This window comes from Pistacia vera, unplaced genomic scaffold (assembly GCF_008641045.1).
Source record: "Pistacia vera cultivar Batoury unplaced genomic scaffold, PisVer_v2 Contig1126, whole genome shotgun sequence".
Taxonomy (NCBI): Eukaryota; Viridiplantae; Streptophyta; class Magnoliopsida; order Sapindales; family Anacardiaceae; genus Pistacia; species Pistacia vera.
This window is the reverse complement of record NW_022195167.1, coordinates 128,348-245,419: the sequence shown is the minus strand read 5'-3', so window position 1 is coordinate 245,419 and position 117,072 is coordinate 128,348. Positions and strand designations below refer to the sequence as shown.

The 117,072-nt window shown below is 37.6% G+C and overlaps 7 protein-coding genes and 1 long non-coding RNA gene across 12 annotated transcripts; 7 read left to right on the top strand and 1 right to left on the bottom strand.

Moving 5' to 3' along the window:
• Window positions 1–30,775: 30,775 nt before the first annotated feature.
• On the top strand, window positions 30,776–35,029 carry LOC116142262 (histone deacetylase 6-like). Its single transcript, XM_031427705.1, has 6 exons — window positions 30,776–31,357; window positions 32,179–32,619; window positions 32,717–32,859; window positions 34,257–34,347; window positions 34,452–34,567; window positions 34,896–35,029. Exons 1-6 carry the CDS (start codon window positions 30,827–30,829, stop codon window positions 34,948–34,950), a joined length of 1,377 nt encoding a protein of 458 aa, XP_031283565.1. The 5' UTR covers window positions 30,776–30,826; the 3' UTR covers window positions 34,951–35,029.
• Window positions 35,030–35,429: 400 nt separating this feature from the next.
• Window positions 35,430–38,663, top strand: LOC116142283. Of its 3 annotated transcripts, none has more exons than XM_031427730.1 (3): window positions 35,430–36,565; window positions 38,089–38,155; window positions 38,330–38,663. In XM_031427730.1, exon 1 carries the CDS (start codon window positions 35,605–35,607, stop codon window positions 36,559–36,561), a length of 957 nt encoding a protein of 318 aa, XP_031283590.1. In that variant the 5' UTR covers window positions 35,430–35,604; the 3' UTR covers window positions 36,562–36,565; window positions 38,089–38,155; window positions 38,330–38,663. The 3 variants fall into 3 exon arrangements, with proteins under 3 accessions (XP_031283590.1, XP_031283585.1, XP_031283581.1); XM_031427725.1 differs by having other exon boundaries at window positions 38,028–38,155; XM_031427721.1 differs by having other exon boundaries at window positions 37,989–38,155.
• Window positions 38,664–40,718: 2,055 nt separating this feature from the next.
• On the top strand, window positions 40,719–41,835 carry LOC116142200. The gene is made up of 2 exons (XR_004129967.1): window positions 40,719–41,327; window positions 41,502–41,835. It is a non-coding gene; the product is annotated as an uncharacterized LOC116142200 (long non-coding RNA).
• An 18,500-nt stretch (window positions 41,836–60,335) lies between these two features.
• On the top strand, window positions 60,336–62,951 carry LOC116142222 (putative pentatricopeptide repeat-containing protein At1g64310). Of its 2 annotated transcripts, none has more exons than XM_031427666.1 (2): window positions 60,336–62,057; window positions 62,834–62,951. In XM_031427666.1, the coding sequence occupies exon 1, from the start codon at window positions 60,336–60,338 to the stop codon at window positions 61,992–61,994; it is 1,659 nt and encodes a 552-aa protein (XP_031283526.1). In that variant the 3' UTR covers window positions 61,995–62,057; window positions 62,834–62,951. The 2 variants fall into 2 exon arrangements, with proteins under 2 accessions (XP_031283526.1, XP_031283520.1); XM_031427660.1 differs by having other exon boundaries at window positions 62,788–62,918.
• Window positions 62,365–64,832, bottom strand: LOC116142208 (disease resistance protein RPM1-like). The gene has a single exon (XM_031427652.1). The coding sequence runs from the start codon at window positions 64,811–64,813 to the stop codon at window positions 62,657–62,659; it is 2,157 nt and encodes a 718-aa protein (XP_031283512.1). The 5' UTR covers window positions 64,814–64,832; the 3' UTR covers window positions 62,365–62,656.
• Window positions 64,833–72,111: 7,279 nt separating this feature from the next.
• On the top strand, window positions 72,112–74,358 carry LOC116142270 (protein LATERAL ORGAN BOUNDARIES-like). Of its 2 annotated transcripts, none has more exons than XM_031427716.1 (2): window positions 72,112–72,323; window positions 73,364–74,358. In XM_031427716.1, the coding sequence occupies exon 2, from the start codon at window positions 73,369–73,371 to the stop codon at window positions 73,927–73,929; it is 561 nt and encodes a 186-aa protein (XP_031283576.1). In that variant the 5' UTR covers window positions 72,112–72,323; window positions 73,364–73,368; the 3' UTR covers window positions 73,930–74,358. The 2 variants fall into 2 exon arrangements, with proteins under 2 accessions (XP_031283576.1, XP_031283573.1); XM_031427713.1 differs by having other exon boundaries at window positions 72,112–72,381.
• A 25,149-nt stretch (window positions 74,359–99,507) lies between these two features.
• Window positions 99,508–100,328, top strand: LOC116142309 (oleosin 16.4 kDa-like). Its single transcript, XM_031427741.1, has one exon. The coding sequence runs from the start codon at window positions 99,574–99,576 to the stop codon at window positions 100,114–100,116; it is 543 nt and encodes a 180-aa protein (XP_031283601.1). The 5' UTR covers window positions 99,508–99,573; the 3' UTR covers window positions 100,117–100,328.
• Window positions 100,329–101,362: 1,034 nt separating this feature from the next.
• LOC116142242 (lysM domain receptor-like kinase 3) lies at window positions 101,363–104,612 on the top strand. Its single transcript, XM_031427687.1, is given in 12 exon segments — window positions 101,363–102,020; window positions 102,169–102,366; window positions 102,420–102,425; window positions 102,654–102,792; window positions 102,888–102,978; window positions 103,058–103,163; window positions 103,370–103,480; window positions 103,483–103,517; window positions 103,668–103,765; window positions 103,911–104,049; window positions 104,276–104,374; window positions 104,448–104,612. Coding segments are annotated over 12 exon segments (1,845 nt in total).
• The last annotated feature ends 12,460 nt before the right edge of the window (window positions 104,613–117,072 follow it).

Sequence of the window (117,072 nt, the reverse complement as noted above, 5' to 3'; positions counted from 1 at the left end):
TTTCTCCAAAAAAAAGTACAAATTCTTATAACACGATACACCAAAATACCAAATCAATTTCAATTCCCAATCTCACTTGCCCTAAATCCCAAATCGCAAACAAAGCAAGCATGAGATGAGTCATGAGTGGATCATCTAACTGTTAGAGTTTGCGAAATCAGACGAGGAGTATCATTCAACAACTTTCAATCAACCTGAAGCACCTTCAAGCCATGGGAATAAAATAAACCAGGAATCGCGGCCAAGCGTCAGCAAGACTTCAATGGGTTTGACGGCGACAGATCTGCGACGCAAATCCGATGAAGAAGACGTGGTTCACGGCGAAGAGTTGATGGCGACAACTCTGCAACACAAATCCAATGAAGAAGACGTGGTTCACAACGAAGAGTTGACAGCGACTGGGAGGTGTGTTGGTGCTACCGACAAACTGTGGTGGAGATCGATGAAATTTTGGGGATTACGGCGAAGAGTTACGGCAAATGAGAAAGTGTTGTGGTTTACTGGTTTTAGGGATTAAAAAATCGGGGGGGTGTTTTGCCATTTTTTAAAATTTAGGGATTACGGCTCGCGAGCTGGCTTGAGCTCGACTTGAACTCGACTGAGCTGGAGTTCGAGTCTCAATTCTGAGGCTCGCCAAGCTCGAGCTCGAGCTCGAGGTCGACACTGTTGTAAACGAGCCGAGCTCGATAAGCCAGAAGCTCGGCTCGTTTACGGTCCTACTTGCTATTTTTCTCACATCCCTAAGGAATGAAAGTTTGAAGCTAGCTTATTTCCATCTATTCAATAAAATCTAGTTTATCAAAAATTATTTTTCCTGCACTTAGCTAATATGTTACCATTTATATGATGATGATTTGTTTGCAAACTTTGTTGTTTGAATAGTAATTTTTTCCTCACATGAATCATGAACATTTTAGTTATTGCATTTTTTGCTGTTGAGCATGAATTATGATAGGGGATGTTTTCTTTATGCTCTTCCTTTGTATTTGGTGTTAGGAAGGATGTAGATCAGTTGTGTTTTAAGGATGTCTGATACATACGGAATATGTCCCTTGTGCTTGAAAGCCACACTCAGTAGTTCATATTCATCCGTCAAAATTTTTATTTGTCTCACTAAGTTTAGATATTTGGTACATGAATCCATAGATGATGCTGCTGTTGTATTTGAAATATGTTTTAACTTTTTATTATGTTATTGGTAATCCCTTATCTATGGTTGATTTCTTGTGTGCTAACTTCTACTAATCTACCTTTTTGCTTTTCTTCCTGCAATTTTCTTNTTTACCATTGAAACACTAACTTATCATTTGTAATATTAATTAGAAGACAATATCATATAATGATAGTAAGTAATTAGAAATTTTCTAAGTTTTATGTATAGTGATACCCTATATAGGAATAAACTTTAAATAGTCAAAAAAAATTACAGTCCTAATTTGGGATAGTTATAAATATGAATAAACTTCATATTGTAATAAGTTATAATTTTACTAATTCCCACCTTAAGGAAAGTTGCCTCTACATAGTAATAATTATCTGTATATTACAAAAAAAAAAAAAAAAAATGTTATGTTACATTAAAGGTTTAAGATCGAAATGAAATAAAATATTTATCTAAAGTTGTTTGGGACAATGATTTATGCTTTAAAATTATTATCACATCTTTTACCTTGTGAGTATGTAATAACTTGCTAGCATGAACACCTTTTCGTTGAAGCCAAAATATTTTTAGCTTCTTAAGCATGTTTAAAGCTTCATGATACGAAACTTTTTGTATTTTCGTACTATCATCCTATGGATTATGTCATTTCTCTTGTCTAATTACAGCAATGATTTCTTCTTTGATTAAAGTGTACACGATTTGTTGCTCATTTGGATGATTGAGGAAGACATTAATATCCATTTGATTAGTGTATTGAAGTTGTCGAATCTAATCACTCAATTCTGCAATGACTTTTTTATTCTTCTCATCCACTTCATTTGTAACTTGCAGTTCATCGAAAATTAGGGGTCCTAGCTGTGTAGTGCGTAAAACCATTGGCAATTGTCTGTGGCTTTACATCAATTAACCATGCCTTTACAGTTCCATCAATAACACTTATCTTTGCTGGTTCCAAGACACGATCTTCTATCCGTTTTAAAAGTAGTCAATTGAAGCGCCGAATTGAAATCCTAATACTACTAAAATATGAATTATAAAATAAGAAATCAAAATCATAATTTTTGTAACTACACCTCCATTAAGTTATAACCTCCTCATAGTAATAAAATTATTTAATCTCACTATTATGACTATAGAGAAGTTTTACTGTATAATAATAACTATATAAAATTTGCTAAATTATATTTATTAATATTAGAAATTTAAGTGTTTAAACTTTGACCATTAATATAATAAACTACCTAAAAAATAAGAGTTAATGACTTTTTCCCACCCACAGATTTTTAAAATACCACTACCAAAATTTATATTTAAGCGATGCACAAAAAAAAACTTGGTCCAGACTGTTGGTGCTTTTAAAGAGGGGAGACCGATGAGTCTTTTAATGGTAGAGGTTGGATTTTGGTAATTGAGAATGATTAGAATTTGACTTAGGAGAGGTGGCTGCGTAAACCCTAATCGCTCGATTGCTGACGATTGGCAGGATCAGCAGGAGTAGGGTTTGAGGGGTTTTGATGTGTAATGATCAAGGAAGAGAATGGTGATAGTGTGGACTCGCAATGATGCTGAAATTGGAAACGAAATATAAATTTAGGTAGTAAGGTATTTTAAAAGTCTGTTGGTGGGAAAGTGTCATCAAACAATTATTTGGGTTGAAAAAAGTCGTTTACTCTAAAAGATAAACAATAACACTGTGAAAATGTTGCTTATATTCCCTTTTAGTTTCTGTTACGCCTAGAAAATTTGGGCTGACGCGAGCTTGCGTTAGCAAGCGCCAATCAGAGTTCATGAAGACTTTGTGCTGTCCAGGAGTTGCCACGTCGCCCAAAGACAAAAAGAATATAATTGTCATCAACTTAGCAGATTCGGGTTTTGTCTATGGGTGAATAAGGGCCGCACACCTATCCAAGCCCCATGCGATTTAAGGATATCTCCTATGTAACCAGCCAATGGGAAGTAAGGTAGGAATTACACAGTATCTGCCCACTTGCAAACTTGTAATCATTATCTTGAATCCCTCGACTATAAATAGAGAACTCCTTCTCTCATTATGGGGATTCTGATAGCAAAAACTATACTCCAATTGTATCTCAGCTCGCTATACGCGACCTGATTGTAATCTCTTATATATACAAAAACACTAGACGTAGGATTCGCTTTGAGCATCCGAACCACTTTGAAAATCATCTTCCATTTATTTACTGCATTAATCATTCACGTGTAATTTCTAAGAGCATCTTAGCATTTTGCACGTGCGAGTCGTTGGCGTCAAAATCAAGCATTAACAGTTTGGTGCTAAAAGGAGGGTCGATTTAGTATCCGCTCTTCATCAAGAATCTCTAATAAATCATTTCTACTCACTAACGAATGGCTCATGGTTTTGAAACCGAGCGAACTAGCACCAACACTGAGGAGATCCCCCGAGGGGAGAATGATCATACTCCCGAAATGCCTCACATTCTGCAGAATACCGCCACGGATTTTCCCTCGAGCTCACAACTCGATCCAGTTGTGATGAGTTACCTAGAGAGGTTCAACAATACTCTCCAAACGATTAGCCGAAGGCTAGATCGTTTGGATTAGGTCATACCACCCGAGTCCGACAAGGCGGTGCCAATGCCAAAGATGCTTGTAGGTTGCGCTAAAGCACAAAAACGGGCAAAGGCCCATGCCGCACACACTACAGCGCGTAAAGACAAGGGAAATCAGGTGGCAAATAATGGGCCAAAGGGCTCTAAGGGACCAAAGAATACCAGTTGTGAAGTAGTTAGAATACTTGCGACTTTACGACTTGGAGATATGTAACATCATGAATCGTCCATGCCACATCACATGGGCACCTCCATAAGAGTGCAAGGCAAGAGATTCCTTTTATCATCGGCGTGATGGTTCCGATCATCACCGCGAGGGAAATGCCCACCATACACGGGTCGGTTCTAACCACTGTGGAGGTTGGGATAACTCTCCTGGCCATTCAGTGCCTGCACATGGCTCCAGCCAATGTGTGTCAAGCCATGCCGAAGGCTCTGGCCGAGGTGAGAAAGAGTCTGACATGCGGTCTTTCCTCAACCGCAATCATGAGGGTCGAACCCACGTTGTGGAAAGTGATCCCTAAGAAGCCCCGCTTCCTCAGATTGAGGAGTTACAGCGTGCTTTGGATCAACTTAAAGCTCAACAAAATGAGCGCGGGCAAGTCGCTGAAGCGTCTTCCTTTTCTGCAGCAGCGTTAATTGCTTCTCTCCCATTAAGATTTAGAATGCCCAATATGCGAGCGTTCAATGAGAATTCTGATCCGCAAGATCACATTTATGAATTTAACGACCTCATAGAGCTCCACCAAGTTTCTAGTTTAGCTAAATGTCACTGTTTAGCAGTGACTCTAACTACCCATGCCAAACACTGGTTTAGATCACTTCTGCCAGGATGTATTAACTCATGGCAGCAGATAAGTTCATTATTCTTGAGACAGTTCCAGGCTAATAAAAAGTTCTCAATGCCGTTGAGCTATCTGAGCAACATACGGTAAAAAGGGAATGAGTCCCTTCAGTCCTATATTGACAAGTTCCACAGGGAGCTGCATAAGGTGGCCAATACGCCCGAGGAGTCAGTTCAGACTCTCATTATTGCAAGAGTTCGTCTGTAAACCGACTTGTGAAAAAAGCTACAATCTGAGGATGATATTTCCCTCGCTCGCTTCTATAATCTTACCGAGTAGTACTTCCGAATCGAGAATTTTGTGGTTGCTCTAAATCACCATGATCCTGTTCCTTCGCCCAATGCCCCCAGTCGGGGGGGAGGAAAGTCGAGGGGGGAGAGTAGTAAAAGAGTCGATCGCAGATGGGCCAATGACGATCAGCGAAAATGAAAGAAACAATAGTTTGAGCCCAAGAAATCTTATGTCTAGGTTCCTCATCGTGATCGCAGCAAGAATCAGTATACTCCACTGAATGCATCAGTGTCAGCTATATTCTAGATAAATCAGAAGAAGCTAATCTGCTCAAAGAGCTAGAGCCTATGAATAATCCCCCTTTAGTAAGGAATAGCAAGAAATATTGCCGTTATCATTGGGATAATAGGTACCATATCAATGAATGTGGGGCTCTCAAGTAGACAATTGAAGACCTCATTAAAAAGGAGCACTTCAAGAAGTACGTTGATGGTCCAACTCCTATTCGGGAGAAGGATCAAGGGAACAAGGGAAAGAAGCATCGTGGTCGCAAAGGTCTCCACCTTGTTGGGATCTTATTTGGAGAACCACATCTCTCGGAAAATTCTCGAGGTGCTTAAGAAAGGTACGCTCGAGAAGCTCGGCATGACCCTGTGAGTGTAATGAGCATAGCGTCGCGTCTTACTAAGGTGCGTAGAGAAGAAGAGATTACTTTCTTAGAGAAAAAACGCGATACGATTGCATCACTCCCATGAGGATGTGCTCATTATTGCGCCTGAAAATAGGTCAGTGTGAAGTCCACATGATGCTGGTGGACAAAGGTAATGCTATGAATATCCTATTTCAGCGAGTTTTTAAGGAAATGCAACTGGATGAGGCAGATCTGAAGCATGTCTCTATCTCTCTCTATGGTTTTACTTGGGAATCATCTGATTCCCAAGGGAATGATTGCACTTCCTATCAGTTTGGGTGAGACCTACGAAGTGACCAAGATGACAGAGTTTTTAGTGGTAAACTGTCCTTCCGGTTTCAAAGACATTTTGGGACGACCTCTACTATGGAACTTCAAAGCTGTCACCTCTATCTATCATCTGAAGATGAAATTTCCCATTCCGACGGGGTGTGGGGAAGTCAAAGGGTCTCATAACGAATCTTGCGACTACTATGTAAGAGTAGTGCAGATGGCATGCAGAAGGAAAGGGAGGCCAGTGGGCATTCTCGAACAGGCCATGGCGATCAGCAGGATCAAACCATAGTCGAGTCCAATGGAAGACAACATAGATCCTCATGTTTGGAAGGCGTCTTCCCACAGTGGGCCTGTTGAGACTTTATTTGAGGTATCAGGCGACCAGAGTGAACCGACTCGAATATTGAGAATCGGAAGCAATCTCAGCCCCCAGTTCGTTACAAATCTAACGAGCTTCCTTAGACAAAATATTGATATTTTTGCATAGACTCATGCTGCCATAGTCGGGATCAGCCCGAATGTAATATGTCATGCACTCAACATTGACAACGCGATCAAGCCAGTTTGCTGTAAGAGAAGAGCCATGGACCAAGAGCGTTATGCTGATCTCAATGAAGCCTGTCCGAATGACAGTTTCCCTCTACCCAGAATCGTTCAACTAGTTGATGCCACTTTTGGGCATGAGTTGTTAAGCTTCATGGATGCCTACTCGGGGTTTAATTAGATCCTGATGTATGCGTCTGACGAGGAGTAAACCTCGTTCATTTTAAATCGAGGATTGTACTGTTATAAGGTCATGCCCTTCGATCTGAAAAATGCTAGGGCAACCTACTAGCGTTTGGTTAACCGTATATTTTCCAAGCAGATCGAGAAATCAATGAAAGTCTATGTCGATGACATACTAGTCAAGTCGCATGTCACTTCAGATCACATAGCCAATCTCGCGAAAATGTTTGATGTACTCCGGAGATATAGAATGAAACTTAATTCTCTTAAGTGTTCATTTGGAGCATCCTCAGGGAAATTCCTAGGGCATATGGTTAACAATCGGGGAATTGAAGTCAACCCTAAAAAGATTCAAGCTCTCTTAGATATGAAAAGTCCTGCCAATTGAAAGCAAGTTCAGAGCTTGAATGGGAGAATTGCAGTTCTTAGTCTCTTCATATTGAGAGCAACAAATCATTGCTTGTTGTTCTTTAATGTGGTTAGGGCCAACAAGAAGTTTGAATGGACTTCAGAATGTGAGCAAGCCTTCTAAAGTATAAAAGAGCACCTTAGAAAGCCACATTTTCTGTCCAAGCCTCTGCCCAAGGAAATCTTATTTCTCTACCTGTCCGTTTCTCAGAATGCGATCAGCGCAGCTCTCATACATGAAAAAGGCAAAGTTCAGTGGCTAGTATATTATACAAGCAAGTGACTACTAGACCCCGAGATGCAGTATCCAAAGATAGAACGATTGGCTTATACCCTGCTGATCACTTCCAGGAAGCTGCGACCTTATTTCCATGCTCACACCATCCATGTTTTGACCAACTACCCACTCAAACAAGTTCTTCAGAAGTCGGAGTCTTCGGGTAAGTTGCTCAAGTGGGCTATGGAATTGAGTTAGTTCGATCTGCATTATGGATCAAAGACAACAATCAAAGGGCAGCTTGTCCTTGATTTTATTTTGGAGTTCTCTTATCAGCCAGATCGGGAACCCAAACAGTCAGCCAGCGAAGTTGTCTAGGAAACTATTTGAAACTTGTCAACCTGGAGCCTTTAAGAGTTGGAGACAGTCTGCTGCTCCTCAGTCCCGAAGGGACTCGCATTCATGGAATCCTTAGGTTTGGGTTCAAAGTTACGAATAATGAGGCTGAATATGAAACGCTACTTGCTAGTTTGTGACTAACAAAAGAAATGAGATCAGATGTGATCGACGTTAATAGTGACTCCCAACTGGTTGTCAATCAGATTTTGGGAGAATATCAAGCCAAAGAAGAGAACATGATCAGTTATTTGAAAAAAGCCAAGGCAGCGCTCAAGCCTTTCAAACATTATATGATCAAGCAAATCCCAAGAGACAGTAACTCTGTCATGGATGCTTTGGAAAAGATAGCCTTATCATTGGATTCAAATGCTTCGGACAGTATTCTAGTTCAGTACATCGAGGTTCCCAACATGAACTCGCTTGATCAGATTGTAGCTACGATCGAATCTACTTCCTAGATGACTCCGATTATTCTGTATCTCCAAAATGGGAATCTGCCCAACAGTAAGACTGAGGTAAGACTCCTACGAACTAGAGCTACTTGTTACACACTTATTGGGGATCAGTTGTAGAAGCGAGGGTTTAGCACTCCCCTCCTCCTATGTATAACCAATGATGAAGCAGACTATATCATGAGAGAGATACATGAAGGGATCTGTGGTAATCACACTGTTGCATGATCTCTCACCAATATAATTGTTCGTCAAGGATATTATCGGCCCCTACTTCACGAAGATACCTTCAACTTTGTGAAGAAGTGTGACAAGTGCCAGAGGTTTGCGAACATCCCACGAGCTCCTTCCCACTAGCTAATGACAATGACCGATCCTTGACCATTCTCTATGTGGGGAATCGATCTCATTGGGCCCATGCCAACCGGTAAAGGAGGCGTCAAGTATGTAGTGGTCGCAGTGAATTATTTCACTAAGTGGATAAAAGCAGAGCCTTTGGCCATGATCACTATAAAGAAACTCAAAGACTTTATCTTCAAGAATGTAGTATGCCGCTATGGGATTCCTCATACACTCATCTTTGATAATGCGAAACAGTTCGACAATGAGGAATTCAAGCAGTTTTGCGACGAACTAGGGATTCATAAGAAATTTGCCTCAGTAGTAAGACCGCAAGCCAATGGTCAAGTTGAAGCTATCAATAAGAGTGTTAAGCACACATTGAAGGCCAAGCTTGGCACAGCTAAGAGCAATTGGGCCGATGATCTCCTAGAAGTTCTATGGGCATAAAGAACAACTTCGAGAACCTCTACTTTAGAAACACCTTTCTCGCTAGCATATGGCTGCGAGGCAATGGTTCTAGTGGAAGTAGGGACCGGTTCACTTCGAAGATAATTTTTCAATGAAACAGACAACGAGACACTCTTACGTGCGACTTTGGACTCAGTTGAAGAACACCGCGACAAGGCTCGGTTAAAGATAGCTTCCTACCAGTAGCTGACAAAAAGATTCTTCGACTCTAAAGTAAGGAGAAAAGATTTCTAGGTTGATGACCTGGTTTTAAAAGAAGTCCTTCTCGGCACAAGGGAACCAAGTGCGGGGGTATTGGGACCTAACTGGGAAGGACCATACTGCATCACTAAGGTAATACGACCTGGAGCGTATCACTTCAAAAGGCTTAATGGTTCTGAAGTGTCGCGAGCTTGGAATGCTGAACATCTTCTCCCATATTATCAGTAATTCCAAACTTGCTTATAGTTTTGATCATTTTTACTTGTAAAGTTTTCACTGTAGTAAATATCATGAATAAGATTGTTCCAATTCTCTTCGAAGAATCACTTGTGTCATAATTTCAAGTTTTTAATCTTATTATTTATAACTTTCTATGAGTTTGATGATCAGATATGCCATATTTGTTTTATGAAGTGCTTAAGTATAAAAGTACTATCACAAGTGATAAAAAAAAGTTTCTTATATATATTCGATGAATGCAACCAAAAAAAAAAAAAAAAAATGATTAGCAGAAAAGACTATTAAAGCAAAAAGGAGCAATCATTGGTCTTTGTTCCCGGGACCCCTGGCTGCAACCCCATGATCCTCTGGCTGATCGCCAGCCTCCAGATCATCTATTCGATCTACAGGAATACCTATGTCTGGTTGATCATTCTCCGTGGGAGGTTTTTGTTCCTCTTGCTGTTTGGCCTCTTCAACTTGGAGCATATCAACAAGAATGGCTTGGTAATCGTCAGAGAGGTTAAAGATGTCCATTTCTGGATTCCTTGCCGCAAGCTATAAATAGCTTGAATTGTCCAGTGAGCAACATTCCTCTCAAACTCAAGGTTTTGCCACTTCATCTATTCAGTCAACGAAATGACTTGCCCCTAAAGTAGCTTGAGGTCTGTCTGCAGTGCCCTCTTTTGCTTTTTTATGTTTTCCCATAACCGAGCTCAATTCTCCTTTACTGTCTTTGCGTGATCAGTGCTCGCTTTCAACTCCTTTTCTCTCTCACTTAACTCTTTGGTGAGCCTTGCCACTGTTTGTTGGAGCCCTTTATTATCGTCATCTTTCTTTTCGAGCTCGCCCTTTTGAAAGTCTGCTGCTTGGATAGCAGAATCTGTTTCAATCAGGTACTGATCCGCCTAAGTGCGAGCCGTTTTGGCCTCTACATCTAAAGCTGCGAGATCTTGCTTCAGCTTGGCATTCTCCTCCTTCAATTCGTGAAGTTTGTTAGCAGAGTCCATATCTATCTTCTGCTAGGCCACAGTTAAGGCGAGCAAAAACTGCATGGGAAAGGAAATAAAAGTTAGTTTTTTAAGATCTTAAAAAACTAAGGAATCGATTGGTATTGAAAAGTTCTCGAAAAGAACAGGCTGTTTTACCTGACTTTGCAGCTGGAGTGTAGTGGCCACTAGGTCAGCAGGCCGAGAAGCAACGAACTCATCGAAGGTTGTGGTGAGTTGGCATTCCAGGAGAGTGTAAACCATCAGCTGCAAATAGTTCGGAAGTTGCCCTAGTGAATCCAGCACATACGGGTCTAGCCTCATGGAGGCAGGCACCCCTCTGGCCCGTTGTTCATCCGCTCTCTTTTGGGCAGTTGTGGTCACTCCCTTTCTCCTTCGCCAACTCTCAGGGGTAGCTGAAGTGCCAAGGGCATCCCTTGAGGGCATCCCCGAGCGAAAGGCATGGTAGGGCTGAAGTCTTTCTAGCAACACCTCGAAGCCCTTTGGTTTAGATTCGGATTCCTCTTCGGCGGGTAGTTGCTTTCTCTTCTTGGTCTTTTGGCCCACAGTCTTCTTTTTCAAAGCTCGAGCGATGTCAGGCTAGGGAGCTCCTTCGTGTCGCTCCGCGAGTTGTTGTCTTTAGGCACCAATTCGTATTCCCTATGGGATATTATTGGTGGTCGCTGCGGCTGGTTCAGTCAGGTCAATCTTGGGGAATGTGAATCCCCTAGTTCTCTTCGATGTCTTCAAGACCCTTGGTGGCATGGTTGCTGTACGATATGAAAATGTATCAAGAGAGAAAGTCTTCTTTTGTTAATAAAAGACGTAAAGTTCTCTTACATGGGAAGATACTTGCAAGCTGGAGCTTCCAAGGACGCCTCGGGATTGAAAAAGCCATACTTTAGTAGATTCGCAGTGGTCACGAGCAGCCTCGCGTCGTAACTTTTGTTGAGTAATCGACCAAATGCCTCGATACGGCTAAAACCTTCTAGAGTCGATAACCTGGTCGTTTTGTTTTCTGCAAGAAAGCAAATGATGTGTAAGCCTTATTTGTTAAGGAAGAGTTAAAGATAAAGGATAAGCAGTCTATAAATTAAGGGGAAAACCTACTCAACTCTCTAAAATTACAAACTCCGTCATACTCGAAGAAGAAATATTTGGTTTTGTAAGCCCCAATGTTGCTAAGGTAACCGAATATCTTTCCTTTGATCGTTGATCGTTTTGAGAGGTAGTATGAATCCTTATCTTTACTTCTCTTTAAATAGTAGGTGTAGCTGAGCTCCACTGCTATTAGCTCGCCAAGTATGTGTTTGCCACATGCGATATACATAGCGACTGCTATCATATACGCGTTGGGTGTCAGCTGGAATGGTGCGACGTCGAAGTCGTCAAGGATCGACCTGATGAAGGGGTGAAAAGGTATCATCAACCCACACTTGAAAATTGCTTCTAAGACCGCAACCATTCCCTCGGGAGGGTCCTGAGCAGTGTGCGACCTGTGTTGATAGACATTTACGTTGATCGCAAATTGATCTATCGCTTTTTGTATTTCATTCGCTGTGACCGTTGTTTGTACCGCATGTCTAAGACTTGCTGAGGTGCCTAGTGGCTACGAGCCTGCTCCTTCGACCGTTCTTACTTCATGAGTGTCCATTGCTTTTAAAGTTTGAAAATGTGCGACATGCAAAGATGACTCAGTCTCCATACACATTGTCTCGTACGACGACTTAAAAGAATAAAAGAAACCCTAGTTTCTCTCCCATAACCTTAAAAAACCCTAAAAATTCTTAAGGACGATTTTTCGAATATCTGTGCCCTAGGTTTTAACTCTTAAAAGTGTTCCATTTCGATTGAACGCTACCTGAGAATGTGCATTGTATGATCCTAGCAGATATCTACTCCCGCCATTACAGTGAAAACTGAGTTTTTTAGCAAAAATAAAAAAGAGAAAAAGAGAAGAGATTTTCTTTACCTTTGGATCGTTGGGAGTGGACGTTCTATTGTAGCAATGAGTGCACATCAATTGGGAAGAAGATGAACTGATTTCTTGAGAGTAAAAACACTGTTTTTCTCTTTGAAAGTGCAAGTTCTGTGAAAAATGTGGAATGGGCTAAGGGTTTTATAGGGAAGAAGGCAATGTTTGGCTTCTTTTATAAGCGACATTTGGGCAGGACATGTTTCTAGCCATTGATTGCAATCACGTGTCGTTAATCCTCATGAAGAGTAACCTTCAAGCTTCATGGAGATCAATCGACATTTCTCCCCATTAGAGTCGCTAAACGTTGGCGTGGTTATCTCCTCCACATTAAATCTGCCCTTATCCGCATTTAAGACTTTAACAAAGAATGTTGTTTCAGCATGGCTTGTATTTAATGCTTTTTGCGCAAAGTCACGTCTGTTAGATAAAGCTTATTTTATTGACCAGGACAACTGTCAAGCGCAATGGATAACATCTGAAGAGGTCGTTCGAATAAAACACTCTTTCCCATATGTCGAGCTCAGAGCGAAGTGATTCCCAGCTTTTGACAGCAAAATATCCTAAGTATTTTCAGGTCGTGGATGACAGATAAAGTTCGAAATGCATCGGAATAGCACTGAGCAGGGTTCGACATAGGTCGCGGAACCTTTTTGGGACAATCACCTCAGGTCGCTTGTGTAACTCTTGAAGATCCATGTCGCAACCTCTGCTCGTTTCGCTGATCAAGTTGAGTCATTGACCTCATGTTGTTTTGGCTGTTCTCAACTGTTAGTCTGAGCAGATGCTCCTCGAGACAAGTTAGATCGCGGCATAATCATGAAGTTCTCAAGATTCAATTCTTGAACCTTAAGAAGTGGGGAGCTTCTGTTATGCCTAAAAAATCAAGGCTGAGCGAGCTTGCGTTAGCAAGCGCCAATTAGAGTTTAGGAATGTTTTGTGTAGTCCAGGAGCTGCCACGTCGCCCGAAGATAGAAATAATATAGTTGTCATCAACTTAGTAGATTCAGGTTTTGTCTATAGGTGAATAAAGGCCGCAAACCTGTCTAAGCCCCACGTGATTTAAGGATATCTCCTATGTAATCAGCCAATGGGAAGTAAGGTAGGAATGATACAGTACCTGCCCACTTGCAGATTTGTAACCATTACCTTGAATCCCTCGACTATAAATAGAGAACTCCCCCTTTTATTTTGGAGATTTTGATAGCAAAAACTATATTCCAGTTGTATCTCAGCTCGCTATACGCGACTTGATTGTAATCTCTTATATATACAAAAATAGTAGACATATGATTCGCTTTGAGCATCCGAACCACTTTAAAAATCATCTTTCATTTATTTAATGCATTAATCATTCACGTGTAATTTTTAAGAGTATCTTAACACTTTGCACGTGTGAGTCGTTGATGTCAAAATCAAATAACAACAATTTTTAATCTCTTTAATTAAGAGTTTATTAAATTATAATAAACTCTTTATTATAAGATAATATTTACATAATATCCTTTTTAATATTTTGCAAGATCATGTAAACATATTGCATGGGTGTTTAAAAGATGTGCCACAATCGTGAAGGTATAGATGCATTCAAGCATCGCCAGTCGTGAAGCGTCAAAATTGTCATTATAGATTTAAAGTGTTGGCGAGGAGAATTGATCACGTACATCACAGTCCTTGTATACTATATACTATATTTATATAATAAGATCTCGTCACGTCCAAGTTGATACATCAGACTCAAACATTTGTTAATGTTTGTTTTTTTCTCGGCGGCCCATACCATGAACTGTGATGCCACGTGAGTGTTGGTATGGCCACGTCGACATTATATGTCTCCGACAAAACCCATCCCCAACGTGGTCTACTACAGGTCAACCTGTTCTTTTTGTGTCTGTGTTATTGTTTTGTTCATAATCTTTGAATTAGCATCAACTCTCTTATAGGTACTTTGTATTTTCTTTACGATTACATGTTTTGGGTATTTTTAATATTTGAAATTTTTTTATATATAAATACTAAGAATTTTAATATCATATTTTCTATGAATCATATAATATGAACCCGAGAAGAAGATTATATATGTTACCCGTTATTCACCGTTATATTGAAATATACAAAAATATTATATATTAGATGTATAGATCCTTATCTAACATATTATACAAAATGAATTATGTTCAAAGAGAGAGAGAATTAATTTAAAGATAAATATTTTGTGGTGCGCTTTTGCTGGTATGACATGATCAGGAGACAAATAATTAAACGAAAGGTTATAATTAAGTCAACTCAATTATATTTGTAAAGTTGTTATTACAGCAAACAGAAACAAACTTTTATAGCATAATATATACTTATATATATTTATAATTTCTGCAACATAATTATTAATGTTTATATGAGTTTAACTTCACTAATACATTTATTAAGAAGAAAAGGAGAAAATTAATTATAAAATTATTGAAGAAAGTTAGAGAATTAGATGAATTATTTCTGGATGACCGAATGATTTAATAAAGACTGTTGGATGTATTATTTAAGAAGTTGTGAGTTCAAGTCTCTCATTGGATGCTAATACTGATAGTCATTGGAGTTTTTACTTGACCGATGATAGTTTTAAAATCCTAGATTAATTGAGGTACACCTAGTCATCAAAACAACTAAAAAAGAAAAAAAAAAAAAAGAGTTAGATGAAAAGTCATATTTTGTGTTGATTAAAAGTAGTAGAGCTGAAAGAGTGAAGAATAGAAAGCACCGGTAATTTTACTATAAAAGCATAGGCCCCTTTTTCAATTTGTAATTTCAAATTTCTATTTTATTCTATTACACCCTGTCTCAATCAATCAACCAACAATAAAGCTTCCTTTTCAAGACATGATGATCACAAAATGATAGTGAAAGTAAAGCTTTAGAAACCCCATTTCTTTCCCTTCATCCTTCTCCCAAATCATTACCTCCTTTGCCTCCTTCTTAACTTTTCCTTGTCTCCATTACAAAACAATTCCATCTTTTCTTGTCTCTCAAAACACTGTTTCATTCACCATCCATACTGCCGGCCAATCTCCTTTATCATGTCTATGATTGTCAAGTAACAAAACATTATCATACATATCAAATCTTATATCTGATTCACCCATCTCTTTTATTATTTCCATTAATGTTAAGTAAAGAAATTTGATATGTAATTTGATGATTGATGTTGTTCGCTTTAGGTTTAGTTTCATATGGGTTTATTTTCAGGCTTCACTCAAACATCCTTCACCCAAATTGTGTTCAATAAGTTAAGAGAACTTAAACCTTATAAAACTACATCACAGACTCAGATGTGAGATGAACAAACTCTCCATCTCATGAATCTTACATCCTTGTGAAATTGTTTCATCCGTCTTATTAGGTAAGGAGCCCATTATGACATTAATTGTCAAATCTTAGGTCCAATTAAATAGATATTTTTTGTTTAGGGTGTACATATTTGTTTTCATATTTACACAGATGTCCTGACCCAAAACAAGTTTATTAAGTTAGGAGGAATCAAACATTATAAATTGAATCTTAAGCACATTTTCTAACAATGTGGGACATAAACAATAGATATTAGAGGTTTTTTAATTTTTTTTTGTTAATAAATAATACCCTTGATATAAACTGTTTAACCTAATTAATAGTATGGAAATTGACAACGGGAGCAATTCTGCCAGGTTGTTTAAATGGGAAATATCAGTCATCACATAATTGCAGTGGTTAACTTGAGTTTTGGGTTATTAAGGCTTATTTATTTATTTATTTAGGTGTGAAAATTGAGGATTCCCCGGCCCCCATGACTCCATCCATGTACCCAATCCACTAAGGTTTCAGGTCAAAAGTAGCAATTAGAGTGCCTTGAGAAGAAAAACCCTTCTTCCATTGTCTAATCATAAAGCTAAAGAGATAACCCTGATTAAAGGTTCTTGTCTCCAATTGATAACAAATTCATGATTTGACACCGTTAAACTCCGATTAACATCTATACTATTTTCTCACTTTCTGACCCATTTTACCTTTGAATCTCATGAATTTTAGGACCACAACCCAAGCCGACACTTGATAGTTTTACAAGAAGAGCCCTTTGAAATTTCCAAGAGTTTCAACGTAATCGAAAGCTGACCCAAATCCTCGTGTAATCTTAGGATGGGAGCATTGCAATCGATGTTATTTACACGCCGACACCACTTTAGTGCAAGATTTTCTTTATTAATTTAAAGCTTTAACATTAATCCGAATATTTTCTTGTCTGCAAAAAAAATTGTTTATTGCTCGAAGTCGTAGTCTAGTCTACTGTCATCATGTCTCCATCTTACGCAAAGATTTCTTGTATCTTTGAACGCCGTTAACTATGAATTATGTGCTTCTTTATTGACTAACAAAGAGAAGAACAATTATCATAGTTCATTTGACAGAGAAAGTTCAGTTGTGAATGTGAGTTGGCTTGAGAAAAACGTTTATGTATCATTGTACTTCATTTGTAGAATTAGCAGGAGGCGGCAAACAAGTGGTCTACTTTACCTTTTTTTTTTTTTAATGGTAAGAGTGTCCGGATTAATTTATATACACCTCAACTAATTCTTCGGAACCGTAAAACTATTGACCGGATAAGAGCTCCAATGGTCAACCCTATTAGTAATGATGAGAATTCAAACTTGGAAGACCATGTTAGATCATCATCTTGCTCTTGTACTATCAAGGGGACTTCAACTTAGGAGACTATATTAAATTTTCTTTTGCTCTTTTACTATCAGGCTACTAGTGGTTATTTTGTTCTACTTTACTTGCTTGGTTATTTGTCTAGTGAATTGCACGACTGTGTGCATTTGTGATCACAATCCATTTACGAAATAGCTTCCAAACCTACCTCAAATATTTGGTCTTTGTTGTTTTGCCTGCTCAAGGTAAAGAGAAAATAAAACTTTCGCTGATTCAGCATAGGCTTGTTATTCGCACTCCGTGAAGACCCAGATAACAAGTGTATTTTGGACATGTATTTATGGTCCTGAATAATAATCAAATTTGATTGAGGGCTTTTAGAGAAGACGTAGCTTGGGCTGATATGTGGTTTTTAAAGACTTAAAACCCATTGGGACTTAGGACTTAGAAGGTTGAAGCCCTATTACCAAACGTTTGAGGGCTTTTCACAGTATACCATATCAATATGGTTCCATTTCTTGAGTGGCAATGATAGAAAAACCCGTCAAGTTTGGATACCCAAAAGAACCCGATCCTGTTGGATAGAGAATCCTTAGAAAAGTCCAAGATTAGGGAGTGGGGAAAGGTGGGAACACACAAAACCTGTCCCTGAAAGAAATATATAATATATTAAATAAATATAATTAATATTTCATTTTAAAGTTAAATATTTTTTTTTTTTTGTGGGGTTTTGTAAGCACTAGTCTACTAGATACTGCATTCCTCTCGCAGGGTCAGGGATACTCGCCGCATCCCTACTCCCAAAAATCTAGGTTCGAACTTGGAATTTGGGCTAAAGGTGAAGTATTCTTGGTGAGGACAGCGCTTTTCTTTAGCCCATCCTTGAAAACTATGAACCCTATTCTTTAGCCCTAGCCTGTTTACTTGAAAATTGACATAAACATAAGGACAGTGCTATTTGGATATCCAGATCAAAAACTCTTTTGGGAAAGTAAATTTACAAATGTACCCTTCAATAAAATAAATTTATTTTTGTCTCCTAAACCCTACCTTTGGAAGGAAAACAATTCCCTCAATTGACATTATGGAAAGATGAGAGAGAAGTAATCATTACTTCAATATTTCCAAGAATAGAAATTGAAAAGTTAGAATTAATTTATTGTAATAATTAAATTTCTTTTTTTTTTAGAAAAAAAAAAAAAAAAAGCAAAACATGTAAACTCTTTCCTTGAGATTTTATCATTTCCATAGTTGCTACATTTGCGACGATGGATGGCATCAATACCTGTCTCCAATAGATAATGCAAACCCTAATTTCATATTAGAATACTATCGTTAATAGTTATAAAATATAATATTATCGTTAATGGTCTTAAAAGATAATGCGAACCCTAATCTCATATTAGAATACTATGTAACTCATATACTGCTATACTATTAATGCAAGTAAGACGATTTTTTAAAATGACATATATATATTCTATTAAAAAAAATTTATGATTCACAAAATCGTAGAAATTAAAAAAAAAAAAAAAAGTTATATTACTATGTAAAATTTGTGACAAACATGTTATTTCAATAATATATATGTATGATTTTATTTGGTAATTCATTTCATTTACCAAACTACATGTTAACTTACATGTTGCATATATATATTGCCATATATACTCAATACTACATATAGTATACTATATATATGGTATACTATATACAAAATCACATAGTATATGCAACATGTAAGTATACTCAATTCTAAATGTGAAACACAACATGTAAAGATAAAGATATTTATATATGGTATACTATATAAAAAATCACATAGTAAGTCAGCACTATATGCTATATTTATCACATAAATATATGGCATGTAAAGATATATAGTACGTCAATCCTTTCAATGCATTTATCACATATTTATGCACATATTTATGCCATATATATATATGGTACATGATATATACAGTACATTATATATATGACATATATATGTATGGTACACTATGTATATATATATATATATACAAGGCCGTCTTAAGGAAAGTAGAGGCTTAAGGCGAAAATTTCTAATTTAGGCCTTCTCTCGTGCTTAATTAAAAAAATCATTGAAATTTTATATGCAAATTTATAATATACTAACATTTTATTATTAAGAGAAAAGTATCCATCAAAATTTGATTAAAACAGTAGGCAAATAAATATCTATATTAGTTTTTATATTTCAAATACTTTAGATTTTGAAACTAATATGTATACATATGACTGGTGGCCTTTCTGGTTGTATGAGCTTGGCTCTTTTCTTCTTCTGACGGAATAATTTATTTTATGTGGCAAGGTTTATGAAACCAGGTATAGAAATTGGAGATGGTTCAGGGTCTAGAGACCATCATATGCTTCGAGTGAGAAATCCAAGGGGTTATTCCGGAAAAAGCTTTCAGTCATCGGATGAAATGGAGACGGTAGGTGAGGAAGTTAATGTGGAAGTTGATGGCGGTGGGCAAGACTCATCTTGCGCAAAAGTAGAGGTGTTGATTCCTTCGACTTCTTCAGTAAGGGAGATGATTATGGATGGTAGTGTCTCTGTGAAGTGTTTGATAGAGGAGTCTAATCTGAAGTCGGCCAGCAATGCTGTTGATTTGATTAGGAATAACGCTAAAATTGTTGTTGTTTCGTCGAAGCCGAATTGTGTGGCTAGGTATGGTATGGCTCTGGTTGGCAGTGGTTCTTGGGTGTCCCTTGATGACGAAAGTGGTCGTGATCGCTCGATGAGTCCCTCTCTGAGACTTGTCAGGCAGTATGATGTGCTGAGCTCATGGTCGACGACTGGTGTGGGTGTCATTAATGAAGACAAAGATAATCTTAGGGCTCCTAAGAAGGAGGGCTAAGATCAGTTACAGGTTAATGGGTCTGGGCTAGGAGACAAGAGTAAATGTGAGCCTGAGGGGATTTTGGTGCATGGGCTTAATGAGATTCCTAATGGGTTAAAAGGAGCTGGGCTGTGTGAGAAATGAGGGGTTAATAGGAACCCTTTAATTGTGGGCTCTTCTAATTTTGTTCTAAGTGGGAATGGGCTGGATGGTGTGACTCATAATGTAGATGATAAGGAGAGTTACCCGAATACGAGCAATGGGTTAGGAAACGATGTTGATAAGATTGATGTTCCTAGCATTCCAATCAAGGCAACTAAAACCTCTCGCCAGGAAGTGGGAAATCCAGTTAATAAGATAACTTCATGTGCAAAAATTTCTAAGGAGAGTCCCCAGCGAAAAAAAAATTAAGCTAAAGTTCTTTGAACTTACTATTGAACAAGATGGAGTTGCAACCTCCTACCTTCCTCTCTCAGTGGCTGCGGCAAGTCGGAAAAAATGGGAAACTTGTCTTGTTGGGTCGTTTATTGAAAAAAAACCCCCATTCCATGTTGTCCAATTTTTTGCAATGAAAATGTGGCAAAAGTATGGGCTCAAAGAGGTGATGTTGAATGACAAGGGATTTTTCTTTTTTAGATTTGAGGATGAAGGAGACATGGTTCAGTGCTTGGAGGATGGGCCTTGGATGTTCTAAAACAAACCAATGCTGCTACAAAATGGCATTCTGATTTGGAACTAAACAAAATATCTCCTAGATTCATTCCAGTGTGGGTAAAACTTTATGACATGTCATTGGAAATATGGAGCCTAGATGGTCTTAGTTATGTTGCAAGCATAGTAGGTAAGCCATTGGTGTTAGACAAGATTACTGAAGATTCATGTAGAGAAAAATTGGGCCGTACTGCATTTGCCAGAATTCTTATAAAAGTGGACGTTGCTAAGAAACTTTCGGAAGTGACCAGGGTTAGAATGCCTTCTGAGTCTAATGATGAGTTAAAACCCATGAGTATTAGAGCTCCAAAAATGGCACTCTGATTTGGAACTAAACAAAATATCTCCTAGATTCATTCCAGTGTGGGTAAAATTTTATGACATGTCATTGGAAATATGGAGCCTAGATGGTCTTAGTTATGTTGCAAGCATAGTAGGTAAGCCATTGGTGTTAGACAAGATTACTGAAGATTCATGTAAAGAAAAATTGGGTCGTACTGCATTTGCCAGAATTCTTATAAAAGTGGACGTTGCTAGGAAACTTTCGGAAGTGACCAGGGTTAGAATGCCTTCTGAGTCTAATGATGAGTTAAAACCCATGAGTATTAGAGTTGAATTTCAATGGAAACTCTCTCAGTGTGGGATGTGCAGGGTGTTTGGTCATTCAGATGGATCCTGTCCTCTTCAACCTAAGGCCACAGAGCAAAGTTTGTCATTGGAAGCAAGGAAAGTAGTTGACAGGGATAACAATGGGTTCAAAAAAGTCACCAAAAACGATAATGGAAAAAAAGTGGCTAGACCCTTAATTGCCTTAGTTTCCGCTTCTAAGGGCAAAATATATGCAAGGAGGAAGTCGAGATTTCCCCAAAGTACTCCCCCAAAGAAGTTACCCACTCCCCCAACGTCTAAGAAAGCGGAGAATATTAATAAAGATGGTTCTATTAGACTCAGTAAATGGAAACAAAGTATCAGAATGGGTAACTCATTCCAATGCCTTGTCACGAATTCAGATATGGTTATGGATGATCCTATTGAGGATGTTGTCAACTAGAGTATAAAGAGCGAGGTTGATAAAAGTGTGGAAGCTGATAGTGAAGAAGATAAAGATGACTCAGATTTAGAATCAGATTATTCCTCGATGGCCCAATTCCTTAATTTGGGAAGTAAAGTTGATGTTGATGTTAGAGTGAACGGTCAGGGAGGGGACTTTGCCATCCTTCCCACCCCCACCTTTTCTAATGTTTAATCTCGCTTGCTAGAATAGAAGGGCCTCAATCAGCCTATTAAGCAGAGGGAAGTTAGAGCTTTTATTAAGGAGAAAAAGCTTTCCTTATGTTCTATATTAGAGACCCATGTTGAGGGTCATAATATTAGTCGCATTTTTTATGGTATTTTTAAGGGTGGAATTGGATCTCTAATGCTACTCATGGCTCTAGGGGTTGTGGAGTTGTTGTTGGTTGGGATCCATTGATTTATAGCATTGATGTTGCAGGAATGACTGATCAAGTTATTCACTGCAGGATTTAAGAGATTTGTGGTGATAATTGGTTTTATGCTAAAAGCGACATCTTGGGTAGGAGAGAGTTTGGGATAATCTGAGGCAGCATAACTCTGGGATTGGGGAAAATGCTTGGCTTGTTCTGGGGGATTTTAAAGCCACACTATTTCTAAGTGAGACTTTAAGGGTATTAATTCTGTAACAACAAGTATGTCTGATTTCAAAGAGTGTATTGATGAGATTGAAGTTGAAGATATTAGCTATTCAGGTATTATGTATACCTGGAATAGTAAACTGCATGGGGACAACAGAGTTTTGAAAAAGATTGACGGGGTAATGTGCCATTTGTTTCTAGATTCCCCTAAGCGAGTTCATTCTTCTGGCCTCCTAGGATAAGTGACCACAACCCCTCTATTACGTCTTTCCCTCATCTCTCAGTTGGTAAGCCTCGACCTTTTAAATTCCTTAACTACCTTGCCTTTAAGGGGTTCCCTGGTATTGTTTCTAAGGTGTGGGAGAACGAGGTTTGTGGGGTCCCTATGTTTTCTATTGTCAGTAAACTTAAAACTATCAAACCCTTTCTGAGAGATCTTAATAGAAAGCAAGGTAATTTGAGTAGGAGAGTTGAGATTCTTAAGAGTGAGGTCGAGATGATCTAGGGTGCTCTTGATCAAGACCCTAGTAATTCTAAGCTTCATGGTCTGATGCCATGAGGCTGTTTTTTCAGGAGCTTTTAGAACTACTCTTATTGATGAGGAGAGATTCTTGAAACCGAAATCGAAAGTTCTATGGTTAAGTGTGGGAGACCAAAATTCAGTGTTCTTCCACAAATCTCTTCTATCCAATTAGAATACTCGTCGTATTGATGGTATTATATTTGATTCTAAAGGTGTGTTGGAGTCTCGGGACATGGGAGTGCTTTCGTGTCATTCTACAAGCAATTGTTGGATACGGCTTCTCTTTTCTCTTGTATTGGGGGTGGCCAGATTTATTTAATAGGCAGGTTTCAGATTCTAATTGCTCAAGAATGGTTAGGCCAATCACCGATGAGGAGGTTAGGAGAGTTATCTTTTCTATGGGGGATGAAAAAGCTCCGGGCTGGGATGGCTATTCTGCTAAATTTTTTAAGGTGGCTTGGAATATAGTGGGCAAAGATGTTTGTTCTGCTGTGATTGATTTCTTTAGAAACAGGAGGATGCTCAAGGAAGTCAATGCCGCTATCATTGCCCTGGTTTCCAAAATGGAAATACCGTCTCTTGTGAGTGACTTTCAGCCTATCTCCTATTGTAATGTGTTGTACAAGTGTATCTCCAAAATTGTGGCCAACTGGATTAAAGACAGTCTTGAGGATATTATTGATCAGATGCAGTCAATGTTTATCCCAGTGAGAAGAATTAGTGACAATATTATGCTTACTCAAGAGATTTTTTGAAATTATCACAAAGATATTGGGGATGCTCGTTGTGTATTCAAGGTGGATATTCAAAAAGCTTCCGATAGTGTTGACTGGGAGCTTCTCATGGAAACCATTTGCTGTTTTGGGTTCCCTAGGCTGATCATTCATTGGATACATGAATGTCCGACAACAACATCTTTCTTAGTGTCGGTTAATGGTGAGCTCCATGGTTTTTTCCTTAGTAAAAGGGGCCTTTGACAAGGAGACCCCTTATCCCTGTATCTCTTTACCCTTGTTTTGCAAGTCTTACCCTTGATCATTAATCGAAAGATCAGGGAGAACGAAGGGTTTAAGTTCCATTTTAGATGTACAAATCAAAGGATAAGCCATTTATGCTTCGTGGATGACCTCTTTTTGTTTTGTCATGGGGACCCTCTCTTTGCTAAGGTCCTCAGGGATGCTTTGACAGAGTTTGCTCTTGTATTGGATCTACATCCAAATCATTTGAAAAGTGTTGTGTTCATGTGCAATGTCAATGAGGAGTTTCATCTCCGTATTAGAGACATAATGGGTTTTTGGGTTGGTTAGCTTCCTGTGAAGTACCTTACGGTCCCCCTGATCTTTTCCAAACTTCGCCATATTGATTGCATGCCTCTTATTGAAAAAAGTGAAAAAAAAAAGCTGAAATCTTGGAAGAATAAGTACCTTTCCTACGCAGGTCTACTGTAGTTAGTTATTTCAGTGCTTTCCTCTATGCAAGTTTACTAGGCTTCGATGTTTAGCTTTTCTATGCTCAGGTAACGAGCTTGTGAATGGCAAGGTTAGTGGCTTGGAAAGACTTATGCATCCCTAAAGCTGGTGGGGGATTAGGCATTCGCCCTTTGAAGTCTTGAAATTTTTTCTTATGACTTACCACCTTTGGAGTGTCGTCACAAGTAAGGACTCTCTTTGGGTGAAATGGATTCACTCATTTAGATTGCGTGGAAAGAGTTTCTGGAATCTCAAAATCCATTAGGGCGATAGCTAGGGATGGAGGAAACTTCTTAATATAAGGGATAAAGTCTGAAAACACATTGTTTATGTTTTAGGCAATGGTGAGTTGACTTCTTTATGGCATGACTCTTGGCATCCGTTAGGTCCTCTAGATGAATTTATTTCAACCAAAACAGTGTATGAGTTGAGAATAGGCCAAAGATCCATGGTTAGCAAGATTTTATCGAATGGTCAATGGACATGGTCAGATGTTATTAGAGAGCGCTTCCCTTAAGTTATCAATCAAGCCCCTTGCATTCCTTCATCCCTCCAGTAATAGGAATATGGTGGTCTAGAAGACCGTCGAAGGTAAATAAGTTAAGTTCTCGGTCAATCAAGCTTGGTATGATCTTTCTCCATACTCATCCATTGTTTCTTGGTATCAGCTTATTTGGTTCAGCCAGAGTATTCCTCGCCGCTTGTTTATCATGTGGTTAGTCATTAAGGGTAAATTACTCACCCAAGACTGGATGAGTGCTTGGGTGGAGCCAATGAGTCCAAATTGTGTATTGTGTAATGATCTTTTGGACTTGCACAACCATCTCTTTTTTTAGTGCCCTTTCTCCTCTATTGTTTGGCAGATTGTCCAAGCCAAGGGTAACTTTCAAGTTCCAGTGGGAGGGTGGGATAATGTAATATCTTGGTGCGCTAGTAATTTCAAGGGGAAAGGGGTTAGATCAATCATTAATCGTCTTCTTCTTATGGCTGTTGTGTATGGGATTTGGCAGGAGAGAAATCATAGGCTGTTTAAAAATGTTAGGAAGAATTGTCATTAGGTTGTGAATCGCATTCATAGTGTTGTGAGGCTTAAGCTTATTAGCCTTCGGTTTAAGGATTCGATTAAAGTCCGTAGAGTGTTTGAGGAATGGGACATTCCTAGCTACTGTATTGATGATGGTGGTGATGGAAATGGATACGGTTGATTTGGGCCAGGTCCTTAAGGGTGGAGGGGAGTGAAAGCAAGGATTGGTTGGGGTGCTTGTTAGGGGACATGGTTTTGATTGTGGTGTGGGGAAAATGCCTATAAGATCTTTCTTTTTTTTGCTTTGTTTTGTGCTATGTGAATTTTGTTTGTTTTTTTCCGTCTATTGGGTTTAATGGCTATTTGGGGCGGTTTTATATGTTGAGAAGCGGGCCAATTGCTTTGGTTATTTGTTATATGGAGATTGGAATGTGGCTGTGTTTTGGATTTGGAGGAAGTGGACAGGATGAGGGCGTTGGATTAAGCTTCTATCCAAGTTTTGGAGGTGGACTGTTAGCTTGAACCATTTGTTTGGTGCTGCTGGCTCTTTGTGTTTGGTTGCTGCAAGATGGAGCATTTGGTTTCATTTTTTTTTTTTGCTGCGAAGGTGCAATGTCTTGTGTGAAGGATTTTGCTTGATTACCTCACTGGTTTCCTTGTCCTAGAAATAGGATCTCTTGTAAAGGATTGTTTATCCTAGTTGCTTTTGTTTTCGATTCCCCTTGTTCTTTTTAAGGGTCGATTTGTTTAGGTGTTCCCCCGTTTAGTTGTTATTCTTTATTCTTTATAAAATTACCGGTTACCAAAAAAAAAAAAAAAAAAAAATTATTAAATATGGACGCCTTGAAATTTTTAACTTTCACACTAGATAAGAACTATATTAATCCAATGTCTATAGCATTAAAATGATATTTTAAATAAAAAACTAAAAAGAAGAGAATGTAATTGTTTCTTCTATTATTTTTCATAAAAGACTAATCTTTTTTTTTTTAATGATCGGTGATGTCTGGGCCAACTCACATGCACCTCAACTAATCCTTCGGATACTGGAACTACCGACCAGGTAAGAGCTCCAGTTGCTACCCCTATTAGCAATTGAGGAAGGACTTGAACTCATGACCTCTTGAGTAATACACCCAAGAGTCTATATTGAACCACTTAGCCACTCATAGGTAGTTTAAAAAAAAAATGACTGAAATGTTAATGTCACATATAATGATACATCACTTGGGAAGTAAAATTTGGGATAAAATTTTGAAAAAAATAGTATTATTGATGTTATAATTAAACTTATAATTGTTGGCATGAGTCACGTGCATAATATCTCTTATCATATAATTAAATTGACATTAACTTTTGAATTTACAGTAAAGCCTAGACCACAGACTATGCATTTTCGAAGAGCAAGTGCTTTTCCTGTAATGGAATATAGATTTTGTTTGAAATTGAATTTTTATCATAAATGTCTTGATTATAATTAAACTTATAATTGTTGGCATGAGTCACGTGTATAATAACTCTTATCATATAATCAAATTAAAATATTGGATTTGTTCTTGATAACAAATCCAATATTTTACAACAAATCCAAGATTTTGAAAATACACCATTTGGAATTTGATTTCCAGACTTAAAATTTCATTTAATTCTCTCTCTCACTATTAAATCACCTTTTTACTTCTTAATTCATCAAGGGCAAATAGGTCTTTTTATACATGGATTACCCTATGAAAAGTTAAATATATACCTATTTTATTTGGATCAATTGATCCAACAAGCATTTTTGTAAACATAATGCAACATAAAAGGTATTAGATATTGAATAATGGTAGTCCATGTTCTTGACGTGCCCTTAATTTATTAATGATTCATGAATTATATGGTTATGGGGTTATTTGAATCAGGTTATTATTAGATAACTGGGGTAATATTTATTAAATTGAGCATTTGGTCCAAATTAATCTTATATTTGCTAATATTTACAAAACACGCAATCACTCATGCAGACACTTTTGTCCTCGCTTTTTAAATTTTTCGGACGACATTGCCCTTGTCATTATCATTATTCACATAAATGCCTTTATACCCAGAACTGGCCACCATCGACAGCCACCGTTGATCGCCATCGGAGGTTGCCAAAAGTCGCCATAATGGCATACGACTGGCCGTATATGGCTGATCGTGCGTCGATGAGGCTTTTTCTGACCATGGATCTTCATAGCCAGATCTATGGCTATGAAACGGTGACTGATCTGGCCATGAAACAGCCAAGTTTTTGGTCGTGAAACTGTCGGCGTTTCAGAGCCAAAGACCTGGCCATTTCACGGCTAGATCTGTGGTACTGCCAGCGTCATGGCTAGATTTGTGGCACTGCCCACGGCCGGCAGTGGCTTGGGGTGCGTAGGGGTGTTTTTGTAAAGTTTAAAACGTTTTTGGTTGTTAGGGTGTTTTTGCTAAATCTGAAAAGTAGGGGGTTAAAAGAATTATTCAAAAAATAATAATAAAAAAATATTGTTAAATTAATATTTAAAAAGGAGGGCAATTTAGTAATCTATATAACATACCCATCCATTTATCCCTCCAACCAAACATATTATTCACCAATATATTCGAACCAACCAAACACATTTTCTAAACATTCTCAGTAATCCTCAAGGTGATCTTTTATTCTGTTAATATAATATCCCCTTATAATAAAATATTATATGATCCAAACGGCCCATAAAGGGTAAAATTGTAACAAAAATAAGATTACCAAGTAATCTTAAAATACCTAAGAAAGTTGAGATTCTCATATTACCTTTTATATTATTAACAATAATAACTATAGGGGCGTTTGGATCATATAATGTTTTATTAGAAGGGGATATTATATTAACGGGAAGAAATATCACCTTGAAGATTGCTGGGAATGTTTAGAAAATGTGTTTGGTTGGTTTGAATAAATTAGTGAATAATATGTTTGGTTGGGAGAATAAATGGTTGGGTATGTTATATAGATGACTAAATTGCCCTCCTTTTTAAATATTAATATAATGGTATTTTTTATTATTAATTTTTGAATAATTTCTTTTAACCCCTTACTTTTCAGATTTAGCAAAAACACCCTAGTAACCAAAAACGTTTTAAACTTAACAAAAGCACCCCCACCCATCCCAAGCCACTACCGGTAGTCAGCCACCATCGCCGACGTCCGTCGGCAGTGCCATAGATCTGGCCTTTTTCGACTATGGATCTGTGATCCATAGCTGAAAAAGGCCTCATCGGCGCATGACTAGCCATATCCGACTGGTTGTACGCCATTATGGTGACTTTCGGCAGCTGTCAACGACAGTTGGCGGTGGTGGCCAGTTCTAGGTACAACAGCAATTCGTGATATTTCTGTAAATAATGACAATAACAAAGACAATATCGTTTGGAAAATTCAAAAAATGAGGCCAAAAGGGTTTGTATAAGTGAATTTGGTGTTTTGTAAATCTTAACAAATATAAAGCTAATTTGGATCAAATGCTCAATTGTTTAGGGGAAACATGGGACACAAAATTAAATTACTTGGGGTAAGTTTTAATAACAACACCCCTCCCCCCCCCCCCCCCCCCCCCCCCCAAAACACACCACAAAAGTATTAATATGCACAACTTACCCCCCAAATGCCACTATTTGAAATATTTTATTCTCGGAATAATTTTTTACAAATCAACCAAACATCGTCATCTACTCAATTTAAAAAATATTACCCTAGTTATCTAATATTACCCCCATCCAAACGGGCCCTATTAGTTTTAGAAGATTATTAGAATCTTATATTACTTGACAACCAAACGTGGTAATCAAGTAATATCAAGTAATATAAGATGACATTACCTTAATAATCCCCTATTACCCCTAACCAAACACACCCTAAGGAAAAAAAAAAATGTTTATGTGAAAGAAATAAAAAAATAAAAAATATGTATTCTAAATAAGGATGAAAATCCTGGACTCGAGCTGAGCTAACTTGGGCTAGTCCTAGGTTATTATAATTCATATTTGAGTAAATGACATGTTCCCACCCAAGGTTCAGTGAAATCCTAGGTTGGTACGCTTGGTTTCATAAATTCCAGATTCCCACCCTTAAATGGACATTGTTAGTGACGATATAGGGGTAGATGGTTCTTTTACCAAATTACCCTTGGACCTTCTCCTCCTTTATCTCCCCTTCTCTTCTTCATAGCCCATTCCAAACCCACCCCATCCCAAACCACCACCACAGCCGGCCAAACTACCCCATCCCAAACCACCACCACAACCGACCCTTTTTCTTTCCTAATACCAGTTGGCCAAACCACTACCACAATCGACCCTTCTTATTTCCCAACACCAGCCAACCAAACCACCACCACCATAGTCGACCCTTCTTCTTTCCTAATACTAGCCGGCCAAACCACCACCACATTCGACCCTTCTTCTTTCCCAACACAATCACCGCAACACACAACAATCAAATTAAAACATCAAACATCAAATAAAATACAAAACAAAAAACTAAATCAAAAATCAATTCCACAACCCAATCAAACTCCCATTTCAACTGATTTTGGAAAACCCAAAGTTAAGTGGCGGCGGTGAATGGCGGGCAATCATGGTCGAGAAGATTGGGGATTTTGAAGGGGAGATGCTTGTGAGTGCAAGGGTGGTGTCGTTTGGGGTTGAGGCTACCAGAATCAACTAGAATTCGGTGGTGGGGATGACTAGTTTCAGTTGAGGTAAGGTTGGGGTTTTGGTGTGGGAGGTTAAGGGTGGTAGATGCTGGTGGTTTTGGGTGAAAAAAAGCCGGAAAAGTGGCAAAAAGGCTGACGGTTGGACTGATTTCAAAATATGACCAAGGGGTGATTTGCAGGATCTGCGTGGTGGGGGATAGAGGGGTTTCGGTGGGGTGGGGTTGGGAGATCGGATGGTGCTGGTGGGGCGTCAAGACATTGCTGTAATCAAATGGGTGGGCTTGAAACGATAGTCGTTTTGAGATGAGGGAAAAAGAAGAAGATGGGAGGAGGAGGCAGAGATGAAGAAGAAATGGGAACGAAAGAGAGAAAAAGACCATTTTAGCTTTTAACGGTTAAAATAAAGGAAACGATGTCTATTTAAGAGTAGGAATCTAGAATTTATGAAACCAGATGTACCAATCGACGGTTTCACTAAAGCTTGTGTGAGAACATGTCGTTTACTCTTCATATTTTTTGAGATTAGTTTCTATGGTTGTTTTGCAAGTCACCATAAGTTCTCCTATTTATGATGTCACCTGCCACTATGAAAAACGGGAGGGTAGCCCCCATTCCGTTAGTGAAACTGCTCAATTATGAAATATCAATTTTACCCTAATTTTGATTAGATAATTTTCAAATTTCTTTTTTCTAAATTTTTCTTATCTAAGTCACTTATTGACATGGGGATAATATTATATGGTTCAAATTTATATATAATGTTTATAAGATTGTAAATTTCCTGTCAAAATACAAACTTGAGACATTAATTATCATATATTATTTGGCTTGCGAGTGCAAATACACATTCACTTGTTTTACTGAAAGTCTGAAACTAGACTACTAGAGGGAGAGGCGGGTTCAAGCGTTGAACACATAAATATTAAATACAATAACATAATAGCCCAAGCCCTTAAAATTAAAAATTAAAAAATAAAAGAGTATAGTTTGAGTAAGTGAAAGCACGGAGATATGGAGGAGGGTGCGTCGCTGCCATCAGGTCCCGACGGCAAGAAGCGTCGTGTCAGCTACTTCTATGAACCTACGATCGGCGACTATTACTACGGCCAGGGCCACCCAATGAAGCCACACAGAATTCGCATGGCCCACAATCTCATCGTCCACTACGCTCTCCACCGTCGGATGGAGGTCAACCGTCCTTTCCCTGCCGGACCCTCTGACATCCGCAGATTCCACAGTGACGAATATGTTGAATTCTTGGCCTCCGTCTCACCCGAATCTTCCGGTGACCCGTCGTTTTCGAGACACTTGAAACGGTTCAATGTTGGAGAAGATTGTCCCGTGTTTGATGGCCTTTTTGGGTTCTGCCAGGCCTCTTCGGGCGGCTCCATTGGAGCTGCTGTCAAGTTGAATAGAGGTGATGCTGATATTGCTTTGAATTGGGCCGGTGGCCTTCATCATGCTAAGAAGAGTGAAGCCTCTGGGTTTTGTTATGTTAATGATATTGTTCTTGGCATTCTCGAGATGCTTAAGGTTCACAAGGTAGTGTTTTTCTTTCTTTCTTTTGGGTTTTGTTTTGTTTAAGTTTGCTGTCAGTTTAGTTTTTATTTAATGTTGTATTTGTTAGTTTGTCTTGAGGAGTTGGTAAAATCATAGGCCACTTATGATTTGTTTTTTTTTTTTTTTCTGGCTTCCGGAATGATATAAATTTCTGCTTTGATTGTTGTGTTATGTTTGTTATGATTGTTGCTTGATTGTGTAGTTCAGATGATTGAAGCTGCTTTGTTTCCTCAAAAAATTAACAAAAAGATGCCTTTTCTTATTTACTGGTAGATTTGTTGTTAGTTTGGGTTTCATTCAAAACAAATTGTTTATTTACTGATAATATTTTACTCAACATAAAAGAATTGATGAGACGAAAGACACTGTTTGCTGCTGATATTTTGCTTACAAATGCTCATAATTTTTTTTTTTCTTTTTCAATGAATTTTCTGGCCTCCAATTCTCTCTATCAAAAAAAATTAAATTCTGGAGGATAGCTGAAATAGCAGTTGTCGATTAATATGATATTTACTTTAGTTTTTGCTCAGATTTATGTGTAGATTCGAATACTTAATATTACATCACATCTTGTTGACTGATTGCATTATTTTATATCTTATTGTAGAAATTCGTTATTAGAACTTGCCACCATCCTTTGTGGTCTAGATTAGGGTTGTAATAGGATCAGCAGAACATTCTTATCTTACATATTAGAAAAGATTTTACAATGTGTTTATTAAACCTTTGTTTTTCCTTTTCTGTGTTTTTCATGGAGTTACTGTATATTTTTCTGAAGACTCTGTTTCAATGGCATTGGGCAGCGTGTGTTATATGTTGATATTGATGTTCACCATGGAGACGGAGTTGAGGAGGCATTTTACACCACTGACAGAGTGATGACAGTTTCTTTCCATAAATTTGGGGATTTCTTTCCTGGGACTGGGCATATCAAGGATGTTGGGGCGGGGCAAGGTAAAAATTATGCCCTGAATGTCCCACTGAATGATGGCTTGGATGATGAAAGTTTCCGTGGTCTGTTTCGGCCTATCATCCAAAAGGTCATGGAAGTGTATCAACCTGATGCAGTTGTTCTTCAGTGTGGGGCAGATTCACTGTCTGGTGATAGGTTGGGCTGCTTTAACTTGTCAGTAAAAGGCCATGCTGATTGCCTTCACTTCCTTAGATCCTTCAATGTTCCTCTGATGGTCTTGGGTGGAGGAGGATATACTATCCGGAATGTTGCTCGATGTTGGTGCTATGAGGTCTTCCCTTTACCTTTTTATAGAGATTCTTAAAAAAATTGATGTTGACAAATAAGGAATGTTGTCCTTATGAATTTTTTCAGTCTCTTTGTTGCAGACAGCAGTTGCAGTTGGTGTTGAACCTGATAATAAATTGCCTTACAATGAATATTATGAGTATTTTGGACCAGATTACACTCTTCACGTTGAACCGTGCAACATGGAGAACCTAAACACAGCCAAAGACATGGAGAGAATAAGGTGATTTTGTGCGTTTTATTACTTTCTAGTTTTTATATTAAATTTTCGATTAGCTCTGATACTGCACTTTCCTAATTATTGTCATGTACACTGAATTATTGGTACTGTTACTCGGTCAGTGTTAAGGTGGGGGTGTATGATACATTATGCATGTACGTCTTTTTAGCTAATATTAATTCGGCAGCCATGCCAGCTAGCTGAAAGTTTTAGTTTGTTGTTTGAGGGCTATCGTTCAAGCACTCTACCGTCATTTTTTCAACTCCATGGAGGGATTTTGTTATTTGTGGTTCTCAAGTCCCGGTGGAACTAGGCTAACTCATCTTCTATTTCTTCAAATCAGTGTACTAAATGCATTGTATTGGAAAATGGAACCAAGGAGCCTCCCTTTTGTTATCTTATGTCCTTGGTTTTATGCATTTACCTTGACAATTGTAGTTTATAGTTACAGTAGAATCTTTCTATAATAATACTCTATATGGGAATAACCTCTATTTAGTCATAAAAAAATTTGGTCCCAATTTGAGCCTGTTATAAATAAGAATAAATTTCACATTGTAATAAGTTATAATTTTTCTAGATCCTGTCTTAAGGAACTTGCCTCTACATAGCAATAATTATATGTATATTGTAAAAAATATATGTTATGTTATATTAAAGGTTTAAGATGAAATAAATTATTTATCTAAAGTTGTTTGGGACAATGATTTATGTTTTAGAGTTGTTACCACATCTTTTATCGTGCGGGTACGTAATAAGTCACCAGTACGGACACTTTCTTGTTGAAGCCAAAATATTTCTAGATCTCAAGCATGTTTAGAGCTTCTTGGCTCAAAATTTTTGGTATTTCTGTATTATTATCCTCAGGATTATCTCCTTTCTCTTCTTGTTTAATTCCAGTAATGATTTCTTCTTTAGTAATTAAAGCATACACAACTTGTTGCTCATTTGGATGATTGAGGAAGACATTAATATTCATTTAATTAGTGTAGTGAAGTTGTCGAATCTGATCATACAATTTTACAATGACTCTTTGATATCCATTTTCGTACTATCTAATGTTACTAAAACAATGAATTAAAATCCTAATACTACTAAAATATGAAGTATAAAATAATAAATCAGAACAATAATTTTTTAATGAAAACAATAATTTTTGTAGCTAAACCTCTATTAAATTATAACCTCCTCATAATAATAAATTTAGTTGGTCCCAACATTATGACTATAAAAAAGTTCTACTGTATTTGCTTTTGGCTTCAAATGCTCTATATTTCTTTCGCCTTTGTGCAACATGCAATTTAATCATTTGCATTGGTTGCTCAATCTGCCCCAATCATATGCTCACTTGCATGGCTCATTTTTGTTTTAAAGTTTCTGACAAAGACATTTTCTTCCAGGGCCACACTACTTGAGCAACTTTCTAGGTTATCTCATGCTCCCAGTGTACCTTTTCAGACAACACCACCCATTACAGAAGTTCCAGAAGAGGTTGATTGCCAGTGTCTAATTTTTCATATACTTCCCTTAGACATTGTCTCTTGGCCATATCTACTTTAATTTTGACAGAATGAGATTTATTTTTTTGATGTCAGCCCGAAGAGGACATGGAGCAAAGACCAAAACCTCGCATTTGGAGTGGTGAGGATTATGCGTCGGATCATGAGGAGGATGAGAAGCCTCCACAAAAAATGGTAAAAGTTGAGATGAGGTAAGTCATAAGATTTCTTAACGGTATATACACAAAATGGTCTTGTCTTCTCTCTTAAAATTTATCACCATTTTTGAAGGGGATGACAGTTTAGTTATGGTCTGATGAGTTCTTGGGACCTGTGTGCTGAGGGTAAGATACGGAGAAATTAATGGATTGGGAAATAGTCTTGCTAATAAATTTGTTAATTTTGATTTGAGTCTGCACTCATTAAAATTGTATCTCCCTTTTTTCTAATAATTTGATTATTTGAGAATTGTATAGACAAAACTCTTAAGTTATGCTCATTAGCATAATAAAATAAGTTCTTTGTTTTTTCTTTTGACAGGGATGGTCCGGATGACATGGAAGAAGATAAATCGGGACATCATCCATCATGTTGACATCAGTGTAACAATGTGGCATCTAATCTCCAGTATTTCTGTATCATGTAGACATGAGATCTATCATCATCTCAGAGCTATTTACAGTAGATTTTTCAAGGAGGCATATTGTTAGATTCTTTTGATGGAGGCATTAGAGTAGGAAATACAGACAAGATTAAGGCATTTGTTGCCCGTCTGTTTTGAATTTAAGATGTGTTAAAATTAATCTTACATTCAGTATTCAAACATAGTATCAATGTATGATACATACACTGTGCAGGAAAACATACATGGTGATGTTATGATCTGGAATTGAATTTTGTTTTATATCTATTTTGTTAATGGCTCTTTCTACAACAATACATCACTCTTCATGATACCTGTATCTTTATCAGCTTCGTTGTTTGAACTTATCTTAATTTATCCTTGTATCTATTTATCGTAACACAATTTCATCATTTGCAAATGCCTCCAATTTTAAGAGTCGAATAATTCCCATTAAGAACATTTGAACGTAAAAATTATTCTCGACTGCCGTCACTGGATATTATGGGCCGCCAAATGTTCTAATCCCGTGCGCCGAAGTTAGCGTTAGTTCCCCACCCGCCACCGTATAAATTTACATGTCCTTCACCAAACTACCCTGATTGAAGAGAAACAAAGTGAAACATAATGTCAATAGGGCTTTCAACTCACCAAATTAGACCATTTATTTCTAATCCACTTAAAATCTCCCGCCATTCTCTCCACCACACCCCACCGAAACAACTCCGCCTCCGCCCATCGCCACTCAAATCCCAACCCTCTCACCAGACCAAGACTCAAGACGATGGCGTTCCCGCCGATGACGTCAAAATAATAGCCAAATTCAGGTCAAGACACAATTATATCCGTGTTCTAGAAGTTTCCAGAAAAACCGACCACCCTTTTGCAGGCTCTAGACTTCTCCTTCTTGACGGCCCTGGGAACATCCAGAGCGTTTCCTTTCTCTTCAAGTCACTCACCAACACGTACTTTGATGTTTTTGCCACTTTACCTCCCATCCTCCCACCTGGACCAATAGGTATTTTGGGTTTCGGGGCGGGCTCCGCGGCCCGTTTGATATTAGAATTGTATCCAGAAGTTGTTATTCATGGGTGGGAGCTTGACCCATCTGTGATAAAAGTAGCAAAAGAGTTCTTTGGACTTGTAAAACTGGAAAAAAAATACCCAGGTAGACTTTTCATTTATGTAGGCAATGCGTTGAATGCTAGTATTCGAGAAGGGTTTTCTGGGATTTTAGTTGATTTGTTTAGTAAAGGTAGTTTGTTACCGGAACTCGAGGATCCCAACACGTGGGAGAAGCTGAGGAAATGTTTGAGAAAAGGTGGGAGGGTTATGGTTAATGTTGGAGGTAGTTGTGTGGAGGCAGAGGATTCAAGAAGAGATGGGAAGGTTGTTATGGAGGATACTTTGAAGGCAATGCAAAGAGTTTTTGGTGAAAATCTTTTTGTTCTGCATCTTGGAAATAGGAAGGATGATAGCTCAATTGCGCTTACCGGTGAATTGCCTGATCTTGTTGCATGGAAAAAGGCACTACCGCACTCTTTGAAGTACTATGTTGATATGTGGATCCCATTTAGCGAATAGTATGGTATGTTCGGGTTTTTTTATGGGTTCATTGGTGTTTGTATGTCTAAATGAAATGGTGGAAGTTGGTGATATATTATTGCGCATCTTCGATTCGTGTTTATGTCTATATGAATCCACATTTGATATTTGATTGTTCATCTCTTCTCTATTATATACCTGACATATGATACCTTATAATGTTTTATCCTTTACATATTTTACTGTGGGAACATAATGGATTAGATTCATTAGAACGGTGTTTTAGCTTGCTTTTCCATTGTGGATACATGGGTACAACTTAAGTTGATGTAGCAATATAATCATCCACCTCGACTGATAACTATGGCTTCCATGATTCTTTATAGCTTCCTTTTTGTCAACTGATATCTATCCATAGTCCATTGAGTGCACTTTGTAACTGATGAATCCTGTGAATGCCGTTTTCTTAGCCATTTTCTAAAAGATGAAACTTCAACTCAGACAAGCGACCCACTTTTAGCTCATTTGTGTGAAGTTGAACCATTAGAAGCACCATAAACACACGTGGGAAATCTGGTAACTTAGTTCTGGGTGGTCCAAATTAGTTTTTAACAGGTTGAATTTAAAGTGGATTCTGTTTATGATTTTGCTCTTATGCCGGTTATCAAAACTGGGCCTTGCTGATGAGAAATCTCAGCGATTCTAGTTATCCTTTTTGTAATGTGAAGCTCGTGTAAATGCCACATGTGTGTACTTGCGAGAAAGAAGTACCACGTTATCTGGGTGTTAAGGTTCTATCCTTGGACTTCTTTAAATGCATTTTGGACGGATGTGTTTAACAGTGACCCTCAATTTAAGGAAGAACTGCTGGCTGCGTCATCCCACTTCGTGCTCAAGAGGATTTGAGTTGGTAAGCTGGTTTATTGGTAGTAGTAAACTCGTTATCATAAGCTAAAAAAATTCATCAAGTTGCCTTTTGGTAGCTTCTTAGAATAGTCATCTTCATCACTTATAGTTCCAGCTGTACAAATTAATATTCAAATGGCATATTGGATGTTGATTGCGTAGCTAAGAATTTCATAAGCTTGAGTATTAAACTGTGGAATTTACTGACGGTGACTCCTATTTTTAGTTTGGTTCTCTTTTGTCCTTCATTTGCAACCTAATCTTTCTGTAGTCCATGAGTCACTAGCCCTCGTCTGAGTCGTTCACAAACCAATGAGCTAAAGAGGGCGCCCTCTTTCTGACTTTTGTAAGTCTTCGAGAGATCTGTACATATATTTGATTATAAAACTAGGAGTTGAAACCTCAAAATCCAGGTAAACTGTTGAAAATTTGTACCTAAGCACATGTTATAATGGTTTTATTAATAGTCTATCCAAACCTAACTAAAATTGTTTATCTACAAAACAAATAGATTAAGACAAGTTGGCTTAACATTAGAGTAAAATCTTTAAATCCTGCAGTTTCCTGCTTCTTTGAAGTGTTTTGTGTTCATAATAAAGGTTAACTGACGGTCTGCTACTGCTACGTATCTCCTTCCCTCCCATGATGAGTGGTTTTCAGGCTAAGTTGGCAGCAGCAATCCTGGTGGTATTTCTGGTGGTGAATACTAGTGCATTACTGCTAAATGGTATTCTTCTAATTCTTATTCTGAAAATCCATTTGCTCCACAGACTTTGATAATCTGATGTTATGGTGTTCATGTTGTTTTACTATATATTATTTTTGCAATTATATAATTGCATGTTATGTGGTCTTTTAAAGTCTAATCTACCATTGATTTCTCTCTTGCTATGCCCGAAAGGTTGTGAGAAGAGCTTGTCCTGTCATGGAATCATCTCAAGGAAGACATTTCCAGGAAAAGAAGGTAGCTTAGGAAGTGAAAATGTGGGATTTCTGTGGACAAAGAAAGTGGGCTTTCGGGAATTGAGAGCCATCATCCGACAGTCTCCACCTCCTCCTGCTATAGGCAGACGATCGGCATTTAATTCACGTGCACCTCCTCCACAAACATTGTAGTGCTTTCCTATTCATGCTGATTCCAGCAGTGTTCAATAATTCAACTCGGTAGTTGCAACAAAGAAATTAGTGTAATAACAGGATGTTTAGCTTATGGACATGCTCATCTTTTGATCGTATTTGAATCATGTCTCTACTGGTGTGTAAAGTAATATTTCTTATTCATAACTCCAATGGGTTGACCTGACAATCAAGAAGGTTTACTCCCTTTATTGACTTCTTGGGTTCAAATTACATTGGGGTTATCTATCACATTTGTGTCTTATCCTGAAACATTAGATTGGTAGAGTGTTCAATAGGCCCCCACAATAGATCCTCTGAGATTAGTTGAGATATGCGTAAGTTGGTTCGGATACTCTGATCATTGGAACAAATATTTCTTATTCATCTCTTTTTAATGGGTTTTGGATCATCACAAATTGTCTTATCCACCTCATTTGATGGGGATTGGATTTGTTTTTTTTTTAACTATTTTAATTTCAATCTAAATATGAGACTTATAAACCTTATGTTGATACAAGATTTTGCATCAATTAGAGCGATCCGATTGACCTTGACGGAATCAAAATGGATGTGTGCGTGATTACAGATAATCAACAATGTAATGAATTAAGAATAGTAAAGTAGATGACAAAAAAAGTTTTTAAAGTGGTTACACGAATTACACTCTTGAGCTTACGTCCACTGTCTTTGTATTTGTTGTGAGAGCTTACAATAATGATTCTAGAGCAATTTGTTAACCATTTTCTCATCGTTGGAGGGGGTTTATATACAGATTTTGCACAAAGGAAAGAGCGAATATAAAAGAATTACAATTAAGATTGAAATGCGACTTCGATATTCTCGCGATTAAGCGCTAAGATTGCTGTCGATATGATCCCTTCCAAGATATTTGGGATTTGAAGTTATCTGTGAGCTAGTAGAACAACTGTCGAGATTGGTCACGACTAGCTTATGCTGGGGTCGAGCTACACCTCAACGAGCTTATGCTGGGTCGAACAATCGATTGAGTCGAACTGATTCTGAATCGGACTATAGCCTTGTTGACCTTTGACTTCTTCAAGCTTGATGGAAAAATCACACACAACATCTGCCCCCTAATGTTCGGTGCTCATTTCGAGCTTTGAAGACTATTGCTCGATTTAATTTCAAGCCTAGACTTCGTCGATTGTGCGTTGAATGCAGATTTGATTGGGCTTCCTAAGTTGGACTCATCTCTGGTCGACGTCTCTACACTTGGCGTTTCTTCTGCTATGATATTCTTGACAAACTTGGAATTTGAAATGAAGGGCATATGTGTAATTTCTATGCGGTTATGGCGCATTAAATGTAGCAGCCTTTGGCAGTTACTTTTCGTCATGCATAAGGCAATGTAATCCTTTACATATTTTACTGTGGGAACATAATGGATTAGATTCATTAGAACGGTGTTTTAGCTTGCTTTTCCATTGTGGATACATGGGTACAACTTAAGTTGATGTAGCCATATAATCCTCCACCTCAACTGATAACTATGCCTTCCATGATTCTTTATAACTTCCTTTTTGTCAACTGATATCTATCCATAGTCCATTGAGTGCACTTTGTAACTGATGAATCCTGTGAATGCCGTTTTCTTAGCCATTTTCTAAAAGATGAAACTTCAACTCAGACAAGCGACCCACTTTTAGCTCATTTGTGTGAAGTTGAACCATTAGAAGCACCACAAACACACGTGGGAAATCTGGTAACTTAGTTCTGGGTGGTCCAAATTAGTTTTTAACAGGTTGAATTTAAAGTGGATTCTGTTTATGATTTTGCTCTTATGCCGGTTATCAAAACTGGGCCTTGCTGATGAGAAATCTCAGCGATTCTAGTTATCCTTTTTGTAATGTGAAGCTCGTGTAAATGCCACATGTGTGTACTTGCGAGAAAGAAGTACCACGTTATCTGGGTGTTAAGGTTCTATCCTTGGACTTCTTTAAATGCATTTTGGACGGATGTGTTTAACAGTGACCCTCAATTTAAGGAAGAACTGCTGGCTGCGTCATCCCACTTCGTGCTCAAGAGGATTTGAGTTGGTAAGCTGGTTTATTGGTAGTAGTAAACTCGTTATCATAAGCTAAAAAAATTCATCAAGTTGCCTTTTGGTAGCTTCTTAGAATAGTCATCTTCATCACTTATAGTTCCAGCTGTACAAATTAATATTCAAATGGCATATTGGATGTTGATTGCGTAGCTAAGAATTTCATAAGCTTGAGTATTAAACTGTGGAATTTACTGACGGTGACTCCTATTTTTAGTTTGGTTCTCTTTTGTCCTTCATTTGCAACCTAATCTTTCTGTAGTCCATGAGTCACTAGCCCTCGTCTGAGTCGTTCACAAACCAATGAGCTAAAGAGGGCGCCCTCTTTCTGACTTTTGTAAGTCTTCGAGAGATCTGTACATATATTTGATTATAAAACTAGGAGTTGAAACCTCAAAATCCAGGTAAACTGTTGAAAATTTGTACCTAAGCACATGTTATAATGGTTTTATTAATAGTCTATCCAAACCTAACTAAAATTGTTTATCTACAAAACAAATAGATTAAGACAAGTTGGCTTAACATTAGAGTAAAATCTTTAAATCCTGCAGTTTCCTGCTTCTTTGAAGTGTTTTGTGTTCATAATAAAGGTTAACTGACGGTCTGCTACTGCTACGTATCTCCTTCCCTCCCATGATGAGTGGTTTTCAGGCTAAGTTGGCAGCAGCAATCCTGGTGGTATTTCTGGTGGTGAATACTAGTGCATTACTGCTAAATGGTATTCTTCTAATTCTTATTCTGAAAATCCATTTGCTCCACAGACTTTGATAATCTGATGTTATGGTGTTCATGTTGTTTTACTATATATTATTTTTGCAATTATATAATTGCATGTTATGTGGTCTTTTAAAGTCTAATCTACCATTGATTTCTCTCTTGCTATGCCCGAAAGGTTGTGAGAAGAGCTTGTCCTGTCATGGAATCATCTCAAGGAAGACATTTCCAGGAAAAGAAGGTAGCTTAGGAAGTGAAAATGTGGGATTTCTGTGGACAAAGAAAGTGGGCTTTCGGGAATTGAGAGCCATCATCCGACAGTCTCCACCTCCTCCTGCTATAGGCAGACGATCGGCATTTAATTCACGTGCACCTCCTCCACAAACATTGTAGTGCTTTCCTATTCATGCTGATTCCAGCAGTGTTCAATAATTCAACTCGGTAGTTGCAACAAAGAAATTAGTGTAATAACAGGATGTTTAGCTTATGGACATGCTCATCTTTTGATCGTATTTGAATCATGTCTCTACTGGTGTGTAAAGTAATATTTCTTATTCATAACTCCAATGGGTTGACCTGACAATCAAGAAGGTTTACTCCCTTTATTGACTTCTTGGGTTCAAATTACATTGGGGTTATCTATCACATTTGTGTCTTATCCTGAAACATTAGATTGGTAGAGTGTTCAATAGGCCCCCACAATAGATCCTCTGAGATTAGTTGAGATATGCGTAAGTTGGTTCGGATACTCTGATCATTGGAACAAATATTTCTTATTCATCTCTTTTTAATGGGTTTTGGATCATCACAAATTGTCTTATCCACCTCATTTGATGGGGATTGGATTTGTTTTTTTTTTAACTATTTTAATTTCAATCTAAATATGAGACTTATAAACCTTATGTTGATACAAGATTTTGCATCAATTAGAGCGATCCGATTGACCTTGACGGAATCAAAATGGATGTGTGCGTGATTACAGATAATCAACAATGTAATGAATTAAGAATAGTAAAGTAGATGACAAAAAAAGTTTTTAAAGTGGTTACACGAATTACACTCTTGAGCTTACGTCCACTGTCTTTGTATTTGTTGTGAGAGCTTACAATAATGATTCTAGAGCAATTTGTTAACCATTTTCTCATCGTTGGAGGGGGTTTATATACAGATTTTGCACAAAGGAAAGAGCGAATATAAAAGAATTACAATTAAGATTGAAATGCGACTTCGATATTCTCGCGATTAAGCGCTAAGATTGCTGTCGATATGATCCCTTCCAAGATATTTGGGATTTGAAGTTATCTGTGAGCTAGTAGAACAACTGTCGAGATTGGTCACGACTAGCTTATGCTGGGGTCGAGCTACACCTCAACGAGCTTATGCTGGGTCGAACAATCGATTGAGTCGAACTGATTCTGAATCGGACTATAGCCTTGTTGACCTTTGACTTCTTCAAGCTTGATGGAAAAATCACACACAACATCTGCCCCCTAATGTTCGGTGCTCATTTCGAGCTTTGAAGACTATTGCTCGATTTAATTTCAAGCCTAGACTTCGTCGATTGTGCGTTGAATGCAGATTTGATTGGGCTTCCTAAGTTGGACTCATCTCTGGTCGACGTCTCTACACTTGGCGTTTCTTCTGCTATGATATTCTTGACAAACTTGGAATTTGAAATGAAGGGCATATGTGTAATTTTCACGTGGTCATGGCGCATTAAATGTAGCAGCCTTTGGCAGTTACTTTTCGTCATGCATAAGGCAATGTGTGGAGACAATTATGATTGTGGTAGTCTGACGGTTGATCGACCTTCGCGGATGATCGACATATGGCCACGTCTAATGGTCAAGATTGCTCGACGAATGGAGAGTTAAGATTCACTATAGGTCGACGGATACGATTGAATCTCATCCTTTCATCTCCCGTGCAAACCACTATAAAAGCGGGCAACTTTGTCATAAATCCTACACACTTTGCAAAAGTTTCCAGATTTCTTTGCTTACTCTGTTGTTGTTCTTCTGATTTCATGGTGCTTTTCTGGCGAGTTTCTTCCACCTTTTCGCTTCAGTAAGGTTTCTTTCTCTTCCTTTATTTATTTTTATGCTTTTTGCGGTTGAGGGTGGCCATTTTCGTGGCCACATTTAGCTTTTTTAGGGCTTGTTTGGGGTTTTTTGAGTGTGTTTCCGTCAGTTTTGGGTTTAAGAAGGGTTTACTATGGTGGCCGCCGGAATCCTGGTAGCTCACTTGTGTCTATTGTCCAACGCGAGAACCCTGAGTGCCTGAACTAAAAGCAAAGTATGGATAGGTCACCAAATTTTCGAGCTCTAACACTTGTTTGCTTCTGTTTCAGGTACCTAGAGGCAAGCTTTCATCATGTCTTCGTCGAGCAGCCATAGCAAGATTGCATGTTCGATTCCCCAGTGGGCTTATCAGTTCTGGGGGGCGTAGTCCTTGAAGTTTTTGAGGACCTCGTTGTGCGGAGCTTGGACCTCGATGAGGCGGGCTCTTTTGATCATGCTTCTGCAGAGGTTTCTCAGCTGAAGAAATCTCTAACCCATAAGCCTGGAAGGAACCACATTCCTCAATTGGGGCTAGGATCTTAAGCGCATAACTGAGATTTATGCGCCTCAACTTTCTTTGAGGGCTCTAGGAGGTTTCTCTTGGAAAAATCCCCACATCGGTTGTGTGGCGGTCTTTGATACCCTCCTAAGGTGTGGGATGTCCATTTCCCCTCATTTTTCATCGTTAGCGTTTTGAAACTATTTGACATTGCTCCCCTTCAATTGTCGGCGAACTCATATATAATTATTGTAGGCATGTACATAGCATACCAAATAGCTGAGATGGGCGAGCTATTTGTAGAAGAGCTCGTCCACTTGTATAGGTTAAAAAAGAGTTAGGACCAACATACTACCTCTGCAAGGCAAGGAAAGTACATTTTAACAGTTTGGTCGATGTCCCAAAGAAGATTCAGCATTAGGACTTTCAGGTTTTCTTTTATAAGGACAGGGAGACCAGCGATTTTGCTTCGGAACCTTACGCGTGCAAATAGTGTTTCCAAACTTGAATGTTGAACTAACCAAGTTCCTTTGCTCTACAGTAAATGTCGAGCATAATTTCCTTCCTGAAGTGAGCTTAGAGTGGTTTCAGTGTTTCAGCGATCTCTCCGATAGGGAGTACAACGTTACCGAGCTTATCATGCTTCCTCGGTTTAGAGCATATGGCTTTTGCATCGATGAAGTCAAATTCAACACCATTCTTGAGAAAGGTAAGTGTTTACTTGCTCGCTTTTTTTTTTTTTTTTTAGATCGCTGATTGTTTTCTTCTTCTTTTGCAGATATGTGGGCCGAAAAGCCAAAGGGCTTGAAGAAGAAGAGGGTGGCAACTAGGGCTGCCAAGAAGCCATCGGTTGCTCTGGCGAAAAAGCAGCTCGCTGATACTACCAGGACGGTTGGGCAAGGTGCCTTGTGCCTGGTCCTCAAGCGCAACGGTGGCAAGCTTGGGGAAGGCCCAAATGCCAAGAAGCCCACGACTGCCTTCAAGGCAGTTTGGGGAGAAGGGTTCCCCTGAGCTCTAAAAGGGCCCCGTGAAGAAAACCCCTGAGGCAACTAGAGGCTCAGGGAAGCAAAAAGTTTCCCAACAGCATGATGGCTCAGGCAAGAAGAAGGTGTCGGAGCAGTAAGAAGGCTTTGGCAAGAAGAAGTTGATCGTGCCACAAGGGGGCTCGAGAAAGCAGAAGATCACAGAGCAGCAAGGTGGCTCGGGCAAGGAGGTTGTAGGGTAAGCTGGTGGCCTTAAGAAATCTGTAGATAAGGACTTGGCCAAATAGAAGTCTGTTCCCATGAGTGAGGCCATCATTCTCGTGGGAAGTAAATCAAGCTCGCCTTAGTAGGGAGGCAAAAAGGCGACAAGGCAACTCAGGCCTTGCTCGATGCACTGATCAATGAGCTCCTCGAGCACATTGACATTAGGGCCTCAACGGTCAGGAATGTTGTCACCCTACGGACTTTCGCAGGTATTAGAGATTCATCTCCTCACCAGCAGCCTGCTTGGGCATGTAGCTACATGAGTCATGACCAAGGTATTGATAGTTTAACCCCTTTCCTTTTTTATATGCTTCTCCTTCTTCTTCGTTGACTCTCCTTTCTTTTCAGGCTTGCGTGGCAACCAAGCTTCTCTTCATTGAGAATCCTAGTTAGTAAATTTGCGTTTTATATGCAAATTATACACCCAACTGTATAATTCGCGTATAAAACGCAAATTCTCGTATTTTATAAGCACAACCCAATTATATGCCCCAACCGTATAATTTGCGTATAATTCCTGTATAATTCGGCTGTATTTAAAAAAAAAAATTGTTATTTAATGAGCCAAAACAACGTCGTTTTATGTGAAGTTTGGTCAAAATGATGTCGTTTTAGGCTTAGTCTCTTTTTTGGCGCCTTCTTCTCTTTTTTGGTACCTTCTTCCTCTCTTCTTCTTCAACTATTCTTCAACAAGTACCACTCTTCGTCTCTTCTTCTTCAACTTAATGACAAATAAAATTGTTTGTTTTGTTTAGTGATTGGTCCACTTCTACAATATTTGTAGTAATTAATTACGAATCAAATAATACAATTTTTATAAACTGAAATATTATAATTAAAAAATATATAAATCATACACCTATAAGGAAAAACAAAGGAGGATTAATTCAATGATCATACAAAGTGCTAAAATCAGGATTAATATTGCCATATTTTTCAAAACGTATTATTGACAATGTACTGTATTAAACCCATATATACCCGTACCATATTTTTCTCGTGTCCAAATTTTATGTCCGAATTTTTACAAACCTATTTTTCACCATTTACCGTATCATACCCGTACCATTTTTTTTCGTACCCGTATTTACTAACTAGGATGAGAGTTACCCCATATTGGAGGGTACTCATTTGGGGTGGCAGGAGGTAGAGAAGCTGAAGGAGGATGCCTTGGCTAGGGCCGACTTGGTAGAGAAGGAGAAGGACTTGAAGCAGGCCGAGCTTGATCGGCTCAAGAAAGAGGCCGAGGCCTTTGGGGTCAAGGAAAGAGACTTCCTTGACAAAATCAAGGAAAGCGAGACCGCTTGAGCAAAGACTAAAGCGAAAGTAGTCGAGACTGAGAAGAGTTTGGAACAACAGCGGGGTGCCAACAAGAAGTTGAATTCTGAGCTTACCACGGCTTAAAAGGTTGCCTCGGATTGGGAGGTCAATTATGAAAAGGCCTCGCTCGAGGTTACCAAAGAGTTGGAAGGTTGCAAAAGGGCCAAGGCTGAGGTTGAACAACTCAAGCTCGATATCGAGCAGCTATTGGCCATCAAAGAGGTGGAAGGTTGCAAAACGTCTATCTACTCTCCCGCCTATTGTTGTCAACCTTCCCCCAATTGCGCCTTGGATGGATGTCTCGGCTCTTGCCTCTGAAGAAGCTGCCAAGACTCTTACGGCCAATGATACTCCTGTGCCCGTTGGCGATGATCTCCCCAAGCCTACTACTTAGATTTTTTCTCTTTTTTTTTTTTTTGTTTTAGTACAATTAATGAAAAAATTATTTTGCCCATTTCTGTCGAGCAATTTTTAATTTCTACAAAGTCGTTTCGATCATCCTAATCAGACTTAACATAAAAAATCCGAATTTGCTCCAAGTTATGCGTAGCCTACTACTTGAGGAACTTTTCGAACATATGAGAAAATCTTATGTGTGATAACTTCGAGTTTAGACTAGTTTTCTGTCTCGAGTTTTGGTCACCGATTTATGATCGATTTTCTCTCGATGTGTTTTACTCTAATTTTTCTGAGTTTAACTTCGTCGATTTGGGGAATTTCTCCCTTCATGAGTTGAATTTTGATGAGGCTTACGAAGCTAAACTGTCTTTTTCGAACTCTCGACTTTGAGTCTCGGATGTGATCGCATAGGTCGCGATTTTGAAACAATAGATAATAAATGACGAACTAAATAACAATGAATACAAAGTGACGAAAAAAATAGAGTTCATAAATAATACCTCTTTTTTATTGAAAGAAATTTAGCCATAAATGACCTTACATTGAATATTGAAGAAAAACAAAACATGGTTGAAACCTGAGCTTCTTATTGGTAATATATTCGCAAATGTTATGTGTTCCATGCTCACAGTACAGTTTCACCATTGAGGTGTTCTAGGTGAAGAGTTCCTGGTGCGACATTTTCAGAGATCTTGAAAGGATCTTCCCATTCGGGCCCAAGTGCCCCCAAGTTTAGGTTTTGAGTACCCTCCTAGACGACCTTTTTGAGGACCAGGTCGCCCACTTTGAAGTCCTTGTTTTTGACCTTGGAGTTAAAGTATCATCTGGCTCGCTGTTGATAGGAGGCGAGCCTTAGCTGAGATTTGGCCTGATGTTCATCGATTAAGTCTAGCCTCAAGCGGAGAAGGTATTCATTTGTCTCTTCATTAAAGACTTCTCTCTGAAACAAACTAATCTCCACTTCAATTGGGACCATTGCTTCACACCAGTATGAAAGTGAGAACAGGGTTTCTACTGTCGAGCTTTTAGTTGTCGTCCTGTAAGACCATAAGGCCTTGGGCAATTCCTCAGCCCATCTTCCTTTAAGGGCATCGCGCTTCTTTTTTATGGTATGCTTGATTACTTTGTTCACAACCTCTACTTGGCTGTTGGCTTGAGGCCGATAAACAGCAGTGAATCTTTTCTTGATGCTGAGCCTTTCGCAAAAAGATCTGAAGTCCTCACAATCGAACTATTTCCCATTATCAGTTATTATCAGTTATTATAGTATGGGGAATTCAGAATTTATAAATGATGTTTTTGTAAACGAAATCCTTCAGTTTGTTTGACGTGATGTTAGCTAAAGGCTTGACTTCTACCCACTTGGTGAAGTAGTCCACTGCGACCACTGTGAACTTAACACCCCCTTTTTCTTGAGGTAAAGAGCCTATCAGATCAATTCCCCAGATCGCAAATGGCCAAGGGCTTGTCAAAATATTTAACTCGTGGGGTGGAGCTCGTGGAACATCTGCAAATCTCTGGCATTTGTCGCACCTACCACTACAAGAAGTATATTATATTGTGACAAAATTAATTTTGTCAAATGTTACTTTGTCACGAGTAATATAGTTATTATGACAAAATAAAGAAACATCATATTAAGTATGACAAAGAGAATATACAGTGACTAAAAAACATATTGTCATAATATTTTATCACAATAAAGAAACTCATAATAAATGTAGTGAAGAAAAACATTTTTATCATAATATTTCGTCACAAATTTTTGGCGAAAATTTTGGCGCCTAGGTAAATTGTTTGTTGTGACAAACATATTTTATCATAAAACATTTTAGTCACTACATTTAGTTATACATGCTATAACTACAAATTATTTTGTCACAAAAAGAATTTATTTATTATTAAAAAAATGGTCATAATATATGCTAAAATAGAGGTATTAATGACAAAATGTTTAAGTCAAAATTTAAGTGCCAAGATAAATTGTTTATTGTGACAAACATATTTGTCATAAAAAAATTTAGTCACTATATTTAATAATACATGCTATAATTACAAACTCATTTGTCTCAAAAGAATTATTTATTATTACAAAAAAAAAAAAATTGTCATTTATAAATTTTATTATGGAGGTATTAGCGACAAAATATTTGAGTTAGATTAAACGTGATATTTTGTGACAAAAAATTGCTAAAAAAACATATAATATGGTCTCCTTTAATTTTTATTTTTAAAAACTCGGAAAAGCCAAAAAATTGTAAAAAATACAAAATCATTAATAATTTTAGAAACGTAAATATTATGTACCATTTTTAGCTTTAATGATAAAAGAATACAAATCAAATTCAATTTGAATACAAATATTTACATTTTCGGCTTTAATGTTATAGACTTAATATTTGGATCACATGTTAAATATTAATTTTTGTATTACACGGTCACATCAAAGATGAAATTACAAAAATAAATCGATTCAACCATGGTTACAAAAAGGGAAAAAGGGAAAAATTGAATTGGGTGAAAAAGGGAAAAAGGAAATTTCCTTATGAACTCTCCTTTGATTCTCTTAATTTTCTTTGGTGTTACAACGAAAAAGGGAAAATTTGAATTGGGCAAAAAAGGAAAAAATTGAATTAGGTGAAGTGAGCTGCCTTTGATCTCTTCTATTTTTTGTAAAATTGAATTGGAAAAACCAAATCCTGAAAGAAGAAAAATAAAACCCAAGAAGGAGAAGAAGTAGGGAGAAGGGACAAACATATTCTAAAACGCAATTGTTTCCCTCACACTTTGGCTGTGAGTTTGTATTTTTAAATAGATAATATATATATAGAGTAAGGAAAAAAAAAAAAAGAGTAGTTTTGCTTAAGTGGTTAAAGGGAAGAGTTGATGGAAGAATGCATAGGTTTGAATCCCGCAATACCCATTTTTTTAAAAACTGGTTTTTTCTTTGGTCTTTTTTTTTTTTTTTTAATTTATTTCATTAATGTTTAGCAGCTCCACCAATGATCTTTGCACACAATTTACTCTTAACTTGGAAAAAGAAAAGAAACAAAAAAAAAAAAAAAAAAAAGGAACCCATTTTAGTATATTAGAATTATCCTAATCCAATAAAAAATACAATGATAATCCATAGTTTAGGCTTCTTATATAGACTTACAAGTTATCCTAATTCCTAATCCTAAGAGGATTCTATGGGCATATATCCTAATTTTGTAATGAGTAATATTCCTAATCATATGTAGCAATACTTAATCCTAATACTACTCCAACTTCTAATAATAACTCTAGACTAATAAAACTTGACTAAATTAATTAATATCAGAAAAAGACCCTGCAACCAATATTTGATTAATGAATAATATAATCTTTAGACCATGCAAGCGGTTGTCTCGTACTCTTTGAAACACTTTCATTCTTTTTTGTTGTCACGTACTAAAGTATACACAGTATATGATCATATGAAATTAGAAGATTGAGGTAAATTATATAATTCAAGCTAGTTTAGTTAATACTCTATTTAATTTAATGTGTCATTTCTAATCTACTGCAGCAAGGACTCGATTAAGTGATTAATTTAAACTTCTAATTTTATAGGGTGAACGAGAATATATATGCATGTAAATGATGAATATGTATTAGCTTGAAATTATAACAAAAAATCAATTACAATATTTACAATTATGACAAATAATAATATATATTTTATATATTAACGATAGACATTTTGTATTTTTTTTATAAGCATAAGTAATTGATTAATTAAACATATATAAAAACCTGAAAAAAGCTCAATTGAAAAGTTTGAGTCATTAAATCTATAAAAATTATGAAGGGTCCCATAATATATATTGTGTTGGATATGATGAATAATAATGTATATTTTGTATATTAAAGATAAACATTTTTATTTTTGTTAAAAATCAGTCTATTAAAAAAAAGAAAAAAATTAAGTTTTTTAAACAAAAGAAAAAAAATATAAAATAATAAATAATAAATAACCAATTTTAATAATTAAAAAAACTCAAATTTCAAATAAATAGAAAAAATTGCCCAGCCCCTTTTTATCTATTTTCCTCACCCCACCACCCCAAAAGCTTCACCCCTAATTTTCTATCATGCCTGTTGCTCACATTCTCTCATCCCCACCGACTTCCCTCCAACAGCCCCAAAATCTAACAACCTCCAATCGAAATCACTACAAACTCTAACAGGTGGCCACCTTCCCTAATTTATTTTCTTCTTTCTCTTCATTCTTGTTTTCCCTCTCTCACTATTTTTTTAATGTTTTCATGGATTTGTTCATTTTCAAGGTGATTTTGATGTTTGTTTGGGGTGCACTGGTTGCTTGTGTTGGGTTAATATAATGTGTAGTTTGGAGGTTTTTGTTTGTTGCAGTTATGGTTTAAGGGTCCATTGGTAGCCGGAATCACATCGTGCTATTCCAAGCCTAGTGCGAACTGGACAGTGGTGGAGGCTATGGCGACGGCGGTGGGTAGAGAGGCAAAAGATGAAAGGGCAGCAGCGGAGGGGCTTGTTACAACTATGAACAAAATAGTCATCTGGCTAGGGATTGTCACCAAGGAGGCGGCGGCGGTGAATTTCATTTGAAGGTTTGATTTTTAAGGCTTATATACTGAATCTCCGGCATTTTCAACTTAAAATTTTTTCATTCGAGCTGGCATATTGCGTTTAAATTGATTATATGGTGCATTGCATTGGTTGTGTGGGAGAAATTAATAGAAAATGGAATTTATTGAGCAATAATATATAATTGTGGAAATATAGAGACAAAATTTCAGCATGTTTGTTAGTCTTTTTATTATGATTTACTGTAATCAAAATCATATTACTTGTTGAATCGATTGTTCTTGGATTCAGCTTTCATTCAATATTATTTATTTGATGATAATTTGTTTGTGATAAACATTAATTTGTTGTGTTTGCCCATTATCCTTAATGTTTACGGTTTAGTGTAAACATGGTCTGATATTAGCAATTACTACCTTGTGTCTCTATGAAGGAATTAGAAATTATCTGAATGAAACAGAGGGGGAAAAGGGCAAAATCAGCTATGGTGGAGCCAAAATCTAAGCTGCTTTTTATCATATGCATACAAGGGTATGTTACATTCTTTGGTGATTTGCCTAAAGTTTTTTGCTTTGTATTGTTTTGGGTTATGATATCTCATTATCATTTTATTCAGGCAAAATGACATGCACCCAAAAACCAGGAAGATCTTGTACAAACTAAGATTGACGAAAATCTTTAGTGGTGTCTTTGCCATGGCTAGTGAAGGCATATAAGAACAACTACAAAAGGTGGAGCCATATGTCACTTATGGGTAAGAGACAAACATTACCTTCCATTATTTTGTGATATGATCTGTTGGATGTTTAACGTGAGGATCAAACTACAAGCATTTGGTGCATCTTGTGAAACAGCATGACTTTTGTATGATAGGCACGTGGTTGGATGATGAATGTTGAAATCTAGAATAATCTAGAATTGTAACTTCTTTGAGGATGCATTATTTTATCACTTCATATATTCTATTATCCCTTAATTAAGTAATAAGAAGATAAGTGTGTTCTGTTGAAGGATACAACTATGATCAAGTTCTACAAATATAATTAATTCTTGAGAATCTTGGTTTATGTTTTTGATGTGGGAGTACTGCTGGTGTTGATGAATTAGTAGCTTTTATTCCTTCAACCAAACTGCTTATTGAGGAAACCATTTTGTTAGTTTATCATCTTTAGTTTCCCAATGCAAATAATTTGTAAGATGTTGCCCTGGTTTGAAGTAATGATTAACCCTTATGTGCCAAATACTCCTAGCTTTAAGTCAATGGAGATAGTTATAATGTTGGTTTTTCTTGGGTATTTTACTCAATATCGACTAGTTCCAACCTCCATGGGCTCACCTTTAACACCCAATAGTAGCTACTTTGTATTACCTTATAATTCCATTCTCTCTTAAGAATGTTACCATTTTATGCTTTTCCAAATTCTTTTAATGCTATAAACATTGTTCATATTGTATTGATGATATTTTTCCCTTTTTTTGTTTTTGTTTTTTTAACTCTTTGGGTTTTGGATGCCGCTAAGTCTCTTCCTCCAAGGGAGCTGCTGCATTCTTGCCTACTTATTCGTGTGTGCTAGGCGAGTATTACTGTTTGGGCTGTAGATATTTCCATGTTGAAACCTTGGAGGCTTGGAAGAAGACTTTTCTCACCATTGACTAGAACCTTTTCTTAAGCTGTTTTTGCTGGGGAATTATTTACAGATTGTAGGTTACTGCTCCCTCCTTTTCTTCTTGTTTTGGTTGCGTATATAAGCAGGATTTTAGTAGTTATTGTGCATAATTTTTGGGTTCTGTGGGTGAATGGTTCTTTTGTGTATAGCATGTGCAGTTGACTTTTGTATACCAAAGTCTGACATTGTTTTTGTGTTGCTGGTAATTTTGTAGAGTCCTCTTGGAGGCTTGCTTGGTGGCTTTTTTAGAATGTAAATCCATTCCACCTTTTTTGTTTTCTTTGGCTTGGTTGCTTGGGCTTGTCCAAGGAACTTGACTTTGTAGGGGTCCTCTTTTTGGGACTCATTCTTTTATTCTTTATATAATTACCTTTTACCCAAAAAATATGCAAGAAGGGTTATGCAAAGATAGAAAAACAAAGTATATTGAGATGACAAAAAATATTTGTCACGGCTATATTATTTTGACAATAAAAAATTTGTCATGTAAAAATATTTGTATTAAAAATTATTTGTCATGCTATTAATTTTTTTACAAAATTATTTTCGTCACTATGTAATCTTTGACAAATAATATTATCATATAAACAAACATGTGACAAAATAAATGTTGTCACAATAAAGTCAATGACAAATAAATTTTAGTCACTATTAAAATTATGAGAAAATAATTTAGTCATTATTGTCATAATTTTGACAAAATCAATTTCGTTATCATATATTATATTCTCACCATAAAGCTTATCATTTGGTCTTTAAATGTAAATCAACTGTGACAAAATATCACTTATAGTGATAAAAATTGTCTTCTATTATTACAAATAATTTATCACAATAAACTAGTTTACATTGACAAATCATTATTGTCACAATAAATAATTAGGCTATGGTGACCAAACACTCTTTTGTCATCATACACTTAAGAGTACGAGCTTAATATGACCAACCTAGTGACCAATATAATTCCTCACATTAGTGAAATGGTCACAATTTTGATATTTATAGTGACAAATTATTTTGTTGCAAAAAGCCTAAATTCTTGTAGTGTATGCACGTAGTCTACTATGTCGTAAAAGACTGTTGCCAGTAATAACCTTAGCGAAGTACCTTGTATGCTAGAGATCTGCCTTCTACATGATTCCCACAAATGCCTTCGTGGATCTCCCTCAAGACATATTTTGCATCCTTGTGATTAGCACACCGCAAAGAGGGGTGAATTATACCCACGCTTATATAGTTTGTCATTGATGAGTGTGTATCGAGCCGACTTTGCTCGTAGTGTCTTGGCTTCACTTCTTCCTTCAAGCACTGTTCCATCTCTTAAGTAAGCAATTATCGCATCCATCAGTTGTATATTTGCCCTGTTACTAAGACTAACTTCGGGGACGCGAGGATGCTAGGACTTGTTAGAAACTTGACAGGAATGGAATAAATCGCTTCTTTGCTCATCGCCGAAGCAAGGTGAGCCAGAGAATTGGCTATTGAGTTCTTTTCTCTGGGAATCTATAGAACAGTGAAAATCTTGAACGGCTCAAGCTCAAATTGTACCTGCAAAAGATAAGACACCATTTTGTCATCATTTGCTTGATACTCCTCAAAAATCTGGTGGACCACGAGTTGAGAGTTGCTATAGATCTTTATGGATTTTGCCCCAATTTCTTTAGTGAGGCGGATCCCTCCAAGCATTACTTCATACTCTACCTCGTTGTTCGAGACAGTGAACCTGAATCTGACTGTAACTCGAATTGGGTTCCCTTCAGGGCTTTCGAGTAAGAGCCCAGTTCTTGCTCCCTTCTTATTTGAGGACCCATCTACATATAGAGTCTACTGCCATAGGCTGTCAAGCCTCGGTTTCTCTGGTTCGCTTGCTTTCGAGGTGTTTGCCCCTGGTAGGCTTACTTCTCCCTTAGGTTGATAGGAAAATTCAGAAATGAAGTCTGCTAAAGCTTGACCCTTTATTGCTGTCCTCGGGGCATACTTGATATCATGCTAACTCATCTCCATTGTCCACTGAATCAATCTACCCGATGCCTTGGGCTTCTGCATTATTTTTCTTAGTGGAAAGTTTGTCAACACCTGTATGGAGTGCACCTGGAAATAGGGGCTTAACTTTCGAGTGGCGATGACCAGTGCATAGGCGAGCTTCTCTATCTTGAGGTATCTTGTCTCAGTATCGAGCAACCTCTTGCTCACATAGTACACTGGCCATTGCACTCTACAGCCTCTTTGTGTACCAAATTGACTTTGATAGCAGACTTAGATACCGATAAATACAGAAGCAAAGGCTCACCCTGGATGGGCTTTGACAGCAAATAAGGCTGCCCTAAGTGCTTATTCAGTTCCTGGAATTCTCTCTCGCACTCCTCTGTCCATTTGAAACCCTTGTTTCCCTTCAGGGTTTTGTAAAAAGGTAAGCACCTGTCTGTAGCTCAAGAGACAAACCTACTAAGTGTGGCCACACTCTTTGTCAAGCTCTGAACCTGCTTTCAAAGGGTTGAGTCTCATTCTGTATTTTCTAAGTGTCGAACATTTCCCCTAAATGCTCAATGTGGCTTTTGGCGACCTTTGACTTGACGAGCATGTTGTCGATGTGCACCTCCATTGTCTTGCCAATTTTCTCGGCAAACGTTTCGTTCACCAAACGCTGATAGGTCACTCCAGTGTTCTTCAAGCCAAATGACATTACCCTGTAACAGTAAATCCCTCGGTCAGTAATGAATGAGGTGTGTTCTTTATCTAGTTGATAAATTGGGATTTGGTTATATCTCAAGTATGCATCCATGAAGCTTAGTAGTATGCTCCCAACTGTCGCATCTGCTACTTGGTCAATCCAGGGTAGCAAAAAGTTGTCTTTGGGACAGACGTTGTTCAGATCTGTGAAGTCGACGTGATTCAGCCACTTGCCATTTGACTTTTTCACCAAGATTGGGTTGGCGAGCTAGTCTAGGCAAGGTTTTAAAACCCGACCTGGGGGGTAACCCGGCCAAGCCACTAGGTCACGGGTTTTACGAGTCAAAAGGTTTGACCGACAAGTCAGACCATGACGTCATCATGCTGACGTCAGCAAAAAACAAAAAAACAAAATGCAGATTTTAATTTTAATGCGTTTTTTTTTTCTTCTCTACTGGTGTTGGTTTTGTCGAATAAAAATGGGGAAGGGAGAAAAGAAAAGTTGAAAAGGGTTACTTTTTATTTTTTAATATTTTACTGTAGCAAACCCGAGTTATACCGGTTGGACAGGTGGTTCGTTGGAACAAAACCGGTTCAACCACGGGTGGAAGCGGGTCATTTGCTATTTTTGGTTTTTAACATGAACCGACCCGATCTAGCCACAGCTTCCCGGTCGAACCGGTTCAACCGGTTAGGCCGGGCCAGGTTTTAAAACCATGAGTCCAAGTATTTCACTTCCTTGATGAAGTTGATGTTCAGAAGCTTGTCAACTTCATCTTTGAGCTCTTTGGACCGTTCTACATCCATAGATATTCTTTTTTGTCTAATTGGTCAAGCTGCGGGGTCGACATTTAATCTATGGCACATTACCTTGGGGCTAATCCCCACCATATCCGCATGTACCCAAGCGAACACGTCCAGGTTTTTCTTTAGGAACCCCACCAGATTGTTTGCCAGTTCATCGCCCAAACAGACGCCAATTTTTAGCACACGAGTTGGGTCTTCCTCGCTGACAGATTTTTCTCGTAGCTCTTTTGTTGGCCCTGCTACGGGCTCTTCTTTGTGGATGCAAGGATCTATGGTGTCTTCCAGAGGTCCGGGGTTTGGCTTGAACTCAAGGATGACTATGGTTCTCGAGAGCGGCCATTTTAATATAGCATGAATGACCCGGTCGTAACATTCTTGAGATTCTTTCTTGCAACTCTTGATCATTACGACCCACTTGGAGTTGGAAACCTCATTGCTTGACAACGTACTGAGGTGAACGCACTCAGATCATCCAGGATCGATCTTCCAAGAATGACATTGTAAATGGTCGGGCAGTCCACCACTAAGAATTATGCCATCACTGTCCTAATCTTGGGTTTCGCCCCTAGGGTCACGGGCAAGTCAATCGTTCCCTTGAGGACTAGGATATCCCCAGTGAATCCATAGAGCGGCGATGGACACACCCTAAAGTCTCGCTCTGTGAACCCTTTGGAAAGCTCACAAGAAAATGATGTTTGCTGCATTGCCATTATTGACCATCACCCTGAGTACTCAAGCATTGTCGATCCTTGCTGCGATCACGATTGCTCATGATTGTGGCGAGGAGATTTTTCATACTCATCCACTTGTCTAGGCTGCTTTGGCGACTTCTGTTCATAGGTCATTACTCGAGGGACCGAGTCTGTTTTTCCCTCTCGCGCATATCCTCTCGCACATATTGCTTGCGAGACTGCCTTGAGCTTTCCACAATGTCGGGACCCCCATAGATCATGCCTACTAGGACTTTATTGTTGGTCAGGGCTTGTCAGATCTGATTATTCTGCTCGCCTGTACTTTCGTGAGTTGGTGCCTCATTGACAAATTCTTTTAGGTGGCCCCTTTAGATCAAATTTTTGATGGCATCCTTTAGAGCCCAACACTCATTGGTGTTGTGCTCGATGTCCTAGTGATATTAGCAATATTTATGTCGGTCTCTTCTACCTAGACCCCCCTTATCCCTTCTGGAGCAGGCAGTCTCTTAGCCTCATGGGAGACTTCATACATATGAGCTATCTCTTGAGTGAGGGGGTGTATTTTGCATATCACGGAAAAGTTGCCTTTCCCCGTGATTTTATGTTTTTTGCCTCTTTTGAAACCTGTTCCGATCCTTGTCATTGCGGTCTTGGCCCGTTTATCTGCTGGGCAATCTTGTCACCTGTTTGGGGCTCTTCGTGGTGAGCTTTTGGCTAAGGCTGCTAGTGAGCTTTCCACTCACTGAAGCTTAGTAGCCATTTGATAAAATTTCACCAGGCTTACATGGTCTTTACTTTGGAGCTCTTTCCACACCTACATCTGCGGCTTGATAACCACAATTAGAAAAATCTGGATTGACTCTTCAAGTGCATCCACGACCTTTGCCTATTCATTCTGGAACCTCGTTAGATACGAGGTCAATGATTCGTCTATCTCCTAACAAATATTGCTCAGGTAGCTAAGCAGCATTGTGAACTATCTCCTTGCTTGGAGTTGCTATAGGTATAGTAAGGAGAACTGTTGCCAAGAACTAATCGAGTTCGCCGTGAGCCTCTTGTACCACCTATTGGCATCCCTTACCAAAGTGACCGAGAAGCAATGACATTTTGCCAAGTCATAGACCTGATGTAGCTCCATCAGGTCGTTGAAAGAGTCAAGGTGGTCTTTCCCATTTCCCCTCAAACTTGCTTTCTGGCGCCCTGAATTCTTGGGAAAGCGAGGCCTGACGAACTTCCTCTGTGAATGGAGAGCTTACTATCTCTCTTCCGCCACATTGTTCTGGTGGGCTCTTAGATCGTTGAACATTTTTTACACCTAATCTAAGTTTTCATTATGAGGGTTACTTTGGCTAGGTCTATTCAGCCTTACCTTGAGCAAGTGAGTTTGCAAGTCTATTGCTTGTGAGACCCCTTCATTGTGCACATTGACACGCGAAGTGAAGTCATAACGGCTCGGTTGGTAGGTATTATCATGCTCATCAGTGGGTTGCTCGCGGCATTGGTTATAACTGGAACATCAGTCATTGCCAGATTGGCGCACATGACTCATCTCACGAGCTTGCGAGGTATGAGTCTACCTTTAGTGTGGGTTAAAAGTGGCACGCTGACATTGAGGATATCGCCGAGTAGGTCAAGTATCCCTTTGGCGACCATTATCTTCATCCTCCCCTATGGGTTGTTTACCCGATCATCTCCCGGAGTTAGTTTGACCGCAAGACTCTCGTTCATGGGCGAAATGTGCCCGACAATGTTGAAATTGTCAACCATTCCTCGGTGCCGACAAACCAGATTAGTCACCTACTGAATTCCGACTTGTTGGGGTGACGTCGATGAAGCACGACTAGTCAAGGTCTTGAGGGGCTGGCTATTGATTTCTCAACTTAGCCACGTTTTGTTACACCACCTGTACAACCATTGTTCTGATCATCTCCACTAGTTGACCATTCTCGAAATTCGACGTCCCCGCTCCCTACTGGTTTATGGCCTGCTGCACCAGCGGCACTGGTGGTTGACACTCAGCGACGTCTTGATGCACCTCCTGGTGGGTGGTTTTCACGTTGTCATGGTTTCTGGTGGTTGTTTTTGATCTTGTATGAACCATTGTTGGCCTTGAGTGATCGAGTCACTAAGATTGTTTACCGGAAATTCTAAAATTCGGCAGAGGCTCTCCTTATAGCGCCAAAATGTTGATACAAGATTTTGTATTAACTAGAGCGATCCGATTGACCTTGATAGAATCAAAACGGATGTGTACGTGATTACGGATAACTAGCAATGTAACGAATTAAGAACAGTAAAGTAGATGACACAAAGAGTTTTTAAAATGGTTCGGCAAATTACACTCTTGAGCCTACATCCACTATCTTTGTATTTGCTATGAAAGCTTACAATAATGATCCTAGAGCAATTTGCTAACCCTTTTTCATCGTTGGAGGGGGTTTATATACAGATTTTGTACAAAGGAAAGAGCGAAAATAAAAGGATTACAATTAAGATTGAAATGCAACTCTAATATTCTCACGATTGAGCGTTGAGATTGCGCCAGGATTGCTATCGATCTGATCTCTTTCGAGATGTCCATGATCTGAAGTTATTTTTGAGCTGGTTGAACAATTGTAGAGATTGGTCGCGACTAGCGTATGCTGGGTCGAACAATCAATTAAGTCAAACTGATTCTAAATCGGACTATAGCCTTGCTGACATCCGACTTCTCCGAGTTTGATGGAAAAATCACACACAACACCTTATAAATAAATTTAATAAAAATATCTTTAATCAAACATATTTCTTAATATTTGGACAGACCTGAAATTCTATAAATAAATTTGGCACGATACAGACAATGCATAATGGTTCCTATGGTTTGAGTCGTTTGACAGGTATAGGAAACATTTTGGTTGTCGATCTAGTTGTCGATCTAGTTGTTCCTTATGTCTTGATCATTTCAATTTATAAACCCCTAGAAAGAATTAATCACAGTTGTTTATTTCTTCCTAAGATAAATTTACGACTTCTAAATTGAAACCTCGAAACAGTCATATGTTTACGTAAGTTCCATAGTTTGATGTTCTTCAAACTTGATTCCCTTGTCTTAGAGCTCTCAAAGTCTCATCAAAGCCTATCAAGAACCAAACAACTGCATGCTCTTATCACCAAATCCCACCTCTTACGTGACCCATTTTATGCTACCAAAATCACAAGACTCTATGCTCTGAACAATGACCTCTCATCTGCTCGTAACTTGTTCGACAAAACTCCACAACGAAGTGTCTTCCTTTGGAACTCTATTATTCGTGCTTACGCCAAAGCCAACCAACTTAATGATGCAATATCACTATTCAAAAACATGCTTAGAACTGAAATAAGACCCGATAACTTCACCTATGCGTGTATTATTCGCGCGTGTTCTGAGAGTTTTGATTTAGAAGGACTGAGACTTGTCCATGGAATGGTAGTTTCAGGATTAGGACTGGATTCTGTTACTAGTAGTGCACTTGTTACTGCCTATTCAAACCTAAGCCTTATTGATGATGCGAGCAAGGTTTTTATTGAGGTATCGGACCCGGATTTGATATTGTGTAATTCCATGATTTCTGGTTATGAATATTGTGGATTTTGGGATAAAAGCTTGCAGCTTTGGAATTGGATGCGCCGCGTAGGGAAAAAGCCAGATGGGTATACTTTGGTTGGGTTGATCTCGGGTTTAAGGGAATCGAGATTGTTACGTATAGGCCAAGGAATTCATGGATTTTGTTTGAAAAGTGGTTTTGATTCCAGTGATCATGTAGTTAGTGTACTTGTGAGCATGTATGCTAGATGTAAGTGCATGAATTCTGCATATAGTGTTTTTAGTAGTTTATTTCAGCCTGATTTAGTGACATGGTCTGCTTTGATTACGGGTTATTCTCAATATGGAGATTATGAAAAGGCATTGTACTATTTCAGGAAAATGCATATTGAAGGCAAGAAGGCAGATCCTGTTTTGATTGCCAGTGTGCTGGTTGCTGCTGCTCAATCAACAAATGTGTGGCCTGGTAGTGTGGTGCACGGTTATGTTATTCAGCGTGGTTTCGAATTTAGTGTTGTGGTTTCTTCTGCTCTCACAGACATGTATTCAAAATGTGGGTTTGTGGACTTGGGGATTCGTGTTTTTGAGACTATGCCAGAAAGGAATATTGTTACTTACAATACAGTAATTAGGGGTCTTGCTTTGCATGGATTTGCATCTCAGGCCTTCAAAATGTTTGAGGAGGTAATAGCTGAAGGATTAAAACCTGATGAATCTACTTTTGCTGCTCTCCTTTGTGCTTGCTGCCATTGTGGCCTTGTTAATAATGGCTTGGAAATATTCCGGCAGATGATGGAGGACTTTCGCATCCAAGCTAGAACTGAACATTATGTTTACATTGTGAAGCTTCTGGGGACAGTTGGAAATTTGGAAGAGGCATACAATTTTATCTTGTCCTTGCCAAAGCCAGTAGATTCTGGCATTTGGGGAGCACTATTATCATGCTGTGATGTTCATCAGAATTCAGAATTGGCAGAAATTGGAGCTCAGCTGCTCTTCAAAAATGACCCAAACAAAGGTGCTTATAGAGTGATGCTTTCTAACATATATGCTAGCAATGGGAGGTGGGATGATGTGAAGAAGTTGAGGGATTTAGTAGATGGTGGACTAAGAAAAGTACCTGGACTTAGCTGGATCGTTGGCACTAGTGATTGAATTTGGAAATGATGTATAAAATCCTCTTCACACCAACTCGTGGACAGGATCCTCACCGGAGAGGTAAAAAATTTGTAAAGCTTCCGTTGATTATACATGCACCACTGTAGTGATACATGGCAAAGGCTAGAGATGACTGCTATGTAACAACTCTGTTGAGATTGTTTTGTTGAAGAAATTTAATTTTTGTAATTTCTGAAGCAGTAACTTCATATTGACAATTAAATTCACACTCACTTGCAGCACTAGATATTAATCTGATTTTTAAGAATTACTGGAACTTGTGGAGAGAGCTGAGGGTAAAACCTTGTAGACAATTACTTTTCAGTCATAAATGGCCTACTACTTAAGAGTTTTGTCCGTACTGTATCCTTAATGTACTTAGTGTGTGATTGAACTCCAGCAATCCTTTGATTACAGAGAATGTGTTAGGCACAACTGTTAATAGGATTTGATCAAATATAAATTACAAATAATTAATTTGATTCTTTGAACCTGTAAGAATCTTAATATAAAGTCCCAGTTTGTGCTAAACCTAGCTTTTCCCACACAAATAACATAAAAGAGAATAGATCCACACTCACACACGCATATGTGCAAAGTCAAATCTCTAAAGTACAGAATGTGCCAGGTCAACATAACTTGATTCCTAAAACTTCTCTTCACCCCAACATATCTCCCTCCTCAGTGGGTGTGCATGGTGGTAATGGAAATGAATCTTGCAGATCAGACATAGGCATGTATGATATCTGTGGAATGTACCTGATCTTGTAATTTTCCTCTCCTCCACCAGGTTTCAACCTTTGTACTTGCTCATTAAGTAAAGGTATTAATGTCAGGTGCTTCAATGTGGTTACAAACTGCAGTCCTTCTGGGAGCATCCTCAGATTTAGACAGTTACGCAAGTGGAGATATTGCAATCTCGGTAGTGCTTCATCTTCTATCTCTGTCCATTCTTCCAGAACATGTGAACTAATGGTGAGAATCTCTAGCTTGGGGAATCCCCCAACCCTGCAGAATTCTTTCCCTAACTTTTTTCCATCATAAGCATGCCACAGGATTAATATTTTCAGATTAGGTAGGTCCTGAAGTAACAATGCTGGGTTTTCAGACAGATGAGAAAAACCTAATCTAAGCTTTGTGAGCCTTTCCATTGAGCTAAACCAACTTGGTATCCTTTCTAGACGTCCTTCGAGTTGAAGTTTCTCAAGAAGTGGTGGGGGCAAGAACGATTCCAAGAGGACAAGTGTTCCTTCAATGAAATGTTTTGCTTCTACAGACAGGCTCAGAAGGCTCTGCATCATCATAATAGAAGCAAAGAGGTCACCAACATTCTCTTCGGCCACATCCAGCACTCCCAATCTTCTGAGATGACTCAGGTTACTCAATTCTTGTGCAGTACCACTACCAGCATTTATACCTGTGAGGCTCAAAATATTTCTCAACCTCTCAATTCCTGGTGGTAGCTTCACTCCACCAACATTTAATCTCTTGTACATTTTGATGTGCCTCAATTGTACCAGGCTTAGGACCTCGTGTGGCAGTGCTGCAAGGTCCCCACAGTATTTGAGGTCCAAAGTTTGCAGGGCTCGTAAATTACCAAGGCTTGGTGGAAGCTCATTTATATCTGTGTGCTTTAAGCCAATATATGTCAGGTGTATCAGGTCTCCCACTTCATCTGGTAATCTCTTGATCTTTGTACGTTCTAGATCGAGGATCCGTAAAAATTTTGCCCCATTGAAATTTAACCAATTCCCATGGTCTCTAGAGAGATCTTGACTCCCCAAGAAGAACAAACCTCGAGGGCGGACATTTTTTAATTGGGGTGCAACTGTTGTCAGGTTTGAATAAACTGAAACATGGTGGGCAGTATGGGGAATTAAAGAATGTGCACCGGTAAATGCAGTAATGAAGTTTTCTTCCTCCATCTTGCAAAGAATGATTTCATGCCAATGAGGGTTGACAGTCAAATAAGCCCCCTCTCCTATGTGTTCATCCTTGACTTGGATTATTCCCTGGTTGATTAGTTCGCTGATGTTTTCTTGCGCTGTATCCTCCATTAATTGCCCTGGCTTTTCTTGTGCCAGGCCTTCGGCCACCATTAATCGAATCAGTTTCCCTTTGCTTATTCGGTGATTGATGGGGAAGATACAACAATACATCAAACAGGATTGAAGGTAATAAGGTAAGTCAGTATAATTCATCAGGACTTGAGAAGCAGCCGGTGATGCTGTCTGGCCTCCTATTTCATGAGAGCTTTCCTTGTTATCTTCCTCTTCAATGGTAATTGAATTTTTGGCTTCTGCTGTCTGGCTTCCTTCAGTTTCAGGAGAGTTTTCCTCGTTATCTTTCTCCTCTCCTCCAATGGCACTGGGTTTTCCTTGTGCTGATGTCTGACCTTCTTCTATCTCCTGAGGGTTATTTATATCAGATTCATTGTCTCCTTTGACAGTACTTGAATTTTTCAGTTCTTCCATTTTGTGGATAGTTCTGGCAAGACGAGATACTATTTCCTGCAATCCATTTGCGAAGCTCTTGGTCAACTCAGACCTATCAGACGACCTTTGCTGATCCATCTGAATGATGAATTCATCTATCAGATCATCTGCGTCTCGAATTATATCTCTCAGGACATTTATCCAACTAGAAGTGCTAGCATCGGCTTTTGCACTCCATAGTTCACCAGAAAACTTTAAGATATCCCCAAGTGTGGTTATTAGACACTCCATTTGATGTTCAAGTCCGTAGAAGATTTCGATTGTTTGTCGTAGTAGAGAATTCAATCTCTGTAGGAAGAACTTCACCAAAGCTTCTGCCATCTCTTTCAAATAAATGAGAAAAAACTGGGTATCCCAGAAGGAGATCTGAATTAGAATTTCTGCTATGATTTGCAGTGCTACTCATTCACCTTGTTAGTCTTTTTGGGCCTATTAATAAACGATTTCTTAGTGAACAGATGTGCAAAAAGACGGCAATATTGTACGTGGAATGGAAAATGACAAATGCTAAAGTGTTAAGCAGTCTATTTTGGTGACTGTATTATCGAAAATCCGAAGCATATCCCCAAAATAGGAGCTGTAAATATAGGTCTTGCAAGCATAAAAAAATGGAGTTTAATTGACCCAGTCAGTAGCTTGATATGTGAGGACGTGGGCTGTATAGAAAGTCAAGAATGAGTTGAAAGAAACCTTTCACTCACAACTTGCACTGCAAGAAACAAACATTCTTCAGTAACTTATTATCGTTATATATTGAGAGAGTTTAAAAATTTATATTTTAGAGCTCTTATGAATCTTATTATCGTTACGAAAATATGAAATTTAGCATGAATGATTTCATGGTTCAGGCAAAAGAATTGTGTTTTTCCCTTAAAAGATTTGAAATTTAAAAGCTTATAGAAAATTATGTTAGGGCCCTTTAAAATGCATAATCTCTTCAGCTATACAAATTTTAGAGTCTTAAGTTTTAGCTCCAGCGACTAAGCTTAAGAAAGAACACATCAAGTGTTAAACAAGCTTCCGAATTGTAACAGTGACCAAAACCCTAAACACAAAACCCTAAACACAAGAGAGATTGTAAGGTTGAGTGATTAGGCCTGAAGATGAGAAGCTAAACCCATTGTATGTTTGCTGTTCTTCGTAAATCTAGCAAAATCAATAATCTTCTTATGGACACGGTCATTTTAGGTGAACTGCTTAAAATCGTTTATATAATATGTTACGGTTATTTGTTTGCTTATTGATTGATTTTTTATTGTCATTTATATCTTTTTGATTCATTAAATCATTTCAAACAAAGTTTTAAAGATGTTTTTTTTATGTTCATCTATAAAGTATTCAAAAAAGTGTTAGGTGAACATAAGTACACAATAATGTAGGATTTCTCAATTTTGTGTTTGGATTTTTCCCATGTTCATGTGATTGTGATTGTGCATTTGTGCTTGGTGTATCACTTTTTTTTTCTCGCTTCTTACAGTGCATTATATAGGCCCATTGATAATCAGGCCTATCATTTTGAGGCTCAAATCATTGTTTATAGGCCCAACCAGATCTCTGGAAAATATATCAGCAACTTTTCATAAATGCCTGCAGTAAGTGGAGTGCGATCATATATATAAACAATTAAACTGCGCATGTACTTGTCTGTGATATAAATTTACTGAGGCTCCTATATGCTTAGGTCAGAGACCGATCTATATAGACTTTACTTTCACTCTAAACAACATTCTGAAAAGGCGTAATCTTGTTGTGTATATATAGCCTGAAAAATGTGATTCTTTTTCAGTTTTTCTTGCTTGAGAGTCAGAATAATAGGGAGATACATAAGAAGTAGCACGTTGCCTACTTAAAAGAGTAGCTTATTGGGTCTTCAATTATGGTATTGAACACTCAGAACATCCCATATGGCTGATTTTTCAAATGCGCATGAGCTTATTTTGTTCGTTCATATCCAGAAATACATAAAAAATAGAGAATCCATGACCCTCACTACCACATTGAAGTAGTTAAATTAAAACTAATATAATATACAGTGAACATTAATTGAGAAATCAGGTATGAACCAATAATCGCATGTCTAATGATTAGGGCCATTCTTATTTTAAAATTATCAACTTTTTTGCTTGCATCTCGGCTACTTTTGATCCCATACACTGCAACTGCAAGGTGACCCACATCAAAGCCAGTGGGCGTGTAACTCTCTCTCGACTCTCCTCAAACAAATTAAAGAAGAAGCAGTGAAAGTGAGATTTAGATTAAGTAAATAAGGTGGAGCCGGCAGGACATGATTGCAATTTGGGGGTCTTAATCCTTAATTAGAATAAAAACAATATTGTAATAAGCAAAATACAGACACAGTCTCCCCGTAAGGTTGAAGAAAATGTCAATCATTACCTTTCTTAAATCATAATCTCATACGGAGACGGGCCCCATAATTACAAGCAGTCGGTGCATTCAAGAGATAAGAGCAACAAATTAAGACAAACAGAAGCTAATTTGTTTTTTCTCCCATTCCAATGAAATTTTCAAGTTCATTTATATATTATAATATATTTCATTGTAACTATCTACAGTTTAAGGTAAAGATCGAGGCTTCATATATTTGGCTACTTAACTTAGATGGGGACTGGACTCTATTCATATACCAGGATCAGTTGTTCTTTTACATCCTTTGTGGAGATGACAGTTTGTACAGACACTTAAATAGTATTCGGTGAATTCCCAAATTTCTACTCTCTTTTAATGGGAATTACTAGTACACTTACATATACATATAGAAGGAGAAAGAATTAATGTCTCTAGCTGTTTTTGAAGGACAAAAATTCAACATGAAAACATGGGCATTGAAATTAGAGATAAACCCTTATCCTGGGGGAACGAGAGAGAGTAGAGGACAGGCTTAGACTGAGTGAGAGTGAGAGTGAGAGTGAGAGTGAGGGGCCATGGCAATTGCCAAAGACCAAACGTTCAAACATGATGGTGACTCAGTGATAGAGACTAAGACTCGCAACAAATACGACAACTCTACTTACTTCTCAATACCCCACTTACTGCCAACTCTACTTCCCTATATCTTTTACTTTGTCTCTAGGTACGCTCTTTTTTCTTTCTTATTTCAATCATATTTTCTCNTTTAAGGTAAAGATCGAGGCTTCATATATTTGGCTACTTAACTTAGATGGGGACTGGACTCTATTCATATACCAGGATCAGTTGTTCTTTTACATCCTTTGTGGAGATGACAGTTTGTACAGACACTTAAATAGTATTCGGTGAATTCCCAAATTTCTACTCTCTTTTAATGGGAATTACTAGTACACTTACATATACATATAGAAGGAGAAAGAATTAATGTCTCTAGCTGTTTTTGAAGGACAAAAATTCAACATGAAAACATGGGCATTGAAATTAGAGATAAACCCTTATCCTGGGGGAACGAGAGAGAGTAGAGGACAGGCTTAGACTGAGTGAGAGTGAGAGTGAGAGTGAGAGTGAGGGGCCATGGCAATTGCCAAAGACCAAACGTTCAAACATGATGGTGACTCAGTGATAGAGACTAAGACTCGCAACAAATACGACAACTCTACTTACTTCTCAATACCCCACTTACTGCCAACTCTACTTCCCTATATCTTTTACTTTGTCTCTAGGTACGCTCTTTTTTCTTTCTTATTTCAATCATATTTTCTCACTTTATTAGTAACAGTATTTTAAATGCATAATTTACTTCAATATCTTGTTTATTTGGAGTGGATTCCATGTTCTACTTGCATTATTCAGATTGTGTGAGAGAAGAATAAGTTTTTTCTTGGTTTAGTGAGGCAATGAGGTTTTCATTCTAATCATGAAATTTATTTTTATTTTTATTTTTTTAATGATCGAGATGTTCAAATCAGTTTACGTGTGTCTTAACTAATCTTTTAAAATTCTGAGATTATCAATCGGATATAAGTTTTAATAATCACCCTTATTAATAACTGTAAACACTCAAATTTGAAAGATCATGTTAGATTCGCTCTTTCATCTAATCATGAAAGTTGATTAGTAAAATTAATCTCTTAATTTCATAATGAGATAGAGATGCAACTTTACCAAATTACTACTATTAACTTCCATCATAACCTATAGTTGAGAGTTGAGACACTAGATTTGAAATTCTCCAGAAATACTTTACTATTCTACATGTCACATCATGTTGTCACCTCAATCACTGTTCAATCACCAAATAATTTTATCTCCCCTTGATTGAAAACCTTCCAACCATCGACCCTGGTACTCCACGTCTCCACCATTTCATATGTCCAGTTAATCAGTTTGTTAATTAACCAAGGCCATCTTCAACTTCACATTCTATTTACAACTCTCTTATTTTTCGTAGGATTAGCACTTCATAGGTTGCGTGTACACGATTTAATAATGATTCCTTAACTAATCTTATTACAGGAAGCAAAATATAGTATAATATATATGCAACAATTGAAGTTGTGTAGTTAGGGTGAGGCCTGTTGTTTAGGTTTGCAGATATAATTAAGTAATTATATAGAATGGATTAATGATGATTATTATCCTTTACAGTTTTTTAATCAAGCATGCACTGCGGTTTTCATGGGAAGATTCTTCCGCTTTGATATTCTGAAGCCACAATAAGTTTAAAATAGGAAGCTCAATGGAATAAAATTCAAGATCACTCAATTTGAAAGGTGGATTGTTCAAGCCGTCAATTCAAGGTAAAAGTATTGCTGTGTAAAGGTCATAGATCAGCTGTTACGTTTTGTTGTATTAACCGTCTAAGACAAAACATATGGATTAAGACCACTCATTCCGAGCCGCTAAATCATCAATAATACAGTACTACAATACAATCATTGGTAAATTGTGTTTGTTATTTCAATAGTGCTATTTAATAACTAACTTATGAAAGAATAAAGTAAAATAACAAATATCAAAGTGAGAGAATTGAGATATATGATACTCAATTGATATTGTTAGCCCTCTTAATTTTTTGTGTCTTTTAAAATGAAGGAGAGGGGGGTATTTATAACCATCACCCCCCTCCCCCCCTCCTTCCCACACACACACACACACACATGCTTGCACCCCCACCGCCTCACTTGCAGCCTTAAATTGCAAGTAGGGTGGAAGTTCGTTTATTATAACACTCCTCTTTAGACATCCATCAATTACAAATAATTATATTTAACCTTACTTAAGAAAAACCCAATGGAATAAAAAACCTAAGTAAAGAAATAATGAAACTGTAAAGTGAATTTGGACATGTCTCGTATTGTCTCATTAAAAATCTTGTAAAGAAACCCCAATGGGACAAAACCTAATCAAAGAAAAAGAGTATAGTACACATATGTCCAGTACAATAAGCCTTTCTAAAAACGCCCCCTAATTGATGCTCCTCTTGTCAATGATCCCTCTTATAATAAAATTAATTTAGTAACTTATTAAGTCGTCACATACCAATGCCATACACTAACTTTTCAAATGTTGATGTTGGTAAGACCTTAGCTAATAAATTCGCAAGATTATCATTAGAGTGTATTTGTCTGACATCAATCTCTCGATTTTGCTGGAGTTCGTGAGTGTAAAAGAATTTTGGTGAAATATGCATGGTTTTGTCTCCTTTGATATATCCTCCTCTAACTTGAACAATACATCTTGCATTGTCTTCATTTAATTACAATTGCAAGAGCATCGAGGTATGTGGTAACTAGCATGTATTTTCAACATGATGGATGATAGATCTTAACCATATGCATTCTCAACTGGCTTCGTGAAGCGCAAGAGTTTCAGAGTGATTGGAAGAAGTGGCAACTAATGTTTGTTTTGTAGAGCGCTATGACTTCATTTTCATGATATGGAACTTCAGGTTCATTTTTGTCTCTGTTTTATAAACTCCATATTTGAAATAAGTACTTAGAACTTTAGGTTCTAAATTAGTATTTATTTATGGATTTTCAAGTTCATTTATCATATATAAGGTGGAAACATAATTACTAATATTAGCTCTTGAAAATATAATAAAAACATATTCAATCATAAAGGTTGTATTCAACAAGAATAAACAGATCCAACCATGAAGACAATATTTAACAATAATAAATAGATCTAGTCATAAAGACAGTTTTTAACAAAAATAACTAGATCTAACCATAAAGACGGTATTTAATAATAATAAATAGATCAAGCCATAAGGGCGCGGCGTGATTGAATTACAGACCTTTAGTAGGGGTGCATCGTTATACTTGCTGAGCTATTCGTGCTTATAACATGTTGTAATTTCAGAGGTTTTATTTAATAACTAACTCATTAAAGAATAAAGTAAACAAAGTAAAATAACAAGGATCAAAGTGAGAGAACTGAGAGATATGATATTCAATTGATATTATTGAATCCTCTCAAATTTTTGTGTCTTTCAAAATGAAGGGAGGGGGTTATTTATAACCATCAACCCCCCACCACCTCACTTGCCGCCTCAAATTGTAAGTGGGGTGGAGGTCCATTTATTATAACAAATTGATTATTATGGCCGAGAAGAAAGTTTCAATTTTTTTTTTTTACTTTTTCTTTTGTTACATAATTTATGTTTGAAATTGGGACAAGCATAAAAGATAACGGACCTGATTTCACCAAAATTCCTTGCTTAAATAAATTAATGAACAAATGGGCCCAGCCCATTCATAACCCTAACACAGAAAAGGTTTATTATTATAGTACTCTTTGGTCATGTCAAACAGAAACCTAGCTTATACAGAGGTCGTGTAATGCGTTAATTCTGAAAATGCTGATGTCATGGATATATATAAATATTCCACACTGCTTACTCCCTCAAAGTTGAAAAATATGGTTAATATAGCTTCATTTGGTTGATTAAATTTGTGTTGTGTGGCAAAAAGTGCATTACCAATTTGTTCTGCAATTCTCACTATCTTATCTTTTCATTTGTCAGTTAATCACCATTACTTATACAATTGTTGGTAGAATTTATAAAAAGTTGAGTTATATTTTTATTTGGTTCATACTTTGACCTACCTTAAACAAGATTAGTATATGCATTTTACTGGCTTTATATATTTGCAATTTCGGTATCAAAGGGGTAAACTGTAAAGCATCGATGGACGACCATTCACAATCATAATTATAAATGAAGAAGATGAATATGATTTTGCAGCAACCATGTGTATTCATCAATATTAGACAGAGCTATAGGTGAGAGTTTCTCTGTGAGGCTACTCACAAAATGAAAAAGTATATATAAGAAAGGCATTAAGAGGACCTGTATATATATTTATACATGTAGCTCTTTTAAGAAATATATATTAATTTTAACAGAAGAGAAGGGAATTAATTAATAAAAGATGCATTGTGTTAATGTGATTAATATGTGATTAGTTCGCTTTATCAATAGTTTGGATTATGGAATATATGGTGTCTCAAGTGCATGAGAAAAAGATATGTTGAAGAATGAGAAATAGGAGACATCCCCACATCCCTCATATTATTATTAGATGCAAGGTCATAGTCATTCTTTAGTGTACCTCCCATTATTACCTTTGTCTTTTGCCTCCATTGCTTCTCCATCCACTAAATGCTCTTTGCCTTCCCTTCTTTCCTGTTATCTTTTGTTACCGGATTTTTGCAGCTCTCTCTCTCTCTCTCTCTCTCTCTCTCCGTTTCTTCAATTAGGGTTTCCTCTTTCAGGCCTCACCTCCTGTAATTATTAAACCTGCGCAGCTTCCAGTTTCACAGTCACAGACTAAACCTACTCTATCTTGGAAGAAACAAACAACTGCTCTAGAAAGAGCTACTTCAAGGGAAAAAGGTACTTCCCTTTTATATTCATCTCATCTCATCATCAAAGAAACCTAGATCACCAACAGGTAAATTTATATATCTATATATATAGCTGCTTTCTTACTTTTTATGTGTTAATAGTTCTTATGACCTCTTGTGTTTTCTTGCTAAACAAAAGCCTAAAGTGATACTAGATTCCTCTGCGTTACAGGCTCTAATTTAGGACTTTGCTGTATTCATTATCTTAATACACTTGTGATGAGTTGCACCAGTCAGATCGCATGTTGAACTCATTTAACAAATGAGTTCACAATTACTCATGCAACTGGATTCTTTTAAATTTAGAAGCCTGGAGACTTGTGAGGTAGAGAGGGAGAGAAAGAGAGCTGATGAGCTAAAGAAGTAAACAGCCAAATTGAAAATCAAAATTGAGAGAGACACGCACAAGAGCCACCAGATTAGTTGAGAGTAAAGTATATATACATGTAAGAAATAATTGATTTAGAAAATCAAATAATCATAACACAGTAAACAAAAGAGAGTATGACACGGAGATACAATCAAAAGGTATTCTTTATCTAACAAGCAGTGACAATTAATCAGACTGTGTTTGAGTATATTTGTGCGCGTATGTGTGTTTGTGAGTGTCTGTGTGTGTTTATGTGATTGTGAAAGAGAGAGAAAGTACTGAGAGAGTTAGGGCTGCGCGTTGATGTTCTTCTCAAACTTTAAAGAGTTTTAGACATTCTGGATGTGGTACTTCTTAATTCTATTTTATAATTACCAAGCAAAATCACTCTGAATAACAATATTACAAAAGTTTCTGAATCTAAACTTTGAACCAATTAAAGTTAGGGGAGGAAACTGACACACACATCTGAAGGCAAATCAAAAGATTTTGCAGGTAAATCAAAAGATTTTGCTATATATTAAATTTTACCTTGTATATTAAATATGTGAATATACATTGTAGTATTCTTTCCATCAATTTTTTGTCAAGAAAAAAAATCTAAAGAAAATCTTACAACAATTTGTTTGATGGTTTTTGTATGTATCTTCTTGATGCAGTGAAAATGGCTTCATCCAGCTCTTACAATTCTCCATGTGCCGCCTGCAAGTTCTTGAGGAGGAAATGTATGCCCGGTTGCATCTTCGCACCATACTTCCCACCGGAGGAGCCTCAGAAATTTGCCAATGTTCACAAGATCTTTGGTGCAAGCAATGTGACAAAGCTACTTAATGAGCTCCTTCCTCACCAAAGAGAGGATGCTGTGAATTCCCTTGCTTACGAAGCTGAAGCAAGAGTAAGGGATCCAGTTTATGGTTGTGTAGGTGCCATCTCATTCCTCCAGAGACAGGTGCAAAGGCTCCAGAAGGAACTTGATGCGGCTAATGCCGATTTGATCCGTTTCGCCTGTAATGAAATACCAACAGCCCTGCCTGTACCACCCGGGGTGAGTTCGATTCAACCTATGGTGCCTCGCCAGAGGCCAGTTGAGTTTAGTAGAAGAATTGGTAATGAAGGAGATGCCTTTTATCAGCCTCCATCTTACTCTCATCCTTATATTCTTCCTTGGAGTGACAACCCTTCAGGGGATATCAACGATGGAGGAGGAGAAGGCAATAATATGTGAAATTATAAGACCCATTCAATGGTAAAAAACCCATCTAGGTTTTTCTCTGTGGACAAGACCTGATGATCAAGATCTCATTGGTATGGTGCTATATATTTGGTTGAGGTTTCTAGCTAGATAGCGTCACATGGATTCTTCTAGCTAGATCACTTTGAGTTTATGTTCGCATTTTTTCTGGTAGATTCAGTATTTATCATCCTAAAAACATGGGGTTTAAGCATGGTGTCAGTGTTTTTAATGTGCAGTTTGAAAACCTAAGCTAAATAAGGCTTTAGAACATAGCGTTAGTGTGTGGCTACTATAGCTTTTTCTTGTGTCAAACTGTCAATTGTGCAGCTCTAGCCATGTGCATGCGGAGTTGTTGTCCTCTGTGTCATAGTTAATTAATGCTTAAGAATAAAAGTTTCAAGTATATTAAGTAAAGAGGATTCTATAGCCTTAGTCTACGGCTTAGTCCACCTTTACATATATATTATATATTCTTCTTACCTTTCTTTCTACTTTGTTCTTGAGGACCACCGCCTTACTTTCTCACCAAATTTTTCTAGACCTTCTTTGCCGCAGACTTGAAAAAGATATACAAATTAACATCTTCAAATTCAACTCCAACTTGCACCTAACCATCTGTATAATTCTTGTAAGGTCTTTACTTTTTTCCTATAAGATGGCGAGTTACTAATAAACTATGAAACAATGTATCAATGGTCATGTTAAGACTAAAACTGAACGAAACAGAAAATAAACAGTATGCCTTTCCTTTTTTATGCATCAATTTAAAGTCTTTCCATATGTAGTTTTCATCTTGTTCTGAAAAAGGGGTGTACTGTAATGTAAAAAATCTGTTTGCTTTAGATTTTCGTTCTTTATTATTAGCCTGAGAAAACAACCTCACCTTGCATTAATTTCTATGCAAGATAGCAATTATCTGAAACAGTAAGTCACAGTCGCTGACCCCATTGGATCTGATATATATATATAAAGTAGTTTCTTCTTTCTTCTAAGGGATTCAGCCTCTTTTTTTCCCAATACCCAGCCTTTCCTCTTTTCATCCCCAGTATTTCCTAGACAAAACAGTTAAACCTTAGACAAAAGTCATCACACAGTAAACTTCTCGCCCGCTGCCCATTAATTCCTTTTTCTCGCTCTCATACTTTATATCTTATATTAGTTTCTTTAAGTCTTAAGTCAGACTGATGTAGATATATGTTTTTGCATGCGTTTATGATAATATGAGACATATTCATCAGGAAAACAGTTCTAACCACCAAAACAAATTAATATATGTAGCTAAAAGCAGAAAAAAAAATTAGGGTTAGGGTTTTATTTCACCTAACAAAACTGTTTCATTTTCTGCAATAATGATGATTTTTGAGAGAGATGGTGAAAAATGACTTTTCTTTCTTAGTCATTTCCTTATTTTCTTCGACTGACTAATTCTATTCAATGTTTTCATACCACAAACGCATTCTCTCTCTCTCTCTCTCTCTCTTGTTCATACTCACACGCTTTCATTTATTCATGTGTCACTGTTATGTATCAGTACAAAGCTTTGATCATGGCAGAAGACGACCATCTCTTCTGTTTCTTCTTCACTTTTTGTCAGTCCCTCTCTCTCTCTTTTAAACAGACACACGTATATATACTGTAGCCTCATGTAGAAATTGTTCTCTCCCTCTCAAGCGTCTCTGGATTTGGGTCTGGCAGTTCCAGTGACAGTCACGTCTATTGTCCTACAATTCATCGCCTCCTTTATTTCTCGAGATTGCCAAACACTTAACTTTATCTTACTTGGAAATTTTGGTGAACCAAATTTCAATCTTCTGATCTTATTTCACCACCACATCTTCCTCAACATAACTCAAAAAAATATAAAACATAATATATATGTGTGTGTGTACATTAAGAGTTTGGTTTGATAGTTGTACTGTTGAGGACACAGAGTACTCAGAGTGGGCAAGCGTGGGATGTATAACATCTCAAGTTAAAGTTGGGATTGGGGCTTTTCTCTGAAAAGATTGAGTTGAAACTTAATTGAGAATCTCTCAATCATCAATAACCCTATCAATTTCTCTGCAAAGACGTAAAAAAGAAGCAAAAGAGCAGGTTCAATTGGCAATAAGATTTATCTATATAATATAATTTTTTTTTATTATATATATAATAACTATTAACAAGGACAAGACAGACATCAACAACAACAGGACGTGCGGGTCCTCCAATGCTATGCAATGCAGTATGGCCCCCCACATGTACAAGAATTTCTCATGCTCTTCGCTTCATGGGGCTTTGAATGACAGTAGGGGACTCCCATTATTTGTATCTTTTAGCTCGTTTTGACGTTTCACACGCACACACTCAACCACTCTCTCTCAAAAGTAAAAAATAAAAAGTTTGAGTTGTGTGTTTTTCTTTTTAATTTTCCAATATTTTTACTGCTCAATTGATATCAAATATCATAGGGGTATTTTTACTATTTTGGATGGATTGAACTGGTTACCAAATGTATTCTTTCTCACTACAATAGTATAAGCAGAAATTATTGTTGTTTCTTGCAGCAGAATTTTCCCTTGTTTTTTTTTTTTTTTTTATCTTATCTTTTTTATCATTTAAACTTGTGTCCTACCATTTGCTCCTTCATCTTCACAAGTACTCGCAGAGAAATTTATCTCACATTGTTTCTGTATGCGCTATTGACAAAAATGCATGCTTAATAAATTATATTTCTTGTCCGGTAGTCCACTGTGCATCACTGCATCAGCCCCGTTGGTGTCAATGCCCTCCGGCAAAAAAATTTTAAAATAGGCAAGGATGTGCGTGCGTTATCGGGGATTATATTAAACATTAGCGATATAATGTATCAATTTGAATTGTTAGTGTGAATGAAAAGGTCTTAATAATACAATCTATTGGCACTCAATGTGTATCTTATTGCTTTTGGCAGCCGTAGGGGTTTGCGGGGTTGTTTAATTCAATATATTTATATAGCTCAACCTCTAATAGTAATGAACTAAACTTTGTTCAGGACTTAACAGAATCCAAGCTATAAATTAATTGAAAAATAAAGTGGTTGTTCTTATTAAATATCTTTCAAGAATCAAGAACTCATTTGATATCACATATAAGATAGGAGAACTAGTCATTGTGAACGTACAAATTAACTGAAATAGTTGAATCTTTTTAATCTTCTTTTTCACCATTATTGGTGCCATCAAAAGCATAGATTGCAATAATAGAACGAATAGCAGGTTACTGTTATTATATATGAAAAATACTTTGATCCTCAATTAAATAAACTTGTAGAAGGGCAACTAAATATGTTAACTTTTGCATCAATTACTAGACGCCAAGATTTCCCATATATATAATTAGTTGTTGATGATTATTATACAAAAGACGTTAACCAGAAAAAGCTTTGAAGTGGGTATTATTATAGTATCAGATTTATCCAATTATCCTCTCTGGGATTGGACCCTATTAATGTCTAGACGATTTCAACACCTGGATAAAAATGGAAGAAGTGCAACAGGCGGAAAGTTGGAGATGTTGATAGCAAAACCCTTTTGAAAAAGCCATTGTTCCAAAACCTCCCTATCTCTGTCTTTCTTATTTTATTTTATTTTTCCCTTTCCTCAAGTCATATACATGGCCTACCTATTTCATATGTAAATATTTTTGGTCCCATTGATAGTCATCTCTATTTAATTGATTGAATGATTGTTTTTAAGTTCTCCAACATTGAATAAAATGGAGAGGCAGATGAAGCAAGACTGCTTTTTGCTTCTGATAAATGCAGCATTCGAGATGGAAGAATGAAAATATTAAACAAGGAATAAAGATGTTCGAACAGTTGACTAGCTAACGGTCGATTAATCATGCTAACCTTATCAGGATACAATATTATTCCTCGAATATTGTGCCACAAATGCATCATGACCAAAACCTAATGTATATGTTATATAACTAATTGAAACTTGAAGATACATGAATTTCACAACTTCTAGATGAACGTACAATCTCTGCATCAGGAATATAAAAGAAGCAATAACCCAATAAATTATGCTTCGGTTGATCATATTAATTATTAAATCAAACAAAAACTATAACACTGACACGCACCTACCGATATGAGATTTAAAATTGAAGCATGCCACATGCACAAAGTTTAGAAAAAAGTTAAAATAAGGGTAACTGGGAAATATATTCGTATTATGATGTTTACATAAATAATTTCTCTTGTCAGATTACCAATGATGATGGTCATGATGGTGACCATGGGTATGATATAATAAAAAACACAGGAAGATTATGAATAAAATAGTTGCCCTTTGTTGATCATATTCTGTCTTTAAGCAATGATTTATAAAGAAGAATTATGGGATTATGTTAATAGGGAAAATAGAAGTGTACAAATCTAGTTAGATATGGGAGAGAATAAAAGAATATGTTATAATATATGGGGGAGTATAATTCTGAGGATATAGTGTTGGCCCCTTCAATCTTTGAAGATAGAGGAGAAGGAATACCATCTCCTATCATGTGTTCACAAAGTGTTGTTCTCCAAAATGGACTGGTTTTGACTTGATTAAAGTGATCCTCGTTCAATAAAGTTGCAGCATTATTAATAATACCGAGTACCTGGAGTATTGTTTACATTAGAATAATATTTATATATAAGAATTTCTTTCATGGAGTTCTTTTAAAATTTTTAATAATGTTATGTACTGCCAGTGCTATTTCTTTCTGCTTTACTTTATAAAGGATACACTGATCACTGAAATCTGCATCGATCTGCCGTTCGCACTTTATTTACGATGGACACTGAGGAAGCCGAAAGTAAATCCTTGATTTTTTCCACCATTAATTTAGATTCTCATCCTCGCTCTTATCGTTTTGGGTTTCCATAATGGGCTTCTCAAAATTGTTGGACCCCATCTCAACTTCTTTTTCTGGTTTCAATTATGGTTTCGATAATATTGCATTTACAACCCTATTTCACTAACTTTTTTTTATAATTCTGACGTGACAGCTTGTAAATAGATCTCGTTTGCTCACTATGGGTTTCGTCTACCCAATTATGAGCTGATCAATTGTAAACTATCACATCAGAATTGTAAGATAAAATTTATAAGATTGAGTTGTGAACTAATCTTTATTGTTCTGGTTTTAACCTGTTAGAATTAACACATATGCCTTAGCTTATTATAACACAAAAATTGTCACAGATTTATAACAAAATTTATCACTATTAATCAATTCCTGATAAAAACATGTTAAAAGACAACATTTTAATCAATTATATCAGATTATGAATGTCAATTTTATTTATTTATTTTAAAATATTTCTGTCATGGCAATGGCCATAAGAATGTCTTTGATTCACAGTAGGATCAACGGCACATGTCCAAACGTAAACCAATCCTGATTTGATACAACAAGAAGATACATGGGCTAAATAAACCGTGGAATAGATGGGTCATAATTGGGTTGTTTTGTATTCGTAGTTCTAGCCCAATAATACATGTAGCCATAATTAATTACTTGATTGTAAACTTAAAAGCAAACTTATCAAAGGCAAAGAATCAATAATCAATTCATGTTTCTGGATACCTAATTCCATAGTATGAAAATTAAAACTTGAATCTTGATTAAATCAAAAATAGGCAGTGTTTCTCTCCCTTTCTTCTCTTTTGTAATCGCAAATTCTCTTGATGGCAGAGAAAATTTTTTAGCGTATTTTAGAATAGAGAGAGGACCCGCCTTTTATATTGCAGTTATGTAATTAACTGCAAACACCATACCTTTCCATCAAAGGCTAAAGACCAATATGCAGTTCAATTAAATTAATTATTACTAAACCTTATATTATATTTAATTCACATGGACCACTTTATAATGAATTATAAATAAGTCTAACATTCTCCCACTTGGTTCATATGTCATAAAAAATAAAACTTTACAGCTTAGTAATAAATATAATGTGTACACAATAATAATTAATTAAATCATATCTTAAATTGTCAAGATATAACATTATAAAGTAGGAACCTATAGGATCATGGCGGTCATATGTTATTAATCAACATATTCCCTTCCATGTATCACTTTACAAATTCTATACTCAGAACAATCTATATAATTCTTAATGGTCCAACAATATGCCCTTATCAAGGACAAATTTGTCATCTTTATCATTCATGTATACAAAACAACTATATAAAGAAACATACAACAGAATAACTTATATCAAAGAAACAATACATCAAGAGCTCAGAGTGACTAAACATAAAGAGCTTTATGCACATAAACAATATAATGTTAACAACATATGTCAAGGAACATATACTACATTATAAATCATCATCGGGCAATAATACCCATCCTTTCAACGTGCTCACTAAAGGTCTTAGGTGATAGCCCTTTAGTTAGCGAATCCGTTATCATAAAATTGGTGCTAATATGTTCAATAGTCACTCTTGTTTCTGAACCTCTTCTTTACGGCAAAGTATTTTAATTCCATATGTTTTAATTAGTACCTTTAGAATATTTGTTGTTTTTGAAAAGAAGATTGCTGCAGCATTATCACAATAAATTTTCAGCGGCTTGGCATACTATCGACAATCCCAAGTCCTGAAATAAATTTCGCAGCCATAATCCCTGAACTGTGGTTTCAAAGCATGCCACAAACTCAGCCTTTATAGTGGAAGCAGCAATGACAGACTGCTTCACACTTTTCCACGAAACTGCTCCTCCGCTAACATAACTATGTAGCCAAAAGTGGATTTCCTGGTGTCTAAACAACCAGCGAAATCTGAATCTGAATATCCAACTACCTCAAGATAATCGGATCTCTTATAGGTAAGTTAATGATCCTTCATCCTTGTAAATATCTTAACACTTTCTTTGCAGCTCGCCAATGATCTATTTCAAGATTACTTTGATATCTACCCAGCAACCGACCGCAAAACTAATGTCTGGTCGTTACATGTCTAAGCATACATTAAACATCTGACAACTGATGCATAAGGAATATGCTCCATTGCTTACGTCCAATCCAATCTGTGGGCATTGCTTAAGGCTCAACTTGTCACCTTTCTGAATTGGAACTGACTCGCAGAGCACTTAGCCATTTTGTATCTCTCCAGAACTTTGTTATAAGCTTTTTGAGACAATCCCATAATCCTTGTGATCTATCACGATAATTTCAATTCCAATCACATAGGATGCCTCGCCCATATCCTTCATCTCAAAGTTCTTAGAGAAAATCTTGGTTTCATACTCATGCCAAGATTATTAGTAGCAACAAAATGTCATCAACATACAGGACTAAAATTAAAAATGCGCTCCCACTGACCTTCAGATATATACACCAATCAACAGTGTTTTCTTTAAATTCGAAAGTGGTAATGGTATCATTGAACTTGAGGTACCACTGTTTGAAGCTTGTTTTAATCCGTATATAGATTTCTTTATTTACACACCATGTGTTCCTTCCCTTCAATTGGAAACCATCAGATTGTTCCATGTACACTTTTTCTTCTAAATCCCCATTCAGAAAGGCAATTTTCACATCCATTTGATGAAGCTCTGATCATAATGACTACCATTGCCATAAAATTCTAAACGAGTCCTTTGAGGAAACTGGCGAAAAAGTCTCGTTGTAATCAACACTGTCTGTTTTAGTAAAACCTTTGACAACAATCTGGCCTTGTACCGTTCAATATTGCCATTAGAATTGCGCTTGGTCTTAAAGACCCTTTACACCCGACTTTCTACAACCTTTAGGCAATACACTAGATCCCAACTTCATTGTATTCCATTGATTTTAACTCTTCTTTCATGCGTCTAACCATTTTACGAATTATCACTTTTAAGGGCTTGTGAAAAAAACTGGATCTGCTTCCATTCCTAGTCAATTTCAGACTCTTGTAGATAAACCATATAATCATTAGAAATGCAGATCTCCTTTGTCTTTGGATCTTCTTAATGCTATTTCTTGTGTTCATTACTACTTCATGTGGCTCACCAACCACAGGTTCATTGATTACTAAATATCAGGTAGTCTTTGCTCAATTATTTGTTGTTCCGATTGTTATCAGAACGTCTAACAACTATAGGAACCACAACCTCTGTAGAAGTCATAGGCGTAGGACCTGTACCCTGACTTCTTGAATATCCACTTACGTGGTTCAACACTCCCTGGTTTCACCATTCTCAATAAACCTTGCATTTCCAGTCTCAACTATCTCGTACTATGGCTAGGACAGTAAAAACGATACCCTTTAGATTTTTCTGGATAACCAATGAAAAAACCACTGGTCGTTCTTGAGTCCAGTTTTCTTTTCATGTGGATATAAATCTTGACTTTGCTGCTGCAACCCCAAACATGCAGGTGCCTCAAACTAGGTTTCTTCCTGTCCACAGTTCAAAGGAGTCTTTCGAACTACCTTACTAGAACCCTATTTATAAATATACAACAGTCTTTAATGCATATATAAACAATGATGAGGGTAATGAGGAATGACTTAACATACTCCTAACCATATCCATTAACGTTCGGTTATGCCTTTCTACAACACCATTCTGTTGCGGTTTCCCGACATTGTGTAGTGGCACACTTGCCTCGACTTTCCAGGAATTTAGCAAATGGACCTAGACATGTCCAGATTCATTTATTTACCATAATATTCACCACCTCTATCTGATCGTACTACTTCACTTTTCTATCTAATTGCCTCTCAACTTCATTAATGAATACCTCTAGGATATTACAGTTGAGATTTTTCATGCAATAATAAAATATTCATAACGTGAAAAATCTCTATAAAGTGATGAAGTATCTTTCTCCACTAAAAGAAGGTACATCAAAGACTACATATATCGGTGTGTATTAATTCAAGGAGTTTGTGCTCTTTTGGCTGCTTTCTTAATTGTGGATGTGGTTTGTTTTCCTTTGATACAATCCACACAGACACCAAGATCAGTAAAGTCCAAATTGGTAAAACTTCATCATTTACAATCTTTCACCCTTTCTCTTGATATATGGCCTAAACGCTTATGCCATAAATAAGCATATTCTCATCCACAGAAGCACGTTTTGTCCTATACTATGATGCAAGGTCAATAATTCTCAGCAACAAATTATCAAGATGTATTTGTACAATCCATCACAAAGCACACCAGAACCAATTAAACAATTATATAAATAAACTGAAACATCCATTCCCGAACTTAAAAATATCCTTCTAAATCAAGTTTAGATAAAGATATTAAATTACGGGTAAACTCCGGTACATAAAGATATTAAACAAATCTAAATGATGTCCAACATTTAAAATTAAACGATAGGTTCCAATGGCTTCAACTCGTGCTTTGACTCGATTCCCCATGTACACAAATCTTTCATTGTCGTTTATGATCTAGGTCATAAGGAATCCCTGCAATTATAGAGATATGAGCGGTACATCCATATCAATCCACCAAGTATTAAAGGAACTTCCGATAAATATGATTCGAAACATACAAAAGCACTGGGCTTACCTTTCTTTTTGAACCATGCCTTACGTTTCAGGCAGTCCCTCATATAGTGTCCAACTTTCTTACAGAAATGACACTTTTCTTTAGTCTTATCCTCTTATGGACTTGGGCAAAGACTCATTATCTTCAGTGCCTTTTGCCCTTTCCATACTTCTTGTTGGATTTGTTCTTAACTCCAGACTAGCTCACAAGATTAACAAATGAACTCCTTATTTCTTCAATCTTTCCTCCTCTTGAACTAACTTAGTTTGAAGCTCAGTCATATTCCATTTATCTTTAATTGTGTTATAATTAATTTGAATGGACTAAACTAGGAGGTAAAGAGTTAATGCAAACTGAACAAGAAACTTTCGTCCACATACATTCCCATGTTTCTAATTCTTGCTGCTATAGTTGACATCTCAGTCACATGTTCATACATGCTACGAGAACCATCATATTTCATGGTGGTCAGCCTACTCATTAATGCCCATGTGTGGGACTTGTCACGGCCTCAAACTGAGAAGTCTCTTTGGCTAATCTCATAAATTCCCTAGCATATTCTGTGTAGGAAGTGAGATCTTGATTTCGCTCACCATTGTCATCCGTAAATATTTCAGCTCAATCTATTCGATCTCTCCCATTCCTTATGGAAAGGCCTTTCTTCATTAGTGCGTGTCTCAGTGAGATCAGCTGGTTTCTCTGTCATGATGCAAGGTCGAGATTTTGAACACCTAAGTAATACTGGACTTGTTCGCTCCATTCATTAATTGAACCCATTAAACTTAATAACAGATGAGGCGTGAAGAGCAAATGCTGCAAAAACAAAAAATTATGCTTGCACATTAATGCTTTGAGTTTTATACCTTATACAATTTCAGATTCAGATATTAACATTAATTATTATTAAACATAATATATTTGAAAATCTCCTTTGGGAGATATAACAATATACGATAATAACTAATTGATGCAATCTTTTATAAATATGTTTGTTATCTTTGGATATACTAAACACACCTAATCATACATTAATTAACCACGATTATGTTCATTATAGGATTAACTAATCTATCTTTGGGCGACCTTAACTATCCTATACATATAAACTTCAAATTACTCATGTCCATATATTATGTCATCTCATTAAAGCATCTAATGATCATGAGTAATTGAATCTTATTTAGTTTATATCTATGGGATAAACATTTTAATTTGGCCACTTTGGTGACTAACAAATATACATAATATAGTTATCAAACTTAAATAATAACTATAAGGTTGTCATACTTATCTTTCTCTAAAGAAACTTATACTTTAGAAACTTATACACATTTCACGTGCCTAAACACACATTAGACAAATTGGGTTGATTTGACCCTCTTATATATTTGATTGTCACTGTTACTTTGACGGTTGACCGTTATTTTAACTGTTGACCTTTAATTTTAACAGTTGGCCATTAGATTTAACGGTTGACCGTTAACTTTAACCATTGACCAGTCATCAACGGTCTGAACCGGTTTAATCCGTTGATCGGTCCGGATCACCTTTTTGGATCCTAACCGGGTCAGTTTGACCCATTTTTTCGGTTCGGGTCTGCCTATTTAAACCTATTTGGTTACCCGTTTGACAAAAAAAGATTGGGCTTCTTAGGGTATAGGTTTGGCGTCTTTGTGGGTTATTCTTAATGATTTGAAAATTGGGCTCACTTAATACTTTTATAATTGGGTTGGGTCATATTTCTGGAAAATTAGGTAAATTTCATATTCCGAATTTCTGGAATTTTTTTTTTTTTTATTGAAAAGTTTCTGGATTCTGAAAATTTGCACTTCAGAATAATTTTCGAGCCTTCCAATTTGTTAATTTCTAAACCCAAACTACTTACTTAAATCATTTTACCCAAACCATTCCTATTCACAATTTCCAAAAACCCAATTAATTTCTACATCCCATAAGAACCCAAAAATAACCTACTGGAAAATTCATCAGTCTCAAACCTGAAATGGCTCTGATACCACATGTAAACTAAAAGCAAACTCATCAAAGGCAAAGAATCAATAATCAATTCATGTTTCTATGCCCTAAGTTTGCACAAATATAAAGTTATGGGATCTTGAAACTTGATAACTTTCTCATATATATAAAAGAAATACATACATGATTCCATATTCTGAAAATTAAAACTTAATCTTGATTGAATCAACATGGCCGTTTCTCTCCCTTTCTTCTCTCTTAATCGCAAATTCTCTTGATGGGCAGAGAAATTTTTTTAGCGTATTTTAGAATAGAGAGACCCACCTTTTATATTGCATTTATGTAATTAACTGCAAACACCATACCTTTCCATCAAAGGCTAAAGACCAATATGCCCTTCAATTAAATTAATTATTACTAAACATTATATTATATTTAATTCACATGGACCACTTTATAAGGATTAAAATAATTCTAACATTGATACCTTAATTTGTGATAAAAAGATGGCAGTTTTCTATAAACACTAAAAATAAAATATTAAGGATTAAAAAAAAAATGAAAAGAAAAGCTTAAGAGGAAACTAGCATTAAGAGGAACTGGACATAGGCTAGAGAGTGGACGATAGAATTTTTTGGGGTATGGGCCATGAAAGTTAAATGGAGTAAGCTAGTCTTGACGGAGACGTTCAAGTTCTACTTGTCCTACATGTTTTCAATTTCTAGCAAGCCCATGACGAATTTAAGTGAATCGAGCCACGTACTATTTTCTAATGTCCCTCACTTTTAAAAAATTTCGTTAAAGCTTTTAAAATTTTAAATTATTAATAACTCTGAACCAATATTTCCAAAACTAGTATTCGGTCAACTTATATCTAAATATTTTTTTTAATTTTTTGAAACTTATTCTGAGGGGTATTTTGGTATTGCAAAGTCAATTGGTAAATAGTTAGTTTTAAAGAAAAAATAATGAGGTGAGAGTTGTTGGATAATTCCATAACCATGGGACCAACTTCAATTCAATAAACCACAAGGGAGGTAATCAGTTTATTATGTAACCACCTCGAGGTTTCCCTGATATATCTAAACCCTCAGGTGTATTAGGGATAACCCTAAACCTGCTGTTACTTAAACGTTATACATCTGACCTCGATATAGGCAAAAGGTGTAAATACCAAAATTGACCTTCTTCTTTAACTTTCTATTTAGTAGTGGATGAGGAATCTTATCGTACCACCCCCAAGCACGATAAGAGGTGCCATGTCTAGGCGCGACATGGTTGTGCGTTTAAGTATGCCTAATCGCGTTGTGTCGATACATCGCACCTTGGCCGTCTCATGAGGCTTATTGATGACGACTAAGACGAGTAAAGGGTTGTGTGTATGGTGAAGAGGTGAAGGTGTGCAAGAACTATGATAGTTTGGGTAAAGGTGAACGATTGTCATAAGCGGCCAGTTTTTGAGTTTTATTTGTTTTTTGTTTTTCATTTAAAAAATACTTTTATAATGGTAATTAATACTTTACTCTTCATCACTTTCATTTATAGGAAAACCCATAACATTTGGGTAATGGTAGAGGGTTTAGAGTTATTTCTGATAACCTAAGAGGTTTAGATATATAAAAAAAAAACCTTAGGTTTAAGTAATAATCCCATATTAATATACATAAGATTTACTAGGAATATAAGAACAATGTGGATTGTGGAGTGAAGTTCTCATCTATTTACTCTCTTGACTCTTCTAGAGGTAAAATCAATGAAGTTGAGCAAAAGAGAATCAAGTGAAGTTGTATAAATCACAATGGTGTCAGAAATCCAATTAAACTGTGTTTGAATCATGGTTACAATATTCCGTATGCAACAAAATCTGACCAAAAGACTTAACTAAATTAAGAGAATTAACTACATTGATGCGTGATTTTGACACCAACGACTCGCACGTATAAAGTGCTAAGACCTTTTTAGAAATTACATGTGAATGATTATAAGTAGATACAAAGACTGAATAATAAATGAGAGATGTGATTTTTAAAGTGGTTCGGATGCTTAAAGCGAATCTCACGTCCACTTTTTCCTTTTATATATGAGAGATTACAAGAGGTCGCGTATAGCGAACAACAAATAGAGGTACAATAATTGAGTATTCAGAGAGAATATCAAGTCAGTCTCTTTCCCGTAGGTTATCTTTGCTCTGAAAATAAAGATTATAATCAGAATGAGGGTTCAGTCTTAGAATCCCGAAAATGATTGGAGGAGTCCTCTATTTATAATAGAGGAATTCAAGGGAATGATTGCAAATCTGCAAGTGGGTAGGTACCGTGCAAGTCCTTCCTTGCGTCCCATTGGCTAATAACTCAAGAAATATCCTCAAATTATCTGGACCTTGGATAGGTGTGCAGTCCTCAGACACTTATAGACGAAACCTGAATTTGCTAAGTTAGGGAGCAACGTGGCAGCTCTTGGATGGCGCAAAGCTTTCCTGAACTCTGATTGGTGCTTGCTGACATAGGCTATCGTCAGCTTGATTTTTTGGACATAACAAAAGCTCCCTAGTTCTTAAGGTTTAAAGATTGAATCTTGAGAACTTCATAATTATGTCGTGATCTGACTTGTCTCGAGGAGTGTTTGCCTAAACTAACTATTGAGAATAGCCACATTGTTGCAAACGACATAAGGCTGATAGTCTAATCCGCTAGCGAACTAAGTGTAGATCGTGACATGGGTCTCGAGAACTACACAAGCGACCTGACGTGATCATTCACAAAGGTCTAGGAACCTAATCTAGATCATGATCAGTGCTATCAAAATGTATTTCGTACTCTACCTGTCATTCACGACCTGAAAACACTTAGAACATTTTGCTGTCGATAATTGAGAATCATTTTGCTTAGTGTTTGAATGTGACATGCGAAAAAAATGTCTTATTCGAACGACCTCCTCATATGTTATCCATTGCGTTTGATGGTTGTCTTGGTCAATAAAATAAGCTTTATCTGACAGACATTTCTCTGCGCAATAAGTGCCAATCATGAATATTAAATGCAAGCGATGATGAAATGAAATTCCCTTTTGAAGCATTAAATGTGGATGATGGTGTATTTAATGTGGAGGAGATAATCACGCTGGCATTTAGCGATTTCAATAAAGAGAAATGCCAGTTGATCTTCACGAAGTGTGAAGGCTACTCTTCGCGCAGATTAGTGACACGTGGTCACAATCAATGGTTGGAAATGTGTTCCCACCCAAACATCGCTTATAAAAGAGACCCAGCGTTGTCTTCCACCTTATAAAACCCAAAGCCCATTCCAAGTTTCTCATAGAACTCAAACTTTTAGAGAGAAAAACAATGTTTTTGCACTCAAAAGATTAGTTCATCCTCTTCCCGGTTGATGCGCACTCAACGCTATGATAGAACATTCGTTCCCAGCAATCAAGAGATGAAGAAATTTCTTCTCTTTTTCATTCATGTCAAAAAACTTAGTTTTTATAGTAATGATGGGTGTGAACATCTGGTAGGCTTAGATGATGATCATTCTTGGGTAATGTTTGAAAAGAAACACTTTAAGAGTCAAAACTTAGGGCATAGATCTTTAGAAAATCATTCTTAAGAATTTTTAGGGTTTTTGGCGGCTATGGAAGAGGAACCAAGGTTATTTTACTCTTCTAAATCATCGTATAAGGTAACTTATGCGGAGTTTGAGTCATCCCTACATGTCGCCCCTTTATAGACTTTAAGAGAGATGGATATCTCTGAGGCGAGAATAGTAGGAGAGGGAAGCTTGCAACCATCGGGCACTTGGGTGGGTCCTAGAAAGGTGATATGATCAACAGTTTCTAAAGAAGAAATCTAGCGAGCAATAGACTAGTACACAATCACTGTAAACGTGTTCCAACACAAGTCGCACACTGCTCAGGATCTTCCTGAGAGGTTAGTTGCAATCTCCGAAGCAATCTTTAAATGTGGAGTGGGGATACCTCTTCACCCCTACATCAGGTCAATCCTCGACCACTATCAGATCGCGTCATTCCAACTGATGTCAAATGCATATATGATAGCAGTCGCTATGTAGATCACATTTAGTGAACACAACCTCGGCAAGCCAATAGCAAAGGAACTCAGTTGCGCCTATTATTTAAAGAAGAGTAAAGACAAAGATTTGTACTACCTCTCCAAGTGATCAACGATTAAGGGAGGGATATTTGGTTACCCCAGCAACGTTGGGGCTTATGAAACAAAATATTTTTCTTCGAGTATGATAAAGTCTATAAATTTAAGGAGCCGAGTAGGTTTTCCTTTTAATTTCCAGATTGCTCATCTTTTAACTTTAACTTTCCTTAATATATTAAGCTAACAAATCTTTTGCTTTCTTACAGGAAACAAAACGACCAGATTGTCGGTGCTAGTTGATCGCAACCGCATTGAAGCATTTGGTCGATTACCCAACCAAAGTCGTAACACAAGGCTGCTTGTGACTACTGCCAACCATTGAAAGTACGGATTTTTTTAGTCCCGACGTATATTTGGACGGTCCAGCTCGTAAGTATTTCTTACACAGAAAAATTTTAAGTCTTTATTAACAAAAGAATACTTTCTTTGCGACGCATCTTTATGCCATGCAGCAACTATGCCTCCAAAGGTCGCGAAGATGACGAAGAAGCCTGGGGGCTTCGCATTCCCCAAGATTAATCCAATTGAACTAGCTGGAGCAACCTCCAGTGATATCCTTGTAAGAGGGATATAAATTGGTGCCAAAAGGCAACAATTCGTTAAGCAACGCAAAGAAGCTCCCTGGCCTATTGCCGCTCGTCCGTCGAAGAAGAGAACCACAGGCCAAAAGTCAAAGAAGAGAAAGAGAATAACACCGAAGAGAAAACCGAATCTAAGTCAGAAGGTTTCAAGATATTGCCAGATAGACTATAGCCCTATCAACTCTTCTTTGCGAAGACGACCTCGAGGGACGCTCCCGGACCCTCGACTGTCCCTAGGAGCTCCTAAGGGAAATAAGGAGCAATTATGACCGCTCAAGGGGAAGCTGGCGAGCAATAGACAGGCGAGCAACGAGGCTTGACTTGTCTATGTTGGATCTTTTAGGGCAACTACCGAACCATTTGCGGTCGATGGTTTACACCTTTTAGAATGCCAACTTGCCACAACCTTTGATAGGTATGTGGCCTGTCAACCTATCGACCTGGTGGTCACCGCACTTCAGATGCAAAGTCAGGTAAAATGACTTGCTTTCTTTGAGAACTCTTTCATAAAAGTCGATCTTTTAGCTTTTTAAGAAAAAAACTAACTCTTTACTCCTTTCCATGCAGTCTTTGCTCGCCCTGAATGTGGCCCATAATAAGATGAAGATCAACTCTATTTGCAAACTCTACGATATGAAGGAGGAAATTGTCAAATTGAAGCAAGATCTTGCAGCTTCAGATGAAGAAGCAAAGGCCGCCCATATTCAGGCAAATGTATATTTGACTGAAAGGAATTTTGGTCTTTGAGCAGCATACTTCTAGAAGATCGAGCTCGAGAAGAAAGATAGCGACAATAAAGAACTCCAACGAACAATAGCGAGCCTCACTAGAGAGTTGGGCCAAAGAGAAAAGAAGCTGCAAGCAAGCTCAGAGCACGAAAAAACAGCAGAGAAGACTCGAGCTAAGTTATGGGAAAACTTGGAGAAAGAGAAGAGGGCATTGCAGACAAATCTTGAGCTAACTCATGGGTGAATCACTTCGTTGACTGAGCAAATGAAGTAGCAAAACTCGAAATGGAGAGGAAGGCTGCTCACTAGGTGCTGCAAGCTATTTATAGCTTATTGTTGAACAATCCTAACATGGATATCTCCGACCTCCACGAGGAATACCAAGTTGCTCTTGCTTTTATGGTCGAGGCCGATGAGCAAGAAGAACAAGAGCTTGCCCTAGAGGACGATCAGTAAGAAACAGAAGTCCTTGAAGATCAAGCAGACGACCTAAAGGTCGGTGATCAGTCAGATGACCCAGAGGTCGAGGTGGCTGAAGTCAGGGATCCTGGTGATCAAGACAAGTTATCATTCTCTCCTCAGCTCGAATCGAGTCTTTTGTGGTTATTTTTTTTTCTAATGTAGCTCTTGGTCTTCCTTTGTAAATAATTTCCAAATATATGAAAGGAACTTTTGACCACTTGTGATAGCACTTTTATAACTTAAGTACTTCACAAAACAAATATAGCATAACTGATCATAGAACTTGTAAAACATTATAAATAACAAGATTATTAAAAACTTGAGATTACAACACAAGTAATTCTTTGAGAAGATTTGGAATAATCTTATTCATAGTATTTACAACAATGAAAATTTTACAAGTAAAAAAAAAAATGATCAAGCTATAAACGAGTTTGGAATTACTGATAATAAGGGCGAAAATGCTCAGTATTCCAAGCTCGCGGCACATCAGAACCATTAAACCTTTTGAGGTGATACGTTCCAGGTCGTATCACCTTAGAGACACGATATGAGCCTTCCTAGTTAGGTCCCAATACCCCCGTACTTGGTTCTCTTGTACTAAGAAGAACTTATTTTAACACCAGGTCGTCAACCTGGAAGTCTCTTCTCCTGACTTTAGAGTCGAAAAATCTTTTTGCCCGCTGTTGGTAGGAAGCTATCCTTAACCGAGCCTTGTCACGGGGTTCTTCAACTAAGTCCAAACTTGCATGTAAGAGTGTTTCATTGTCTATTTCATTGTAGGACTCTCTCTAAAGTGAACCAACTTCTACTTTCATTGGGACCATTGTCTCACAACCATATGCTAGCGAGAAAGATGTTTCTAAGGTAGAGGTTCTCGAGTTATTCTATATGCTCATAGAAATTCTGGGAGATCATCGGCCCAATTGTCATTGGTTGCGCCAAGCTTGGCCTTTAATGTGTGCTTGATAGTTTTGTTGACAGCTTCAACTTGACCATTAGCTTGCAGTCTTGCTACTAAGGCGAATTTCTTACGAATCCTCAACTCTTTGCAAAACTACTTGAATTCCTCATTATCAAATTGTTTCTCGTTATCAAAGATGAGTGTATGAGGAATCTCATAGCGGCACACTATATTCTTGAAGACAAAGTCTTTGAGCTTCTTTGTAGTGATTGCGGCCAAAGGCTTTGCTTCAACCTTTTTAGTAAAATAATCCACTATAACCACAACATATTTGATGCCACCTTTACCTGTTGACATGGGTCCGATGAGATCAATTTCCCACATAGAGAATGGCTAAGGACTGATCATCATCGTTCACTAGTGGGAAGGAGCTTGCGGGATGCTCGTGAATCTCTGATACTTATCACACTTCTCATAAAGTTGAATGCATCTTCATGAAGTAAGGGCCAATAATATCCCTGGCGGATAATTTTATTGGCGAGAGATTGTGCAGCAGTGTGATTACCACATATTCCTTCATATATCTCTGTCATGATATATTTTGCTTCATCATCCGTTACATATTAGAGGAGGAGAATGCTAAACACTTGTTTATACAACTGATCTCTGATGAGAGTGTAACGAGCAGCTTTAATTCGCAGGAGTCTTGCCTCAGTCTTGCTGTTAGGAAGAACCCCATTTCTGAGATACTGAATAATCAGAGTCATCTAGGAAACAGACTCAATTGCGGCTACGACCTGATCAGGTGAGCTGATGTTGGAAGCTTCGATGTACTTGATTGAAATACTGTCCGAAGCATCGGAGTCCAGCGATGAAGCTATCTTTGCCAAAGCATCTACGATAGAATTACTATCTCTCGGGATTTTGCCTGATCGTATAGTGCATGAAGGGCTCAAATGCGGCCTTGGCTTTCTTTAAGTAACTGATCATATTCTCTTCTTTGGTTTGATATTCTTTTAGAATATGATTGACAACCAGCTAGGAGTCGCTATTAATGTCTATCATATATGATCTCATTTCTCTTGCTAGTCGCAGACCACCAAATAGCGCCTCATATTCGGTGTCATTATTCGTAGCTTTGAATCCAAACCTAAGGGCTTAGTAAATGCGAATTCCCTTAGGACTGATGAGCAGAAGACCAACTCTGACTCTTCTCCTATTCGAAGACCCATCAACATAAAGACTCCAGGTTGATAAGTTTCTAACAGTTTCCTGGATAAATTTACTGGCTGGCTGTTTAGATTCTCGATCTGGCTGATAAGAGAACTCTAAAATAAAGTTAGCAACAACTTGCCATTTAATTGTTGTTTTTGGTCCGTAATGCAGATCGAATTGACTTAATTCCATAGCCCACTTAAGCAACTTACCTGAAGCCTTTGGCTTATGAAGGACTTGCTTGAGTGGGAAGTTGGTCAAAATATGGATGATGTGGGCATGAAAGTAAGGTCGCAGCTTCTTGGAAGAGATTAGCAAGGTATAAGATAATCGTTCCATCTTTGGATACCGAGCCTCGGGTTCTAGCAGTCGTTTGCTTGTGTAATACACTGGCCACTGAATTCTACTATTTTCCTGAATGAGAGCTATGCTGACGGCATATTGAGAGATAGACAGGTAGAGAAATAAGATTTCCTTGAGAAGGGACTTGGATAGAATATGTGGCTTTCCAAGGTGCTCTTTTATGCTTTGGAAGGCTTGCTCACACTCTGGAGTCCATTCAAATCTCTTGTTGGACTTGAGTATATAGAAGAATGGCAAACAACGATTTATTGCTCTGATATGAAGCGACTGAGAGCCACTATTCTCCTATTCAAGCTCTGAACTTGCTTTCGATTGGCAAGAGTTTTCATATCTAGGAGAGTTTGGATCTTCTCGGGGTTGACTTTAATTTTCCGATGGTTAACCATATACCCGAGGAATTTCCCTGAGGATACTCCAAACAAATACTCAAGAGGATCAAGTTTCATTCTATATCTTTGGAGTATGTCGAATATTTCTACGAGGTTAGCTATGTGATCTGAAGTGATATGCGACTTGACTAGCATGTCATCAATATAGACCTCCATTGATTTTCTGATCTGCTCGAAAAACATATGGTTAACCAAACGCTGGTAGGTCACCTTAACATTTTTTAGACCGAAGGGCATGACTTTATAGCATTATAGTCTTGGAACTATAATAAACAAGGTATGCTCCTCATCGGACATGTACGTCGGGATTTGATTATACCTCGAGTAGGCATCCATGAAGCTTAATAACTTGTGCCTGGAAGTAGCATCAACGAGCTGATTGATTCTGGGTAAAGGGAAACTGTCATTCGAACAAGCTTTGTTGAGATTTGTGAAATTAATACATGTTCACCATTTGCCATTGGGTTTCTTCACCAAAACAGGATTGACGACCCAACTTGGATAATGAGCCTCTCGAATAAACCCGATTGAGAGGAGCTTATCCACCTCAACCTTAAGAGCAACATAACGCTTTGGGTCCATAGCTCTTCTTTTCTAGCGAACTGGCTTGATCTCACTGTCGATGTTGAGTGCATGACATATTACATTCGGGCTGATCCCAATCATGTCAGCATAAGACGACACAAAAACATCTATATTCTGCCCGAGGAAGCTCGTTAGGTCGGTAGCGAATTGAATGCTAAGATTGTTTTCGATTCTTAATACACGAATCAACTCATTCTGGTTGACTAATCCTCAAATAGAGTCTCAAAAAGTCCACTGTGGGAATACTCCTCCTAAACACGAAGATCTATGTTGTCTTTCACTTGACCTAATTGTGGTTCGATCCTACTAATCGCCATAGCCTGCTCGAGAACGCCTATTGGCTTCCCTTTCCTTTTGCATGCTATTTACACTACTTTTACATAGCAGTCGTGAGATTCACGCTGAGATCCTTTGAACTTTCTACACCCCATCTGAGTGGGAAATTTTATCTTCAGATGATAGATGAAGGTGACAGCTTTGAAGTTCTGGAGTAGAGGTCATCCCAATATGCCATTGAAAGCGGACAGACAATCTACCACTAGAAATTCTATCATTTTGGTCACTTCGTGGGTCTCACCCAAAGTGACAGGAAGTGCAATCGTTCCTTTAGGAATCAGGTTGTCCCCTGTAAAGCCATAGAGGGGGATAAAAGCGGGCTTCAGATATGCCTCTTCCAATTACATTTCCTTGAATGCTCACTGAAATAGGTTGTTCACGGCGCTCCCATTATCCACCAACATTCTGTGGACTTTGCACTGACCTATATTAGTCACAATGAAGAGTGCGCGATTAAGAGTGCATCCTCATGAGGGTGATGCAATCGTACCACATCTTTCTCTGAGAAGGTAATCTCCTCCTCCCTTTGCACCTTAGTAGGTCGCTATGCCATGTTTAATACACTCACGGGGTCATGGCAAGCTTCCCGAGCGTACTTCCCCTAAGCACCTCGAGAATTCTTCGAAAGGTGCGACCTTTCAAATATAATTCCGACGAAATGGAGGCCCTTGCAACAACGATGCTTCTTCCCATCGTCCTCTTGATCATTATCCCGAATGGGAGTCGAACCATCAACATACTTCTTGAACTGTCCTTTTTTAATGAGGTTTTCAATAGCCTGCTTAAGAGCTTGGCATTCATCAGTATGGTGCCCATTGTTCTAATGATAAAGACAATACCTTCTTGTTGTTTCTTATAGAAGGGGGATTTTTCATGGGCTTTAGCTCTCCAAGCAGATTAGCTTCTTCTGATTTATCCAAAATAGTTGATACTGATGTGTTCAATGCAGTGTACTGATTCTTGTTGCGATCATGACGAGGAACTTGGGCATAAGATTTCTTAGGCTCAAACTGCTGATTCTTTCCCTTTCCCTGATTGTCATTAGCTCATTTGTGATCAGTCCTTCTACTACTCTCTCCCCGGTTTTCCTCCCTCCGACTATGAGTGCTGGTCGATGGACCGGGGTCGTGGAGATTCAAAGCAACCACTAAATTTTTTCAATTCTAAGATATTTTTCAATGAAATTATCGAAGCGGTGAGGGAAATATCATCATCAGATTGCAGTTTCTTCCACAAGTCGGTTTGCAGGCAAACTCCCGCAATAATAAGAGTTCGAACTGAATCTTCAAGTGTATTAGCCATCTTGTTCAACTCCTTGTGGAACCTGTCGTTATAGGATTGGAGGGATTCATTCATTTCTTGTCGTATGTTGCTCAGATTGCTCAACAGCATTGAGAACTTCCTATTAGCCTAGAAGTGTCTAAAAAACAACAAACTCATCTGCTGTCATGAGTTGATAGATCCTGGTGGAAGCAATCTAAACCAGTGCTTAGCATGGGCTGTTAAAGTCATTGATAAGCAGTGACATTTCGCCAAGTTAGAAACTTGGTAAAGCTCCATGAGGTCTTTAAACTCATAGAAATGATCCTGCAGATAAAAAAATGCTTGCATATCAGGCATTCTAAACCTTGACAGGAGAGGAGCGGTCAACATTGTTGGAGAAAAGGGAGACGCCTTAGCAACCTGCCCTCGCTCATTCTGCTAAGCTCTAAGCTAATCCAAAACTCGCTGTAACTCCTCAATCTGAGGAAGCGGAGCCACCTGAGGATCACTTTCTGCAATGTGAGTTCGCTCACCATGATTGCGATTGAGGAAAGACTGCATATCGGACTCTTCTTTGCCTCAGTCGGAACCTCCGGCATACCTTGACACATGCTGGCTAGAGCCATGTGAAGGCATTAAATGGCTTCGGGAGTTATCTTGACCTCCGCGGTGGTCAAAACCGACCAGTGTTTAGTGGGTATTTCCCTCGCGGTGATGGTCAGAACCATCATTCCGACGATAGTGGGAATCTCCATGTCTTGCACTCTTGTGGGGGTGCCCATGCGATGTGGCGTGAGACGACTTATGATGTGACATACCTCCAAGTCGTAAAGCCACAGGTATTCTACCTGCCTCACGACCGATATTCACTGGCCCCTTCGAGCCTCTTGCCCATTGTGAGCCACCTGCTTTTCATTATTTTTATGCACTGTAGTGCGCATGGTATGAGTTTTCGTCCATTTTCACGCTTTAGCGCGACCTATAGGCATTTTTGGAGGTAGTACCGTCTTGTCAGAATTGGGCAGTACGACCTGATCCAAATGATCTAACCTTAAGTTAACCATTTAGAGAGTATTATTGAACCTCTCCAAGTAATTCATCACAGCTGGATCGAGCTGAGAGGTCGAGGGAATGTCTGCCGCGGTACCTTGAGGAATTGGAGGCACTTCGGGAGAGTAACATCCTGTACCTAGGGGATTTCCTTGTTGTTTGTGCTAGTTCACTCGGTTTCAAAACCACAAGCCATTTGTTCACAAGTAGAATTGATTGATCAGAGATTTTGAATGAAGAGTGGGTATAGAATCAGACCCTCCTTCTAGCGCCAAACTGTTGATGCGTGATTTTGACACTAACGACTCGCACGTGCAAAGTGCTAAGGCATTCTTAGAAATTACATGTGAATGATTATAATTAGATACAAAGACTGAATAATAAATGAGAGATATAATTTTTAAAGTGGTTCAAATGCTTAAAGCGAATCATATGTCCACTGTTTCTTTTATATGCAAGAGATTACAAGAGGTTGCGTATAGTGAACAACGAATAGAGGTACAATAACTGAGTATTCAGAGAGAATATCAAGTCAGTCTCTTTCCCGTAGGTTATCTTTGTTTTGAAAATAAAGATTACAATCAGAATGAAAGTTCAGTTTCAGAATCCCGAAAATGAGAGGGGGAGTCCTCTATTTATAGTAGAGGAATTCAAGGTAATGATTACAATTCTGCAAGTGGGTGAGTACCGTGCAAGTCCTTCTTTACCTCCCATTGACTGATAACTTAAGAAATATCCTCAAATTATCTGAGCCTTGGACAGGTGTGCGGTCCTCATACACTCATAGACGAAACCTGAATCTGCTAAGTTGGTGACAACTATATTCTTTTTGTTATGGAGCAACGTGGCAGTTCCTGGACAGCGCAAAACTTTCTTGAACTCTGATTGGTGCTTGTTAACATAGACTAACGTGAGCCTGATTTTTTAGGCATAACAAACTGCTGCACCATGTTAAGTTTAATTGACAATGCAAATGATTACATAGTTTGGGAAGGCAATTGATGTTGTCAAGAAATTAATTACAGACTTACAATACTTGTTTATTAACGGGACAGTACAGGGTGCGTTTGACTTATTATTTTTATCCATATTCCCAATCCTATTCTTCAAATGTTGTTTGACACATTATTCCCAAAATATTAGTCTATTTTTTTAATTACTTTTAGACCCCATAAGTTTATTAATTTCATTATATACCCCCCAAAAAAAAAAGTTTAAAAACTAACAAAAACACCCCCACCCACCAATACTTGCCAGATTCAGGCAACCACCGCTGGTGATAGCCGAAATCTGTCACAAGAATCACACTACCACTAGAAATGGCTGGTAATGGCCAAAACCGGCCTTTTTCAGCCAGATCGTCAGCGACGACCATATCTTTGGTCGTCGCTAATGGCCAAAGATGGCCTTTTCCGGCCGTTGAAGACCACATCCGGCCTTTTCTGACCAGATCCGTGGTGGATATGGCCGGAAAAGGCCATATCGATTGAATACCTGCCAGATTCGACTGGTATGTGTGATTATCCAATTTTTCGGCCAGATTCCAACAGTGGTGACCGGAATTTGGCACTGCGGGTGATAGTGGTATTTTTGTCAGTTTATAATATTTTAATATATTGGGGTGTTTATTAAATTAGCAAACCTTGAAAGTTTTTTCATAAATTTTTAAATTTTATCTCGTAATACTCTCCTATCTAACTATCCAATACTATCCTTAAAATCTTATCTAAAATAATAAACCAAACTCAGTCAGTGTTACAGTATTAGTAATTAGTATTAGTCAGATAATTAATTTTATGGGTTGTCGTTATTAATTTCGACTGCGAGACTGACTGCGTTACATAAAATATTTCATTTTCCGAAGCGTTCACAAAGCTCCAAAAAGTGCATCGCCGTTGCACCAAACCCCATATTCAACAACGAAAGAATTGCAATAAAATTATCAAAAAGCAGAAGTTCTCATGCAAACATCAACTTCTATCTTTCAACCAGCTGTGTTCCCATTTTCCACGTGTAAACCACCACCTCCTCCATAAAAATACACACCTCAATATATCACCTCCATCTCTTTCTCTCACTCATAATCAGAAACATCAAACATCAAACATCCTCAATGGCTGACCACCGCCAAACGCACCAGCGTCACCCCCACCAGCAGCAGTACCACCCAAATGAAGCCTTCAAAGGCATGCTTCCTGAAAGGGCTCCATCAAAATCACAATTTCTTACACTTGTCACTCTTCTTCCGGTCGGTGGCACTCTTCTCCTCCTTTCTGGACTGACCCTGGCCGGAACACTCATCGGCCTTGCTATCACCACCCCGCTTTTTGTCATCTTCAGCCCGGTTTTGGTCCCTGCAGCTCTCGTCATTGGCTTGGCTATCACTGGTTTCTTGACGTCAGGAGCCTTTGGAATCACCGCTCTCTCTGCCTTATCTTGGATGGCCAATTCTCTTCGGAGAATGCGAGTTCCCGAACAGATGGACCATCTGAAGCGGCTCGCGCAGGAGACTGCGGGCCAAGTAGGCCCAAAAACTAGAGAAATGGCCCAGACAGTCCAAGCCAAGGCCCAGGAAAGTGGAAGGGAAGCTAAGGATCATAAGGAAGGAGTGAAAACTGGAAGGGAAAGGGATTCTAACAAGGATAACAAGGAGTGAACACATAAGCTTGAGGTTACAAAATAGTGTGCAAGGCCTTGAGGGCCAGTGGGCCGCATCGGGTCATTGTCTTTTAATGTTGTTTTAGAGTATTAAGTTTGTAATGCTAGTGTGACTTTGTGGCAAAAACTGTACTAAGGTTGCCGTTGAATGCAACGGTGTTCTTTCTTTACTGTTTGTTTATATGCATAAGTTGTTCTCTCTTTGTGTAAGATCACTTACTTTCTTAATAAATTTCTGTTACAAGTACATAATATTGGTGAATTGATGCCAATATATCATACAGGTTTTGAAGTTCAACACTGGTCACTGCAGATATTGCAGAAAATGGGTGTTGGTCTTGACTGGACTCGCAAAATGGATGAGAATGAGATTAGGCAATTCAATAGAAGTGGTGACCGCAACAGAGAATTATATTATGAAAGCCATTAAAGGAGAGCAGCAATTTCCAGGAATTTTGCAACGCTCAAGAAAAGATTGGGAGCTTTCATAGTCAGTAAGATGTGAGTAGCAAGAGGTAACTGAACCCCTGATGTTAAACTTACTACATAAATGCTCCCTCTTCATTTTCGTTCAACAATGTGACTATTGCATAAACTGGAGAAAACTAAACAGTTCACTCCCAAGAATGGATTATCTTTTCACCCACATGACACATCTTACCAGATAATGAAATTCCAGTAATAGAGAAACAATGCCTGAACCTGACGCTGATCCTCTTACATTTCCCATTTTTATGTATTTGGTTGGATTTTTCTCGGCATCTGACGACGAAATCCTTTATTTTAAAAAATGTTTTTGTTTTTTTGGGGGAAAAGAGGAAAGGATGGAATGTGCTAATAAAATTCCATGAGCATCCAGACACTGGCCTCCATACTGAACGAGAGCATGAAGAAGACAAGGAGAAGAGTAAGAAGTTTATGTCAGCATATAAAAGGAAGTTGAATTCAAAATTGGCTGATTAGCAACATAAAATAAGGCAACATGCCGCCTTGGAAAGGGACTTTAGTTTATTGTACTAGGAATGAGAAAGAACAAGCAGCAACAACAAGAAGTGTTGTCCATTTAACACAATTTGTTTGAAAGCATTCCTTTCAACATATTTGGCAGAATAAGCTAAAATATTTTATCACTTTGACATAGTTGCAATCTTACCAAAATAACAAAAATGTAACAGCAAAAACTGAACCGAAGACATATTATCCATCACATATCTCAGCAAATTATTCAAATTTCCATCAGAGAGATGGCTTCCTCAAACCACCAACATTACGTCTTTCTTCTCATCCCACTCTTGATCACTGTCTTTAGAAGTGTTGTCTCCTCTAATGTCTTCATCAAATCAGCAATATACCCTTTTGACTGCTCTAATCACATTCAGACGTGTAATTCTTTTGCATATCACATCTCTAGAGGCTACTCAATTGAACAAATAGCCTCCTTCTACTCAGTGAACACATCTGATATTACCCCCATATCCCGTGACCTCAAACAAGATTATATTGTATCGGTTCCCTGTAGTTGCAAAGATGTAAATGGCACCCGTGGATACTTCTATGACATTATTTATGAAGTGCAATCAGGTGACACATTTTTTAATGTCTCTGGTGAGTTTTATAGTGGTCAAGCTTGGGAGGTTGCACGAGTAGAGCAGCTGTTTGTTACTGGAGATAGGATAACAATTCACCTTGTATGTGGATGTGTTGAAGTGGAATCTCAAGAGGTGGTGACATATACAGTTCAAGAGCATGATACTTTATCAGAGATTGCTGAACTTCTATCAGCTGAGATCAGTGGGATTGAGAAATTAAATGACAGATTGACTCAGGATCCAAGTTTTATAGATGTTGGATGGGTGCTATTTGTGCCGAGACAGAAAAGAGGATTTCGAGCCCGCAGGCGAGGTTAGTCATTCTTCTTGATTTAGCGAATTACTATTCTTAAATGCAATCTAAACTTATCTTCAAATATCTGCTAATTTTACCTCAGCTTAAAGATAAAAACTGTTCTGATGTACAAGGAAACTAACTTTTTTCTCATTCATCAAGCTAGGAAAAGGACACAGATTGATAATAATTGTAAGCCTACTGTCAGCAGCCACTTTGTTTTCAGTATGCGCATTGATTCTATTCTTTCTAAGAAGAAACAGAAACCTTGTAAGCAGAGAAGAAGATCCAAAAGCTGGTAGTAAAATTCTAAGTGCAAGGAAAACCTCCTTGCAGCAGCGCCTTCATGAACAAGACATTGAAGGTCAGATAAGCGTCAACTCGGTTTGAACATTTAATAACTCAGATGAATTTTAGACATAGGTTAAAGTGTACAAGAAATCTGGAAGAAACCCAAAATAATCTGCTAAAAACAAAAAGACTAGGCAACTTAATTTAGAGGTCTTTATATTTGTCCGGTCTTTTAAACAGTTCATCATTAGTTTAATCACGACCAAAACCCATGAAATCAGATAATTAGGAGACATAAATTTAGAATGAATTAAATTAAGCTAATGATAGCTCATTTGAAGCAAATCCTGCTTGATGCAGCGACCTTTGATTCTGAAAGACCAGTTATATATAGTGTGGAGGAGATCGAGGAAGCCACATGTAACTTTGACGACAGCATGAAAATTGGAGAAGGTGGATATGGTAGTGTATATGTTGGTACTTTAAAAGAACAGGTATGGTAGTTCTCCCTAATTTAAGTTCATTTTATGCTTTAACCAAACTGAATTTTCATCAGTTCAAACTTAAGTGTGAGACCTTGGATGAATGTAACAGGAAAGTAGCAATTAAGAAAATGAAATCTAGCAGGTCAAAGGAATTTATCTCAGAGCTTAAAGTATTGTGCAAGATACATCACATAAATGTGGTAAGAAATAATCTCAAACAATGTACCTGCATAAGTGAAATAAGGTATTGTAATCCTACTGACCAAGCTTATTAATTAGGTGGAGCTGCTAGGATATGCAAGCAGCGACAACCACTTCTATTTGATATATGAGTATGTTCAGCACGGATCACTCAACGAACATCTTCATGACCCCCTATTGAAAGGTATGTCTACAATTGATTAAATGAGAAGCAGTGCATCTTGAAACATGTTTTTTTAGCTGAGTGAGTGCTGCATATTCAGTTAGTAAGCTTATGAACATACTAGTAGATTATTCCTCAAAGAAGAAGGGGAGAAAGAACAATAACGCTCAATATTACAGGAGGATAGTTTATTCCTCATTACTTCTTACACAAGCAATTTTTATCAGGTCGATCGCCCCTTTCATGGATTGCAAGAGTCCATATTGCAGTTGATGCTGCAAGGGGGATTGAATATATTCATGATCACACAAAAGCACGGTATGTGCACCGTGATATAAAAACAACATTCTACTTGATCAGGGACACAGAGCAAAGGTACTTTTTTAAATTAACCAATCAATGGTAGGAGTGAGTGTGTGCGTGCCTACAACTGCTTCAATTCTATATGTATTCTCTGCTCTTTCATATACTTCCAGTCACATAAAGCGTTCCTGGAATCAAATTAGCTTGAGGCTGTTTTCATAGGTAGCAGATTTTGGACTGGCAAGGCTAGTAGAAAGATCAAATGAAGAAGATTTTGTAGCAACACGACTCGTTGGAACGCCAGGTTATATCGCTCCTGAGTAAGTTCTAAGCTCTTTTTCACTATTCTTGTAAATAAAGTAAATTAACCATTATATGAAGTTAAAGAGCAGAATTAAACCAGCACATGCCTATATTCTTATGTTATTTATGATAGTAATCTTACCACCACCTGCTCTTTGCAAGATCCGCGCGTGAGCTACAAATGACATCCAAAACTGATGTGTTTGCATTCGGAGTAGTTCTAGCAGAGCTTGTAACTGGTCAGTGTGCGCTTGCTCGTGACAAGAAGGAACCAAACAAATTGAAGTCATTGATCTCAGTTGTAAGTTAACATTAGAACAATCTCATCATTATTTGCTCTATAATGCAGAATTGTGACTAAAACCTAGCTAAACATGGCAATTTACCATCCTAGTGTTCTGGAGCCTAATTCAAGCCAATCACTGTAACTACAATTTACAATTAGATTAATGAATACGCCTGAGATTTGATTGGTCATGTGTAATTTCCCTAACATTGTTCTAATTTTGTGACTAAAACATGATTAGATAAAAACAATATTCCGACATCAAGACTCAGAAGCTGCATTGGAAGCCGATGTAGATCCTAATCTAAGTGGAAGCTATCCCATGGAGCAAGTCTACAAGGTTAGTTAATAATGCACCAATACCTATAAATAGATTTCTATAAGCCCTTGATCTAACTTCTTACCTACTACAGATGGCAGAATTATCTGAAAATTGTTTGAGTGAAGAAGCAGCAGACAGACCAGAAATGCGAGAAATTGTACAAACACTATCCCAAATCTTGATGTCCTCAGTAGAATGGGAAGCCTCCCTTAGTGGAGCCAGCCAGGTTTTCACAGGCTTGTAAAATGGAAGATAGTAAACAATGATTAACTCGTCAACTTCCCTTATTTAAAAATAAAAAAATAATAAACTAACAAAAAAAAAACAAAAAAAGTAACAAAAAAAAAAAATAAAAAAAAAAAAAATAAAAAAAAAAAAAAAAAAAGAAAAAAAAAAAGAAAGAAAAAAAAAAAAATAAAAAAAAACAAAGAAAAAAAATATCAATAAATAAAAAAAATGAAAGAATATTTAAAAAAAAAAAAAAAAAAATAAAAATAATGTATTTGTACTCTACCAAAAAAAAAAAAAAGGCACTGTCTGTGTTTTGGATCAGTTCGCGGCTAGTTTGCAGGAAAAATATCCCGGATTGCCTCCAAGATATGCCTAGTTCGTGGCCAAAGAAACCCAAGGTGATTGGGAAAAAGCGGAAAAACTCTTTATGAAAGGTGTCAAGGAAGAAGACTTTGTTTCTAAAGTGGATGGAAAACGGAAGGTTGATATTCCGGAAATTTCTACCTCAGATGCTGAACGAATCAGCAGGTATTATGAGGAAGAAATGAAGAAACAAAGGAAAGGAGAAGAAACTGGAGGATTTAAAATTACTTCAGGTCCTAAAAAGGCAGAGCTTAATGAGCTAATCTCGAGACTCAGGGAATCCGAGTTTAAAGATGATCCCCTTGAAGGAATTCGTAGTCCTTTAAATTCTTTCAAAGGATTTCTTAAAGAAATCTCCAAACCCGAATACAAACCTACTTATCCTACAAAGGTAAGGTAGTTTGTACCTACGGGAATACCTAGAATGGTGGAGATACCGTCTATCGGAAGTTTCCTAAACATCGATTGTGTTACAAATGTAACGGATGCAATCGAAGCATGGGAAATTGTTAACTGGGTTCATATACAAAATAAGAACTTTGGACTCAGTGATACTTTCAGGTTTTTAAGATCCACACTGTAGGGAGCTACAGGAAGCTTTTGGAGAAGTCTAGAAGCTGGTACGGGTCTGTTAGATACTGTCAGAGACTTGAAAAATAGAGAGGCTATCTTTGCACTCTTCAAGGATATGCTCTGTAGAGAATTTTCTGGGATAACAATTACCAGTAGGAATCTCGCAGAGGTAGTTGCCTTAGAAGCTTTGACAAAGCTTAGGCTTTGTGACATGTGTCTGTTTGAAAATTTCGTCTGTAAGTATAGACGATATTTTTATCAGTTGCCTGGTGGTACATAGAAAGTCATGAAGAATACTTTCTTTCCTAAGCTTCCCCAAGGATGGGATAAGGCAGCAAACGAGGCGTTTAAGCTTCTACTTGAAAAGAATCAGGTTGTTGATTCTTTGGGAGGAAGAATAGAAGCTGTTAGACAACTCGTGAGGACAAGATGTTTGAACGCCAAGCTAAATAAAGACGTTAAAAGACTTGAGTTCGACGAATCTTGTTGTCAAAACTTTGATGGAGTGCCAAGACAGTATGGCTGTGAGTCGAGGGGTTCAACTAAACATCAAGGTTGGAAAAACCATATGAAACGAAAAGGATCGTTCGATAAAAGGAATTTTAGGCCGAAATGTTTTCGCAATATGGTAGAACGACCTGTTACTAATAAACGGAATCTTCCGGATCATGTAAGGTTTATTAGGCCAACAAGGAAAGGTAGACTTAACTCTAAGGAACGCGGAGCGCGTAAGTTTTGTGCTACCTGGTCATCTGGCAAAAACGCAAAAGATTGTAATTGTTGCTGGATTTGTGGTGACAAAAGTCATTTTGCGGATAAATGCCCTCAGAAGGGAAAGAAGAAGGCAATGGTAAGATTTTTGGAAATCAACGCGGAAAACCAAACTTCTGAATTTGAGCCAGTTTGGGGATACGAAATTGATTATGATGATGAAGTTTATGAATTAATTTCGGATTACTCTGATGATTCAGATTCTTCAGAGGATGACTCAAAAGATATGACTTTTGAGGAACAATCTTCAAATCTTCAACGCGTAGGTATATTCATGCAACGGACTAGTAATCTTAATGAAAATCCTAGGAATAGCGGTATTGGTGATGAGGATGATCTTACCCCAATTAGAAATGAGGATGCAAACCCTAACTCGGTAATTAGTTCATCATCTAATTACGAGGATCATTCGGGTAACTCGGATCATTGGGTAATTCCGAGGTTAACACCTAGAGAAGTTTTCGAGAAACGCTCTAAGTGGTTATTCAAAGCAGAAGGCTTGGAAGATGTGCACGAAAAACTTGTTCGTGTAGCTTTGTCTCAGTCTCGAGAATGTGAATTAATACTCTCGAATGATGAGTGGCTACAGAAGGTTAGAAGTCTTGCCAAACAGGCAAATGGCAAGTATAATTATGTACAACTTGGTGCTGTACAAATTCGTGTACAAGGACTATTCCATGAAGGAATGAATGTCCCTGTTCAGGTTGCTTTACTGGACAGACGATGGCTTACGTTTAGCAAAGCTTTAGTTGGCGGTTTTCACGTTAATTTAGCTTTGGGAGATGCCTATGGGACGGTTAAACCAGGATATATGGTAAGTCTTACCGATCCAAATCTTAAACGGATTATGGTTCTTCGAATTCATACTTCGGGATTAGAAGACTTAATGGCTTCTAGTGACGGAATAGCAATTCAATATAGGTTGATTTATCGGTTGATAAACTCTGTTAATCCTATACGAATGAACTCCAGTGCCGATACTAAGGTTCATGGCCCGGGACAGGATTCTGTAATTCCAATTCGGCCTACGATAGTCAATGGTAAGGCTCTTACGTGGCCGAAACGATGGGTTTTAGAATATTCAACGCAGCCCAGCGTGGTGGAATTAAACCCAGATTGGGGAATTCAAATCCAGGAACTTGATAATGAAGTTGAGTTTACTCTTCTTACGCCTAGAAACTCGGTGGCTCTAAAGCAGAATAAAGAGGTTCAATCTGTTCAACCTATCATATCAAGGAAAAATATATTGGAAACAGATGGCACTGCTAGTGAGGCTGGAAACAGCAGTAGCAGGAAGATTGTTGGGTATAAATCTGTGCAAATTCCAGTATATGAAGATGAAACTCCAAGCACGAAAATGATGATGAGTCATGAAATGCATTGTCATGCGATAGTTCAGGGGACTATTGACACATGCATACGTGCTAAATTGTGTTTTCCAAAATATGAGGAATATACTCTGGATATTCTTGTAGACACAGGAGCAACCAAATGTATTGCAAGGAAGCAATGTTTTCCACAGGAGCTTTGGAAATCATTGGAAAAACCAATCCTAAATACGGTTGCAGATGGAGGTCAAAGTATGATCACGGATGTGGTAGAGAACATGGTTGTACTATTAAACGAGAAGAAATTCACTCTAAGGGAAGTCTTAATAGTGGATTACTTGGAGGTAGATTTTATTCTCGGAAATAGCTTTCTGTGAGGTCAAGCAGAATTTAGGTCATTTACTCAGGATAACGACCACATTATCCTTGGAGGACATAAAATCCCTATTCTTGCTAAGCCTGAAGTTTTCAAAAATAAAAAACGGTTTTAGACCGGTGAAACTAAGGCAAGAAGTTGATCACATTGTTTTCCAGATTTTGAAAAATGATATATGGTGGTTGAAAACTTCTGATGCAGAAGAAGTGGATGAGGCTAGTAATGTTTTCTTTCAGAGATTGTATCCTAGTCATCATATAAACCGGATCGCATGGGATATATCGTAGGAGGTTGACCCCTCTGGTGCATGTCCTGAGAGCACAGATAAATTCATACATAAGGAAAAAATCTTGAAGATTGAAAACAAAAGCCAAGAGAACTCTTTAAGGATTGAGGAACTTGTAAAATCCTTTAAAGAGGAACTTTCTCCATGCTTTGATGATCAACCATTAAAGTTATGGGAAGGGAACAGTGTTTATGCTTCACTTGAATTAAAAAGGAAAGATGATAAGATTGTGACCAAATCTTTTCCTTATACTCCCGATGCAGAGGAGGAATTTAGTAAGCAAATACCGAAATTGCTGGAAAAACAATTGATACGTGCTAGCAAAAGTCCACACTCTTCATGGTCATGAATAGAGCTGAGCAATTAATAGGTAAAGCGTGGATGGTTATCGATTATAGGCAATTGAATGAGAAAACCATTGACGATGCCTATAAGATACCAAACAAATCGGCTTGTTTGAATAAAGCTAGATTTGAAAAAATCTTCTCCAAATTTGATCTAAAGTAAGGATTTTGGCTGATCAGGATGGCGGAGTCAAGCATTCCTTTGACGGCTTTCACCTGTCTGAAAGGATTGTTTGAATGGATGGTATTGCCATTTGGACTTAAGCAAGCACCATCAATATTCCAGAGGAAAATGGATGAAGTTTTTGGAGACTTATCCAACTTTTGTATGGTCTATGTTGATGATATTTTGGTTTTTAGTAAGACCAAGGAAGAACATGTAAATCATCTTAGACTGGTGAGCAAAAGGTTCCTTGATAATGGAATGATTCTATCTGAAAGAAAGATAGAATGGTTTAAGAACAAGGTGAAGTTCTTAGGCGTTGAGATAGGTGAAGGAGGTATCCAACTCCAAGAACATATCTCAAAGAAGTTGTTGGATTTTCCAGATATGATGGAGGATAAGCACATGTTACAGTAATTTCTTGGATTAGCCAATTACATGCGCGAGTATGTTCCTAATCTCGCTAATGTAATCAATGGCTTGACGCTTAAGGTTAGTGGCAAAGTGCCTTGGACTTGGACACTTGAAGACACTAATTGTGTTAAGCGGACCAAAGCCTTGACAAAGTAGTTAAAACCTTTAAAACTCCCAGAACATGAGGATAAACTCATTATAGAAAATGAGGGCTCCGTTTGGTTCACAATTTTGTGTTTTTGGGAAAAGTTTTTTGAAAAAAGTTAAAAAAAAAGTTGAATTGGGCGGGTATTACGATGTAGGATTTACAAATTGTAAAATACCCCCTATGTTTGTTTTTTTACAAAACACCCCTTATAATAAAACATTAAAAGTTAACAAAAACACCTCCAATCCACCCTTAAATACGGACAGCCGGCCACCACCGCCGGAGGGTGGCTGGAGTTGCCGTAACAAAAATATTAAAAATATTAAGGGGTATTTAATTGAATTAACAAATTTAGGGGGTTTAAAAAATGTTAAATAAAGTTGAATAATATTGTGAGTTTTTGGGTATTTTACTGTTTAACTTTTTTGGGAATACAAAAAGTAGTATTCCCAAAATCCAACCAAACGAAGCCGAGGCTTCTCACTTGTATTGGGGAGGTGTGCTTAAGGCTAAAGGTACTGATAATATTGAACGGATTGTTCGATATGCGTCAGGAAAATTCTCTCCTGCTGAAATAAACTATCTTGTTCATGAAAAGGAAGTTTTAGCAACAAAAGAATGCATTGACCGATTTCGATTGTTCGTAATCAGTCAGGAATTTACTTTGAGGACAGACTCCAAATATTTAAAAACTTTTATGAAACTGTCTTCAAAGGATGACAAATCTAGATTAATCAGATGGCAAATTTGGTTTGCAGATTATAAAATCAAGTTTGAATATATTTATGGTAAATCTAACTTTGTTGCTGACTTTTTGTTCAGACATTTCAATGAAGATTTACAGGATAATGGCGGACAAGAAGGAAACTAGAAGTCACTTCTCATGCTCCAAGTGTAAACAACGAGGACACTTGAAAATGAATTGTCCTTTGAAGATTACTTCAACTTCAAAGGTTATTACAAAGAAGGAAAAGACTGCGGATAAGCATGTGGCTTCTTCTTCGAAGCAGGTTAAAGAAGGAAAGAATCGAGACTATGATTCTGATACTTCGGAAAGAAGAAACCCAAAATTTCAACGATTGAAAGGTGAAACTTCTACGAAAGAAACTACTTCTGACAAGAGGATTACTCTTAAGAAGGAAACAACTCAGAAGAAAGCAATAATTTGCTGGTCTTGTAAACAGGAAGGACATGAACGGGCTACTTGTCCACTGCCAAAGACAAAGAATTCAGAGGAATCATCGTCAGGCGCTGCAAGTGTGGTGACTCCCTACACTCCACAAAAGAAACGGTTAATTGATGCCGATATTTGTGAGAGGTTTAACTTTCCAGAAGGTTTAAAATTAACTTTAGCTAGTCAAACACTTTGGGAGAATCTGGAAACCCAAATTAGGATCGCAATAGTGACAGGACAAGGGGAAGTACAGCTGCAGAGGTGTTTAGAGAAGCTAGCAAGAACGTTAGCATGGCTGGAAGCTGATAAACTGTTTTATGAGGATGAGGAGTTCAAGGGAACTGCCTTACTCTATGAAGCAGGAATTCAAAAACTTGAGGTAATGAGAAAATGTCAGTTGTTTGACATGTTGAATCTCAAACTCGAGAATTTGAATGATTTAATAGTGAAATTAGGAAAGACTGACTTGACTGATTTAGTTCAAAGATTAGCAGTTTATCCTAATGGAGCTATGGAATTGTTCGTTCCATGGAAAATCTTTAGAAAAGGTTTCTGTAGAGATCTTTTGACTAAAGGATGGATCGATACAATGCAAATTGACGTACAGGAAGCAATGGTGGACCCGAATATGCCAGACGCGGTTAAGCAGACGCTCTGTGTATTAAATCAGAAGGTTGACTCATTCACTTGCATGATAACTTCCTCATTGCAAGAGAGCTATGATGTTCAGCGTGTACAGATATGGGAATTTCTTGTAGGAGAACCATGGTCCCGAATTATGTTAAATAGTGAGGTAAAAATGGGTTCTTATGCACTAGAAGAAATTCAGAAGAAAGAAGAGGAAGATTGGACTAGGTTACACATTGCCAAAATGTTACTTGTAAAATCTAAACTGGAAGAGCTCGTGAGAGTAAATGCTACTGTCCATATTCAGAATGGGATCGTGGTGGTTATACTAGACAAGTGTGCATTGATCCAGGATACTCTGTTTCAACACAATCAAGCCCAGTTGAAAACATTGTTAGAAGGGTTCGAATTAGCCCATCTACCGAAACAGATCCTGATGGAAGGTACTATTGATCTTCTAAGATTGGTCTTAGCCCATGACCAGGAAGCCCAAGAGGATGAATCTCTAAAAGAATTTCTTGATCTGATTGAAGAGGATAATTTCAAAAAGGATGGAAATTTGGATAGCCATAAACATCTAACACGTAATACGCGACGTGTATCAAACAACGGAAATAATACGTGGACATCCAGGATGTTGCCGACAGGAGTCGTTTGTAATATATTTTGTGTAAGGCACATGGGAGACATGTGGACTCTAGTGTCTTTGTCTTTAAATTTGTTAGTCAAAAGTGTATTTACTTTTTCTTTTGCTAAGTCAAGTCTTATTTAAGACTTGTTGTACAATTGTTTAAAGCTTTGTACGTTAGCTTAGACTTTTGTAAATTTTGTTTTGTTTCTTTTACGGATTCAATTCTAATTGAAGTCCGGAGCTTCTCTATAAAAAAGGAAGCATTTGTATTTTTCGTTCAAGAGAAAATAAATAATACTTTCAGTTTGTGAAAAATTCTCTCAATCTCTTGTTTACTTTTAATTGTACACTCGAGACAAGGAAAAGGTTTATTCAAGACGATTGATATCTAGGTATGAATTAATCTGTTAAACTGAATTTATGTATTTTCTCTCCAATTAATTAACTAGGTTGTTTAGTTAATTAATTGTAATAATATTTGTTAGACTGGGTATAACAAATATTATGTGTTGGGTGTAAATGGTATCACCACACTTGCAGCGCCTGACGGTGATTCCTCAGAATTCTTTGTCTTTGGCAGTGGACAAGTAGCCCGTTCATGTTTACAAGACTAGCAAATTATTTCTTTCTTCTGAGTTGTTTCCTTCTTAAGAGTAATCCTCTTGTCAGAAGTATTTTCCTTCGTAGAAGTTTCACCTTTCAATCGTTGAAATTTTGGGTTTCTTCTTTCCGAAGTATCAGAATCATAGTCTTGATTCTTTCCTTCTTTAACCTGCTTTGCAACAGTAACCTGCTTCGAAGAAGAAGCCACCTGCTCATCCGCAGTCTTTTCCTTCTTTGCAGTAACCTTTGAAGTCGAAGTAATCTTAAAAGGACAATTCCTTCCCAAGTGTCCTCGTTGGAGCATGAGAAGTGACTTTCAGTTTCCTTCTTGTCCGCCATTATCCTGTAAATCTTCAGTGAAATGTCTGGACAAAAAGTCAGCAACAAAGTTAGATTACCAGAAATATATTCAAACTTGATTTTATAATCTGCAAACCAAGTTTGCCATCTGATTAATCTAGATTTGTCATCCTTTAAAGACAGTTTCATAAAAGTTTTTAAATATTTGGAGTCTGTCCTCAAAGTAAATTCCTGACTGATTACGAACAATCGAAATCGGTCAATGCATTCTTTCGCTGCTAAAACTTCATTTTCATGAACAGGATAGTTTACTTCAGCAGGAGAGAAATTTCCTGACGTATATTGAACAATCCGTTCAATATTATCAATACCCTTAGCCTTAAGCACACCTCCCCAATACAAGTGAGAAGTATCACTTTCTATAATGAGTTTATCCTCATCTTCTAGGAGTGTTAAAGGTTTTAACTACTTTGTCAAGGCTTTGGTCTGCTTAACACAATTAGTGTCTTCAAGTGTCCAAGTCCAAAGCACTTTGTCACTAACCTTAAGCGTCAAGCCATTGATTACATTAGCGAGATTAGGAACATACTCGCGCATGTAATTGGCTAATCCAAGAAATTGCTGTAACATGTGCTTATCCTCCATCATATTTGGAAAATCCAGCAACTTCTTTGAGATATGTTCTTGGAGTTGGATATCTCCTTCACCTATCAAAACGCCTAAGAACTTCACCTTGTTCTTAAACCATTCTATCTTTCTTTCAGATAGAATCATTCCATTATCAAGGAACCTTTTGCTCACCAGTCTAAGATGATTTACATGTTCTTCCTTGGTCTTACTAAAAACCAAAATATCATCAACATGGACTATACAAAAGTTGGATAAGTCTCCAAAAACTTGATCCATTTTCCTCTGGAATATTAATGGTGCTTGCTTAAGTCTAAATGGCAATACCATCCATTCAAACAATCCTTTCGGACAGGTGAAAGCCGTCAAAGGAATGCTTGACTTCGCCATCCTGATCAGCCAAAATCCTTACTTTAGATCAAATTTGGAGAAGATTTTTCCAAATATAGCTTTATTCAAACAAGCCGATTTGTTTAGTATCTTATAGGCATCGTCAATTGTTTTCTCATTCAATTGCCTATAATCGATGACCATCCACGCTTTTCCTCTTAATTGCTCAGCTCTATTTATGACCATGAATGCTGGCGAAGAGTGTGGACATTTGTTGGCGCGTATCAATTACTTTTCCAGCAATTCTAGTATTTGCTTACTGAATTCCTCCTCTGCATCGGGAGTATAAGAAAAAGATTTGGTCACAATCTTATCATCTTTCCTTTTTAATTCAAGTGAAGCACAAACACCGTTCCTTTCCCATAACTTTAATGGTTGATCATCAAAGCATGGAGAAAGTTCCTCTTTAAAGGATTTTACAAGTTCCTCAATCCTTAAAGAGTTCTCTTGGCTTTTGTTTTCAATCTTCAAGATTTTTTCCTTATGTATGAATTTATCTTTGCTCTCAGGACATGCACCAGAGGGGTCAACCTCTTGCGATATATCCAGTGCGATCCGGTTTATAAGATGACTAGGATACAGTCTCTGAAAGAAAACATTACAAGCCTCATCCACTTCTTCTGCATCAGAAGTTTTCAACCACCATCTATCATTTTCCAAAATTTGGAAAACAATGTGATCAACTTCTTGCCTCAGTTTCACCGGTCTAAAACCGTTTTTGATTTTTGAAACTTCAGGCTTAGCAAGAATAGCGATTTTATGTCCTCCAAGGATAATGTGGTCGTTATCCTGAGTAAATGACATAACTTCTGCTTGACCTCGCAGAAAGCTATTTCCGAGAATAAAATCTACCTCTAAGTAATCCACTATTAGGACTTCCCTTAGAGTGAATTTCTTCTCGTTTAACAGTACAACCACATTCTCTACCACATCCGTGATCATACTTTGACCTCCATTTGCAACCGTATTTAGGATTGGTTTTTCCAATGATTTCCAAAGCTCCTGTGGAAAACATTGCTTCCTTGCAATACATTTGGTTGCTCCTGTGTCTACAACAATATCTAGAGTATATTCCTCATATTCTGGAAAACACAGTTTAGCACGTATGCATGTGTCAATAGTCCCCTGAACTATTGCATGACAATGCATTTCATGACTCATCATCATTTTCGTGCTTGGAGTTTCGTCTTCATATACTGGAATTTGCACAGATTTATACCCAACAATCTTCCTGCTACTGCTGTTTCCGGCCTCACTAGCAGTGTCATCTGTTTCCAATATATTTTTCCTTGATATGATAGGTTGAAACAGATTGAGCCTCTTTATTCCGCTCTAGAGCCACCGAGTTTCTAGGCGTAGGAAGAGTAACCTCAACTTCATTATCAAGTTCCTGGATTTGAATTCCCCGATTTGGGTTTAATTCCACCATGTTGGGCTGAGTTGAATATTCTAAAACCCATCGTTTTGGCCACGTAAGAGCCTTAGCATTGACTATCGTAGGTCGAATTGGAATGTCAGAATCCGGTCCCGAGCCATGAACCTCAGTATCGGCACTGGAGTTCATTCGTATAGGATTAACAGAGTTTATCAACCGATAAATCAACCTATATTGAATTGCTATTCCGTCTCTAGAAGCCATTAAGTTTTCTAATCCCGAAGTATGAATTCGAAGAACCATAATCTGTTTAAGATTTGGATCCGTAAGACTAACCATATATCCTGGTTTAACCGTCCCATAGGCATCCCCCAAAGCTAAATTAGCGTGAAAACCTCCAACTAAAGCTTTGCTAAACGTAAGCCGTCGTCTGTCCAGTAAAGCAACCTGAACAGGGACATTCATTCTTCCACGTTATAGTCCTTGTACACGAATTTGTACAGCACCAAGTTCTACATAATTATACTTGCCATTTGCCCGTTTGGCAAGACTTCTAACCTTTTGTAGCCACTCATCGTTCGAGAGTATTAATTCACCTTCTCGAGACTGAGACAAAGCTACACAAACAAGTTTTTCGTGCACATCTTCCAAGCCTTCCGCTTTGAATAACCACTTAGAGCGTTTCTCGAAAACTTCTCTAGGTGTTAACCTCAGAATTACCCAATGATCCGGGTTACCCGAGTGATCCTCGTAATTAGATGATGAACTAATTACTGAGTTAGGGTTTGCATCCTCATTTCTAATTAGGGTAAGATCATCCTCATCACCAATACCGCTATTCCTAGGATATTCATTAAGACTACTAGTCCGTTGCATGAATATACCTACACGTTGAAGATTTGAAGATTGTTCCTCAAAAGTCATATCTTTTGAGTCATCCTCTGAAGAATCTGAATCATCAGAGTAATCCAAAATTAATTCATAAACTTCATCATCAGAATCAATTTCGTATCCCCAAACTGGCTCAAATTCAGAAGTTTGGTTTTCCGCGTTGATTTCCAAAAATCTTACCGCTGCCTTCTTCTTTCCCTTCTGAGGGCATTTATCCGCAAAATGACTTTTGTCACCACAAATCCAGCAACAATTACAATCTTTTGCGTTTTTGCCAGATGGGCAGGTAGCACAAAACTTACGCGCTCCGCGTTCCTTAGAGTTAAGTCTACCTTTCCTTGTTCGCCTAATAAACCTTCCATGATCCGGAAGATTCCGTTTATTAGTAACAGATCGTTTTACCATATTGCGAAAACATTTCGGCCTAAAATTCCTTTTACCGAACGATCCTTTTTGTTTCATATGGTTTTTCCAACCTTGATGTTTAGTCGAACCCCTCGACTCACAGCCATACTGTCCTTACACTCTATCAAAGTTTTGACAACAAGATTCGTTGAACTCAAGTCTTTTAGCGTCTTTATTTAGCTTGGCGTTCAAACATCTTGTCCTCACGAGTTGTCTAACAGCTTTTATTCTTCCTCCCAAAGAATCAACAACCTGATTCTTTTCAAGTAGAAGATTAAACGCCTCGTTTGCTACTTTATCCCATCCTTGGGGAAGCTTAGGAAAGAAAGTATTTTTCATGACTTCCTGTGTACCACCAGGCAACTGATAAAAATATCGTCTATACTCACAGACGAAATTTTTAAACAGACACATGTCACAAAGCCTAAGCTTTGTCAAAGCTTCTAAGGCAACTACCTCCGCGAGATTCCTACTGGTAATTATTATCCCAGTAAATTCTCTATAGAGCATATCCTTGAAGAGTGCGAAGATAGCCTCTCTATTCTTCAAGTCTTTTACAGTATCTAACAGACCCGTACCAGTTTCTAGACTTCTCCAAAAGCTTCATGCAGCTCCTTGCAGTGTGGATCTTAAAAACCTATAAGTATCACTGAGTCCAAAGTTCTTATTTTGTATATGAACCCAGTTAACAGTTTC

What these genes read in the sequence shown, in the direction of transcription:
- LOC116142262 (XM_031427705.1), top strand. Translation starts at nt 30,827, where the DNA reads ATGGAGGAGGGTGCGTCGCTGCCATCAGGTCCCGACGGCAAGAAGCGT. An exon ending in CTCGATGTTGGTGCTATGAG is followed by an intron (nt 32,620 to 32,716) that starts GTCTTCCCTTTA and finishes TCTTTGTTGCAG; the next exon opens with ACAGCAGTTGCAGTTGGTGT. An exon ending in TTACAGAAGTTCCAGAAGAG is followed by an intron (nt 34,348 to 34,451) that starts GTTGATTGCCAG and finishes TTTTGATGTCAG; the next exon opens with CCCGAAGAGGACATGGAGCA.
- LOC116142283 (XM_031427730.1), top strand. Translation starts at nt 35,605, where the DNA reads ATGTCAATAGGGCTTTCAACTCACCAAATTAGACCATTTATTTCTAAT.
- LOC116142222 (XM_031427666.1), top strand. Translation starts at nt 60,336, where the DNA reads ATGTTCTTCAAACTTGATTCCCTTGTCTTAGAGCTCTCAAAGTCTCAT.
- LOC116142208 (XM_031427652.1), bottom strand. Translation starts at nt 64,813, where the DNA reads ATGGCAGAAGCTTTGGTGAAGTTCTTCCTACAGAGATTGAATTCTCTA.
- LOC116142270 (XM_031427716.1), top strand. Translation starts at nt 73,369, where the DNA reads ATGGCTTCATCCAGCTCTTACAATTCTCCATGTGCCGCCTGCAAGTTC.
- LOC116142309 (XM_031427741.1), top strand. Translation starts at nt 99,574, where the DNA reads ATGGCTGACCACCGCCAAACGCACCAGCGTCACCCCCACCAGCAGCAG.